Source organism: Antechinus flavipes, chromosome 4, assembly GCF_016432865.1.
Source record: "Antechinus flavipes isolate AdamAnt ecotype Samford, QLD, Australia chromosome 4, AdamAnt_v2, whole genome shotgun sequence".
In the NCBI taxonomy this organism is placed as follows: domain Eukaryota; kingdom Metazoa; phylum Chordata; class Mammalia; order Dasyuromorphia; family Dasyuridae; genus Antechinus; species Antechinus flavipes.
Window position 1 is genome coordinate 374,078,222 of NC_067401.1, and position 144,179 is coordinate 374,222,400.

At 35.8% G+C, this 144,179-nt stretch overlaps 3 protein-coding genes across 3 annotated transcripts; 2 read left to right on the forward strand and 1 right to left on the reverse strand.

Moving 5' to 3' along the window:
* Window positions 1-4,451: 4,451 nt before the first annotated feature.
* On the reverse strand, window positions 4,452-21,564 carry TATDN3 (TatD DNase domain containing 3). Its single transcript, XM_051998413.1, has 10 exons — window positions 21,479-21,564; window positions 17,480-17,512; window positions 16,818-16,891; window positions 16,375-16,459; window positions 15,703-15,765; window positions 11,515-11,624; window positions 10,684-10,739; window positions 9,501-9,613; window positions 8,391-8,471; window positions 4,452-5,935 (listed from the first exon to the last, which is right to left on the reverse strand). Exons 1-10 carry the CDS (start codon window positions 21,542-21,544, stop codon window positions 5,792-5,794), a joined length of 825 nt encoding a protein of 274 aa, XP_051854373.1. The 5' UTR covers window positions 21,545-21,564; the 3' UTR covers window positions 4,452-5,791.
* Window positions 21,565-21,636: 72 nt separating this feature from the next.
* On the forward strand, window positions 21,637-53,321 carry NSL1 (NSL1 component of MIS12 kinetochore complex). The gene is made up of 6 exons (XM_051998416.1): window positions 21,637-21,925; window positions 32,697-32,778; window positions 36,175-36,305; window positions 37,630-37,684; window positions 50,453-50,520; window positions 51,794-53,321. Exons 1-6 carry the CDS (start codon window positions 21,683-21,685, stop codon window positions 52,070-52,072), a joined length of 858 nt encoding a protein of 285 aa, XP_051854376.1. The 5' UTR covers window positions 21,637-21,682; the 3' UTR covers window positions 52,073-53,321.
* Window positions 53,322-81,863: 28,542 nt separating this feature from the next.
* BATF3 (basic leucine zipper ATF-like transcription factor 3) lies at window positions 81,864-105,854 on the forward strand. The gene is made up of 3 exons (XM_051998417.1): window positions 81,864-82,238; window positions 87,588-87,692; window positions 105,363-105,854. Exons 1-3 carry the CDS (start codon window positions 82,161-82,163, stop codon window positions 105,546-105,548), a joined length of 369 nt encoding a protein of 122 aa, XP_051854377.1. The 5' UTR covers window positions 81,864-82,160; the 3' UTR covers window positions 105,549-105,854.
* Window positions 105,855-144,179: the final 38,325 nt, after the last annotated feature.

Below are 144,179 nucleotides of genomic sequence, written 5' to 3' on the forward strand. Positions count from 1 at the left end.
CTGAGGCAGAGTTAAATGATTTGCCCAGTGTCACATAGCTAATAACTGTCTCGAAGACCAGATTTGAACTCAGGAAGATGACTCCTCTTTACTCCAGGCCTAGAAGTCTATCTACTGTGCTCATCATCCCAATTTAAAAATATTATTAGACTATAAGAAATTACAAAGGATATTATTTCAAAGAAATCTAGCAAGGGTTATATAAACTGATGAAAAGTGAAGTGAGCAGAATTAGGAGAACAATTTATACAACTACAACACAAAAATAAACTACTTTTAAAAGCTCAGAAACTCTGATCAATATAATAATCTGCCTTAATTTCAAAGTACTCATGATGAAAGAAGGTACCCCACCTATTGAATGGGTTTTTTGTTTGTGTAAATTACAGCACAATAAACTTTTTACAAAGTAGGAGGTGAGATGATAAAAGAAATTATTTAAGAAAACTAATTTGGAGGATTGCTGAGACCATGAACCCAGCATCAGAAAAAGGATCCTTGAGTTTTGAAACTTGATAGCTCTAACTTTTCTCCTGGCTTTAGCACTTAGGATGACTTGCCAGATTTAACTGGGCTCAGGAAAAATTGGAGAGGAGAGTGGCAATTAGGAAGATAGTTGGAAAAGGCTTCCCCATCCTATCCTTCAGTCTCAAAAAGCCTCAGCAGGTGCTGCCGACAATATAAATGGCACACTGCCTGTTATCTGGAAGGAGCGAAAGAGTTAATAAAATTCAGATAGCCTAGTTCCACTAGGAGTAAGCATTGTGGGGACCAATTTAGGAAGTCAGGAGGTCTTCATGGCTACTTGGGAAGCTTTCGTCCAGGTATGAGCCAAAGACAAAGATTCTAGAAATATGCCGATGACTAGTTTTTGGAGTCTGACAACCTAGATCTGACTGTTTTCTCTGCTATTTATTATTTTGTCAGATCTTGACCAAGTCACCACCTCAGTTTCCACATCTTTAAAATAAAGGTGTTAGATTAGATGATCTCCTTCTGTCCCTCCCCACCTTCTTTCTATAGCAAGTAGTAGGGATGTGATTGCGTATCCGCATGCTGCTTCCTCACACAGGATGTGATCCCTCCTGTCTTGTAGTCATTTCCTTCATCACCCTTTTCCAGTCAAAATCATGGCTCTAACAGTAAGCCTTCCACATAATTCTTTCCCTGTCAGTTTTGAGTCCAAGAGCATCATTTAGCTCCCAGTAATAATTTTATTTATATAATGGACATTGAATAAATTTTCAGTGGTATGGTCTCCGACGATGTGAAAATGGTCAGGGAATTTGCATATATGCCATCCAAGAATCAGGTTATAGCTAAGTTCAAAGGGATTCATCACAAAGAGATTCATTTGGTCATGAAGCCATGAAATTTTTTGGTACAGCAACTTCTGATTATTATCTCTTAAGACAAAAAAATGATTTGTGATGGTTGTCAGGGATAAGCTTTACTTGTTTACATATTTCAGAGATCTATCTTTTCCTTGATATGATTATAGTTTCCAATGAAATTGACTTCAAGTCCTCATATAATCCAAAAGATGGTATTTATGGATTTTTGTAACAAAAAAATGTATTACCCTGTAGCTAACCCAATGATTAATTTATTTGAAATCAGGCCAGTCTCTGATAGACAAACATAGTCCATTACTATTAAGCCAATACTTGGTGCCTTTCCAACTGGAAAGGAATTATGAAAAAAAAAATCATTAAATGTTTTCTGTGTGTCAAGCACTAGGAATATAAATAGAAAAGCAAGATGGTCTCTGCTCTTAAAGAACTCATCTTAAAGGAAGGAACTCATTAATTGGGTTGTTGTTTGTCCTTAGTTCTGGAATAGGACCATGACATCAGGGAGGGGATGCTATGACATGCAAGTGAGTTGGATTGAAGTGAGGGAGACTGTGCTAGGTCACCTGCCTCACTTTCTCCTCCAGAGCCATCTGGCTCCTGTGGCCAGATATAGAAGGAAACTATACATAAAGAAGGGTTCAGAAGTAGAACAGATAAAATGCCTAGTAAGCTACTAGAAGAGGTAAGGGAGTAAGAGGAGTCAAAGTGGAAGGAAGGAAAAGAAATGTGTGGGTAGGGAGGTTGAGGGAAAGGAGAGACCAGTAGGATCTAGTGTTAGGGCACAGTAGACTTGGGGGAAAGGCTCTCCTATGATGCTTGCTAATTGAGACCTGATACATAGTATCCTGGTATGACAGGTGAGCTAAGGCAGAGGAATCAAGATAGTAGTGGAATCAGTAGTGGTGGAGGCTTGAACCCAAGTCTTCCTAACTCCATGATCAGCTTTCTATAAACTGTACTAGTAATAGTATCCAGGACTTCTGATTCTCTTAAAAGACTAACTGGTCTACAAGTTTCCATCCTCTTCATTTCTTAATCTTGAACCATATTCTTTTACTGTTTTCCCAAAGTACATTTTCATACTGAAGTTACCAAGTATCAATGTATATGTTGTTTTGGTTTGAAGAATCGTGTCCAGTTTTTCATCCTTTGCAACAGCTGAAGCCACATAAGTTGCAATTATTTTCATGATGGTCTTTTTGCTTATGCTTATCCTAAGTAGTGCAAAACAAAATGACAAGTGTCTCACAAATATAATGCCTCTTGTTGCCTCCACAAACATGGTAAAACAACAACAACAACAACAACAACAACACTCCACTGACTCATTTATTTGCTACTTCTTGGACATGTGAATCAACCTTCTGTTTAGCTGCCATTTGTCTTTGGTATTTTAACTTAGAGCAAACATATTAATATTAATAAATGTCAGTTCAGTTCTTCCAGTAATAGATCGATTATTTGATTGTTGGATAAGGATCTCACTTCCTGAGTACCAAATTACATTTAATGCTTATAGATTATCTAAAAATGTGTAATTTTTAGCACTCTCTGTTCCACCTTTCCAACATTTTGGAACTATATTGGAACAATTCCCAACTATCCTTGAAGCAGAAGGGAGCTATATAGGAATGAGGTCAATATTGTATTTTCTCATGTTTTACAGGATGTCACAAATAAAAATTTATCCCCTAATGGTTAACCTTTTAGTGATGAATCTTTCTGCACTTGGCCAGGCAGATCTTCAGTTAGCAGACACAATCTGTTGCTGAGAATGTACTCTACCTTTTTAGCTGGGTGGAGCCTGCATTCTGCTGGCACAAATCAACAAGCCTTTATGAGCTCATAGCCAGGCTCTGGGGATACAAAGAATATCTTACTCATGAAGAGCCTACATTTTATGGGAGGGGAAAGGGTGTGTGTGTGTGTGTGTGTGTGTGTGTGTGTGTGTGTGTGTGTACATACATACACATATACATGTAGCTATATACACACTATTGTGTTTATAATACATATACTAATAAAATAAATGCTAACAATACAAAGCAATTACATACAGAGTAGTCTGGAAAACACTTGTAGTTGGAAAGAATTAGAAGAGGCTTCTTGTAGTAGATAAGTTTCAGTTGTAGCTGGGAAAAAAGAGAGTATGAGGGGGATAAGGAGGAATGCATCCTAGGAAGGCAGAGGGGATGGCTTGTGAAAATTCACACAAATAGAAGATGCAAAGTCCCTGTGATGAACAAGAAGCTAGTTTGGAGACTGAGCTTGTTAAGAGTGAGGGTATTTTGAGTTAAATGTCCAATGAGGCTAGAAACATAAGTTGGGTCTCTGTTATGAAGGACTTTATAAGCCATTTTTTGGCTTTATCTGTGAGAAGCCACTGGAGTTTATTCAATAGGGTTTGAGTAAGATGGTCGTATCTGAGCTTAAGGAAAATCATTTTGGGTAGCTGTGTGGAGGCTCAATTGGAACAGGTGGGGGGGGGTAGAGACTTGAGGCAGTAAAATCTGCAAGGCCACTGGAATGATCCAGAAGAAAGGTAATAAGGAGTTGGAGAAGAGATGTGGATATAGAGAAAATAAAATTCAGGGACTGACTGAATATGTGGGGTGAGGAAAAGTGAGGAGTCATCAAGAATCCAGGATCATGAAGTATAAAGATGAATATCGTAAAGCAGCATATACAAAATGACATACAGTTTGGGGAAAGAATCACTGAGATCTGAGATGGTTGGACCATGTCTTACAGGACTTTATGAGTAGCAGTGTCATCTAAAGGTTAAGCTAACTAATCAGGTTAATAAATGATAAGAAGTGATGACAACTATCTTAGGTATAATCATAGCAAAAAAATACAAAATTGAGAGATATTCGCTTTATCAGTTTACATATAAACGTAAATTGAAACTTTAGTACTCTAAAGGTGGTTCACATATATATTCTTACTTCCTCCCCACCAGAGCAGTAAAAAATGATGAGAAGTAAGGAAACAGACCAATCAAACACAATCATCTTAAGGGTCCTGGTGTGTGCATAGGCAAAGCCTTCTCTTAGATTTATTAGGAAACGGGCATTTCCTATCTCTGGCTCACAGTTGTTTTTTTTTTTTTTTTGTTTGTTTTTTGATAAGCTTTTTATTTTTAAAACATATGTACAGATAATTTGACAACATTGACTCTTGCATAGCCTTGTGTTTTAGATTTTCTCCTCCTTCCCCCCACCCCTCCCCCTAGATGGCAAGCAATTCAATACATATTAAACATGTTAAAATATATGTTAAATCCAATATGTATAAACATATTTATATAATTCTCTTGTTGCACAAGAGAAATCAGATTAAAAAAAAGTAAATGAGTAAGAAAACAAAATGCAAGTGAACAACAAAAAGAGCAAGAATGTTATGTTGTGATCCACATTTAGTTCCTAAAGTTCTCTCTCTGAGTGTAAATGGCTCTCTTCATCACAAGATTAATGGAATGGCATCAATCATTGCTGGAAAGAGTCACATTCATCAGAATGTGTAATCATGTAATACTGATGTTGTCATGTACCATGATCTCCTAGTTCTGCTCATTTCACTTAGTATCAGTTCATGTAAGCCTCTCCAGGCCTCTATGAAATCATCCTCCTGATCATTTCTTATAGAATAATAATATTCCATAGCATTCATATATCATAACTAATTCAGCCATTCTCTGATGGGCATCCATTCAGTTTCCAGTTTCTTGTTTGGCTCACATTCTTTATAGCTTTATATATCAAGTTTTATTAATACAGGACTCAAATGGCAATTTGTCAATAGTAATTTCAAAATTACACAAATTCTTTCTGAAAATTATAAATTTATGTGTTCCATTATATATGTATACTTCACATTATAAATGTAAAAATTAATATTGCTGTAGCTAGTAAAAAATCAGTGATATTTAAAATCAAACTTTTCTTAATTTATTTGAAAAAAATGAAATGTGACAAAATCAGACTGAAACAAAAATGGCACATTTTTAGTTAGACATTTGGGTATGGCAGTTGCCCAGAACTAAACGAAATAAGTTAGGCAGAGTCTGTTTCTCACCTATATGAATTCCTTTATCTAAATAAATATCACTTTGTGGTATCTCTAAGGCACTAATGAAAGCAGCAGCAAGAGTAACAATAGCTGAATTTGTTCCCACCCTCCTCCCTAACCATTTGATTAACTTTTAAACGATACACAGTCAGTGGCAGAACTGGAGCTAAACCCTGGATCCAGAAATGTCAATCGAGTTTATTTTTCATAAACTGAACTAATAACAATTTAAAGTTATCCATAATTCTATGCTGGTGGCCCATATAAAGACCATGTTCTTTCTTTGGTCAAAAAATGTATTTTTTTTCAATGCTGCCACCAGGTGGTTTATTAGGAAATTATTTTCCTGGAAGAAATTTGGCAGGTTATTTTTGAAGAAGATGCCGAAGTTTGGGAAACAGTTTCAAAGCATTCTGAGTTGTCACTTCTATAACTTCTTCCACTGAGATCCCTTTCACCTGGGCAATGTATTCTGCAGAAATGGAAATGTTCCTAGGTTCATTCCGCTCCTATAATACAGAAAAATAGATCTGATGAGCTATGACACCTAACAATACCAAATTTCTTGGACTTGAGGGAAATAAGACAAGCAACAGAAACTTCAGATAGGAACAGATGCACTGCTTTTTACAAAAAACAAAAATCAAGGTCACTGTCTTTTATTTTCAAAGATGCTACAGCTCAGCAAAAACCTACATGTTCATGCTTTGCCTGAAAAAATCACTATAAATCAGTAAGGACTCATAGCCCATTAGATCACTTATAAATAAGATAACATTGAAGATGACAATGTAGTATGAAACACATTGAAAATAAATATTAAACCTCTACAAAATCCTACTTTGATGCTAGTAGAATGCAGGATCAGGCAGGTTCTATCATACTGGCCAGCCTTTAGATGGAGTTCAAGGAAGAGACCATGTCTGCTTTCCAAGGGACAGCCTAACTAGTACAGAGAAGCCCAACTCCAGTAGCCTAGTCACTTAATAATGAGTTCCAAAGCTATGGTTATTTATGAAACCAAGAAAAATGCAAAATGGCCCTAATTTCCTACATGGCCCCTTTCCACTTCTGCCATGATGGAGACTTAAAGGGCAAATTACGACGGGGCTATTAAAGAGTTAACAGAGTTGTTGTTTTTTTTTTTTTTAACATATATTGAAAAGCAACAAGAAATACCATCTCAGAAAACACTTAATCATCTCATACTACACTATTTATTAAGGGGAGGAAATATATCACCATGAAGATAATTGCAATTTTTGTGTCAAAATAGATATCAAAGAGAAATTTTATGAAGAATTTAAGACCCCTTCAAATTAAATCAAAATTTACTCAGTGGCTTCAATGAAAAGTTGAGTACAGGGAAGGATAGCAAAGGAAGTCTATACATAAGCTTTCTTTATATTAACACTTTCTTTAAAATGAGGCTGAAAGTAATTAAACAATTATGACTATTCCTCCACCTCTTCCCCTCAAAAAACTCCAACAACAAAAACATTGAACTGACTCTAATAGATTGGAAACAACTTGATTCTGATTTATGAGTCATTTATGAATAAGCTCTTTCTATACACTCAGATCTCTGACTTGGTAAAGATTAAAATTAATACCAAATGAGAAGAAAAAAATTGAAAACATTATACAAATAAGGCAATTCTAGCCCAACTTTTTGAAGAAACATTTAAATTGCTTTCAGAAAGTAGAAAATGGATAAAAGGACATCAATATAGATATTACCATTTCCTAATTTGATCAACTTTAAAATCCATCTCCACAAGGAGACTAACAGACTCTGAAAGCTGACCCAGTAAGCAGGTAAATATAGAAGGCAAATTAGAAAATCAATTTGTTTATAAAATTTAATGGAAGGTAGTGGGAGATTACAAGTAGTAGTATCTCCAAACAATAAAAAGCAGTGTAAAAAAAACCAAATGTACAAAAGATACAAAAAAATTATCAATAAAACAAAATAAGCTATATCATTTCAGGGGCATTTAAAGATGAAATTTGGGACAATGAATGGATGAAAAACAGAAAATATCTATATTTTTAGAGCTTTTATCACCAAAAAAGTGATAGGGGAAATAATCACCAATCCATAAGCTTATTTTTCCATTTTTATAAGGTCTCTATGAGAATAAATTACTTAGGCATCTAAAGCATCCTTAATAAAAGAGTGAGAAAGGAAGTTTTTATCAATGATATTCAAAGAAGGCTTTATTGTCAATCCCACAAATGACTAAAAGGTGCAGAGGATACAAGATCTCTGTGTTCATTGACTAAAATCATTTGATTCAATAGAAGAAAGTGCCATTTTAAAGGCTATTGTGGGATCATTAAACAGATGGTAGGACAAATTACTCCCCCCCCTCCCCATGACCACTTACAACCTCACAAAATCTATCTTGGAACTTAGAAGTGCCCAGAGTCACAAAGATGAGGGATATAAAGGGAATACTAAGCAATGTTCTCTCAAGTACTTATGGCATCACAACCAAAAGAAACTTATAACAAAGCACCCATATATGAATAAATAATATGCTTTTGGAGATTGTAAGAAGTCAAAACAGATGTGGTCTCTTAGGGAACTTGAACCCAGGTTTTCCTGACTGAGCCTAGCTTAGTCCAAAATGCCTTTGTTCTTCCTTCTAGAAACTTAACATGTGACAGAGACAAAGAATACACATTTCTCTATATGTCTACAACAAAACAGAGAAAGAAGAATTCTATTAGACTCTGGTTCATTTACTTTTTAATTCATAAATTAGTAAAAATCCCAGGTCATATCAGAACACTCAGAGTATAACAATTATATGAAAAATAAATAAATAAATAAAGGCCTAACACAACACAGAGAAATTATAAGGCAAGTTGTGGGCCAATCCTCTCAATACTGTATTTACAATATAATTTAAAAATACATAAGAATTAAATTGCAATTAAAGTAGAAGTATCATTTACCTGTTTTACTAATCCCAATGCAGGTGAATCTGTTTCTAAGCATATAGAAGATAAAGGCAGCTGCTTTATAAGTTTCTGTTTCTTGAGGGAAAAATGAAAGCTATTAAGTATTAAAATATGAGTAAGTTAAATTTAAATGATATAGATATCTGCATTAAAAATGTTAGAATCTTAACTTCATATTTATAATGCATTTTAATATTACTTTTATATTGCTTTCCTATATGCAAAGTTCTTTCCATAAATTATCTCTTTTTATCTTTATGACAACTCTATGAAGTAATAGGGGAGGTATTACACTTTACAGATAAAGAAACAAGCAGGATTAAGTGTCCTGTCCATTCAGTGGTGGGGTTGCGATTAAAATATGAGTTTTTTGATCCCAAATCTAGTGATCTTTCTGATATACTACAGCTCCCTGTATTAGATACTAACTAGTATTTTCCAAAGTAATAAGAGGGCCAATGATAGGAAATGGACTCAGCTAACAAGTCATCAAATATCACATTTCCACTGAAATATTATTTCTCATCTATTGCCATCTCTTAGTATACTCTCTTCACCTACTATATTTTAGAATTCAAAAGCTTTGTAGTTTAGAAAACTATAATACTACCAGCCACATCAGAATTAATAGTGCCACGAAATGCTTTTTTTCTACTCAGCATCCAATTATGTTATCACAGCATAAAATTTTGTCATAAGAAACATTTTTTGATACTTCTAAATTAATTACTATTTTTAGGAATGGAATTTCCATCTCATGGGATTTTTAACCAAGAAGAAAAATGCTATTTGGTTATCAAGTCTTTGCTGAGGGAAAAAAAAGACATGGGATTTTTTCCCCCTAAAATATGTCTAGCACTGATATAACTTCAAAATATTAACTCTCCCCTAAAAATAAATACCTCCCCCCAAAAGAAAATTCTTCTTTTTTCTTAATTTCTCTCTATTTATTTTTTTAAAAATTAGTCTCTTTAGACATTGGTAGGCAAATATCATGGAATTTAAGTTTAACTTTTACATAGCACCTAACAATACCAGGAAAGTTAAACAAAACTTGTTTGGTAGATTATAATCACCATGTTGAAATTTAGAAAAAGAATTTACCTGTTCACTCCTTGCAGAAGAAGGAGGAATTGAAAAAAAGTATCCTGCACTCACTCCTTCCAGGGCTACAGATGGGCGGCCATCAAATGCATGGAGTAGCACCTTTTCAGCACCTCTCAAAAAGCAAAGATAAATACACATTCCATTCTGATTGTTTTAAAAGAGGATTTTCCATTAATAAAACTGAAAAACAGAACAGAGGTTTTAAGTAAATGTTGACCACAATGATAATGGGATGCCACTACTTGAATTCTAAAATGTGAATGAAAGAATGTATATTATAATAGGTAATAATAGTCAATTTTTGAATATCCCTGGCTTTGGAAAACCATGATAGTAAGGGAAGAAAATTCTTGTTCATATGTCACTTTAAGATCTACAAAATACTTTCCTCAAGTATAAATATAAATAACAGGCTTTGAGCTATGGAATCACAGAGAACTGAACTGGGTCCAAGAGATCTTCTAGTTTATGCTTTTCATTAGTTTCATTAATTTATTTAATTAATGAACTAAAGTTTATTGATAACATATAACCACTTGGTGGGTACACACAGAAGCAAAAAGGATAGAAGGAAAATATTTGCTTCATTGTCTCCTTGCATTTCATTCTTGTCTTGCTCTTGAGAAGTGAAGCAATGATACATGACTACAATGCAGGAAATCAGTCTTCCCCAGAATGGTAGACTGAGCTGGAGTGGCTCAAATGGTTTGGGCTGCCAGTATTCAGTGGTTTTAATCTTTATTATCAAACTTTTTTCCAAAGCTGCTTTCATAAAACCAAATGGACAAATAATATGCTCACTCTAAAGAAATGCTCTAAGCCATTAATTAGGAGACAGAGAACAAGAGAGGTAAATGACCTATAAAATTAATAGTTACGCAAACTATAATCTATTGATGTAATAGAACCAAATCAACATCCTTCTCATTAACATTTGGTTGTTCAGACATGCATTTCTTGCTTCCAAGGTTCCATAGGGCTTTAAAATACACTGCTAAGCTATGTTAGCCATTATATTGACTGTACATAAAAAAAGATTCTTATTTTGGAAAAAGCAGGCCATGCAATACTTTGTGGTCAACAGCCTAATGGCCTCATTTAGTTTTGTGATTTTTGTACTACAAATGGTTAAAAAATATTCTTTGTTTAGAGAAACACACGCTGCCCAAACCCCATTTACCTTCTTTACGTAAGAGATTAATAGTTGGTCTGCCTGCTGAGCGTGAGTGAACGTTTCTAGAAAAGAAAATTACATTTCTCTTTTGGCTAAAAAACAACAGAAAATAGGCTATTCTACTTAGTTACACAGGCAGAGACATACTTGAGAGGGAAGGTAAAGACTCTTTCTAAGGAAAATCATTGATTAATGGATCCTCAGCCTGCCATTCAAAGCCTTCACTACCTAGTTCTATTCCATTTCTCCAGGCTTATTTTGTGCAACTCCAGTGAAGTGGGAAAAGTTTCAGGCTTGGAGTCAGCCAGCCTGATTTCAGATTTGGCTCTGTTACTTAATCTTTGTGTAATCTTGAAAACATGATTTGGGCTATCTTTGGGCTTTAATTTTTTTCTTCTAAATGAGGGAGTTGGATCTATTGGCTTTCTTCTGCATGTCCTGAGCTTTTGTGACAGCTTGTCTTCTTTAATCATGCTCTTCCCTGAATCTTGAATGTCCATTTGCCCATCCTCTACCTGTGGAAATCCTTAGAGGCCCATCTAAAATATTATTTCCTCTACAAAGTCTACTTTGAATCCCCACTAGAGTAGGCAATGATAGCTTTCATCTGAATTCAAAATATTTTGACATTCTTCTTGTCCATTTGTCATATTATGATTTTTATTAAAGTTATTTATATATATACCTTAGTACTTATGCTGGATCGAAAACTTCTTAAAGAAGAACCCTGTCTTGTTAGTTGTGTTTCAACTGAACCTAGCCCAGAAACTTGAATATGGTAGTAAATGCTTAATAAGTGTCATGTAGTAATATTTTTAAAAAACTTAATTAACCTACAATGGCAAATTTAGTTTTTTAGCTAATTGGATCTGTCTAATAAGGACTTGTCTCTGCTCCTCCTTGTGTTCGTCAGTCCTGGCAAATCTGGGGGAGAAATCTAATCCAACCTGCAAATAGATAAAAAAAAAAAAGAGTGGCAGTTTTGATGACTCAACTCTAAACAAATAATAAGAGAAAAAACATCTCTATTGTGTAGTACAAACAAGTAAGATTGTTATAATCTAGACTTTACTGAAATAAGAGTCAAGAGTCAGAATGTATGTATACCTTCAATAGTAACAAGTGATGTCCATGCTTTACCCACTGGAAAATATTTATATTAGATCAGAGATCTTCATCTGAGACTTTAGTTTCTTAAATTCAGTTTCAGAATTATTTATGTAGAAGTCTAAAAACTATTCTAAATCAAATAATGACTTTGTAAAGGAAGGAATAATAGTTCATCATATAGAAAATGAAGATAAGTACCATTGAACTATTTTTTCACCTTCTGAAAGTCCTTTGGGGAGAATATTAGTCTGCTTTCCAATCTCTCAGGTTTACCATGGAGTTTTACTTCAATTCTGTTTTTTTCTCCTATCTCCTAATTGTAGGTACTAAAGGCTCTGTCTTTGACCTACTACTCTTTCCATACTCTTTCTTTTGAATGGTGTCTTGTACTCTAAGATCTCAGCTTCAACTATCACTCACACAAAAAATTCTCAATTGTAGTTTCTACATGTATAATATCTAACTCCATTCTAATCTCTCTGTTCTCCTCTGCTCATGGAATATCACCACTTGGATATCCTACCAGGTCCTCAAATTAGGTTTATTTATTTCTTTTTTTGGGAACTTCAGCAGCTATTTTTTTCAATAGCTTTTTATTTATAAGTTATATGCATGGGTAATTTTACAGCAATGACAATTGCCAAACTTTTTGTTCCAATTTTTCCCCTCCTTTCCCCCACCCCCTCCCCTGGATGGCAGGATGACCAATACATGTTAAATATATTAAAGTATAAATTAAATACAAAATAAGTATACATGACCAAACTGTTATTTTGTTGTACAAAAAGAATCAGACTCTGAAATATTGTACAATTAGCCTGTGAAGGAAATCAAAAATGCATGCAGATATAGAGATTGGGAATTCAATGTAAGTTTATTTCTTTACAGGAAGAAAGAAAAATTGAAAACAGAATACAAGTCTAGAAAAAAATGTACAATCTATGGTGATGAGGGACTTCATCCAGACATAAGATAGAAGTCTCTGACAAAAATAAAGCAGCTAATAACTTTTTAACTTTCATTCGTCAAAGGGTAAAGGAAACAACCAAAGAAAACTCCATTGTGAATATGATTCTCACTAACAGAGAAGAACTGATTGCTGAGGTGGAAATGATAGGAATCTTAAGAGAAAATGAATACTCACTCCATTCTAGACTTTATTAAAGAAAAGAAAAGATTGGTTAGAGTCTGGCATGTTCCCTAGATTTTGGGAAAACAGAGCTCAATAGGTTCAAAAGAAAGATAGGATCCAATGAACTAAAATGCTTCAGGGGGAGTTAGAGCAGGAGGATGGGAGATACTCAAGAATGAAGTGAATACAATAGAAAACAATTCCAATATTGGGAGGAATAGGAATTTGTCTGAAGACATTGGTATAGATTTGTGAGGAACACACCAACCAACTTTGATTGTAAAAATAAGTGTACAGAAGATCTAAGCAAGGCTAAATACAGATGATAAATATTAAGAGTGTGGCATGATTCTATAAAAAGAATGCTTGGGATGCTAAAGCTTGAAAAGAGCTCAGGCTGGTGAGGGAAGCCAAGAACAACAAAACAATAAAAATCCCTTTTTAGATATGCTAAGAGAAAAAGGAAGATCACAAAAGAGCTAGTTTCTTTGCTTGGGGTAGATGGAAAAATGACTTGACAGGAGAAAAAAGGCAGACATATTTAATTTTTATTTTGTATCACTTTTCCCTAAAAAGGAGACTTTTACACTGAAAATAAAAGAACATAAATGATTAACATGGAACTGATACAAAGGGAGAGTAATGAAACAGTAAGAGAGCATTTAGTTACCCTTGATGAATTTGAGTCATCTGGCCCTTAAGAACTAATTCTTGCATCCTGAAAGAGCTAACAGATGAGATTTCACAGCCATGGTCACAGATATCTGCTATTAGATCTCCAAAAAGGGGGCGGGGGAAGCGGGAGGGCACCACAAGATTGGTGAAGGGCAATTGTACTATTGATTTTTTAAAAAGGGAAGAAAAAAAGAGTCTGCAAATGAAGGGCTAGTCAGCTAAGGGGAAAACTGATGAAAGAGTCATTAATGATAAGGTTAGTGAATAGCTTGAAAGGGAGGCAATTCATCAAATAATGGTAGACCATTTCCTTTTTTGACAGTATTATTACACTAGTAAGTCAAGGGAATGTTATGGATATAGTTTACTTGATTTTAGTAAAGCTTCTATTAGACTATCTCTCATTACTGTAAAAGAAGAGATGGAGAAGTATCAATTGGATAATAATATAGTCAGATGGATTTAGAACTGGTTGGATGGATAGGACTCCAAGAATAGTTGTTAATGATTTGATGTTAAAATGACAGGAAGTCTCTAGTATAGTATCCCTCTTAGATTATTTAATATTTTTATCAATGATTTAGATAAAGTCATATATAGTATGCTCACTACATTTGCAAATAAAATACAGCTGAGACACAAAGTTAATATATTGGATAAGAGTCAGGATCTAAAAATATCTTCAAGGTTTAACACTGGGCTGAAACTAATAAAATGAAATCCAAAAGGAGTAAATGTAAAATCTTGCATTTGGGTAAAAAAAAAAAAAAATCAACTCCTCAAATAGAAGAGGATTGAGGAAGCATAGATAGTTACCAGTTTTTCCAAAAAGCTGGAAATTCTAGTGACTTGCAAGCTCATACTATGCCACTGGGAATCTTATACTCCAGATAATTCCCCCTAAGCATCAGCTATGTAGTGTGCTGCAGCTTAGTATAACAACTGTGGGTTGCTTTAAGAGGAATGTAGCTTCCATGAACAGGGAGGCTATTGCTCTAGCTAAATTTCATCTGGAAAACTACATTTAGTTTTTGGTGACACAGTTTTATAAGGGCACCGAGAAGCTGGAGAATCCCCGGAGGAAGGCAACTAGGATGATGAAGAACTTGATTTCATATCATTCAAATATTAGTTGAAGGAACTGTGCATGTTTAGCCTGGAGAAGAGAAGACTCTGATAGGATTATATTAGCTGTCTTCAAATATCTGAAAGGGCTGTCATGTAGAAGAGGGATTAGATCTTTTTGTTTAGTTCTATTATTTTCAAAATAAAAAGCAGGGAGTAAAAATTACAAAGCAAAAAATTTAGATTTGATACTTGGAAAAACTATTAGAACTCTCCATAAGTGAAATGGCTTGCCTCAAGAAGTGGTGGAATCTCTTTCCTTATAGTTCTTTCTTTAGGCTGGATGATCACTTGTTAGGTATGTTATAGTGGTGACTCCTTTAGTGTATCAGGTAGCTGATATGGCCACTAATGTCCCTTCTAACACTCTAATTCTGTGAAGACTTCATTCTCCTCCTCATTTCTTATTTCTATTAAGGGTACCACTATTTTCCCAGTCAACTATGCTTGTAATCACAGAATCATTTCTGGCCTTCTCTCTACCTTAATTTCATATACAATAAGATTCAATTCTATCTCCACAATATCTCTGCCTCTTAATTCTTTTTTATTTTTAATTATTCTGCTTTACTTCAGGTATAACTTAAATGCTATGTCCTTCATGAAATTCTCTCCAATACTACAGCCAAGAATAAACTTTTCTTACTATTAATTCCTATAAAGCACATACTTATAGCTCTTAGCTTCTAAACTTATTCTACTTTTTATTAATTACTTGTATACATGTCTTAATTTCCTTCATAGACTATAGAGTCCCTGAGAGTAAACATCCTTTCTAACTTAACTTAATGCCTCTCAAAGTGCTCTGAAGTTTGAAACCCATAACATACATTTATTGAATTGTTGGACATTGATTGGCATAGTATAAGGAAATCTGATGATTAGAACAGAAATAAGAAATGTTTTCAGGTTAGAGATGAGGTGTTTTCTGTGGAATGGAATTGTCTTTATTAGTCTTATTAACTAAATCAAAAGAGGCTTACCTCCCCAATTGCCAACAAGTGATCTTTATAACTTTCTATAAGTGGCAAAGCATCATCTAAATCCTAAAAGAAAAGATAAGATTGTTTTAAATAAAAAAGATTGAAAGCAATTAAGTAATCCTCTTTATTTTGAATTACTTTGTTTAATTATATTTATGTATTTGTGTATACATACATACAAACACTATGTATCAGAACTTTTAGGGATTCAAGGATTTAGCAGCTAATTTTTGCCCCTCAGAATTTTAACCTACAACCTTGCCTTAATTTGTTACTTGATTACATGGAATCATGCAAAACATTAAGCCAAAAGTTTCATATTCTGCACTAGATATTACATATTAAATATTTGTGTAATCCCAGCCCAATATTTTAACTTATTATAACTTAGCTTTTCTCCATCAATTAAAATACCATTTATTGAGTAACTACCACATGCCTACCATGTTACTGTGCCCAATCTGCCTCTCTTCAAAATTAAGTCAGCAACTATTTAAAAATATGGACTAAGGTCACAGATGTGGAAAAAAAAATTTTTTTTCTAAATAATATAGAACACAAGCCCTTGGAAAAACTGATATCTTCACTAAAAATACTTTACCAGCCTAAAGAAAGAACAAAAATACAATCATCTGTGCATTTAGTATTATTACTTATTCCATCTGACAGTACCTTTAAAGTGACACTTCGTTGGTCTTCTGGTAGAAGTCCCTGAACAGGGTGTACACCTAGGCATGGCAGAACAAACCCCATATATCTAAAAATAGAGAAACAGTTACCAAGTAGAAGAACTGGGAGTATTCTAGCATCCCATCTTGGAAAATAACCAGAAAAACATATTGATCACGTTCATGATTATACTATGGTTCAAAATCATAGTTGGCCATTCTTCCCTTTCAGTAAACACTGATAATGTTTAAACTATAAATTTCATATCTCAAGTCTATAAATGATCATCACTTCATTGGGTTTTAGCATATCTACTTTTAAAAATAGACATACATCTACATAGCTATATAACTAAGATATATATATATACCTACATAGATGCCTATATAATGATATATGTATGCATGCATGTATGTATGAAGATTTACAAATAAAAAAGGAGCTACCTTTCTGAAAGTTGCATGATCTTTTCAAACTCTCCTGAGTGTTCAGCAACTGCTACAATAGCCAACACATTGGCCTACAACAAGAAAATATAAAAACATTTAGAGCACCAAACAAAACTTAATCAAACACTTAAGCTAAGTGACCATAGTCAAATCTCTGAGACCAAAGTGAGGAGAATTACCTGGCTTTTAGTGTTACTATAAGGAAAAGTGCTTTGTAAACCTTAAAAGTAGTATGTAAATGGGTGATAGTGTCATTTGTTCAAGAAAACTTCCACATCATCTATGAATTCTAATTATCCTAATAAATTCCATTTTCCATAAGCATGGATTTTTTGAAAATTAGCTATTATATAGAGAGGAAAATGAGTATCTACTTTCTACTCTTTCATTTCTTTGAGAGATTAAAGAAAGCTAGAGTCAGAATGGATCTTAAGAGGTTTTCTAAGAATTAATCACTTGTTATTTTAATATTTTTTCATGAAAAATAAAAATAATCCAAAAAATTTTAATTTTTATCCAATATCTTCAGTGTAATTTAAATTTGATACTCCATAACCATGATGAAATGGTACTAATGCCTATCTCAACCAGAGAAGAAGCCAAAATTTCCAATCTTAAACAGTTTCTGCATAGAATTAGTATAGACCATAAATACTGACCTTCTTGGCTCTCTCCAACACATCTTCAAGATCCTAGAAAATAGGATAAATAACCTTAAATATATTACAAGGTATATATATATGTATATATAATTACATTTTACATGACTATATACACCAGAATATGCAATTATTTGAAAACTGGCTGAAGAACCATAAAGAATGATAACAGATATAGTTAGATAGAAAAAAGGGCAATTTTAGAGTTCCAAATTAGGTTCACATTTAACATACATGTAGAGAAAGAGAATGATACATTAAACAATGTATATTCATTCACAAAGTATACTAAGTGGTGTTTTCAGAATAAAAGATAAACATAGGGAAATTGAACAGTAAACAAAGATTATTGGTCCTGCTTGCATTATCTCTCTTTTCCCTATGGCCATTTTTTTTTTAAACTGCTCATCATGATAAGAAGAGACAGTAGATTTAGAGAAAGGAGAATGAGTGTAGTATAACAGGATTATGGACTATACTGATGATTATATAGGTATAGGGAATTCTCTGATGAGGTATCTCTCTAACAGTAGACTCTTATAAAGTCTTAAGAGAGTTGCTTAGAGTAATAAGAGATTAAGAGTCTTGTGCAGGGTCACAAAACCAGTGTGAGTCAGAGACTGGAATGAAACTTAAATCTTCCTGACTACCTATCTATCCAATAGACCATGCTACCTCTGAATGGAATATCATGAATAAAGACTAAGAAATAACCAAGTACAATACTAGTGTTATTCAGAATTTTCATATTGGCCAATGTTTGTATGTCATTAAAATTAAATATGATTATATATTTATGTGTGATAAATAGGGAAAGATTTAGGAGAAATGCTTTCATGGATAAAGAAAATCAAGAGAAGTTTAAAGAGTTATAGTTTAAAGAACCATATACTGGGAATTAGGAGGCTTGGATTAGAATTCCAGTTCTGCTATTTATAATTTATATAATTTTGATCAAGTCACTATAATCTTATCTGAATACTGTTTTATCTCTACATTAAGGAGGCAGAGCTGGAGGTTCTCTGAGGTCCTTTCAGGTCTAAGTCTTATGATCCTATGCCTAGATAATATCTAGTTCCTTCCAGTCCTAATTCTAAAGATGAAACTCTAACAGCAGCCTTTGCAGAGATGACAGTGTTTTGCTTCTCCCTAGGGAAGGAGCCAGAGCCATTTCTGACAGTACTTTGATAAGCTTAAGGATCTCTACCTTGAGAAATCAGGAGAAGGCAAAGGGAGGAATAAGCATGACATTTGCTTTTTGTTGTTGCCCAATGTCCTTCCTGTCATTTATACTTTCTCCCCAAAGAAGTTTTACTGTAAGCTACTATGGCACAGGTTACCTCTTGTTCAAATGTTTATCTCACACTTCTCCACTTCCTTCTTCTTGCAAATTTTATATGGCACTTACTATGTGCCAGGAACTATGGTAAACACTTTACAAATATTATCCTATCCAATCCTCCCAGCAACAGTGGGAGGTAGACACTCCCATTTTATAGATAGATAAACTGAGGCACAGGCTAAATGACTTGCCTAGGATCACATAAACTCAGGTCTCATTGACTCTAAATCCAGAGTTCTGTCTATTAGAAACACAGTTTTTCTAAATATAATAATGGTAATATTATACAGCTGGATTTAGTTCTCTATATATTTAGGCCCTGAACTTTTGGGGAATGTTTTTTCCCCATCCTTGTTCGGTTTCCCAGAAATCTGCATCACCCAATAACCTCGCAAAGAGTTCCTAGGTTGGTCTTTGAGGCTGTGAGTTGTCCACAGCAAGGCCTACTCTTTATTCCAAAAAAGCACAAAAAGCACAAAGCAATAGCCAGTTTTATGGGCTGATTATCAACTGTTGGAATCCTTACAAAGCGTAAAGTCATTAGAGTTGATAGAGACAATAATTATCTAATTTAGCATGGTTCAGTATGATTGATCTGATCCTACAAGGAGATGTTATGGGCCAGAAGAAACAAGGTACTAAGTGGAACTGAGAAACAATGCTTGTGTTCACATCTTTACTCATTGGAGTTCACAAGTATGGGAGATTCACAAAGTTAACTTTGTGAATTCACACCTCCCTTGAAGTTTTTAGGGCCAGAGAGCACTCTGGGAGGAAACCCATAATCCCACTCTGGTATCCCACAATCTCACTTTTGGAGAAAGAGCATAAATAGAGCTCCAGGGAGCCAGTCAAGTTAGTTACTTCAGAACATTGCCAGGGGCCGGAGAGGAGCACTCTGGGAGCAAGCCCACAAGCCCTCTCTCGGAAGTGGAATCATAGTCAGATCCATTCCAACTTCCACCTTTGTGCTGGCTGGAGGCTGAAGGAAGCAGAGGGCAGAAGCAAAGGACAAAGCTGCAAGAGCTGTTAGAGAGAGAGAGAGAGAGAGAGAGAGAGAGAGAGAGAGAGAGAGAGAGAGAGAGAGAGAGAGAGAGAGAGAGAGGGGCTAAGAAAACTAACCGGGCTATTTTGGAAGAAGCAATAAAAGATCTGAACTTTTATCACCTGGCTGTGTTTGGAGTAATTATTACAGGTAACTGAAACTAAGGCTGCCTCCAGAAAACCTCCCCAAGAAACCTGCTCCCAGAGAGAACTATTATATTTTAAAGAAGAAGAACCCCACAACCAACCTTATTATTTATTAATTCCATGCCTCAATTTCATTATTTGTAAAAAGATGAGTTTCAACTCTAACTTCCCTTCTGACTCTAAATCCTATAATTTGTAGTATGTTTGGGTCAATATTAAACAGGCTTTTCTATGGTTGCTATTGCTGCTTTATTTTTCTTTCTAAAAGTGGGTTAGCCCAAACTTTTCATTTCACAAATGAATGCCATACCCATCTACTACTTATCACACTGGAAGATAAAATACATATTGGGAATTTGAAAGCGTTAGTACCAAAAAACCCTTTTGAACACTGAGAGTTTTCCTTGAATTCCTGAAGAAGACAATGAATTCTTGGCAGATAGGACTGTTTTATTTTTGTATGCCTGGCATTTAATATAATAGCTAGTATTTATAGAGCTCCCTGAACTTAAGAAGTGCTTTATAAATATGTCATTTTATCCTCACAAAAACCCAGGGAGGTGAGTGCTATTTTTTACCCTCATTTTAGGGGCTAATAAGTGCTTAATAAATGCCTGCTGAATGAATAGTTCTGCTCAGTTTTAGACAGGACTAGGAAGGAGTACAAGAAGCTGCAGGTGAGAGTTATAGAAAGCAAATTCATACTGCACATAAAGAGGAGCCCCCTTAAAATCAGCTGTCCAAAACTGGAACGGGCTTAAAGGAACAGGTAGTAAGCTCCGTTGCACTGAGTGGACATATACTTAGCAGGTGGGTTACATTAGGGATTTTACAAGCAGATACAGGCTTCTTTCAGGGATCTTTCAGGTCTCATGCCTAGAATACTCTCTTCCTCTCTGCTTCCTGGCTTCCTTCATATCCCCACTAAAATACTACCTTCTCCAGGAAGCCTTTCCTGACTTCCAGATGCTAATGCTTTCCCTCTATTATCTTCAACTTGTTTTGCATATAGTCTTTGCCTCAATTTCCCTATCTGTAAAGTGGGGATGGATAATTGTGCCTATTTCCCAGCTTTGTTGGGAGGATCAAATATGCTAATAATCTCTTCAGCACAGCGACCAGTGAGAAATGTCAGTTACTAAGATTGACAGCAGAGACGATGGGAACATAAATCGTCCCTGCTCCCCGGGGGAGGGGAAGGGGAGAAATGAGTTGCCCTTTTCATTCCCCGCGCGGGCATATATTAGGCGCTGAATAAATGTTTATCAGCCGATGGAAAGAATTCCTACGGAGACCACTCTCCCCCACTTATGCCTGAGGCTCGCCGGGCGGCAGGACCCACAGGGCCCGCGCTCCCCCAGCGCCGGGGGACCCCGGAACTCGGACAGCAAGCGGCAGAGAAGGGCCTGGACGTAAAAGGCTCCCCGGGGCGCTCCTCACTCCCGCCCCACCGCGGCCTCACGTACCGAGTCGAAGTCGGCCGCGGAGAGGTGGCAGTGACAATCCACAAAGCCTGGCGTCACGGCTCCCATGGCTGCCTCGGCTCCCTAGCAGAGCGCAAGCGCGAACACTCCAGCTTGTTGATAGGACCGCGGACAATTCCTGTTTTCTCTAGCCCTGCCCTTCAACTTCCGGAATCTGTGCGCCGCCGATTTCGAACTTGGATAAAAATGGCGGAGAGCGCAGACCTCCCGCCGGGGCTGGACGAGGGGGAAGAAGAGAAGAAAGATGTGGCCACCGGAACAGTGTCAGACTCGGCCTCGTCCGTGGGCCCCGTAGAGGACTTCCGGGTACGCTGCGTCTCGCAGAAAGCTGTGGCCGAAGTGCTGAAGTTGTGCGGCCGCTTCATCCGGGAGCTGAGCGAAGTTTTGCCCGAGGAGACCCGTGAGCTGGCGCTGAAGGACGCGCTGTGGGTATGGGCCGCTTTCTAATTTGCTGGCCCCGGGGGGTCAAAATCCTATTGCTTGCACCTCCCCCCTGCAGCTTACAACACGAACCCCTAAAATGTCACGGGGCTGAGAGATCCTAGAGCCCCTAATTTTACAGAGGAGGAAACCAGATGGGTGGTAATGTGACTTGCAAGGGAAGGCTTTAAGTAGTGAGGACCAAGGCCCGCAGCTGGGAGGGGGCCGCTTCATCTTTTAGTCCGGAGGGTCGTCAGCAGCTCGGCGGTGACTTCTCAGTGAGCACCTGACGTCCAGACTTATAGATGAAAAGTCGGAAAAAAGGCTCGGAACTAGGAAAACTCGTCTGTTTTGCTTGTTCTTAATGTCACACATCCACTAATTTCCGTTGTCCCTTAGGCTGTGTTCTGAACTCTTTTCCTTTCTGCTTACACTATTTTGATATTCTCATCAAATTCAGTTATTATTTCTATGCAGATGATTCCTAGATTTGTATCTAGACCTAGTCTCTCCTAAACCACAGTTCTACATTACATTTTGGCCATCTTGAACTAGATATTCCATAAACATCTCAAAATGCCCAAATTTTCCCTCTTAGGAACTTCCTTGTTACTGTCTAATAATCTGGGCTCACCACATTAGTGTTATCCTCGGCTTATACCAAATCCTAGTGTTTTCATCTTCACCCCATCTCTCATAAATGTCCTTTTATTTTTAATTTTTAGATTTCTTTTATTTTAGCTTTTTATTTACAAACTATATGCATGGGTAATTTTTCAGCATTGACAATTGCAAAATCTTTTGATCCAATTTTCCCCCTCCTTCTCCCCCCTCCCTCCCCCAGATGACAAGTTGACCAATACATGTTAAATATGTTAAAATATAAGTTAAATACAATATACATATACATGTCCATACAGTTATTTTGCTGTACAAAAAGAATCGGACTTTGAAATAGTGTACAATTAACCTGTGAAGGAAATAAAAAATGAGGCAGACAAAAATAGAGGGATTGGGAATTCTATGAATTTATACTCATTTCTTAGAGTTCTTTTGCTGGGTGTAGCTGGTTCAATTCATTACTGCTCTATTGGAACTGATTTGGTTCATGTCATTGCTGAAGAGGGCCACGTCCATCAGAATTGATCATCATATAGTATTGTTATTGAAGTATATAATGATCTCCTGGTCCTGCTCATTTCACTCAGCATCAATTCCTGTAAGTCTCCCCAGGCCTTTCTGAAATCATCCTGCTGGTCATTTCTTACAGAACAATAATATTCCATAACATTCATATACCACAATTTATTCAGCCATTCTCCAATTGATGGGCATCCATTCAGTTTCCAGTTTCTGGCCACTACAAAGAGGGCTGCCACAAACATTCTTTCACATAGAGATCCCTTTCCCTTTTTAAAGATCTCTTTGGGACATAAGCCCAGTAGTAACACTGCTGGACCAAAGGATATGCACAGTCTGATAATAAATGTCCTTTTCTTGCTCACTAGTCCAGGCCCTCATCACCTGTTGTGTTGACTCCTGCAATTTCCTTCTAACTGGTTTCTCTGTCTATACCAGGGGTCCTCAAACTTTTTAATTAGGGGGCCAGTTCACTGTCCTACAGACTGTTGGAGGGCCGGACTATAGTAAAAACAAAAACTATGAACAAATCCCTATGCACGCTGCATATACTTTATTTTGAAGTGAAGAAACAAAACGGGAACAAATACAATATTTAAAATGAAGTAAAGTTAAATCAAAAAACTTATCAGTATTTCAATGGGAACTATGGGCCTGCTTTTGGCTAATGAGATGGTCAATGTCTGGTTCTATATTTGTCACTGCTAGTTGTAACAAGTGATGCAAGTGTGCATCCGTTAATCTTGATCTGGTTGGAGATTTCAAATGTTTCATTCTAGAAAAAGTCTGTTCACTTGCCATTTTGAGTGCATGGTTCTTGAGATGAGGATATGGCTCAGAGGGGAGAGATGCATAGAAATTATGAAGGCTGCTTGACTTGAATGTGTCTTTCAGAGAGTCACAGTTCTGTAGTTCAGCCAATTCCATTTGGTAAATTGTATCCACATTTTCAATGTCAATAGAAAATGGGTTACGGAAAAGCTGTATGTCCTGTTCATGGAGATGAAGCTCTTTAAGTCTAAATTGGAACTCCTTTTGCAATTTTTCCAGTGAATCCACACATGCTTTGTTTGGGAATGCAATTAGCGGTTTTTCTGCCAACAGATTTTGAGTTGAGTTTTCCTCCTTCACTTGTTTGATGAGGAGTACTAATTTTATTTCAAATGCTTTCACATATGATTGCATATCACAGATGAGCTCCACTTTCCTTGAAGTTGCATATTGAAATTGTTGAGTAGTTCTGTTACATCTGTCAGAAAGGCAAGATGCCATTTCCATTTTGCGTCATTGAGCTCTAGTACTTCTTTGTTTTTTGAAAGCAGAAAAGTTGTAATCTGTGGAAGTAAGCCATAGAAACGTTTCAAAACTCTCCTTCGACTCAGCCAATGGACTTCTTTGTGATATAGAACATCATACTCAACATTTAGCTCAGACAGAAATTCCTGAAATTTCTGTGATTTAGTGCATTAGCTCTAATGAAGTTAACACAAGATACCACAATTTTCATAACAGAGTTCCACTTCAGTGATTTACTACATAGTGCTTGTTGGTGGATGAGTCAGTGTATGGCTATTGGATGAGAATGGTTATATTTGTCCATCTCTTGGTTAATGCGAGCAATTACTCCTTTCTTAGACCCCCACCATGCTAGGAGCACCATCAGTTGTCACGCTGGCTAGTTTAGCCCAATCCAGTTCCAAACCATTCATAGTTTGGCAAACCTTTTCATAGATATCCTCTCTTGTAGTTGTTCCTTTGATGCTTTGCAGGGCAGCAAGTTCTTCTATGACTTCAAAATAATCATTCATCCCATGATAAAAATTAGAAGTTGTGCAGAATCACGAACATCATTGCTTTCATTGAGTGCCAAGGAAAAATAAGAAAAAATTTTTATGGAGTTTTGCAAATGTTGATGCAGATTGTCTCCCATTTCTTCAATCCTCTGTGTAATTGTAGGTTCTGAAAGATTCATTATACTAAATAAATCAGCCTTCTCTGGACACATCTCTTTGGCAACAGATAGAAGCCATTCTTTAACAAATTCTTCCTCCATGAATGGTCTGCCAGTGCGTGCTATTAGCTTGGCAACTTAAAAACTTGCTCGCAGTGATGAAATATTTAGCTGCTGCTGCCTCACAAAAGTGTTTGCTGAGTTGTCAATGTATTTTTCAGTTTTAACATTTTATCTTTTCTCACTTCTCCAACCAAACAATCATATTTATCTTTGTGTTGAGTTTCATAGTGTCGACACAAATTATATTCTTTGAACACAGAATTTAGTGTCTGGTATATCAGACATACAGCTCTTTCCTTGAACCGCATGAAAAAGTAATCATAAGTCCACTGTTCTTTGAATATCCTACACTCCGAGTCAATTTTTCTTTTTCTTGACATCATTATTTCCTAGGGATTCCAAATTGCTATTAGTAAAATACCAATACACACACACACATATTGGCCTCCATTTCCAGCGCTCTCTCTCCCGCTCTTTGTGCTCCCACTTCTGACCTTCACTGCTGCAGTGAATTCCCCCTGCAGTGGCCGTGACATGTGCAGCATGCACTGTACATCCCCCGTGCCTGTCTGTTGTGGTGGCTGCCATTACTGTACAAGGCCGTGGGCCATCAGTTCTCCATCTTCTGCATCTCTCTTCCTTCCCCACGCCACACAACCCAGCCTGGGAACTCACCTCACCTCGGTTTCGCCTCACACTCTGTCTCTGCTGCCTCAGCCCAGTGCTGGAAGTGTGCCTTGCTAACGGGAGTTTAGGTTGAACGTCACTTCCGGTCTGAAATTGGCCATAACCCAGTGGGCCACATAAACATCCTCAGCGGGCTGTAGTTTGAGGACCCCTAGTCTGTACTATTTCATTCTCTGCTCAGCTCCCAAATGGTTTTTTTCTGTAATATAGGTTTGACTATTTAACGGCTGCCAGGAGTCCTCAAACTACAGCCGCTGCCAGATGCAGCAGCTGAGGACGTTTTTCCCCCTCACCCAGGACTATGAAGTTTCTTTATTTAAAGGCCCACAAAACAAAGTTTTTGTTTTTACTATAGTCCAGCCCTCCAACAGTCTGAGGGACAGTGAACTGGCCCCCTATTTAAAAAGTTTGAGGGCCCCTGATAACCCTTTGGTTCAGTGAGCTTCCATGACTACCCATTGTCTTAGGAACCAAATCAAAACTCCTCTGTCATTAAAGTTTTTTTATAAGTTGGCCTCTTCCTACCTTCCAGTTTTAACACTTTACTCTTCCCCATGCACTTTATAATCCATTTTCAGTGACCTACTTGCTCTTCTTCACATATGATACTCTTTATCTTCTGCTCTGTTCCCCATACCTGGAATAAAATCTGCCGCCTTATCTCTTATCTTTTAATTTCCCTGGCTGCCTTCAACTCAGTTGAAGCCCCACTTTCCATTCTGTGTTTATATACCTTGATAATTACATGTCTCCCCTGTCAAGATGTGAATACCTTGGGGAAAAAATGTTTTTGCTCTTTTTTTTTTTTTTTTTTTTGCATCCTCAGTGTTTAACATAGTGATTGGGGCATAGTAAGAACTTAATAAGTGCTTTTTGACTTAATTAGGAGTCAGCAGCTTGATATATATGTAAAAAACACTGGCTAGCGTTCGGGGAGATCCTGAATTCAAATCCTACCTCTGACATTTATTACTGTGTAACCTTTGATAAGCCTAATTTCTTTAGACCTCAGTTATCTCAAGTATAAAATAAAAGGGGAAAGTTTCTGAATCATCTTCCAGTTCAATTCTATAAATAAAACTTTTGTTTTAAGTCCCTGGAATTTATTTCAGAAATAACTTGAGTAAATTATGTTAAATGCTTGAGCCACCCAGGAAATTAGTGATTCAGCTTGTCACTTTTATATAGGTTTTTCAATGTAATTCATACTAGAATTATTGGAAAACAAAATTCTTGGAAAAATAATGGTTTGGATACACCAAAAAAAAACTTAAGGAAATATTATAAAATAGTATAAGTTAATTAATTTAGTTCCATCTTAAACCACCTAAAATATAATGGATGAATAATGTTAATTGCATTGGGGTATTCACAATATTGATAAGCATGGTGTCTAGTCTTTCATGAGAGACAGACTATAAAATCCCTTGCATCTCTATATGATGCTATGATTTGCTACTTCAGAGATTTGGAGTAGAAAAGAAACCATAGATAGTTATAGTCACAGTTTTAAGACTGCATGAGAGCTAGAGATTATCTAGTTTAATGGCCTGCTCATTTTGTAACACACAATGGTGTTCCATCATAGTCATATACAATAACTTGTTCAGCCATTCTTTAATTGGTGGATATCATCTCAGTTTTCTAGTTCTTTGCCACCATTAAAAGAGCTGCTATAAATATTTTTGTACTTATAGGTCCTTTTCCTGTTTGTTTATGTCTTTGGGAAACAAACCTAGTAGTAGTTTTGCTTGGTCAAAAGATATATATGGTTTTATAGCCCTTTGGGCATAATTCCAAATTGCTCTCCAGAATGGTTGAATCAGTATACAACTTCACCATAATATGTTAATATTTTAATTTTTCCACATCCCCTCCAACATTTATTATTTTCCTTATTTTTGTCACATTAACCAAACTGACAGGTTTGAGATAGTAGTTCAGAGTTTTAATTTGTATCCCTCTCAGTATGACTGAGAGCATTTTTTATAGGACCATAGTTTTGATTACTTTGAAAACTGCCTGTTTATATCATTTGACCATTTATCAGTTGAAGAATGGCCCTTTTTTTCTATAAAATTGACTCTGTTTTCTGTGTTTGGGAAATGAAGTCTGTATCAGAGAAACTTACTGGAAATTTTTTTTCCACAATAATGACCACCAACTATGTACCTCTATCCTATTTCCCCTGTTTATCCCACTCTTGATCTCTCTCTCTCTCTCTCTCTCTCCCCTTTTATCCTATTTATTCTTAAAAGTGTTTTACTTCTGACTTTTATCTCCCTCAAACCATCCTTTTATCAGCTCTTCTTTCTTCCTCCTCCCTCCTCCCATCCTGTGTCCCTTCTTAATTTTCTGTATGGTTATATTTCTACACCTTATTGAATGTATATTATTGCCTCTTTAAAGTAGTTTCAATGTGAATAAAATTCATGTTCTCCCTTCCCCATTTCCTCCATTTTTCCTTCCACTGTATAATCTCAGAACTCTTTTATATTAAATAATTTATCCCATTCTACTTCTCCCTTTCCTCTTTCCCAGTGCATTCTTTCTCATCTCTAAGTTTATATATAATATATAAATTGAATGATTTTATATATATATGTATATATATATTTATATATATTGTATATTTATATATGTACATATATATAAAATCATTCAACTTGTAACTTTGCTTTCTATGTATATTCTAACTATCTTAATGAGAAAGTTTTTAGGCGATATAAATATTTTCCCATGTAGGAATAGAAACAGTGTAATCTTATTGAATTTCTTATGATTTCTCTTTCCTGTTTAATGTTTCTTTCTCATCTTGTATTTTAAAATCAAATTTTCAGTGTAACTCTGATCTTTTCATGGGGAATACTTGAAAGTCCTCTGTTTCATTGAATGTCTACTTTTTTCCCCTGAAGGAAAATCTCTTGTTGGGTAGGTGATTCTTGATTAAGCCTAGCTTTTTTGCCCTCCAGAATATCACATTCCAAGCTCTCTGATCCTTTAATGTAGAAGCTGGACTGTGACTCTACCAAATTTGAATTGTTTCTTTTTGGCTGGTTGGGAGATCTGGAAATGGCTATGACATTCTTGGGAATTTTCATTCTGGGATCTCTTTGAGGGAGTAATCAATGGATTCTTTCAATTATTCTTTTGTTTTGAATATCAAGACAGTTTTCCTTGATAATTTCTTTAAAAATGATTTCTAAGCTTTTTTTTTTTTTTTTTTTTAACCATAGCTTTCAGATAGTCTAGTAGTTTTTATCTTCTCTCTCCTGGATCTATTTGCCAGGCCAATTTTTTTCAAATGAGATATTTCACATTTTCTAATATTTTTTCATTCTTTTGATTTGTTTGATTGTTTCTAGAAATCATTAGTTTCCAGTTGTTTAACTCTAATTTTCAAGAAATTATTTTCTTCACTGAGCTTTTGTACCTCCATTTGTCCAAGTCTACTTTTTAAGGAGTTCTCTTTCGTTAATTTTTTTATTTTTATTTTTTTAGCTTTTATCATTTGGCCCATTCTTTTCAAGGCATTCTTTTCTTCACTTTTTTTCTTTCACTTTTGTGCCTCTTTTTACCATTCATCTATTCTACTATTTTCTTCAGTAATTTTTGTAATTGTTATTTTCTTTTACCAAGCTATTGACTTTTTTTTATGATTTTCTTACACCAGTCTCGTTTCTTTTCCCCAGTTTTCCTTCTGCCTCTCTAACTTGATTTTTTTTTTTTTAATTAAAGCTTTTTATTTACACAGCATATGACTTGGTAATTTTTCAGCATTGACCCTTGCAAAGCCTTCTGTTCCAAATTATTTTCTCTTTTCCCCCACTGTAATGGGCTGAGGCTTGAGTTGATGCACTGAGGTCCCAAGCACATGAGGCTAAATAGTAATTGGACCATATTCTATTAATATATAAGCTTGGAGAAAGAATGGCCCCCACCCACTCTTTGTGCAAGTCCTGATGTGTTGTATAGGAAATGACGATTTTGGTGGGTGGAGGCAGGGGAGTGGAAAGGAAGGGGAAGGAGAGACTGGGAGCATTTTGCGATTGCGATTGCGATCCCGAAGGCTTTTCAGCTCAGGTCTCTCTCTGCTAGCCGGCTTCCTGTCGCAGCTGCCCATATTGCTATCGCAATCTTTTTTCACCTCTTCACTTCAATAAAGATAGAAGATTTTTCCCTTAACCTGAATTCCTGACTCCGGCTAATTTTAATATGCGGTCATTACACCCCACCCCCTCCCCTATATGGCAGATAGTCCAATACATGTTAAATATGTTAAATTAAATTAAATCCAATATATGTATACATATTTATACAATTATCTTGCTGCACAAGAAAAATTGGATCAATTAAAAAAAAAAAAACTGGGAAAGAAAACACAAAGTGCCAGGAAACAACAACAGAAAATGTGAGAATGCTGTGTTGTGGTCCATACTCATCTCCCATGGGCCTCTCTTTGGATATAGATGGCTCTCTTCATCACTGAATAATTGGCATTGGTTTGAATCATCTCATTGTTGAAGAGGGCCACATCCATCAAAATTGATCATCATATAGTCTTGTTGTTGAAGTATATAATGATCTCCTGGTTCTGTCCATTTCACTTAGCATCAGTTTGTATAAATCTCTCCAGGCTTCTTTGAAATCATCCTGTTGATTGTTTCTTCAGATCAATAATATACCATAACATTCATATACCATAATTTATTCAGCCAATCTCTAATTGATGGGCATCCACTCAGTTTCCAGTTTCTTGCCACTACAAAAAGGGCTGCCACAAACATTTTTGCACATGTGGGTCCCTTTCCCTCCTTTAAGATCTCTTTGGGATATAAGACCAGTAGAAACACTGCTGGATCAAAGAGTAGACACAGTTTGATAGCTTTTTGAGCATAGTTCCAAATTGTTTTCCAGAATAACTGGATCTGTTCACAGTTCCAACAACAATGTTATCAGTGTCCCAGTTTTCCCACATCTCTTCCAACATTTGTCATTATTTTTTCCCGTCATCTTAGCCAATCTGAGAAGTGTGTAGTGGTATCTCAGAGTTGCCTTAATTTGCATTTTTCTGATTAATAGTGATTTGGAACACCTTTTCATATGACTACAAATAGTTTCAATTTCTGCATCTGAAAATTGTCTGTTCATATCCTTTGACCATTTATCAATTGGAGAATGGCTTGAATTCTTATAAAGATGAGTTAATTTTCTATATGTTTTAGAAATGAGGTCTTTATCAGAGCCTCTTACTTGATTTTTAAAATTCTTTTTGAGCTTTTCTATGATCTGAGATTAATTCATATTTTTCTTTGAAGCTTTGGATGCAGACTTGTTGTTTTCTTCTGATTGTGTTTTGATTTTCCTCATCACCACAGTAACCTCTTATTCCTGGTCAGAATTTTTTTTTTTTAATTACAGAATTTTTTTTCTATTTGCTTATTTTTCAGCTTATTTCTTATTTTTTAACTTTATGCTATAGTGGAGTTCTGCTTCTGGAGTAGAGAAAGCACTGTCCCAAGCTTAAGGTTTTTTGTTCTGTTATTTTCAGAGTTAGTTCCAGGGACATGTAAGTTTTTGGCTCTACCAAGGTATTGTGATCTAAGGAGAGGTCTGTTTACTACTCTCTTATACTATGCACAGTTTGTGAGAAATCAGATGCATTCTTTTCAGCTTTGAAACTGTGACCAAGTTCTTGCACCCCTGCAGCCACAAGTTCTGCTGTGCTAGTACTTCTCCTTGCATGGGATGCAGGACTGTGTCTGAGATCCAACTATAGGCAGTGCAACAGAGTCCCCTTCTGACCCATTGTCTAATCCACTTACTATCTGTTGGGTAAGAAGCCTGGAAACTATCCCTGCTGCTACTGATTCAGTTGCCCCAAGGCCTGCTCCTGATTTGCTGGGGTTTGGTTTGCACTGGTGGGGTTTGCTGAATCTCTCTCCTCCTTCACCCTGGTGCAATAGAACTTTTCTGCCAACCTTCTAAATTATTTTGAGCTAGAAAATTAACTTCATCTTTTTGTGGATTATTTAAAGGTGTTTAGGGGAGAGCTTTGATGAGTTCTTGCCTTTATCCTGACTTCTTGGTTCATCTCTTCTAATTTTAATATTATTATTATTTTTTATTTTAATAGCCTTTTATTTACAGGCTATATGTATGGGTAACTTTACAGCATTGACAGTTGCCAAACCTCTTGTTCCAATTTTTCCCTTCCTTCCCCCTCCCTCAGATGGCTGGATGACCAGTAAATGTTTAATATATTAAAATATAAATTAGATACACAATAAGTATACATGACCAAACCATTATTTTGTTGTACAAAAAGAATCGGACTCTGAAATATTGTACAATTAGCCTGTGAAGGAAATCCAAAATGCAGGCAGGCAAAAATATAGGGATTGGGAATTCAATATAATGATTCTTAGTCATCTCCCAGAGTTCTTTCTCTGGGCGTAGCTGGTTCAGTTCATTACTGCTCCATTGGAACTGATTTGGTTCATCTCATTGCTGATGGCCAGGTCCATCAGAATTGGTCATCATATACTATCTAATTTTATTATTAAGGGAAAGATTATACCAGTCAGATAATGTCACTCTTTGATATTATTTCCCACTCCACAGACAGTATGGAAATCCTAATATTCTAATGCTTTCAAGATGATGAAGCATTTTGCTCAGAATAATTCTGTTAGATAAATAGTACAAGTATTAGGACCCATTTTTACTGTTGGGAAATCTGTAGCCCAGAAAAGTTTGTGATTTGCTCAATGTCACACAAAGGTATGTAGCAGAGGTGGGCTTTGAATTTGGGGCCTTGATATCCTTCTCTAATCTGACTGGTCTCCCTGTTAGTTAAAGTAGACACTACTTTAAACAAATATTTGCAGTTTTTGTTTTTGCTTTGTTTTGTTTTAAACTATTTTTAATTTATTACAGAATTTTGAAACTGCTGTGCAGGAGAATGTTAGTTTCAATGGGGAGGCTTGGCAGGAAACTTCAGATAAAGAACTTCCTGTAGGTATGTGATTAAATCCTTTATAATTTATTTACATAAAGAATGTTAATTTTGCTACTTCATTTCTAATTTTAGTTTTCTATTTATACTTAAGTTAGAGAAATTTAAATCAATAAAGAAAGCATAATGTATTTATAATCTAAATAAGCAAAGCAAATACCTTAGACTGACACGTTATAATTGGTATTGGCAAAAAAATTGTCATCTAGTTAATCTAGATGTGTGCATTGTCTCATTTTGTCCTCTGAGTGCCCTGTGAAGTAAACAAAGCAGGTAGAATTATCCAAATTTTAGTATCATGATCTGGATGCTGAGAAAGCCTAGGCCTGCTCAGCATCACAGAGTAAAACATGGAATAAGTGCTGGAACTGGGTACAGTGCTGGTTTTTGTGTTAGTTTGATTTCAGTAGCATTCATTTTGTTGAAGAATACTTGAAAAATGACTTAAACTGCAAAGTAAGAGTAATTAAGTCATAAGCAACCTTACCACTTTGCTGCTGTCAAAAGGCTAAGGAAGTAGGTGATATTTCAGTGATACTTCCAGTATTCATACAGTGTTGGGAGTTTGTTTGACTTTGTTCTAGAGTATACGTTTTTAGTACATAACGAGGAAGATCTCAGGCAGTTCAATATAATAAATGCACTTCCTAAATTAATGAAGGCTCCTGTCATACATTAACTTCACCTATTCACCATGGAATAGAAAACTTACTCATGCATAGAAGTGGTTCTAATAAACATTTCTTACCTCTCTTTCCTCAAAAGAGACTGTCTTCTAATAATATCTCACATTTCTCTAGTGAGCTTTTTTTCAGTCGTTACTCTCTTGGACCGCTGCAGTGTCTTGACAATTGTTGACTACTGTCTTCTGAATATTCTTTCTTCTGGGTTTTCATGATATTGAGCTTTCTTGATTTTCCTCCTGACTATCGTCAGCCTCCTTTGCTGGATCATCATTCATGTCCCTCCCATATTTAGGATTTATAGGGAAGAAATTAGCAACAGGTGTAGAACCAGAGAAGCCCTATAGAAGAAGTCATTTAAACTGAGTCTTCCAGGAAAACAGGGATTCTGACAGGTGGCGTTGAGGAGAGTGGCTGATAGCTACTGAAAAGGTACATAGTGTGAAGTAAAATTTTCTATACAAGGAACAGCAGGTATTCAGTATGGCTGAATATTATAGAGTGTGTGGAAGGGAATCATATAACAATCCAGGAAGGGAATCACATAATGATCCAGAAAAGGAATCATATAATGATCCAGAAAGGGAAGAAGGACTTAATCATTTACATTTGATTCTAGAGTCAGAAAGGAGCCATCATAGTTTATTGAGTTTAGAGGGGTGATATGGTGAGACCTGTACTTGAGGAAAATCATTTTGACAGTTATGTAGAAGATGGACTAGTGCAGGAAGGGATGTGAGAGATACTGATTAGAAAGCTATTGTAGTTCTGGGAAAAGAGGTGGCTCTGAGTAAAGAGATGAAGGTGTATATAAAAGAAGTATTGATAGAATTGACAATATTTGGTAACTGATTTAATGTGTAGGGTGAGGAAAAATGAAGATGACACTAATGTTGTAAACTTGAGTTACTGAAAAGATAGTGATGCTTTCAGTAGAATTAGGAAACTAATTCTATTGATTGGTATAGGTGAAATATAATGAAGTCTATCCTGAATACATTGAGCTTGAGATAACTCTAGAAAGATGTTCAGTCAGCAGTTTGTGAGTCAGGCCTGGAGCTTAGGAGGGAGTCATCTAAAGATATGTAGTAATTGAACCCATGGGATCTGATAAGGTTAAAGAGTAGCAAGAAGAGTCAATAGGGAGGGTCCAAGACAGAATGGTATGCCCATAGTTGGTGGACATGACCTGGATGAAATTTGACAAAAGATGACTGACAGAGTGATTCTATGAGCCAACTATATCAGGAATATCTAGAGAAGAGATTGTATCCAGGAAGCAGATAGGCTTATATTATATCCTGCTTTACCATTTACTGTGGACTCTATACCCCTGGCAATACTGGTCCTAAGAGTGTCTTTATCTTGCTTTGCAATTTACAGTTGAGCTGTTAAATATATTACCTTCTCCAATTAGAATATGAGCATCTATTTGATACTGTTTGATACATAGTAACTACTTAAATGCTTTTTCATTGATAAGAAAAGACTATGATGTTTTTCAGTTTTGCAGATTGACCAATAGATGGTGCCAAGAAGCCAGTTTTTTTGCTCCATTCATACTTGTCTAGTTTTAGAGACTTAATTTTTTTGCAATTCATCATAAAATATTACAGTATTTTCTTTTAGGCTACTGATATAATTTCTTTGTTTTATTGTTTTAATTGAGCAAATTGAAATTTCAGTGAAGTTTTCACATTAGGAATATTGCAAGGTAAGTATTTTTATTGGAAAGGCTTAAAATATTTAATAACAATGATAATGATAATTCATGTTTATATAATATTTTTTTCATTTTACAAAGTACTTTCCTCCTAGTTAACCTGTGACCTAGAAATTGTAGAGAATATATAAGACCAAAAGAAGTGGGCCAGTTGTGTGGGGAGAGCATGTTTGGAAAGTCCACGTAGTATATTGGTACCTCTTAGTATCTATCAAAAGTGCTAAAGGAATGCCCCTAATTGCACTGGGTAAGAAGATTTATGAGAAATGTTAATAAAAATTGCACAGAGTAAGTCACAGAGGATTTGTGATCTGTATTAGTGAAGCAACTACCAAACAGAGGAAAGAAACAGGTTTGGATTAGTCAAGTCCACCCCTATAGTGTGTGTGTGTGTGTGTGTGTGTGTGTGTGTAAATAATACTGTAAATATTTACTGTAATTGACCTTAACTCATTTTTGTGTAGCTCTTTTTTTTTTTTTTTTTGGCTGAGACAATTGGGGTTAAGAAACTTGCTCAGGGTCACACAGGTAGGAAGTATTAAGTGTCTGAGACTAAATTTGAACTCAAGCCCTCCTGACTTCAGGGCTGATGCTCTATCCACTGCGCCACCTAGCTGTCCCTTTGGGTAGCTCTTTGTAAGGTGACTAGCTTATATCTAATTTTAAGGGATAGCAATACCATTTTGAGAACCGGTTCAGCTGGTTTAACTTGGCTAAGACCACTAAAGAGATATTCATTTGCACTACCTATTTGGATTGAATTTGGGAAATTGAATTGCTGCTCCTTATATTGCCTTACTATATGGTTTATATTTAAGTTAATTAATTTTCCTTGTTTGAAAATTACTTTTTTTTTCCAGAAGTATGCTACTTTTTAAAAAAAAAAAAGTATAAATTGAATAGTTTCCTATAGAGTATTAGTACTGTACTCAGAAAAATACTTTAGGTACAATTTCTTTTGTGTTTTTAATTATTTCTTTTTTATGAGTTTAGATCCCAAGATCAGAATTCTTGAAGATCAGTTTGATGAAGTTATAGTAGATACAGCTACAAAACGTAAGCAGTATCCCAGAAAGATTGCTGAATGTGTCATCAAAACCATGAAAGCACAACATGAAATTTTGGTAAGATGAGCTATCTTTGTAATTACTTAAAATCTAAGCTTATGGAAATTCTTATAATGAATTCTACTGTTTTTAGGAATGGCATCTGTTGAATTAAGCTAATATTGAAATAAAGATTGAAGTCAGGAAACTAGAAGTGACTTTACAATACTAAGAATTGGAAAAGGGAATCAAAAAATCAACTGTTAGCTATTTTCTCCTTTCTTTGTCATTTGCAATTGGTACTGCTGGACAGAGACTATTTCTTTGAGGATATAAGAATATATGATTTGAAGAGCATTTGATCTAACTGATGATGATCTAACTGATTTATGTGCTGGTAGGCTTTTATGTCATGTTTCATGGGCTTAAATATTGTACCAGTACTGATCCCAATGTGAGACCCAGGTCTCCTGAAAAGACGTTATGTAGAGTAGTTGTGGAACATGGCTTCTGAAGGGGAGAAACTCCATTACCTATAGCAATTTATTTAACAATTCCTAAACACTTCGTTGTTTTAGAAAAACAAAAGCATATTGTATATAGCTCAGTGTGTAATCTTTCAGCAAAGAAGGTATTTTCTATTAGCTTCTTTTGTTATAATACAAGGTGTCAAGGTAAGGAAGTCCCTAAGTGTTTCCTCTTCCCAATTCTACAGCTTTCAGGTGAAGGGAAGCAATGTGGGAAAGCTCCAGAGTATGATCTCAGGCAAGTGATTGAAACTTCCTGAGCTTCTTTTTCATAGTCTGTAAAAATAAGGGTTGGGATTAGATGCCCGTGGCTCTCTCTTTCCCCTCTAGGTTTATGTTCCAAGGTTATGTTATGGTATTCCTCTCTCTCTGCATGCTTTTTGAACCAGCTAGTAAGTTTCTTATTTCTGATCTCTGCTGTAACAAATGGATACTACCAGCCTTGTCCATTCCATTCCATGTTCTTTTAGGAGGCCAGGATGTTTAATGTCAATTTTTGTGGTCTGTGTTGGAAACTAAACTACCATTTTATAACATTGTGTCTGTGCCTCAATAACTTCTAAATTCCATGAAGCTGCAGTGTCTTTGTGGTGTGTGTGCTTGTTTGTTAGAGTGCTTTTTCAGATAATGTTATCTGTGCTTTTTAATATAAGTAGTGGATGGCAGCACTGAAAGGCAAAATTTAGCCTTAGTTGATTAACTGTCTCTCCTTTTCGTCTGCTAACTGATAATTGGATATTTTGCAACAAATATTGATATTAATATATAGTATTTACTTTCCAAAAGAAACTCACTTTCATTTTTATAAAAAGCTTGTATTTCCAGATAAAGTGAAGTCTTTTTTTTTTTTTCATCAATTCTTATTCTATGTTTAGAAGCACTACCGACCTGTTATACATGCAGAGGAGATAAAATCTGATGCTAAACAAGGTGAGTCCACATTTGATTGCATGGAAAATGAAACAGCTCAAAATTGTTCTGAGTTTTGGTACTAATAAGTTAGCAACAAGAATGCCTTTACGTTTACTCATCCAATTTAATTTTCCACAAATCTATAGCTACAATGGAAGAGAACAGGATTCTTTAGGGGAGAAGAAATCTTAAAGCATAAGTTTCTCTGGTGAGATAGGTAGATTTTATTTATATCCATTGATAACCAGAGTTTTTATAGAAGACAAATCATCTGTGGACAGATAAATTATATTCTTGGAGGTACATCTGATGTAGTGGATAAAGCCCTGGATGTGGAATCAGAAATACCTGAATTCATATCTGGCCTCAGACTCTTATTAAATTTGTGACTCTAGGCCCATCTTTTAAGTACTCTTTACCTAAGTTCCCTTATTTGTAAAAATGAGGATAATTTTAGTAACTACCTCCTAATTTAGTTTCTTGGATAAAAGGGTTTTGTAAATTTTAAAGTGCTATAAAAATGCTATTAGGTATTATGAAAACTCTTGTTTAGTTCTCTTTTAGTTTCACTAGTTTCTCATGTATGTAAATTTTTATACAACTGGTTATCACCATATATAAAGTATATGTCACCATATATTTTAAACATAAAAACTGAGAACTTTCAGTTGAGAGCACTTGAAAAATGATCCTTTTTTATGTAATAAAAAAGCTTTTTAAAAATTTTAAATTAAATTTTATTTTTCTAATTTATATTTTCTCTTCCCCAAATCCTCATTAAAAAAAAAAGGAAAGGAAAAAACTATAACAAATACACATAGTCAAACAAAACAAATTCCCATCTCAGGCATGTCAAAAAATAGGTATCTCATTTTGTGAATTGAGTCTATCATTTCTCTGTCAAGATCTTGTATATCATTTCTCTCTTAAGAGATGGATAGCATTTTTCATCCTTGGTCCTTTGGATCATAGTTGGTTACTGCAAAGTTCTAATTGTCTTTACAATGTTATTATATAAATTATTTTTTTGGTTCTACTTCCTTCACTTAGCATCACTTAATATAGATCTCAGGTTTCTCTGAAATCATCCCTTTTATTATTTCTTAGGTATAAGTATTATATTTATATGCCATAATTTATTCAACCAATCCACATTTGATGAGCATCTCTTTAGTTTCCAGTTCTTTGCCACTACAAAAAGAGATTCTATCAATTTTTGTACATATGAGTACTTTTACTCTTTCTGTGATCTCTGGAATATAAACATAGTAATGCACATTTTAAAGACTTTTGGGGCATGGTTCCATATTGCTTTCCAGAGTGGTTAGACTGAATCAGTTTAGAACTCTTATCAGCCACACAGTAAAGTGCTTGTTTTTCTGCAGCCCCTCCAACATTTTTCATTTTCCTTTTATGTCATTTATATCTGATAAGTGTAAGAACCTCAGAGTGGCTTTAATTTATATTTCTTTAATAATTATTGACTTAAGGAGCATTTTTAAAAATATATCATTGTTCATAGCTTGGATTTCTTTCTTTTAGAAAAGTCTAAAATCTTTTTTGACCATTTATCTTTTGGAGAATGGCTCATTCTTATAAGTTTGAATCATTTCCTTGTAAATCTTGGAAATGAGACTTTTATTAGAGAAAGTTTTCTCCAGCTATTCTAATTTAGGTATATTAATTTTATTTGTGTAAATCTTTTTTAATTTTATGTAATCACAATTGCATATTTCACAAATGTGTACAAATTGCATAAATTTTACCTTCTGTGATGTTCTCTGTTCCTTGTTTGGTTATGAACTCTTCCCCTATCCATAGCTACAAAAAGGTATTTCCCTCATTGTTCCTCATATTTGTTTATGATGTGACCTTTTAAATATCCATTTAGAGGTTATTTTGATATATTGTATGGAGATGTTGCTCTAGATCCAATTTCTGCCAGAGGTTTTTTTAGTTTTGCCTGTAGTATTTACTTAATAGTGAATCCTTACTTTAGTAGTTGGGGTCTTTGGGTTTATTGAACCATAGGTCACAAGTTTCATTTCCTAATTATGTTATTATCTAATAATTTCTTCAATCTTCTCCACAAAAATAACATACTTTATCAAAAGATTTACTAAGACCCATGTAAATTATTTATATAGCATTCTCTACTGTACTAATTTACAAATTTTATTTTAAAAAGTTTTTTTTTTGTTATTTCAAAAAAACTTCTCAATAACAAATTTTTGTTTCTCTTTTGATCCTTACCCAAAAGTTCCCCACTGTGCTTCCCCATTGATGTTTTTGCCCTTGTATGTATTACTAAACTACTATTTTTATATGTTTTCTTTTTTTGAATAAAGTATACCTTTCCACTGCCATTTTAGCCATGAATCCTAATCAAATTGCAGTGGCACCTATGAGACCATGCTTATTTCTTTGCAGTAAGAAGTTTACTTGATCTTTACTTTCTGCCAAGTTTTTCATAATTTTGGATGAAATTTGCGAATAGTTTGTGTTCTTGGAAATGTCTCCAGTGAATTTTTGAATACTTTTATTAATATTTTTTCTTGAATGTTATATCTTTTGTGGTATCTGACTTAACAGTTGTAATATGGGAAATTTGTTCTTTTCCCTTCCATTTTTCTTTTGAATATGCTTCATCAGACCTTCAAATCTAAAGGCAAATATATTATAGTATATTAAAATTTTTGAATATATTATTATATATAGTATTAATGTATCATTTAAATATATTACTAATATATTTAAAAATATTAAATATTCTTCACTTCTGGCCAAGAGCTCACAATTTGAATTTTTAGATGTAAATTTCTTGTTTGGAGATCCAAATCACTTTCTTTGATACCATGGAAACCAGATTTTTACTTTCTACATTTGCTTCTCTTATAAAGTCTCTTTGCTCACTATAACAATAATGAAAATATCACCTATTCCTGGAAAGTCTTAAATTTCCTGCCCAGTATTTTATAATCCCTAGAGGTAATATTTAGATTGTTTTGACAGTATCATTTGTTTCATGTGAATTCCCACAATTGGATATTAATTTTCAGGTTTGACAAATCACTATCACATCTCAGATTCATGATTCAAGGACAAAAAAATCAATCCTTCCCACTGACGCATTGGACTTTTTGTATACTCCTAGGAGAAGCAGATCTTTGTCAATGATTATGTGAGGTCTTGGTTTACTTGCATACTTTTAATTTCTAATTATAAATTCTTTTAAAAATATAATATTTTACATGGAAGATTCTATATAAACGACTTCTAATAGAGTTACTCCCAACATACATATATGTAGCTGACTAAAATATAAGTCCTTTTAGAAGAATGGTTGCCCTAACTTAACTGATATAAGATATACTTTCCCACTACTGGCTGGGATATCCTTCCTTTTGTTCTTCCCTTAAGTTTGGCCCTGATTGAACTCTACTTCTTACTTCTTTCTCATACTAGCAAAATAAGAATAGTGGTCAGGGGACTTACTAGGTTGTAAGGGAAAAGGTCATCTGCTCTGCCGTCATCTTCATTTATTCTCTATAACCTTAACATTCTCTTTCCTCATTCCTCTCTGCAGTTCTGCCCTTAGCTGATTTTCCTTTTCTGGTAGTAGTGGTCAGAGGCAGCATTAAAGGTAAAGAGAGAGAAGGAAAATGGGAACCATTGTCATTCTTTAGTACACACCCAGACTCTTCGTACTTAACTCCACTATTGCCTCTTTCTATACTCCTTAGCTCTTTTTCTCTTTGCCCTCTGACTGAATCTTGACTTTTTCCCTTCCCTTCTGTCTCTTTATAATTCTCATCTCCTATCCCCAAACTAGCTATACTAGAGTTGCCTAATACTTGATAAAACTCCCTACTAATAACTTGGAATTGAGAGGCATCTACATTGAGGTAAGAAAAGGAATAGTTTCAGTTGTCTGTTGGCTGGGTGTGGGCATGGATAAGTTCTGATGATGTAGGTTGAGATACAGAAGACATTTTACTCCTCAGTAAATGGAAATACTCTCTATAATTCCTACCCCATAGAATTGTTGTGATGAAAGTGTTTGATATGATATTGAATACTACTTAAATATGAATTATCATTCCTCCACTAATATTATACTCAGATGCCTTGTTGGTAATGTGCAGATGACTGTGGTTTCCCAAAAATATTCTAGTGAAAACTAAACTCTTATCACGTTGGGAAAATTTTGAGAAGAAATCTGATGATAGACTATACTGCATGTGAATCATTCGAATGCCAGGCTAGCTAAATTGATAGACTTTAATTCTCATATTGGCCATCAGGTGGGAAATATTTTCAGTCATAGCAAAATTTACCTGGGCTCTATTTTAAGTCTCCTTGGAGTTGGCGAATAGTCTTGTTCTTACAAATTTGAATTTTTCTTCATGGTTCTTAGATATTAGACCTTTTATCAAAGAAAAGCTCTCAGTTAACTTTATTTCCTAATTTTAACTTTATTAATTTTATATAAAAATTGTTTATTAATTTTGTTTGTGAGGCTCTCTATTCTTTGTTTGGTCATGAATTCTTCCTCCATCCATAGTTGCAAAAGAAAGGGTGTTCCTTTGTTTCTCTCCAGATTTGTTTATGATGTAACTTTTTATGTTATGTCACCTTCTGGAGCTTACTTTAGTATGTGTATTGTGTGGTGAGTTGTAAACTGAATTTCTGCCAGACTACTTTTTATAATCAGTTTTTGTCAAATAGTTGTTGGGATTCTTTGGGCTTATTGAGTACTGTACTCTACGTTGTTTGTTTCTGTATGTTTTATACTCAATGTGATGGACTCATTGACTTTTTTTTTTTTTTAATTTTAATAGCTTTTTATTTACAAGTTATATGTATGGGTAATTTTACAGCACTGACAATTGCCAAACCTTTTGTTCCAAATTTTCCCCTTCCCCCCCCCCTACCCCCTCCCCTAGATGGCAGGATGACCAGTAGATGTTAAATATATTAAAGTATAAATTAGATACACAATAAGTATACATGTCCAAACAATTATTTTGCTGTACAAAAAGAATCGGACTCTGAAATATTGTATAATTAACCTGTGAAGGAAATCCAAACTGCAGGCAGGCAAAAATATAGGGATTGGGAATTCAATGTAATGGTTTTTAGCCATCTCCCAGAGTTCTTTCTCTGGGCATAGCTGGTTCAGTTCATTACTGCTCCATTGGAACTGATTTGGTTCATCTCATTGCTGAGGATGGCCAGGTCCATCAGAATTGATCATCATATAGTATTGTTGTTGAAGTATATAATGATTTCCTAGCCCTGCTTGTTTCATTCAGCATCAGTTTGTGTAAAGGTCTTTCTGACCTTGGTCATTTCTTACCGACAATAATATTCCATAATATTCATATATCACAATTTATTCAGCTAATCTCCAGTTGATGGGCATCTACTCAGTTTCCAGTTTCTGGCCACTACAAAGAGATCTGCCACAAACATTCTTGCACAGACAGGTCTCTTTCCCTTCTTTATGATCTCTTTGGGATATAAGCCCAGTAGTAACACTGCTGGATCAAAGGGTATGCACAGTTTGACAACTTTTTGAGCATAGTTCCAAATTGCTCTCCAGAATGGTTGGATCACTTCACAATTCCACCAACAGTGTATTAGTTTCTCTGTTTTCCCATATCCCTTCCAACATTCCGCATTATCTTTCCCTGTCATTCTAGTCAGTCTGACAGGTATGTAGTGGTATCTCAGAGTTGTCTTAATTTGCATTTCTCTGATTAATAATGACTTGGAGCATCTTTTCATATGGCTAGAAATAGTTTCAATTTCTTCATCTGAGAATTGTCTGTTCATACTCCTTTGACCTTTTATCATTTGGAGAGTGCTTCATTTCTTATAAATTAGAGTCAATTCTCTATATATTTTGGAAATGGGACTCATTGACTTTTAACTAAACCAAATTGTTTTGATAATTACTACTGTGTTGTTATGAGATATGGTACTTCAAGGATCCTTTATTTCCTGTTGGTTTTTTCCCCCCTTATTTCCTTTGAGATTCTTGATCTCTTGTTCCTTCACATGATGTTCTTTACTGTTTTCTTGAGTTCTATAAAGTAATTATTTGATAGTTTTTAAGATGTGGCACTGAATAGCTAAGTTAATTGATATTGTCATTTTATAATATTGGTGTGGCCTAATCATGAGCAATTAATATTTATACAGTTATTTAGGTCTGTCATTACTTTTGTAGAGATTTTGTAGTTGTATTCATACAATTCTTTGTACACCTTGATAAGGAAACTCAAATATTTGACCCATTCTGTAAGTTATTTTGAAGGGAATTCTTCCATCTCTTCCCACTATATTTTGTTGGTAATTTGCAGAGAAGCTGATGTATGAATTTATTTTGCATATTGTAACTTTGTAGAATTAATAATTTTCAATTAAAAATTTTAATTGACTAAATTGGTGTAATTGACAAAATTGAATTGAACAAACATTAGTACATTTGATTAAAGAGAGTTCAGTTCTCTAAATATAATGGTTGAATATAATTCATTGTAGTAGTTTATAGATTGTTATAAAATTCACCTGATTATGTAGGTTTAATTTCACCAGTGTATTTTAACATGTGACATCACAAATAGAATTGAATTTAAACTTAGCTAAATGGCTGTAATTGAGGTGAGAATTAAAACTCTGAATAAATAGATTTTTTTTTAAGGGTTTTTTTTTTTTAATTAATGGAATCATGGAATGTATTAAAAAGTGTCAGTTTCTTTGAAAGCCTACAACACTGTTTATTATCTCAGAATTCTTAAAAGGCACATTCAGCTGAAAATAATTCATTAGGAAGTTATAAATAATTTTATTTGTTTCATTGTCAGTAGTGATCTATTGCTTATTTGTAGCTTTAATTGCCATTTTTGAAATTAATCCAAAATAAATGCTTGCTTGGTCATATTAATCAAATGTAGTTGGAAAATGGAAAGGAAGGAATTGGAAAATGGAAAGGAAGGGGTTGAGTACTTTTGCTGAGTTTATACATTTGTATAGCCTTTTAGAAGTTCATGTTTCCTAGATTAGTAAATGAATCAGAATACATTTGAAGTATTGCAATGACCCTTGAAGGTGGGTCATCTGACAGCCTCTCCTTGAAGGCCTTCAGTATCCTGAAAGCAAAACTAGTTCAGTTGCTCAATCTTTCATTTCCACTTTTTCATTTCCCTTTGTTTTGGAAAGCCAATAACTGGAGAAAACAATTTTCTCAGGGGTAACACTCAACTTCCACATTTTAAAGAACTAAGTAACTTTTTAAAGTAACAGTGCATTAGTCTGCTATTTAGATAGCCAATGGCAAACATTTAGTCCTACCCTGTTAAGCTATTTTAAGAAAACAGTTTTCATGGTCTTTAGGCTTTCTTAAAGGTTGCTTCCTTGTCTTATTCTTTTTAAATCATTCCTTATTTTGAGATTAGTAACTGAGGAGATAACTTTTCTTAATCCTTAAAGGGAATGTGTAGTGATATTTAAAGAATTAATTTTGGTTCTCAATTATAAGACATGATGCTTCTAGTTCTTTTGCTGACCTTGCAAGAGCAGTCTTAGAGATGTATATATTTCCTTTCTTTAATCACAAAGTCTGTTAAGTCATTGATATATCATTTTTTTGTAGCATGTTATGTTCCAAAAATTTATTTGTAAACTGAATTGTAAAATTCATTCCCCTGTAAGAAGAAAAAATGATTTTTTGGATCTCACAAAAGTCTTGTTTAACCCATCAGACTTTTATTAGTGCCTACCATGTGCCAGATGTTAGACTGAAAAGAAAATGTTTCAAGGAGTAAGTATAGCAGTGGAAGTAGGGGCAGGAGAGATAAGTAAATAGAAATTATATATAAAATAATTACAAAGTAATTGGGAGGATCAGGATTGGCCTCTTGTTAGGAGATCACACTTGAGCCTTAGAGGAAGCTAGGGATTTTACAAGGTAGAAGGGAGAAGAGAGCATTCCAGAAATGATGAATAATAAAATACTATTACATGTGTTATATTTCAGAAATATTATGAGTTAAATGAATTTTTGTAATTTAGAACCTAAATTTTAATTTAGTAACCTAAGCTGTTCAACATTTATGTTTACCTGTTGTATAGTCCTGAGAAAACAGATGAACTGTGAACATTTTTCTACTCTACAAATATCATACCAAGATGGAAATATTGCAATGCCAAAAGTATTTGTTCTTCTAGTCTATTACTCGATTATATTTAGGCCATATTCCAAAGTTATGGTATTAACCTGTATAAATAATCTTCTTAAATAAAATAATAGTTGGGGGTTAATTTAGTATCTTTAAAGAAAGAAATTTAGTGGAAATTTTTTTTAATATGAAAGATCTTCTGTCTAGTGAAAAAGTTCATATGTTTTAGACTTTTCTGTTAGAATTTAATGTAATTACCTGCATATTTAAATTAAATGTTTTAGTTGCAGAATTTTTGCTGCAGAAGTTATCGAATTCAAAATTTAGTGGTTTTGAAAGTTTCATCCTTAAATTTATTACTGGTATATAATCTCTCTCTCTCTTTTTTTAATTAAAGTTTTTTATTTACAAAACATATATATGGGTAATTTTTCACCATTAACTCTTGCAAAACTTTCTGTTCCAAATTTTTCCCTCTTTCACCCCATCCCTTCCCCTAGATGGTAGGTAGTCTAATACATGTTAAATATGTTAAAATATATGTTAAATCCAATATGTGTATACATATTTATCTTGCTGCACAAGAAAAATTGAATCTAGGAGGAAAAAAACTTGAGAAGAAAAAATAAAATGCAGACATCAACAGAAAGCATGAAAATGCTATGTTGTGGTCCACACTCAGTTCCCACAGATCTCTCTCTGGGTGTAGATGGCTCTCTTCATAACTGAACAATTGGAACTGGTTTGAATCATCTCATTGTTGAAGAGAGTCACGTCCATCAGAATTGATCATCGTATAGTCTTATTGATGCGTATTGTTGTCTATAATGATCTCCTGGTTCTGCTTTTTTCACTTAGCATCAGTTCATCATCTCTCCAGGACTCTCTGGAATCATCCTATTAGTCATTTCTTACAGAACAATAATAGTCCATAACATTCATATACCATAATTTATTCGGCCATTCTCCAATTGATGGGCCATTCTCCAATTCAGTTTCTAGTTTCTAGCCACTAAAAAATGGCTGCCACAAACATTTTAGCACATATGGATCCCTTTCCCTCCTTTAAGGTTTCTTTGGGATATAAGCCCAATAGAAACACTGCTGAATCAAAAGTATAATTTTTTGAGCATAGGTCCAAATTGCTCTCCAGAATGGTTAGGAGTGTTCACAGTTCCACCAACAATGTATCAGTGTCACTGGTATATCATCTCAAATAAAATAGCCATTTTGACCAATTTCATTCAGAAAATAAATTTCTCCCAATTTTTTTCAGATTTTTTTGGTCAAGAAGGAATTTTCCTATTTTAGAAACTTAATCTTATTTTTACATGCATGTATGGTTATTTTTACATGCATTTGTTGGGGTCATTAATTAGTTCAAATGGTCATGTTTATATTAGTAATATAATTCATGGAACAGTGGAATTTTGAAAAGCAGCCTATAGAACATGAAAAGTAAACCAAATTTTCTCCATGCACTTGAAATTTCACACATGGAAAACCATTATATCTCTTGCACAGGTTCTGAATAATGGATGATATTTTCCCAGTTATGAATAGAATGACACACGGCTGTGTACTTGCTCCCATGCCTTTTATTTTATTTCTAATATAATTTTTAAAATGTTAAATACAAAATGAGAAAAGAAAAAACAAAGCATCACCATGCACACAGCAGATTATAGGAGCAGATTCAATGAAAAATAATAAATTTCCATTTCAAGAAAACCTAAATATTGTTTTCAAAGCTGCCCAGCTTTTCTTTGTTTCCTTGTTGATTTTCTATTGTTCTCTGTTATGAATCACTCCCATACTTTTTAGCCTGTTTTCAGCATATTGTCAGATACCTTCATCAAGAACAAAATGGCAGGAAGGCATACTGAGATAAATTATTTAACTTGAAAAGGCTACAAGCCAAGACTAAAATGGAAGAAGAGTTGGTGAACAACTTTTTGTTCACAGATGATTGTGTCCTCAGTGCAGCCTCTGAGACTGAAGTGTAATAAAATATGGTTTGATTCTCTGCTACTTGTCCTAATTTTGGTCTTACAATCAACACCAAGAAAACAGAGGTTCTCCCCAAGCCAGTATTACTCTATGGAATAATTTTGAATGCTGTGGATAAGTTCATTTACCTTGTCAGTATGCTTTCCAGGGATGTGTACACAGATGATGAAGTTAACACACACGTAGCCAGTGGTAGCTCAGCATTTGAGAGGCTCCAAAAGAATGTGTGGGAGAGAAGAGGTATTAAGTTGTTTACAAAACTGAAGGTCTACTGAGACTCTGTACTGACCTCGTTGTATGTCTATGAAATCTGGACAATCTACTGGTGTCATGGCAGAAAATTCTATGACAGAACTGCTTCCACTTTTTATTGTTTTAGGAAGTTTCTGAAGATCAGCTGACAAGATAAGGTACCACACACTAAGGTCCTTTCTTGACCTGAACTGCCAAATATTCAAGCTCTCCTGCAGAGAATGCAACTCCAGTGGACTGGCCACATTGTTCAAATACTAAACATGCATTTGTACACGTTGATCCAAAGAAATGATACAAGGACACTTTCAGTATTTCTCTGAAGAAGTTTGGTATTTGGTATGAGACATGGGAGACACTGGCATAGGATCATCTATCATGACATTTCCACATCAAAGATGGCACTATGCTCTGTGAGCAAATTAAAATTGCAGTATCTCAAAAGAAACATGAAGTGTGCAGATTAAGAGATATCTTCCTCCCAAATGATCATATGAAGTTTTTGTGCACAACCTATAGTACAGTCTTCCAAGCTTATAATTGGTCTGATCAGCTACAGCCAGACACATTGGATGTTGATCTCCAATGGTATCATTTTGGTCTTCTTCAAGCATTAAGGATAAACAACAACTTGAAATTTAAATGTACTTATAAGACACTCTCTTTTGGATGTTCTCACCCATTTCTTTTTATTCCTTAAATGTTTATCCAGGCTATATAGGATGGAGACTGATGGAAGAGAAAACAAAACATTTTAACTGGTTTCTATGAAGAAATTGTTTTGATTGTATGCTATGTTTTTTGAATATGAATGTTATGGACCAGAACTTGAAACAAGGTACTAAGTGGAATTGAGGAGACAATGGTTAAATCTAGTATAGTATGGTTCAGTATGATTGATTTAATCTTACAACAAATAATGGTCTCCTAGTGATATAATGATTGGTTTATACTCAGTGTGGAGCATATAAGCAGGGACTGAGAGCCACAGAAGAGAAGCTTTCAGAGGGCAGAGAAGACAGGCGGGAGCTCAAGTTCTCGGAACCAAGAACAGACAGACATTCATTTGATTTTCAGTCAGGCCACTGGTGGCAGGCTCTCCTGCATTTTTTTACTGAGACCAAGGCTGGTCTGAAAGGCTCTCCAGAAAACTGCCCAGCCCCAGGAAGGAGATAATAAAGAATCTGGACTATAAGAAAGCTAACCAGGCCCCAGGAAAGGAGACAAGACTTTGAAAGAGATAATAAAGGATTTGGACTTTAACCTCTGGCTACTCTTCTGGTGATTATTGAACTGAAACGAAGGCTGCCTCAAAGACCCCCAAGAAACTGAACCAGAGAACATTACATATGAATGTGCTTGTTATCTACCATTATTTATTTAAAATCATACAGTATTGCTGCTTTTGGTCTTTATATAGATTAACTAATCCAGAGGATCTTAAATTAAACCTCCTTAGTTGATTTTGGCAGTTTATAGGTGAAACCTATGGGCCCTTTCTCAGAATAGTGGTTTCTTTCAGGTTTTGTTTTTAAAATCATAATCAGAAGAAATAATAAATTAAAGGTTAGTGAAAATAAAGGTATATAATTTTTCTCATTCAAGTTTAGGAACATTCTGAAATCCATTAAGATTCTCCCTTCACTCCCACCTAGCCCAACTGCCACAATTTACAGATTTAATTCCTCAACAAATATGTTTTATAATTCTTGTTATATGCAAGGCATATAGGTGAGGAATTTGGAGCATAAAGAAGTGGTAATTTGTAAATGACCAAGTCAAAGCAGAAAATATAAGCGAGGAAACCTAGATTCAGAATTAAAAAGGAGTTTAGCCACTGAAGGACAAGAAACAAATACCAGTGTTAATATAACAGAAAATTCTATTCTGTGTGGAATTTTGTATGTCAAATTCAAATATTGCTTAGGATTATTAATTCTTACATGTAAGGAGTCTATGTTTTGAAGGAAAAGATGAAACTAAAATATTGCTACTAATTTTGACTTATTTTAGCATATATTTCCTTTAAAATATGATCATTCTTGTGTTATATCATTACCTTGTGTTGCTATTTAAAAAAAAAGACATAAATCTGATTCCCTGCCTATGTGCTTAATTTATAAAGATTCATCTTTCTATAGTACCTGTGTTTGACATTGTTGATTTTATTATGATAGTATAAAATCTTTTGTAGCCTTGGGTAGTTAATTTTTAATTTAGTCAATGATAACATTGTAAGAAATATCAAATTAAGATGAACATCTGGTTAGAAATTTTATTCTGGTTTTTTTTTTTCTTTTGGAAAAGAAATAAAATGGTATTGGGGTTTTCTTTGCAGAATCTTACATGGAAAATTTGAAAAGTAGAGGAGAAACAGCTACCAAGCAGATTACCGAAGTAACAAAGGTAAAAGCCAATGTTAATTTTAAATGGAAGATATGGGGCTTGGTATTCTCTTTGAAAATTCATGATATGTATTTTTAGAATCTGTTTTAGCAGAAATTCTCAGGAATTTTTTTTACTTGATTTTTCTGTATTTCTCTAAGAGAGGAAGGGGGTGAGATGGGAAAGAAAGGGAATAAGCATTTATATAAGCTGATTATATGTCAGGCACAATGCTAAGCATTTTATAAATATTATTTCATTTGAGCTGCACAAAAACTTAAGGGGAAAAAGGGCTATTATTTTTCCTATTTTACAGTTGAAGAAACTAAGGCAGATGGCATTTGAATGACTTTTAACCAGTGTCATACAGTTAGTAAATATCTGAGGCCAGATTTAAACTCAGGTTTTTCTGATTCTAGGCTCAACATTCCATCCACTGTAGCATCAGCTGTCTCTAACAGGTTGTTAAAAGTTTGGCTTCTTAGTTGGACATTCTGGGTGTTGGTTTTTGATCCAACCAACTTTGGAGGCTACATTCAAATTTGAAGTCTTCACAATATCATTATAGCTTGTATTGTTGAATTTATCCAAAATGAAAAACAAAAGTGAAACTTAAAGTATATAAAATAATTTGAAATGTTTTTTATGTAACATTTTATTAAAAATTTGACTGTTCAGCATCTCTACTGGTTGACTGTTAACTATTGCTTCAGTTCATGACAGCTTCAAAGGTTAGCTTTAAATCTTTTAATCCTTGATATGATTTAACCTAATTGCCTGAAAAACCATGACTTTCTTTTGGTACTTGTGCGCAGTAGATGTCTCTTAAATATCTAGCTAACTAATTTGAGATTGTAATCTAAAACACCTTTTACCTGCCTGTAATTCTAAGGAACAGAAGCTCTTCTTTTTAGTGGAAAGTTTTAAGATGTGGCTTTCCAAAAAAGTGAACACTTCAAGATTGGCATTATCTTTGGTTTTTGTTCCATCGTTAATTTATTTCATAATTTTGTTCTCAGGTCCAAAAAATACATAGTGTAGAGATTACTGTAGTACTTTACTCGAGCTGAGATATTAATAAGCTTATTTTCAAATATTCATTTATCAGGGTTTTCTAACTTATACCTGAAGTTTCTCATCTAGTATTGATACAGTCTCTTGGTAGTTTGAAGAAAGTTACTCTGTTAGTTGTGACCCCATTATATTTTTTCTAGAATAGCTATTGCCTGAAATCTAGGCTATTATGTTTTTTTTTCATTGAGAATTAACTTGAAGTGTCATTTTATTTGTTAAGGCCTTGCCAGTGTTGATTGAGCAAGCAGAGGGGTTCTCCAAAGTTCTAACGATGCAGCCCATTCTACAACTTCAGAAGCTCCATCAAGAAGTTTTCTCTGGAAGCCACTCTAAAGAAGCTATAAAATCTGAGAGCTTTATAACACAAATAGAAACCACCCCCACAGAGACTAATGCCAGGAAAACCACTAACATAGTATTGAAGAGAAAGAAACCTAAAAACTCTCCACAAAGAAAACAGTATCCATTGTTGCAAATGAGAATTGATCTTGATTCATGAGATGCTCCTGTTTGTCTTGGAAGTGGTAAAAGGGCTTTATCTGTAGCAGTAAGCCTAACTGAAACTTTATGCAGAATAGGAAATGAATTTTTTCAACCTGTCATGCATTAAGCAAATGTAATATCTATATAATCAATCAATAAACTTGTGATATAGTGTATATATTTCTATATTTACCATTTCAACTGCAATGAAATGAAAAACTTGTGTTTGAGTTTGTGATATAATGGCCATAAGTAGGCAGTTCTGGTGTAGATGTTCCATATTCTCAAGTACCATCAGTTTTTTTTTTGTTGTTTGTTTTCCTGGTCACTTTCATGGAATTTCATGGTTGAGGTAAACTGTTAGACTTCCATGAATTATATTTTTTTTAATAAAGGTAGCTTAATAACAATTTATATGTTTAACCTGTTGAAAAGGAATCATCAGTTATGAGCAATAAATGTAATTTTGACTTTACAAGTTAATGTCTAGATGGGGAAATGGTATTAATAGTGTTATTCCTATTCTTAATTTGGATTTTTCGTTTGGACTTAATGCATCGATATTTTTGTGTGAGACTTTCAAAGGTTACTTATGTTTATTTAGACAGTATTCTTGTAAATAAAAGGAGACTCCAGTGTTTTCCTTGTACAATGTATATATTTTTTATATTTCATAAAGCTTTTAGTCTTCAAACAGCATTTGACTGTCAACTACTGTTTTCAGATTTTGTATTTGTGTTTAGTTCTAGTTCAGATATTTGTGTCAGATTAACACTTTGATACATAATTTTGATACATTATGAGAGAATGTATATGTATCCATACTGAACTATTTTACATCAAAATAATATGTATGTATTATATATTTATCATTGTTAGATTGATTACAAGAGAATGAATAATCCTTTATCTTCCACAGTTTTTTCAAGTCAAGAGTTTTTAACATTTTCTTATTATAGCTTTAAGTCACAGTGTAAAGACAACCATACAATTTACCATATGTTTTTCTGTTTTGGTGACTGACAATATCATCCATTTTCAAAAGCTTTTGCTAATTGTGAAATTGAAAAATCTCTCTTTATTGGTTATCATATTGGTAGTGTCTTAATCATAAATATCTGAGTTTTACAAAATTAGGCTTCCCTAAAGAAGAAAACTGTAAAAATATTTTAGTATTTTGTATATATTTGTATCACACTTGTATTTTGTATATTTGTAAATAGAAATGTAATTGTTTATATTAAAATAATAACACAAAAAACCGAGTCATGCTACCTTGAATATTTGTTAGTTTGGGAGCATTTTTGAGTACTGATTGTATTATATTTGATGGGTCTGTTATCTTCATTCACTAGTTCCTCGTAAGGTTCATCTTTTACTTAGAGACATCTATAAAAATTTGCTTTTAACCTATGGACTGTGCAGTATTTCAGCTCTAGGTAATTTTGTTTCTTTATAGCTTCAAAATATAGCACGCTTTATGATAAAATTTTTCATTTCTCCAAAACAAATTTTAAAATGCAAGTGCATATAATAGAAGTGACATTTCAACTTAATTTCCTGTTAAGTACAAATGACTGCTGTCAGACGATCTTGAGCCCCTTCGGGAAAAACCTGTATACAAGAAATGTAAAGAGAACCTGAGAGGTTATTGCATCAATCTGATAAGAAGGGAGTACTGTGGGACTGTACAACAGGATTAAATTTCTGGCCTGGCCATACTTAAGGAAATGAGAGGTAAGGGTCTTCCTCATTTGAAAGGTACAAAATATTTTTTTAAAAAATAGAAAATCATCTGTCCTGGATAGTTTAGATGTTTACTATCTGAGGGCTGAGTGAGTTTATAAAAGTTAAGAATGACTTTCCCCAAGGAGAGAAACAAGCAAAAACTGGTATCTAAAGGCTAGATCTTATAGAAAGTATCCTTAGAGTGGTTAAACTCAGAGATAAATTAGAATTCCTTTGAGAGAGATAGAGGCCATTGTCAATCTAGAGTAGTTAGCATATACATAAAAGTTAAGATCTGGAATTTATAGTTGTGGAGGATGAGACCTATTGTGATGACCTATAGAAATCATACATTTGTTTTCCTGCTATAGTACAAATGAGAAATAAGTGCAGAGTAAATTTAAGCTAGAGTAAAATGTAAAAGGGTAGGTGAAATCTCTTTCATTTTTCCAGTAGGTTATTAGCAAAGTATTTCCCAAAAGGATGATAGAAAAGGTTCGATAATAAGACAGTGACTAAGGAGAAAAGAGAATCCAAATGGCCAAAAAAAAGGTTAAGATAGAACTCTAGCAATTAAAGCCCTCAGGCCAAGAGGGTAAGTCTAAACTTGAGAAATCCACTTAGACTCTGTTGAAGAATTCACCAACAGTCAACAAATGTTCATTAAATGTTTAGAGTATGCCACGCACTATTTCAAATACTGGAGACATAAAAATCTCTATCCTCATAATGGTCCATGTGAATTGTGCATATATTCAGCATAAATTGATTGTAATCTCAGTGAAAGCACTAGCAATGTCCAGGGAGACTGGGGAAAGCCTACAGAAGCTTGAAAGAAGCTACAAAGTGAAGGTGAAAAGAAAAGGCATTTGAAAAATGAGGGGGATGGGTAATGAAAAAGTGGGGAATTGAGGGATGAGAGTATGACGGGAAAATTAGCGAGAAGGCCAATATTGCTGGATTATTTTTAGGGAAGTATTCTAGGAATACCCTGGTTTCTCCCTTTGAGCATCCGTCCCCCAGAACCATTGCTTTTTGGACATTTAAGATTGGATAACACAGAGATATCTTGAACTCAAATCCAAAGTTGAGTAAGATAGAAAAATAGATATCTGGGAATCATCTGCAGAAATATCAATTAAATCCATGGAAACTTACTAAAAATATAGAGGGAAGAGACTAGGTAAGAACTTTGAGGGTCTTCTACATAGAGAGTGCATGTTAAGGGATAGTCTGCTATCAAAACCAGTGAAGGAGTTATAAGGTGAAGCAGGAAAGTAATGTCACAAAAACCCAGAGAAGAAAGCATGCCCGAGAAGGGGCTTATCATCAGGACTGAAAAGAGACCCAATAAAATTTGGCTAAAGAGATCATTGATTCTTTGGAAAGAACAATTTCAGCTGAGTGATGGAGTTGGCAAGCTGGACGATAGAGGCTGGAAAATGGCGTGTGGGCAGTAAAGAAGGAAAGCTTTTTCTGTGAGTTGGCTGAGAAAAGGAGGTGACATAATGGTAACATGAGGGAATGTGATGGTCTAGTGAAGATTTTTAAGGATGAGCGGATACTTGGATATATTTGAAGGCAATGGGGAAGGAACAAGTTGTAGGGAGAGGTTGAAGATTTGAAGTACTGGGCTTTGTAATGTGGAGTAGATAAGAAGATAGGCTCAAGTGCAAGAACCATCTTCTGTCAGACTACTGGTGGAAAATAGAGATGACGTCAAAGGGTTTTTAGAGGAAGAGAAAAAACAAGAACAAGTTCATGCTAAATTGCCTAAATTCTCAGTGACGTGAATATTATAGAATGGTGCACTACTAGGTATAAATATGATTTCAGAGAATCATGGGAAGAATTGTATGAACTGATACAAAGTGTGTGGGGGGAAATAACTAAAAAGACATACTCAATGCCTTGTTCAGTTATTTTTCAGTTGTATCTGACTTTTGTGATCTCATTTATGGTTTCCTTGGCAAAGATACTGAAGTGATTTACCATTTCCTTCTCCAATATATTTTATAGGTGAGGAAATTAAGGCAAACAGTGACTTGCCCAGGGTCACACAGCTTGTTAGTGTCTGAAGTCACATTTGAAAGTATGAAGATGATTCTTCCTGACTCTAAGTCCAGCACTCTATTTACTGCACCAGTTGTAAAAGAAGGTACCATTAAATAAAAGATAACAGAACTCTGGGCAAACTCAATATAACCAATGCTAGTTATAGACGACTGATGTTTACATGTGTTACTTTCCTTTAGCTTAAGAAATGAATGGAACATTACAGAACAGAATGTTACACATGTTATTAGTATCTTAAGTCACTATCCTAGATAGTTTTGCTTAATTTTTTAATGGAAAAATTGGGAGGAGGGAACAAGGGGAAATGGAAGTTTGTTCTAACAAAACAAAATGTTAATTTTTTTATACTCATAAGAAATGGTAGCAAAAGTGTTCTATAGTTCACAATGAGCCAGTAATGAAAAAAAGGACCAGAAATAGTAATCATGGACTCAAATGCCCACACCAATTCAGATGCTTGGTTAAAAAAAAAAAAAAAGTAAGCCAGATAATCTTAAAATGAGGGTTTTATTAAGATTTAATAGGGTAGCTAAGCATGGTGATTCCTGCCTGTCATCCCAGCTACTGGAAGATCAGGGTGGTAGCTTTCTTGAGCTCTGAATTTGGAGCTGCCATAGGTTAAGCCAATTTTTCTATACTAAGGTCAGTATCAGTATAGTAATCCACCCACCACCTCCTAGGACAAGTATCAGCAGATTGCTTAAGGAGAAACAAACCTGCCAAGCTGGAAATAGAGCAAGGCAGAATCTCTAGAGCAATCAATAGAAAGATCAGGCCTGTGAATATCCCCTGCACTTCTAGCCTGGACAAACTGGGGAGAATTAGGTTTTTTTTTTTTTTGTTTGTTTTTTTTTTTTTAATGTATGTTGATGGAAATATATTTTGCATGGTTTCACATTTATAATTGATCTCATTTTGCTTGCCTTCTCAATGGGTAGGGAAAAGATAGAATAGCAAGGAGAGAAAATTTGGAACTCAAAAATAATTTTTTTTAAATGAATATCAAGAAAGCAGCTAGGTAGCACAGTGGATGGAGCACTGAGTTCAAATCTAGCCTCAGACACTTAATATTTCCTAGTTGTGTTACCCTGGGCAAGTCACTTAACCCCAATTACCTTCGGGGGGAAAAAGAATGTTAAAAGTAAATTAAAAAGAAAAATGTCTAATAAAGTAGTACTTATTACTGGAATGGGAATGATTATGATTAAGTAGTTAAAAAATTATAAATAACAGCAATTTTGGGGAATAGTGACTATATCATTACATGGTTTATGATGAATATAGAGAGGAACACTGGGCATAATTTAATATGTATCCTAGAATGTACTAAATTGTATTGAAAGAACTCAGAAAAGTCATGGCATGAAATTCTAAGTCAGCTTAAGGATAGGAGAGTCCAAGACAGGATAAAAATTGTTAATAGAGAATTGAAATACAAAGTAAATGAGGAATTATTGAGTAGGAGTAGGAATAAGAGTAACTCTATTCCTGAATACTTAAAGAACATGAAAATAGGATTGATGAACTTTATACTCCAGAGGAGTTGGTATTTAATCCTACACTCAATAGAGAGCCAGTGGTATTTATTGAATAGGGATTTCATGGAAAGACTTACATTTTTGTAAAATCATTCGAGCAGATATATGGATGATGGAATGGAGGGGAGAGAGATTTGAGGCCAGATGAAAGGTGAAGAAGGAGAGAAGTGGATGGATTCAAGGAATATTGTGGGGATATAAACAAGATTTGGCAAATGACTTAATAAAGTAGGATGAACAAAAATAGAGACTTTAGGATGAAAGGTTGATGAAGGTAAATGGAAAGATTAGATTTGGGACCAAAAGATTTATAATTAAGTTTATGATTTTTATCACAGTCCATCTGTGCTCATTCATCTTAATATGACTCACTATGTCTCATCCAAAAGAAAAAAAAAGGGAGGAGTAGGGATAGAAAATTTATTTGTGTTGGGCATAAGATCTATGACAAGTTATTGTGGTAAAGATAGGTTATGACCAGTTTTCCCATTCTTTTGATTGGCTGATTACCTATCCCTTGACATCATACCCACTTTGGTACCTTATTGCATCATTCCATTCTACTCCAAGGACCAATGTTTCAACTTTGGAGATCATTGTTCTAAGAGATTAACTGATTTTCCAAGGTTCTCAGAATTAGGAGATGTCAAAGACACTTGATTCTTAATCCAGCATTTGGTACCCTATACCAGGTTTTATTTCAGTCCTCAGTTGCTTGTTCTTGCTTGCTTCTCTGTGTATATTTTTAAAAAACACAATCTAGTCAATGAATCCTTGTGTATCCATGTTGGTCTTTTTAGTTAGCCCTGTTTTTTATTGAATGGAATTGAATTATTTCCTCATCAGAATCCTTTGTATTTATTCCAAAAATATTTCTCCATGAGTGCTTATTAGCCTTCTTATCTTGACTTACTCTGTAGAATTTTAGAGCACAGGATCCTAACTTTTTTCTCTGAAACTCTTTGAAATCCATTCTCTTGGAATCTAGGAAATAAGTCATTGTATATTTAGCATTCTACTCCTTATCAATCACAAATTCTGAGATAAGGTGGTCACTTACTCTCAAGGTTCTCAATTTTTGTACTTTGGCAAATAGTTCCTTCTTATTAGTCTAAGTCAATTCCAGAATAATTTTCTTCTAACACATCAGACACCTGCTTGAGAATGATAGCTTTCTTACCTATTTACATATATTCAATTTATCTCCATTTTACCAGAATTCAGCTAAAGAACTAGGTAGCCATTCTTCTGACAATAAGAGCTTTAAGCTGATTGTATGGTTCTAAAGAGTCTGTGGCCCTTCTTATCTTCCTTCTTTATATCCCATTCATTTTATTTCCAATCTTCTGATTCTCTGTTGCCATTTCAGATTTATTTTGAATTTTCCCTTTAAAGTATTTTCTTTCAAGGAATTATTTTTTCTTTCTTTCTGATAAACCGTAAAGAAACTTTCCTCAAGATATTTCATCTCAGCACAGTTAGGTGGCGCAGTGGATAGTGCACTAGTCTTGAAGTCAAGAAGCCCTGAATTTAAATATAACCTCAGACACTTAACGCTTCTTAGTGACCTTGGGCAAGTCACTTAACCCAATTGCCTCAGCCAAAAAAAAAAAAAAAAAAGATATTTCATCTCCAGTAGTGGAGAAACCAACCTATATTTTGTGTCTCCATAATTGTTACTTATTTAACAGTTATTCTGAGAAGACTTGGACTAGTTACTTTGTGTGGGGGGCTTAAGTCACTAAAAATTCTGGAAGTTATATATCTTCCTAACCCTAGAAGAGAAAAAGTTATCATGGGATCAGAACTAGAAGTTGGAACCTTCTACTGCAACTCTAATTTTAAAATCTCTCTGAAGAAAGATACAGAGACCAAGTCAGAGAGTGAGTCTGTGGCAGATATTTTCCAAACAAACAATTCTAAGCCTTCAAATAGCTAGAATCCTTTAATTTGTCTAGCTTACCACTTTGCTTATTAAAAGAATGTAGTAGAGAGTGATTAAATTATTGCCTATTCACAGAGACTACTGACATAAGGGTGAATTTACTCCAACCTTTGTTTATCTTTCTATTTCATTGCCAAATACAATAGATGACATGGTTCATTTAGGTGTGTCTCTACTATTATAAATTTTACTTACTAGTTCTTTGTATTTTTCAACAATGCCATTTAGATAAGGATACACTAATTTAGTACTGAGTTATTAGTATTTTTGCTATAAATTGTGTGTGGCAGCTACGGGTGGAAGAATTTATGGTTAAAATTTATGCTTGAAATCTTTCCAGTTTGATAATCAATGAATTGCTTAAAAGTCCAGAGAATTATGAATCATATTAAATCATCTGTATTTTTAAGCTTTCTAATTTTGCAGAGATGAGAAGCCACTTGGAAACAGGTTCTTTGCCCTAAATTAAAACTCTTCCCAGCTAATATTATCTCATAGCAGACTGCTCACTTGGCATCAGGGACCTTTGAGTTTTTTGCTTCCCAAAAAGTCAGAGAGAGAAAGAGGAATACAGATGGAGACATTGGGGATAGAAATAGGTATGGTCAATGATAATCAAATCTCCTTTTGGGAGAACTAGATGGAAGTCCCCTTTACTCAAACTATACTCCATAGTGATATCTGCCGGGCATAACTTGGCAGTGGCAAAAATACAAACATGACACAAATTTGCAGGTTACCAGAATATTTTCTGAGATTTTCAATTCCCAATAACTTGCTACTAAGTTCTGTGGGTAGTTTCCCAGAAAACTTTCCTCGGTATTCCTAGAGATGATATTGGTAGTAGTGGTGATTTGACCAGAATAATTTTTTTTTAATGGTGAGCTTTTCTGTCCATAGTTCAGACTTGCTTACTCATGTTTGAAAAACAAGTAGCAGAAAAACGACTTTCTTTACAGTAATAGCTGTCCTCAACTGGTTTTTTTTTTCTTCATAAGGTCTTCTGTGGAAATCTGACTTCAACTTCTGACCTCTTTCTCTTCTCTCTTCTCACTGATTTGTCTCTACATTATTCTACTGCTGTTTCCATTTGTGAGATGAAATCTTACCTATCATCCAAAAGAAAAAAGTAAATGTGAAGGATAAATAAACCTCCACCACTGGACAACAAGCAGGTGAAAGAATTAAGGAGAGAACACAGAATTCATTTGATCAGTCTTGTATTACTATATGCTGAGTGTAGGAGCAGTGTTTTTTTTTTTTTTTTTTAAATTTGGAGATGTGAAAGTAAGTTGGGTGAGCCAAGACACTGCCAATGAATGTCACAGTATTCCTCTTGCAAACCCAAATCAGAATGGATTTCTAGATTTCCTTCCTGTTTGACACAAGTTCTCAATAAGTTGTCTTTGTTCCAGATTTAGTTTCCAAAGCATCAATTCCTGCAAAGCAATTAAAAATCATTTCAAAAGTTCCTTTATCCAGTTCCTGTAAATGTTTTATTCTAAAGTTTCATTCTCTATTATAAGTTGGAAATGTATTAGATAGAAGACTGGTTCTTTTTTGTGCTCAGAAAAAAATCATTCACAATCCACAATCATTAATTATCTCTGCAGAGGATCCCAGAAATGAGAAAATGGTGGTGAAGAACTTAGAAGGAAGTAAATTGGTAGAATTATATTTGGAAATCTGGACAGTGGACCTTTGTGCCATAATTTGTTTACATTACTATTATATAATAGCATTTTAACCTGTTTTTACCTACGAACTAAATCTAAATTTTGCAGTAGATAATATTGAATCAGGAAGACCTAAATTTAAATTTGACTCAGACACTTATTAGCTATGTGATCCTGTACAAGTAATAGAACCACTGCCTGCCTCAGTTTCCCCAAATGTAAAATGGCAATAATAATAGCACCTACCTTTCAGAGCTGTTGTGAAGATGAAATGAAATAATATTTGTAAAGTGCTTAGCACAGTTGCTTGAGCATAGTGGACATTTAACTAATTTGTTTTCTTCCTTCTAAATGAATAGTGATTCAGAGTTTGTAAAATATCTAGATAGAAGAAAAACCTCTAAAGACTGTGTTAATTTGGAAAAGAGAAAGATGAAGCAGGGATAGTCAGAAAGAGAGATTATAGGTGGGTCTACAGCCAAACTCAGGATAGCTCAAATTGTTGCAGAAAGGATTGGAAATATTTATTAGAAAGTATTTCCAAACCATAAGAACTGCAATTCAAAAACCATTAGAGGAAATGAAATAGTTTTTGAGACTTATTTTTAAAAAGAATACCCTTTGTCTTTTGCCATAATATGAGTACACTGGAAGAAGGGAAAACTTAATGGCCTCCCAAAATTCCTACCAATGCCTGATTTTATTATACAGTAAAAGACCCAGAGCATTTTATAATGCCTTGTGGATTGTATGCTCTCCAAAATTATTGGCTAATGCAACAGGATTGTTCTTTCCAAAGCTGTGAATACAATTGCTTGCAGCCCTTTCCAATGCTGATCTTTTCATGTTTCTGACCACTCTTTATACTTTGCCCAAATCCCTCATTATGACTACTCCCCGCAAGAGGCTGTTCTTGGTTCTCTTCTCTCTTTACTCACATTCTTTCATTTGACAATTGATAAATAACAATAATGGACATTTAAGTAGCATTGTGATTCTGCAAAAGTTTGCAACCTACTTTACCTATATTATCTTATTTGATCCTCACTCTAGCTCTGTGAGGTAGGTGGAATTATTCCCATTTTACAAATGGGGAGAAATTGAAACCCCATGATCCCACAGCCAGTGAGAATGTTTGAACTTAGAGCTTTGCCGAGCACAACTCTGTAATCAGCACATCCTTACTTGGTACAATAAGAAGCTGATGATATCTACATATCTAGCTTTCATTTTTCCCTTGAGCTTTTCACTTCAAATGCTTGCTGGTTATCCTCATCCTTGTTCATGTTCCAAAAATCCCAAATTAATTTCATCACCTTTTTCCTAAGCCTAATCCTTCTCTAGAATGTCCTAGTTGAGTTCATGGAACCATGTCTAACCAATCACTCACACTGAAACTTCAGAGTCATCTGGATTCTTCTACTCCCAGGTTCTATTGATTCTGCCTTTACAATATCTTTCAAATATCTTTCCTTCTCTCTAATACACTGCCAGATTTTTTTCTTCATTGAGAATATATTTTCATTCAAAGCTTATCCAGAAGAGGCTTACTATAACAAGTTTTCTGGAGCATTCAGCTGGTAATAAATACACTCAGGCATAATTCTATTTTTTGTTATATTTCTTGCTCACTGGGGTTTGGGTCTCCTCCCAGATCAAGCTCTATCTTAGGGCTAGAAAATCAGTGTCACTTCCTGTCTGATTTCCAGTAATGGTCATCTAAATATTCTCTAGCAAACTGCCAAAAATTCTGGTGTTTGAGATCCCTACCTTTTTCATTTCCAGAATTCCATTTCTCTTTTATGGAATGAATGGGAAGAGAAAAAGCACTGGAACAAAATTAAACCCAAGAGGCAAGATCATTTTTATCTTCCCTGATCTAGTCACATTTCTCTCTTCATTGTGAATGCACTCAATAAAGACTTTTCAGGCTTTGAGCCCATTCTGACATCCTAAAAACCTTCTAGTTGGCTTTCGTCTGATCCCTTCCAGTCAATCCATCATTCACAGAGCTTTGAAAAATCTTAACTAGCTCCCTATTGTTCAAGAAACAAAATAAAATTCCCAGCCTGATTCCACAACCTGATTCCAGCCTTATTTCTCCTCATTCCTCTTGCTCTCCACTTCTAATCAAGCTGTTCTTTGGTCTGTTCTCTTGCTTCCCAGCTCCATGAATCTCCCATGTCTGTAAAGTTCTCCCTTCTTATCCTTCTCATCTGTTGAAATTCTTCAAAATTTAGTTCTCATACAATCCCCTCTGTACTTTTCCAGCTAAAAGTGTCCTCATCACTTCTCATATTTTATTGGAGCACTTTGTCCAGATGTCTTATATTGTGTTTTCCTTTAGAAAATTTTAAATTTCTTGAGGACAAGGACCGTTTTGTTTTCTAACTTTTTATCTCCAGTTTTCCATATGGAGTCTTAAACACACTTGGAATTTAAGGGTTTTGTTGAATTGAATTGAACTAAGCAAACTCAGCCTTTAAAAAGAATACAGATATACCTTTCCTATTTTATGAAAGCATCATGTTAAGAAAAATGACATTACAGTGAGTAATTAATTTCATAAGGAGCAGTGTTATAAAATGGATGAATGGCATATATTCATATTATTGGTACATAATTTTTTTTAATATCACAGTTGGGTTTGATTATTACATACTAATGAGGCAATCATGAAATTAATTTATGGCTGAATCAGTATGAACAACAACAGGAAACAATTGGGAACTTATGTTGGTAAAATAGGCCTTACATAATGAATACCTCTCCCATTAATAATAATAATAATATTGTTATGTTAAGCTATTATGGAATTATGTTGGTCAGATAGACCTTATGTAATGTATACTGGGAACAGCTAGATGGTACAGTGGATAGGTGCTCATCCTGGAATCAGAAGGACTCATCTTCTTGACTTCAAATGTGGTTCTAGATACTTAACTTGCTGAATGACCCTAAGCAAGCCACTTAACCTCATTTGCCTCAGTTTCCATTATCTGGAAAAATGTTTGGAGAAAAAAAAGGCAAACCATCTTAGTATCTTTGACCCCCCAAATCTCCCAGATACTAAATGTGGTCACAAAGAGTTGGACATGACTGAAAAATGACTGAACAGTGTGAAGCAGTATTATTTTTTTTGACAGGAAAGTCATTTATCCCACTCTTAATATATGCAATCCTGCACAATTGCATTATTAAATTTGTATATGCAGATGCATCAATTAATTGCAGTGTGGATATAAACCTGCATAATTAATAAAAATAATAACATTTTTTAAATGCTCTAAGATTTTTAGAGTACCCAATTAATTCTCAGAACAACCCTGTGAAGTGAGTGCTGTTATTATTCTCAATTTCAGATGAGGAAACAGAGGCTGAAACAAATTAAAAGACTTATCTGATGCCATAGGTAGTAAACGTCTTAGGTAGAATTTTAACTCAGGTCTTCTTGATTGTAATTTAATTGAATTTCTAACTGCATTGCCAAGCTAGGAATTGAATTTCATTCAATTCAATTCAATCATTCAATGCAGTAAAAAATAAACTGACATTTGAAATATTACCCTATATCTATAGTGGGATGGAGGTAGGTGTAGGTGGATTGCTGCCTTTGGTTCCTACTTTAATTAGCTTCCCTCAAAAGGCAGTTAGAAACTTGGAGCCTTTCTAGAGTTTGCCTGATATGTCACAGTTCCCTGAAACAAAGAAAATAGAGGATGGCTACGAAAGAAAGCCTCCTGTGTGATCACTTTTAAAAGGGCATTAAAGGGCATATTAATTATACACCCAGTTACCAGGAAGACAACTGTCAGGAAGACTGATCTCTTTCTACTAGTGATAACTGCCAAAGTGCTCCAGGAATGTTCACCAAAGCCCAACATGAAACCACAAGTACATTATTCAACTTTTGTGGTGCCAGAGAGTGGTGAAGCAGCTGTTAGCTGGTTTGGCTTAGGAAGACTAACTGTAGAGACTTTTGGCTCCTATATATTAACACCAGTGGAATAATTTTGTGTCAAACTGATGACCGTTCCTGGAACATTGATGATAAATCCTTGTTTAGTGAGCCAGAACATTTGTGTCTTGGCTAGAAGCATAGTTGTAGTGTTACCATGTGTGGATCACCAATTGCTTAGATAAGATGAAATAGAGTCTTTTTCTCTCTAATAAGTAAGAATCTAGGAAAATGATGAGCCCAATGAGGATGGTGGTGGTGCTAGTAATTGATATTTACACAGCCTGTATCTCTCACTTACTTGTTTCATTTTACTAGCCAAAGTAACAAAAAAACTTTTCTTTTTTTCCAAGAAGCAAATAAGTATTTATTAAGTACTTCCTATGTACAAAATTAATTGTTGATTTATCTTCATGGTAAGTTTAGTCCAGCATGATAAGATGTTGCAATGGAGAGATTAAAGGATTTAGAGCTACCATATGATGTAAGGATTACCCTAATCTTTCTTAGATTCAGTTTCCTAATCTGTAAATTAGGAAGTTGGACTAGTTGCCCTCTATAGAACTATTCACTTCTAAACCTATGATATTAAAATTATATCAGGGACAATAGTGTTCCTGGCTTAAATTTAATTCAGTACATTTCAAGTCAACAAGACAGCATTAGGTACATGTATATACAGGTGTGGTTGGTATGCATTGGCTTACTTTTTCAAAGCAGTCAGGTTACATCTGCACTTCAGGGTTCTAGAATTTGGAAGGGGAGGGTTCTTCTCTTCTGCTGTTGTTTTAATTCTTTAGCATCTATGTACTCAGTCAGGACATACATACAAACATATAGTAAGCATCTACTATGTGTCAAACATTGTGCTAAATTCTAGGGACACAAAGAAAGGCAAAAGATTGTTCTTGCTTTTAAAGAGTTTCCAATTTAAAGGGGGGAAAAGCATTCAAACAAATAGATACCAAAAAAAAAACTATATATAGGATAAATAGGAAATTTAAAAAGAAGGCACTAAAATTATCAGGGATTGGAAATGACTTCCTACAGAAGGTAGGATAATAGCTGAGACCTGACCCTACATTGTTAGGTGCCAGTAACTGGAACTATACTTCTATTTAACATATTACATCAATTATCTTTTACAAAGGGATATTTTGAAGAACAAAGTTAGAAATGTAATGAGATTTCCATGTGAGAAGTGGGGAATAGTCATATGTGTTAAGAAACTGTCTCCTCTTTGTAGCATAGTGGTGGCAGGGTGGTCATCAGGTGGCTCAAAAGAAGAAAGATATTTCTATTTCTAGCCTCTTGTCCACTTACCCTTCTCCAGAGGAGCTTTTAATTCCTTCCATGAGTGAAACAGGAGCTGGAGGCCACCAGTCTGCTCTCCTTAGACAGCAGGAGTACCTGACTAGAATTATATCTACCTGCTCTCTTAAATAATGTTAGTCTAAGGAATATGATGTTTAGGCTCAATTTAACTTCTGACCTCTGTGTCTTTGTTGGGGGAAAGAGGGACCCCAAGCTCTACATGCAAGGTTTGAGCTCTTTCCCCCTTAATATCATTTCCATAATGAACACACAAGCAAACGACAAAGAAATCCATTTATATTCAAATTGTAGCAAAAGAGAAATCGGAGAAAAGATACTTGAGAGAATATACCAGATAATACAGAGTAAAGGAGCTCTCCCTTGAAAGTGAGATAACACAACTCAACTGAGAGAGTTATAAGTCTCACCTAAGAAGAAAATCCTCCCAATCTCTAGCGTAGCAAGCTGGGGGTAGGGATATGATAGAGACTTCCAACTCTCCTCATGTTCTTCCCAGCGTCTTTTCATTCAGCATCCTGATCTTCAATCTTTCTTCTCAAAGTTGGAAACTAGAATCACCGAAAGCAACTCAAAGCTTGAAGAGTCTCAAAAAGTACTGGTGAAGGCTGGAAAGCTCTCATTCTTGCTGATTTTACGAGCCCCCTTCATGCGGGTAGGGCATTCATCTCCAATGAAGAGGGAGTTCCATATCAATAAGCTTTGGGACAGGGATTACACAAACATTTTACTTTGCATTGTTCTCACCAAATTCGTATTCAAGGGACATCCAAGACACTTGCTGCAAGATAAATTCTTGCCTCAGCCATTTCTACATTGAACTCCCAAAAGGTCATTTCTGAAAGTTGCTCCTTGCTTCTCAGTGCATTAATTTTGAACTGAAAGGAGAAGGAAATGAACATTTATATAATACCTACTATGTGCCAAATAATTTACAAATATAATCTCATTTGATTCTCACAGCAATCCTTGCAAAGTGGGTGCTATTATTATTTTCTTTTTAATAGTTGAATAGACTAAAGCAAATAGAGATTAGTGACCTAGTTAGAAGCACACAATTAATAAATGAGGTCAGATTTGTACTAGGTCTTCCTGATTCAACCCCAGTGCTCTGTCCAATACATTAATGAATGTTTTAATTGTATTCCGACTCTGGGATTCCTGTAGTTTAGTCTCTTTAGAAATCTAGACATAAGGGCAACTAGGTGGTGCAGTGGCTAGAGCACCAGCCCTGAAGTCAGGAAGACCAGAGTTCAAATTTGACCTCAGACTCTTACCATTTTCTAGCTGTATGATCCTGGGCAAGTCACTTAACCCCAATTGCCTCAGCAAAAAAGAGAGAGAGAGAAAGAGAGAGAGAGGAAAAAAGAAAGAAATCTAGCCATGAATGGAACAATCAAAATGGCTTGAAGCAACACAGTGTAGAAATCAATCAAAGAGCTTCCCTTTTATCACATAATTAGCCAAGTGGAGTCAATTCCAGGCTGTATCTACTTACTTCACAATCTTTTCAAGACATTTTCCTTTACATGTCATCCCTATTCTCTCCCCAGTTTTTCTACATTGGGACACTCTGCTCTTTAAGAACCAGTTACAATCACAAGTTCTACAGAAATAATTCTTTAGCATCTCTAAATTCCAGTATTTTCTCTCTCTTAATTATTTCTTATTTAGTTTATAGTTTGCTTTATATATTTTTGTATGCCTGTTGTTTCCTCTATTAAATTGTGAACTCCTTGAGGTTAGGGACTCTCTTTTGCCCTTTTTGTATCATAAGCATAGTGCCTGGCACATAGTGGTGCTTAATAAATGTTTATTGAATTGAAGTGCTCTTTATACATTACAAATTCAAACAGCTGCTCCAGGTATCTCAGGCATTGGCTTATAGTTTCTAGTCTTTGGGGTTTCAAGCTATGGTTTTGAATCCTACTGCTGCCAAGTGAATATTTGTTGAGCTATAAAGCTTGATAAAGTGATGGAGGAAGAGTTAAGTACTTATTGACTGATTGATTTGCAGATGGGATAACAGATTGACTAATCTACTAAAGCATGTCCCAGATCTTTGCCTTACTCTTCATGAGCTAGACTATATGGGGAAGAAAAATCATTGAAGTTAACACTAATATTTTACTTGCCTTGAAGAAATTGTGACTGAATTTTAAAGTACAATTATTAGTCACCTTTCAATTATTCAAGAATATTTTTTATCCATTTGGAAGCCTTTGGTTTCTTCACCCTCCCTTCCTTAATAACTGTGCATCATTTACCCTATTGTTGGCAACATCAGGAAAAGAGGTGGAATTCCATTCATATCATTCAAGTGATGATGAAGCAGCAGTTGAAAACTCGAAGTAAAATGAGATTTTTGCAGTACCTGTGGGTTTTAATTATTGTACCTGGGTTATCCTTGTTTCCTATTGCCACAACCCAATGTCATTTGAACATAAGCCACACCAGGTCATTGAGAAATGATGCTTTAGTTTGATTTTCAAATGCATAGTAACATGGGCAAAGAGATAGCCCTTTCACAGTGGTTCAGTGGTTACAGTATTATGCTCCTTATTTTTCCTTCTTTCAAATAGTGATCTCAATCTTTGTTGTCCATAAATGAAGACTAAGTAACTATGTTGGTTAAATGTTGACCTGAAGTGTTCTTAGTAAAGTTAACACTAACTACTCTCCTCAGAGTTCTAGAGGAAACTCTTAAGGGCAGGGGTTTTTTGTCCTGTCCTTCAAGTCTCCATTGTAACTCCCTATTAGCAGTTGACTAGTATATGTTTATTAGCTTTTAGAAAAGGTTTTCTGAGAAAGTTTAGCTGAAATGTTTTCGTAAAACTGGGGTCACATTTTCTTCTCGAAAACACAAAGACCATGTAATAATATTCTCAAAGGCACTGAGGCCCATGTAGAAATATGTATGGCTTCAGAGTGCTTCCCAGCCTTTAGCCCTAGATGGCCTATTCTCCCTTCCTATAGTCTTCCCAAAAATCTCCATAGGTGCCTCTCTCTGCTTGGGGAACATCTGCTGTAGGACAGACCTCTCTCTTCCCCACTGCTTAGAAGCTGGGGAAAGGGAAGATAACCAGTTGCTGATCAACTGTTAGGCCATTCAGATGCCCAATAATGTTTTCAGACCTTGCAATGCCCACAAGATTACCTCCAGGTTTTCAAAGAAAACTGAAAAATGGATTCCTTTTGCACGAATACTCAAATCCTCCTCAGTTAGCCAATAAACATTTATTAAGGCCTGAGTGTCAAGTGCTGTGCTGAGCAATGGAAATAACAAGATAAAAACCAAACAGCTCCTGCCTTCAAGGAGCCAATGTTCTAATGTAAACAACTAAGTACATACAAGACTGAATATGTATGTATGCATGTGTATGTGTATATTTGAACATACAGAGTATTGTACACACAGAGTTATGAACCTCCTGAATCATCAGTTCTTCTTATTCCAAAATCACTCCCAGAACCAATCCCTGGGTCTTTCCTAGTCATATGTAGACTCCCCATGTGGTTTTTCTTTCTGGACAAATTGTACATGCTCTAAGAATGGGACCCTCATTGTATAGAAAGGCCCCAATTATGCTATTAATGCTCCGGAGATATGCTTTCCAGGAAGATACTTTCCAGTGCAGTTCTTTAGCTTGCCAGAGATCATAGATGGATTTAGCATTGTTAACAGTGGCAAATGGCCCATGGCAGTTTTAAGAGTTGTTTGAATCAAAGTAAATTGGAGGGTGGGGAGGCACTTTCAGGTCCTAGGGCAGAGGAGGACATTCTGTGGCTCTTGGGTTGACCCTGTTCTTAAACAAAACACAATTGTCTTCTGCCCTGTTTTTCGCAGCTGCAGTGACTGTGATTTTTGGAATGTAATTCCCCTTGACAGACCTTGACTAACTCAGGGGAATTCAGATGAGATGAGTTGATTAATTTGATTGTCTTTCTCTCCGTGATTTCTATACAAGTTAGTGTGTGCCCTTCAGGATGCCCACATAATGCCATCAGAAGACTTTGCCGATTAACTGAATTGATCATGGGCATAAAATGGCTCCAGAATGCCTCTGAAATCCCCTTGATCTTCAAAGTCCTCCACCTATTTCCAGTTCCTGCAGTTTAACAACCCTCCTATTCTAAGCTTGCTCTCTCTGCTTATCTCAGAACCTTGACTCAGCCCTGACTTTGAATGACCTTCAGGTTCCTCTTTGCTGAGTCTTGTCCTTCTCCTCTGCCAAAATCATTTATTTCTAAAAGTCTGTAAACTGTCCCAGATTAACCTTACGTGATTCTTGTCATTTCTTCATAGGGTGGGTTGAATAGAAACAAGGTCTGGGGAAATGGGCACATACACTTGGGGTCCATGAGGAGGGACAGCATGTATAACCAGAGACTCCTATTCCTACCCAAAGCCAGTGTTCATGTTCAGCAGAATGACAAATACTCCCATCCAACCCCCTAATATATCAGTTACTTCAGTGATCCCTTAGCCTTCACAGCTCGACCTTGTCATACCACTTAATTAGGCGTACTGTATGCTTCTAAGTTGGCATGATAGCACACTGGCCAAGAGAACAGCTTTTAGTCTGAAAAATCTACGTTCAAATCTTGCCTCTGACATACATCAGTTGTGTGATCCTAGCCAAGCCCTTTAACTTTTCAGTGCCTTGAGTAACTCTCTGTGATGTAAGTTACACACCAGTTACATGTGCATTGATGGAAGGATGTGCTCCTGTATCATACATACACCACTCCCATGCATTGATGGAGAAAGTTTCCACACTGAGAAAGAAAATCACATACCTGGACCAAATGCATACATGCGTGCATGCACTCATACATAATATCTGCTAGGATTGGGGGTCATTTTACTCCTTTTTAGATGTCTGTAAGAGGGAGAGTAGAAAATAGAAGAGATAAGGTTTGGCTCTATATAAGTCTAATAAAAGGTGTAATGTATAGGACAAAGTTGAAACAAAAAAAATTTTTGTTTTGTTTTTATTTTCCTTTATTTACATGTACCTGATTCTCCCACTTTGTTATACCACAAAAGTAAGATATTAGAATGAATTAATCTTCAACCATTTAAAATGTACTCATCCTATAGTTCTCATTCAATTAATCTAGCCCATAGTTATTAAGCTTCATGGTCTTTCTAACCACAAGTAATCCAAAGTTATTGCTATACATTGAGACAGATGTGAGAGTTGAGAGTGGGAAAGGAATAGTAGTATAGTCTAGTAGTATAGGAAAATCTGTATTCCTTTCTGGGGAACATGATAAAATTCCTTCTGGACAGAAGGAAGATATTAGGAAATTTTCCCAAACTATTTCCCCTGGAGGAGTGAGGATAGAGACAAGATACCCTTGAAGGTGAGGAGGGAGAGTGAAAAGCCAGTGATCAAAATTATTGAGTATTTTCAAGTACAAATCCTATACAAATCAAGTACAAATATATCTATTTTTTGCCAATGAAAATTTAAGCCAAAGTCAACAAAAATGACACTTATGTAAGAAATTTGCTCTGAGAATGAATACAAAAGCAGCTATAATTGTTTTATGTGGTATGTGCAGGAAGAGGTCAAATCTGAGTTGGGACCTATAGAATGCTGACTGTGGTGGTTCTAAGTACATGGCACAGATTGGGTATTTGAACTTGAAATTTACAAATTCAAAATCAAATAATTTTTGAATGGAAATTAAGTATTATCTACTATTTATTTCTCAATGTCATTCATTTTTAGTAAATATGATAAAATACAGAAGCTCCAAAACATTGCAACTCAAAAAAAAATGAAATAACTTTAGAATGATTATAGTTAACCACTTAATATTTTGAACAATTAAATTTGTGTTATTATAAAATTGTAATAAGTTCATAATTTTATTTGAATAAGAGATAAGAAAAATGTTTGCCCAGATTATTTCATGGAAAAAGGGTATGATAACTTTTTTGATGAAAAAGAAAAAGTTGGAAACCAGTAGAGTAAACTGATAATAGTTTTTTTTTTTTTTTTAATTTCTGAGGAACTAGCTACTTGCAAGAAATTGTTTTAGCTTGTTTGGGAAGTTATATTAGAACAGTAGGAGTTTCCTGTCACTGCTGGCAAACCATAGTACTTATTGCAATTTCTTTTGGCCATGAGCCAGATTCAAGTACTATTATTTTCACAAGTTTTTAGATCTGACGAATGGTGGCTTCTCTGGAAACAAAGACTTTACCCAAATTAACCTTCATTTCCGAAAACCTGAAGGTGTTAGAACCAGACAAAGTTAAAGATATCATTGGCTTCTATCCACTAAGCAGTGGAGACTTATTGAACTTCCACAATGGGTGTTGTCTTCTTCAACATGAATAGTTTTTATTTTTAATCAACAGCAAGTATCAGATCCAGTCTAGGTACTTGTAGTTGCATTTAAGTCCACTTATTTGTAGATCAAAGCATATGCCCATAGAAGAAAAAAAAGCTTTAGTGCCCAAGTAGTACAGTGAACAGCTGTCCATTCAAACTAACCAAGTTCTAGCTGAATTAATGAAAAGTATAAAAGAATTAATGATATAGAATATTTTCTCTCCTCTCTCTGCTCTCCCCCCAACACACAAACACACACATTACTGCTCCTAATGACTTTTAGTTGTTTTTAATCCTAAATAGTAACTGGTACTCACATCTCTGAATGAGATTTTATATAGCTTACTTTAATAAATAGATAGCTTACTTTAATTCATAGCACTATTTGTATCCAGATGTATTTAGACTATACTTAAAATTATCACTAATTTTCTCACTAGAACTAGGATAATTGTGAAGAACAAGTTGTGGTTTATCTTTGCCAAGACTGGATGCCTTTATATTGCTTGGATTATTGTTATTATTAGGGTTTGGGGATGGGGAAAGGATTTCTGGAAAAAAGTCCCTCTTAGCTTTAATGGAGTCATATTTATGTAAGCTATTTAATTTTGAATGACTGTTTAGAAAAAATAATACAGCTGACCTAGCAGTTTTATAGCATCCATGGAGCAGCTAGGATGGCACAATGGACAGAGCATTAGATTGGAATCAGGAAGATTCGTTTTCAAGAGTTCAAATCTGGCCTTACACATTTATTATCTGGCAAACTATTAAACTCTGTTTGCCTCAGTTCCCTCATCTGAAAATGAGCTGGAGAAGGAAATAGCAAACCACTCCAGTATTTTTACCAAAAAATTCCAAATGGGGTCATGAAGATCTGAACATAACTGAAGTGACTAAACAACAACAAAATGGTTTTATGCTGGCAAAACTAGCCAATGAGAAATGGCATAAGGAACTCCAACAGCAAGAGAATGCAAACCAAGGCAAATTCCTAGAATTTTAGGATTGTCTAACAATTGTGCTAAAGAAACTGAATTTTGATTAATTTTTTTCACTTGGAATTTGAGAGACCAACCATAATTTTGTCACATGGATTATTTAGATTCTTTGGTGCAAGCATTGTGGGAGATATTTGAAAGGACAATGTGAAATTCTCCCCAGGAGCCCAGAGACATTTCAGGAATCAAAGCTGTGGACAAATGTGCCAGTACCTTTCCAACCTCATCACCCTCTCCATAGTCATGGAGACCAAAGGACCACACAGGAGGCCTAAATCATTTCAGCAAAGTTCACATCTCTCAGCAAGAGGCCCTGATCCCCCCTTTATGGAACCAACTACCAACAATGCTTACTCTTGTTTCCATCTGAACAGTAAAAATGAGACCTTGAGTTCCCACCTTAAGGTTTTTGTTTGGCTTCACTGACTTAATTTTGTAAAAAAGTTTGAAAACCTTAAAGACTCTATGCTTTTGGTTAAAGTTCCTTTTGGTCCAAATATGATATCAGACACGTACTAGCTGTGTGATATTGCAAGTTCTTTAATCTTTTTGCCTTTGTTTCTTTGATCTGTAAAATATGACTCATAATTACTCCTATTTCTGAGGGTTGTTGTGAAGAACATGTGAGATCATATTCATAAAACACTTGAACATAATAAATTCCACATAAATAATAGCTATTGCTATTATCCATTTTGTGGATGTATAAAGATTTTTTAAAAGTACATTCTTTTAAACCGGTTAAATATTTTCCTTATAATCTTTTCACTAAACACTGGTTAATTTATATAGCAAACCTTTTCTTCATAGTGCAAATATAAACTTCCAATGCCTTTTGGAATTGTAAATATTACAAATTCTGATGAGGTAGGACTCACATTAATGGGTACTTTCCCCTTGTTTTATCACAAAGCTATGGAATTGTATCACAATTTTTTAAGGCTCATCTACTTAATACTAAAACCCCCTCCAAAAAAATCCCCCAACAAACCATCAAAGAAAAACACAAAAAACCAAACCCAATCCAAAGAGTAGATTTTTAGCTGATTAGTGTATAAATAATAGACTTGAAAAAAAATTAAATCCAATCCTCATCTTATTAGCATGAGAGTTCCCTAAACTGACACAGATAGCCACCTCTCCGTTTCTCAGTATCCAATTTCATTAATTTCTAAGGATTAAAATAATATTATTCTCTGGTTTCCAACTTTCTGACAATGGTTCTATCAATTTTCCAGTCTATTGTTGATGTTCATTCTTGAAGAGAATGATGTCATCTAATGTCAGCCCTGTGCTCAAAGACTTTCCAGTATCATAAGACCTGCCAAAATGTGAACCAACATCACTTCCAAACTATGATGAAACATCATAGTAAGGCTAGTTTAAAAAATTCAATAAGCTTAATTTTTTTCTTTTTTATCATGAAAGTAATAAACACCAGCTTACGTAATGAATTTTCTATACAGATTAGAACAGAAAAAATTTCATAATCACTATATTAGTTTGTAGTTTTTTTCCTCATATATTTCAATTTTAACATGGCAGTTCTAACATTTCCTGCTTGTCTTTGTCTCTATACTTTAGTTTATTCTATGTATTTTAAAACTAAATGAATTTATTTCTTCCTTTTAAAAAAGTATCATTACCTATTACCCTTATCTTAATCCTTGTCCTCCAGTCCCCCCAAAAAGAATAATAAAAACCTTCTGTAACAAGTAAGTAACCACAAAACAGATCTACACATTGATCTTGTATACAAATGTATTTTTAACTTTGCGCCTCTAGGCTTTAATTCTCTTCCAAAAGATGGAAAGCTCCTTTATCATCAGGCTTCTCACTTCATTCTTGGCAATTATATTTATCAGCATTCTTAAGATTTTCACATCTATTTTTCTTTATAATTTTGTTTTTGTTTTATAAATTTGTCTCAGAGGTCTCCGCATTAAAATCTGCATCAATTCATACAGATCTTTCCAAGTTTCTCTAATTTTTTTCATCATTTTTTACAGTCCAATACTATTCCACTATATTCATTGCCATAACTTGTTTAACTGTGTCATAATTGATGGGCATCCTCTTGTTTTCCAATTCTTAGCTACAAAAAAGTGCTGCTATAAGTATTTTTTGGTAAGGATGGGTCCTTTGATCTCTTTAGGGACTAAGCCTGGGAGTGATGTTCCTGGATCGAAGGATTTTATGACATTGAGGACACTGTTCTAATATGTTTCCTAGGAGGGTTGGCAGAGAATGGTTTTTGTTGAAAATAATTACAATTCACATTTATGCATTACAGTGGTTCTCAAAATATAGCGTGTGGGGGGTATCAGTCAGCATTTATCAAGCACTTATTTTGTGCTGTTAGACAGCTAGATGGCTCAGTAGATAGATTGTTAGGCCTAACCATATGTATATGTATACCATATTAATCATATGTATATGTATGTGTATATATGTGTGTGTATATATATATATATATATATATATATAAAACCTCTGCCTATATCAATAGATATAGTACAGATAAGCAAATACTCTTTGAGTGCCCTCAATAATTTTAATTGCATTTAGAAGTATTGAGACTGAAGAGTTTGATATATTGCTTTAGAGTTTAATTCCTTCACATAAACTCTAAGAGATTAAATAGTATTATTGCCATTTTGAAGGGCACCAGATTTGGGAATTCCCAGCAAGGAATCCATAGATATCTTTACCTTCTCTGCATTTTATAGTCCCAGAGAGCTGCCCAGACTACTGAGAATTTAAGTGCTTTGCCCAAGTTTACATTGCCAATACATATTAGAGCTGTCCATGTTTTACTGGTGAGGAAAATCAAGGCCCAGGAAATTTCAGTGACTATAGCCCATTAAGTGAAAGAGTGAGACCGGGAACCTCCAGTCCAGTTTTTTTATACTACCTATGAATGATTTTAATAATTTCATTTTAATTGAAAGCATGTCACCTACTATCTCTGAGCCTCAGTTTCCTTATCTACAAAATGAGATAATAGCATCATGGAGGTGTGATGAGAATCTAATGACATTATTTATGTCAAACTTCTTGCAAACCTTCAATTGTTATATAAGCTAATTAATCACAATAACAATGCTACTTTTAGTGTCTTGAGGTTTCCTAAGTGTCTTTTTTCATCATAATTAGTTTGTGAGGCAGATGTTATAATTATCCCTATTTTACAAATAAAGAAACTTATGCTAAGAGAAAGTAAGTAACATGACAGGATCACACAATTTATAAAGGGCAGAGGTGAGATTTAAATCTAGATCTGCCTGGCTTCAAGTCCAGCATTGTATCTTTCATACTGATAAATATCTCCAGAATAACTAAGATGGTAAGAAGTTTGAAAAAATTTTGTCTCAGGAGGATTAATTGAAGGAAGTAGGTAGGAATAGTTAGCCTAAGCAGAAAGAACACAATAGTTATCATCAAATAAAGACTCTTGAGGTAGAAGAGGAATTAAAGCTTTTTTGTTTGTTCCCAGTGGGTGGGACTAAGATCAACAGTTTCCTATCAGTTCAAATCCTCCAAAATTGTAATGAGCTGTTATGGGAGGCTGTGGGTTCCTCATTGCTGGCAATGATTCAAGCAAGAAACTGATGGAGCAACTTGCTGAGTGGGGTAATTGAAGAAGAGGTTCCTGATTTGGATAAGGATTTGTCTTCAAAGAGCCATGTAATAGCATGTTTCATTCATTAATTACCAGACATTTATTAATTGCTTACTATGTGCTGGGTACTCTGTTTAGTTCTAGAAACTCAAATATAAAGAATGAAACAATCAAAAGAAGTTTACATTTTAATGGAATAAAGTGTGTTTATTTATCATTACTCTCACATAACAATTCAGAACAATCCTTGTGTCCTTGTGAGGTAAACTAGTAGTTCAGTGTTATTGTGGTTTAGTTAAATGTGTAATTTAGGGTATCATTTAAATTAGAAGCTGGAAAGGGGCATCTTAAGAGGTCATTTTATCTTTCATTTGACTTCAGAACTGATAGTATGAAAACTTTTCAATGTAATTTCTACTGAAATGTCTGGCTGGTAATATAAACATTACTGGAAATGTGGAAGTTGAGGTTCTCTAGACAAGGTCTGTTCAACCACATTTAAAATCATTGTTGGCACTGGAATTTATTAAGTATCTCTTCTTACAAATACTACATGGTATATCTCCAGATTCTTTTTTGAATCTTGTCATTACATTGCAGAATCACTGAACACCAGAATTCACCATCTCTGGATCATTTTTTCCCACTTTCTCTATTCATTTTGATTCATCTTGTGGAGTTTTCAGCTTTTGGTTGTCTATTTACAATCCTATCCAGGGGTCCTCAAACTATGGCCCGCAGGCTAGATGCAGCCACTGAGGATGAGTATCCCCTTCACCCAGGGACATGAAGTTTCTTTATTTAAAGGCCCACAAAACAAAGTTTTTGTTTTTACTATAGTCCAGCCCTCCAACAGTCTGAGGGATAGTGAATTGGTCCCCTATTTAAAAAGTTTGAGGACTCCTTCGAGTCTAGACTCTAATCTGTTTGATGGATAGTATAGCTGATGAAATTTAGGTCTGGCAATTTGCATTAAATGACAAATTTGAGATCTGGCACCAAGTGATGAGGTTCAGGACCTAACAATGAGGTTCAGTAGCAATTCACATGTGAAGAATTTAGAAGGGCTTTCTTCTCTCCAAAAGGTAGTTTTTCTTAGGAGAAAAGATTATAGTCAAAATGAAGAGGTAAAATAGACACCAGGAGTAGTAAATATGAAATAGATTTGGGAGAGCATATAGTTAGCAAGTTCAAAAGGAAACAATGGGAAAGATAAGTTCCCCAGGTAATTCACAATTAACCAGGAGAATGGAAATATGCCATGAGGTAGGATACACCATTGACTGGCAGCCTAAATCCTAGAAGGGATTTAGCACCTTTAGAAATTAATTAGCTATAACAAGGAGAAAGATACTATGAGACTTTGGGGGAGGAATAGGGGTAAGGAGAAAGATATCATGAAGCGTGGAGGAAGAATGGAAGAAGGAGACATTGGGAAGAAGGATGGGAAGAAAGACACCATGAAGCAGAATGAGTGGCAGGCTGAACCAAAAGGCATTCAACAAAAAGCATGAGCCATAGGCAGTTTTGTAGGGGGAATTTAACCTCAGAGGTTTGACATCATAATTTAGATACTGTAACATGGGATTACCCAAGACTCCACAGGTATGGGGCTGTAAGGCTGAGCTGATCCCCATTAGTCTTCTTCCCTGCTTGCCTCAAGGGGTAATCTTATCAGTACTTCAGCCTTTCTTTGCCAACCCCACATAGTTACCCAGGACTTCATCATAGCTAATGTTCATTATCTTTGATCAGTCTAATGTCATTATGAATAATAGGCTGTCTGTGATACATCAATCAAAACTCATTTTCTCTGGAGTTTTTCATTTGTAATATAGTCCCACAGCAAGGCTCTGCTTGTTGAGTTGCTACTCTCCCCGAGTTTACCACTATGTCTTAACTACTAATAGATCAAGTGATCTTTTCTCAATTCTCAACCTACTTGTCCCATCAGAACTTTTGACCTTTAAGAATACTCCTTCTCAACACTCACTCATCCCTTTATTTCTGCGATACTGATATATTTGGGATCTCGTTTACTTATTCTCTCAGTTTCTAAGTTGGACAGGTAAAAAGAGATTGAAAGTTCTGATGGGGCAAGTAGTTTCCTTGGCTGTATCATCCATCTCCCACCCTCTCAGGATAAGTGTCCCTGAAGAATTCCCTGAATTTTGCCTTGAATGTTATCTAGCTTTCTCTTCTGTAAACATTCCCACTGGTTCATATATTATCTCTATCCAAATGACACTTAAACCAGTCTTATTTTCTTGACTCCAGTCCCATATTATCAACTGCTTACTATCTGGATATTAACAGCACCTCAAAAATCAATATATCCAAAAAATTTCATTCCTTTCCTGACTCAACTTTATACTTCTTCAAACAACCCTATTTCAATTAAAGGTATCACCAGTCTCTCTACATTGATTTCAGTCTCTTTCTCCTTGCCAATCTAGAGTCCATACTGTTGTCAAAATAATTTTTACTAAGGCACAGGTCTAACCATTTCACTTTCTGGCTTAAAATCTTTCAGTGATTCTCCATTTCTAGGATTAAATACAGCTCCTCAATTTGACATTGAAGGTCTTTTACTATCTGGCTCCAGTCTACTTCTCCAGCCTCATTTCATACTACTCTTATTCATTAATTTTACATTCCAGTCATACTAGAGTAGAAGCTCTACTCCACACAAATCACTTTATCTCCAGCCTCTGTGCATTCCTATATAAACTTGGCTAAGTCTAGAATGTACTCTCACCTCATTTCTGCTTCTCACAATCTTTATATTTCTTTAAGGCTCAATTCAAATGTCACATTAAGACTATGATTTCTCTCTCCTTAAATTATCTTGTATTATTTTTATTATTCTTTGCACAAGTAGAATATAAGATCTTCCAACACTCTTTGTAGGCCTTTATCTCCAAAGAGATCAAAAAAGAGGAAAGGATCCAAACATTAGAGAACCTTTATTTATAGTGGTAAAGAAATGGAAATGAAAGCAGTTTCTATCCATTGGGGAATGGCTAAACAAAGTATAGTATAAATATGTAATGGGATATTATTGTGCTATAAGAAATTGTGCTAAAAAAGAAATGAATTGAAGAGCACAATGAAAAACTGAAGAGCTCTGAGAACAGAGCTTTGGGAGATATCCATAAGAAAACTAAGAAAGAGCAATAATCTCAAAATGCTCAGGTAGAGAAGATGACCAACAGATTTTACTGCAGAAAAGATAAAAATTGAGAAAAATTAGCTCTCAATTGACTCCTAAATTCAGAATTTTTCTTTCCCTGGGTAGATTGAATTAAGCCAGACTTTGTCATATATGGTCCCAACTATTTTGTAACTCTTCTGCCACCCTGCTCACATTTCTGGTTCTACTCATGTTCTTTCAGTTGGAACAATGATTAATAAAAACCAAGTTCTTTCATCCCTATTTTTGATTTCTCTTAGATAGACAAGTCTATATATCAGCTAAACAGGCTTATTAAATATTGGATCTGTTTTAGAAAGTAATCGGGGAATTTCATTATGCTGGGGAAAGTATTGACCTGAAAATCAGAATAAGATACCAGTTTTGAATCTGATAACTAATTCATTATGTGATGATGGACAATTCACTTAATTTCTCTGTGCCTCAGTTTCTTCATCTGCAAAATTAGAGTTAACCTAGATTTCTGCTAGTTCTGGGTAGTGTTAGAAGCCCAAAGTGGAGTGTGATGAATTTGGGAGAAAAAGCATGAAGAATGAGTGTGGGGATGGGAGTGGATAAGGATTTGAAGGACTAGGAAGAAAAGACACGCCTCCTTTTTTTTTTTTTTTTAACGTCTTACGGACTGGAGGAAGGAAAAGTTAAAAACACAATTCTCTTCAACAAGTTTTCGAGGGGACTAGGCAAAGCAGAAGGAATGTGTCTTGTAAAGTTGTGACTTCGTCCAAGCAAAGAGAGACTGGCAAATCAGGGAAAAGGAAGAGGAAGAATGGAGAGCTGGGCCACAATGATCCTTAGATTAGGGAGGAGCAAATACACCCCGAGAGCAGAGATGATAGTTCCCTCTGAAGTCCCCGGTCTCTTCGAAACCGGCAAAGGGTGAAGGGGTGAGACCGATATGGTGAAATTTTTGTGATGAGACTTGGGGGAAAAAACGTAACCCTCCAACATTAAACCACCTACTTATGTTTTTCTCTAATGATAGTCCCATGCGAAGAGTTAAGGGTCCCTAAAACCCCCATGCTTTAGTTTCCTTACTCCTACCCCTTTCTCAAATACCCCACTTTGTGGTTTGGTTTTGAGTTCCCTCCCAAGTTTCGAAGACCAACACGTGATTTCCATGAAGCTGCCCCCCCCCCAGACTAAATTCCTGTGAATTCGTGGGGGGGGGCAAGGAGGGACCCTATCAGTGGGACCTAAGGATGGGGAATCTTAGTGGGGCTGGTGACTAAAGAAGGGAGGGTAAGGAAGTGAATTAGGACGTAGACGCGGCGGAGAAGTTCTGGTTTCCTAGGAATCAGAATGGAGGATCAGAATTTGGGGAAGGGGTTGTGATCTAGAGGGAAACGGGGTCAGGAGCTGGGCAGGGGGTGGGGAAGAGCGAAAGAGAGAAAGAGCTGCAGCGGAAGGAAGAGAGAGAGTGAGAGTGAGATCGGGTAGCCAGAGGGGGAGGACAAGGTGTGCTTCCAGCTTAGCCCGGGAAGAGAGTGCAGGAGGGAAACTCGGGACCTGGTAGGGCCAGGTGCGCTGGCTAGAAGGATGCCCGGGGCCGGAGAATCCCTGTGAGCAGGAAAGGGGCGCGGCGGGACTGGCAGGCTGCTCCTCCCCCCGGAGGCTGCGCTGCGCTGTCCTGCCGGGGGCGGGTCGGGGGCAGCGGAGCTCCCGGCATGTCGCAAGGGCTCTCAGCCACCGGCAGCGTCCTGCAGAGAAGCCTCTCAGCCCGCGGGAACCAGCCACAGCCGCAGGTAGCCAGGGGAGATGGAGCCCGGGGGCTAGCTGGGCAGGCGGGAGGGTGAGGGAAGGAACTGGGAGAACCGCAGTTTTGGTGACCGAGGCAGTTCCTCGGGCTGTGGTGTTCGGGGGAGGACTGGGCGGAGGTCGGGGAAGTGGCGGAGAGGGCTGGGGACTGGATACGAGGCACTGGCTTGGGGCAGCAAGCACGGGGGTTGGCGGTGTGGGGCACTCGTAATAACCGGACTCGAGCCCAGCCGGCGAGGAGTTCTGGCGGCTTCCAGGATCAGGGGCTAGACTGCCACCTGAGCTGTCACTTTACCTCGGAGCACGGGCACCAGAGCCCCATGGTCTGCCTGGGAAGAGTCCTGCCTTGCTCTGCCTTCGCACGTGGGAACTCAGCTCCGGGCGCCACGCTGTGGCCAGTAATCAAGGTCCTCCCTTTCCCAAGGTGGTTCGGGTCCCTGCCTTCCTATCCACCTGTATCTGTGGCTCCTTTAATCCGACACTTTCAGGGCTGGTAGTGGAGGAATGGGGTGCTGGGGTGAGGGGTTCCGCCCCCCACTTCTTCTTCCTCCCCGTCTTAGCTTCAGGAGAGGAGCGTTAGTTGCTGGGGAAGAGTGGAAGCATTCTGCATGTTGGAGAAAGTGAGAGCTGCAAGCCCTGTAGTTCAACCCCATTCAGTACAGGTTGACTTTCCAATACAATTTCTTGGAAGAATCTCAATTAGAACTTAAGTTCCTTGGAGTTTAGCCTAGTACTTCTTCATGTCCACTATACCAAACCCAGCAGTAGGCTTCACATGAAATACCAAATCAGCAAACTAGTTATTGTAGTCCTGGGCAAGTCACTTAATTTAAGTGACTCAGTTTCCTTATCTGCAAAATGGGGATAACAATAGCAGCTGTCTCTCAAGATTGTTGTGAGGAGCAAATGAGATAATATTCGTAAAGTACTCTGAAAAATTTAAATTGTTTTCACTGCCCCTTTCTTTCCCCCACCCCAGTCCAGGTAGGTCCCTGGACCCCCTTTACACACACATCTCTTTCTTGTCCACTTCCATGAGAAGTAGGATGGTGCACTGAAAAAGAGGATTAGAAATCTGAGCTCTAATTCAGTTTCTGAAGGAAGTTATGGAGAAGTACACCTGTTTTAAGTATTTTGAATGCAAGTCCAGGGCTCACTTGCACCTCAACTGTTTATAGATCCCTAAAGAACATAACAGTTCAGTAAGAATCTGGAGTACACTGGTCTCTGAATAAGGAAATAGCATAATAGACTTCGAGATAGAAGGGACCCCTAATTCAATCCCCTCCTTTTACAGGTAAAACAGTTGAGACTTATTAAATATCTTTCCCCCAACACAGATAGTAAGGTAGTAAGCATAGGGGTTTTGGGAATAGGACTCCCAAATCAATCTTCTTTTCATGTACCCTACTGGCCAGTATTCATGCAACCAACATTTCTTAAACCCTTTGATCCAGTCACCACTGACCTATATTTGATGTGAAAATTGGACATGATTAACAACCACCACAACAATAATTGAACTGGCTATTCACATCTTGTTTTAATGTTTCCATATTTATCTGTCTTTCCTTGTGTTTCTGAAAAATGTGACAATTCAAGAAGACAAGTTCAGGGGACTGGCCTACCATTCTGTAAGACGCTTCACATGCTGGTGTGTCTGTATATGTTCCTAAAGTGCAGAGATAGAATCTCTTTGTATTCCTATAGCTTTGCACCCAATACAGGAATAATTATTTGCTTGATAAATTATTTCATTTTATTTTGGGGTTAAGTGACTTGCCCAGGGCCACACAGCTAGTAACCGAGGACAAGTTTAAACTCAGGTCCTCTTGACTCCAGGGCCCACTGCACTACTTAGCCACCACTTAATAAGTGATTTTAGAGTAATAGTGAAGATGATGAGCAAGCTGATATGAATGGGTACGCAGCACAGTGTAGACTTTTTTGTTGTTGTTCATAGCACTGATTTCATTGGTTTAGAAAACTCTAGGGGGAGGAATTTCCTTCTACTAGTGCAGTCTTAGAGAGCTTTCTTGGGGGACTAATATCTGGGGGGAGAAGTTGGATGACTTGTTCATGACCACATAGAGGAAAAATTTGAACCCTGACTCACAAAATCTGAAGTAAATACTTGGGTTGTGTGGGGGAGAACATTGCAAAGTCTTGCTTCAGCCCTTTGTTAGATCAGTTATTTTCCTCTGGATGTGTGTACATATATTGGAGTGGGAAGAGTGCTAAGCAATGAGTCAAGAAGTCCTAGATTTAAATCCACTTAGAATCTATGAGACCCTAAGCAAGACATTTACGTTCTATATCCCAGAGAGGGGCTTCTTAACTTTTTTTCACCAGAGAAATTTTTATGTGACTCCTGATTTATGGATATATAATGGATATCTATATTAAACATTTTTTGATAATAAATAATAATTTACATATATAATATATAGTATATGAGCATATATAATATATAAAATAAAAAGAAATTTCTTTTAAAACAATTCTTTGATATACATATAATTTAACCATATATTAAAGATAAAAGCAAATTGGCATACTAATGAGATGGATGTGCTTGATTATTTTTACATAAATAATTAAATCTTGGTGGAATATTTGGTGCCTTTTATTATTGCCAATTTTTTCATGTCCCCCACATTCAATTATGATACCATATGGGGTCTCATTTTATAGTTTAAGAAGCTTTGCCATGGGAACTCCCAGTAATTACCAACTAAGTTATAGATCTTTGTTATAGGTAGTATCAGTTCCCATGCTCAGAACCAAGAAGGCTGACAAAATATCCTAGCTTTCCATTATTCTTATTGTGGGTGAATGTATATATGTTGGATTCCATGTCCTTTCCCCTCATTAGATGGTAATTTCTTAAGGGGGAGGCCATAACTTCTCTTTCTTCAGTATCTTTGCTCAGTCATTATTTTACTAGGTTCTGTTTTTGATCCAGTCTTGTGAGGTCTTTGTTTCAACTTGACTATGGTTCTCAAAGTGTGGTTCAAAGAATTCTGGGAATCTCTGAAATCCTTTTGGAGGATCTACAAATTCAAAATTAGTTTTAATTTCTAATATGGTAAATATAATCTACATAAATAAAAACTTTTTGGACAGATCCTCAGTCATTTTTAATAATATAAAGATACTGATAACAAAAGTTTGAGAACCACTGGAAAGTGTTTGTGCTATAATAAGCTTTAAGAGATTTGATTGACTCATACTGTTGTGCACCACCAAAGAGCTTCAAGATGTGCCTGGAATTAAATTTGTGGTTTGGTCAGCCATCTTGGAGTGAAGGGGATGATTATTAAGGGTTTCAAACAGCCACATCTTAGATTATAAAAATCAAGGATTTTTGATGGATTTAAAGGAATTTAACATGTCAATATAAATTACAAGAAAGTGCAGAGCTCATGGAATGACTAATAAAATTCACATTTGTGCATTTTATAATGTTCAAAAGCATTTGGGTATTTTTCTTGTGTGCTATAATGTTAGAGTCTATCCAGAATTAAGTTATATAAAGTCCTTCTCTTTTGGGAGTTTAAAATCTTAATCTGGGCTTCTTAAACTTTTCTCATTCCTGACCTAGATTCATAGTTTAAGAAGCTTTGATCTAAGCTAAATACCATCACTACCAATAAATGTTGTATGCACATATCAGTTCACTACATTTTAATTCAACAAGTGTTTACTAATTACCATAGTATATAAAAGGTCCTATCTACACACCAAAAATTAAAAAAAAATTATCTGCCCTCAAGGTGCTTACAACTTTTTTTTTGAGGGAGAGGGATGAAGTTGCACAATATTTTCGAAGATTAAAAAAAACACTAAATAATTTGAAGAGAGAAAGAATACTGACAATTATAGGAATCAAGAGTGAGTTCTTACATAGTTTAAACCTTAGTTGAGCTTTGAAAGAAGCTAAGGATTTTAAGCTTGAAGAAAGACAGGAAGAAAATTGAATAGGGAGAAAATTCTAGGCATGGAGATAGTCAATGAAATGTCTTGTGAAAGATAAAGCTACAATTCTAGAGTATGTGAATGGAATAAGTTGCAAGAAGATTGAAAGGGGTAGGTTATGAAGGACTTTGAAAGTCAAACAGAAGATTTTATATTACATCCTGGAGATGATAGGAAGCCATTGGAGTGTATTGAATTGGGATGGGGGTAGAAGTGAGAGTGATTTGACATGGTCAAATCTGCACTTTAGAAAGATCAATTTGACAGCTTAGTGAAGGATAGAATAGACGCCAAAGAATTGGAGCAGGAAAATTTTTCCAAAAAAGGAAAAGAATAGTATGTAAACTATAGGCCAGTGGTCTTGACATAATTTCCTGGGAAAATTCTAGAATGTGTCATTAAGGAGATGATCAGTGATTATCTGGAAAAGGATTACAAAAAAGATGACTTTATCAAGAACAGATCAATGTTCTTGATCAATCTATCTCTTTCTTTCTTCCTCCTCCCTCAGAGTTACTCAGAGTTTGGTAGATAAGAGAAATGTTGCAGCTCTATTTTAACCAGATTTTGTCAAAACATTTGACAAAGTTTCATATATTATTTTTATGGAAAAGATATAGAGATGTAATAAAACATTAGATAAACTGTTGGACTTAGAGAATAGATTTTAATAGCACAGTATCACTCTAGAAGGAGATTTACAATGGAGACCTCCATGGGTCAGTCATGATCCTATGCTGTTAAACATTTTTATCAATGGCTTGGGTAAAAGTGTAGCTAGTATGTTTATCAAAATTACAGATGACATGAAACTGGGAGGGCTAGCCAACATGCTGGATAATAGGGTCAGATTCCCAAAGTATCTTGAGAAACCAGAGAATTGGGTTGGATCTACTAAGTGAAATCCAATAGGGATAAACACGTCTTCCACAAAAAATTATCTCTGCAAGTACAAGATAGAGGAAACATAGTGGCTTATCAGAAAAAGATCTGTGTGTTTTAGTGGACCTCAAGCCCAGTATTAGTCAACAGTAGGATGTGGGAGCCAAAAAAACTCTGATAAGATCTTGGGTTGTTTGAGAAGCCTAGCTTCCAGGAATAATGAGGTTCTATCATGGGCACACTAGAACTCAAGTGTTTTGTTCAGTCTTTCCCAGTATAGTTTGGGAAGGACACTGATAATCTGAAGACTGAGCAGGTAAATTACATCAAAAAAAACTTAAAAATATTTATATTTATTACAAAGATTGATGGATAGTTAGGCTTCTGAGAAGGGGACAGATGAATACTCATGGGAAAGATAGGTTTAAAGGCAGCATTACCACTCTTGTAATTCACCTGCTCATTTTCTTCCCTAGAGCCCCGAGGATGATGATCGGAAGGTCCGTAGAAGGGAAAAAAACAGAGTTGCTGCTCAGAGAAGTAGGAAGAAGCAGACCCAAAAGGCTGATAAACTTCATGAGGTGAGTATATGAGTATGGCTTTGGACAGTGGAAGGTTCATTGGAATACTCAATGTTTGGTCCTTAAGCAAGATTTTGCCATCTTCACAAAGCTCTTTATAAATAGGAGTTATTGTTATTATTATTATCAAGGACATAGTTTATCCTTAATATCAGTTAGTCAATAATCACAGACATTTAATATTCATTGTGTGCATGGTCATTAGGTTATTTCTAATATTTTTTTCAAGGTATCAGTTCATTGGATATACAATCATAATGAACCTTTTTATTCATCAAACTAAAGAAACTAAAATTTAACTAATTGAATATTTAAAAAAACAACTAAACTTTACTTTAAAAATGTAAACAAAAAATGAAACATGAAATTCCAATTTGGGATCTTTTTTTGAGACATTAGGGTATAACTGGGCCCACTCACCATACTCTGTCCTCTTGCCTACCTATGCATATCATCTCTCAATCCACTGCACAGAATTCCTTCTTCTCTTTATTCAACCAAAAGTCATTTAGCAACTACTATGTCCAAAATGAAAGGCAAAATGATGGAGTGAATAGAATGTTGGTTTTGGAGTCGGAAGGCTGGATTCAAATCCAGCCTCTGACACATAATTAACCTTTAAGAACTAGGCAAGTTGGTGTCCAAGAGGAAATTTTTTTATTGACATTTCTTCATAACATTGAAATTATCGTTCTGAACAATAACAATTTCCATTCATTGTGTTAGCTTTAGGGAGAAATGCATGGAAGTAAATAAGTCATACTATTCCCATTATGCAAATAGTTTGCAATCTAATTGGGGAGATAAAGCATGATCACTGACAATATAATATGAATGAAATCAACTGAAGGAGAGCTTACTCTGAGCTGAAGGATTCAAGGAAGTTTACATCATGTGGAAATGATAGAGCAGGGGGGTAGAAATAAAGGCATTCCACATATGAAGAATGGTGCTAGCAAAGATGGGAAGATGGGAACACAGGATTATAGCTCTAAACCTGGAAAGTAGTTCAAAAATCACCTTGTTTTACCATACTAAAGGACTAAGGCCCAAGTTACATGGCAGTATCCATCAGAAGCATAATTGCAACCCAGATCTCAGAATCTGGTGGTCTTTCTCCAGTGGGGAATGGCAACTATCCCTATTTTGTTTGGAGCATAGAATGCATCATAATAGAACAGTGTGAGATAAGATAGGAAAGGTAAGTTAGAGTAAGATCATAAGGGCCTTTAATTCTAGACTAAGGCATTCACCTAAGAATACACTAGGTTGGATCCATGATGTTTCTGACCCAATACTTGCCTGTGTTATCAAAGAGCAGCTATATGGCACAATGGATAGAGCACTGGAGTCAGGAAGACTCATCTTCATGAATTCAAAGCTGGCCTCTGACACTTAATGGCTGCGTGACTTTGGACAAGTCCCTTAACCCTATTTACCTCAGTTTCCTCATCTAAAGAAAATGGCAAACGACTCCACTATCTCTGCCAAAGAAACTTCAAATGGGGTCACAGAGTTAGATAAGATTGAAACTACCAAACAATCACAAGAACAAAGAACTTATGAGTACAGTTCCTTGGCCTAGAGACATGGAAATGCCCAAGAAGAGCAGTTCAGGATGGATTTATGCATGCACTTTTGTTCCCTGAATCAGGTACTCTTTGGGGGAGGGAGACTTGGGGTTAGGAAAACCTGAGTTCAAATCCAGTCTCAGATATACTACTAGTGCATGACCCTGGGCAAGTCACTCAATCCTGGTTTGCCTCAGTTTTCCCATCTGTAAAGTGGAGATAATAATAGCTCCTACCTCCCAGGGTTGTTGTAAGAATCAAATGAGATAATAATTGTAAAATGCCTGATACAGCAAGCACTATATAAATGTAAGCTATTAATATTACCACCAAATCCAGTAGTCCTTTTTTCCAATTTTTATTCTCCTTCACTTTTTCACAGCATTTATGAAGCTAATTAACAATAGAGCAATGGAGGGAGTTGCTCCCCTCTTGTCTTGCTTGTGGGTTCTCTGCCAAGAATGATCTTTGAACTGGAAAGGACATAACAAAAGTTGCGATTATAGAGAGCTGATATTCAAGCTAATTTGTCTGTAGTCACAGAGCACATAGTTATCTTTGGGGATCTCAGGTCACTGGGTCCTGATGAACTGAATCCTAAAGCATTGAAAGAACCAGTAAATGCAATAGCTGAAATAGGGGGGAAAAATGCTGATAGCAAGAGAGATCACGGGATGAAAGATCTAGAGCTGAGGAGATCTAAGAGGTCATCTGGTTCAACCTCTCCCTTTTACACATGAGGAAAATGAGGCCTAAAAAGGTTCAATGACTACCTGACACAAGTAGTATCAGAGATGGGATTGCATTTTATTTCTTTTTTTTTTTTTTGAATTTTCATGTTTATTAGATTTTTCTTAATTCTTGTTGAAAGTTAATGGAATCTTATCCTGGAAATATATTTATCAATTTGTAAAATAAGAGACACCAAAATGTAAAGAATTTCTTTGTCATTAAATCTAAGACAGCTCAAAAGGCTGTTTATTTTCTTCCTCAGCTAAAATTACAGGTTATTATGAAATGCGCATCATTAGATTTTATTTGTGGAACTGCTTTTTAACCCAAATCCCCAACTCCACAACCAGTACTCTTTCTAGTATATAAAAGGACTGGGAAAAGGCAAATATTCTGGGTTGTGTGTGTGTGTGTGTGTGTGTGTGTGTGTGTGTGTGTGTGTGTTTTTAGGGAGGAGAATGGAGGCTGCAAACTATAAGCTACTGAGTTTCACTTTGATTCCTAGCAAAATTTAGAATGTTATTTTTAAAGGAATGATTAGTGGATATCTAAAAGCAGAAGCAGTGATAACAGAATGTCTTCTTTGAAAATAGATTCCTATAGGCAGGATTAAACTTAGTTGATCAAGAAAATGTAAATTTCTAGACTTTAACCAAATATTTGACCGAGACTCTCCTGGTATTCTGGTAAACTAGTTGGAAAGAGATGGTTTAAACAATACTACAGTTAGGGATATTCTGAATTGGCAGAACATATGGAATCAAAGAGTAGTCATCAATATTCAATAGCAGCTTGATAGTTATTGCTGGTCCTCTTCTGTTTAACATTCTTATCAATGGCCATGAGATACAGTGCTATAGGGGGCAAAGAATAATAAGTGTGTCTTGAGGTTAGGGTTCAAATCTTGTCTCTGACACATTTATGTGTGACCTTAGATAGGTCATTTAATTTCTTAATGGTCTAGGCCAGAAGTGTTGAACTGCTCACTAGGCTGCATCCAACCCCACAACAGTCTTGTGTGACATAATCAGATTAAAATATAATTGGGAAGTACATAACAATATAAATATACAATAGAACATAGAGAATATTAATATGTAGTTTTCTACATATTTTAGGTAAAGATGAATGGTTCCCAATTTCTGTTTGGGTTTGTCAATATTAATCTAGGCAATTTTCTAAGATTTTAGTTGCAAAGAATATATCAAACTATCCTGGTAAAGAGAGTATTCTAATTCTGATAACATTAAATTTATTAGAGAGAAATGTAAACTTACATTTTGGCTCAAAAAAATAACTTCTAAAGTTACAAAGTGAGGAAGTATGGTTAGAGAGCAGTGGAAAAATATTTTGGGATTTTAATGGACTGCAAGGTCTTCTGATTCTTTCTGTTTTAAGCCTCATTCTATTTGGATCTTCTTACACAATTCTTTTCATATTTAGAAGTCTTTGAGCTTTGTTTTATCTTTCACATTAGATTATAAGCTTTTTTAGGGACACAATCTATCTTATTCTATTGTTAGTGAAATCGTGGGGCATGATGGATAGAGAGCTGGACTGAAATTCAAGTATGTTCAGATCCTGCCTTTGGCATGTACTCAACATGTGCAAGTCTCTTAGCCTCTCTGAGGGTCAATATCTTCTTTAAAACCTATACCTCACTGGATTGTTGTGAGTAACAACTAAGTTAATGTGTATAAAAGGTTATACCACAATATAAATACAATTTATTTGGATATTTGAATTCCCATTATTTAACCTACTACCTTGCATATAGTAGATATTTAATAAATGTTTGTAAATTTAATAAAACATTTTTGTAGTCACTTGATCTTATGGGATGGTGGAAAAACCATCCCATAAATTTGAGTGGATACAAAGATTTTGTGTTATCTAAGAATGGTTGTCAAGGCTATGGCTAGAAAGGATCTGTTGTATTTCTTATCTCAAGAAATTCCTATTTCATTATCATTGTGGGGACAAACCAGGAGACAGCTTAGTTTCCCTTCTCACTTTTATTAGTCCCTTGATTATTTCTTTTTACTGATCTGGTATACATATCTCAAGAATTTGCTATAGCTGTTTCACGCCAATAGAATACGTTTTCATAAAGTCTGTGAAGGGTTCTACAAGGGTAGCCAAGAGGATGGCCTTGGAGATGATGTTATTTTAAAGACTCTTGGATAGGTGGATATTCTGCCCTCTGCCCTCAAACTACCTCATTCAAGCCTAAATACTTGAAATTCTTTTAATCAGGGTCCAAAGCCTTTCTTATTCTACAATGATAGAGGGTAGGGAAGGAGATAGAAAAGAATTTTGGGGACATTCCAAGGCAAACTTTATCCTGGTACCTGAGTCTGTGGGAGTTGTGGGGGGAAGACTGGGCTTTTTTTTCAACGTATAAATTTACCGTGACCTTCTGTGGGGCAAAAACTCCCAGAGCAGATCTTTCAGGGTTTCTCCAGAATTATATTAGGGGAAGCTCTTTCCCAGCCTTTACATAGTTCTGTAAATTTCCACAGAAGGATTTTGTGAAGCCCCTTGCTTTCTTCCTTACTTCTGTCCATTTAGCAAACAAAGTTCTCAGCTTTGGATTACTCCAATTCTACAGCAAACAGGAATTAGGAGCAATCAGTAAACATGTAGTCACTATTACATAACAGCCATTCTGAAAAGACAAGCAAAAGTAGCTCCTGTCCTCATGGCTCCATGTGGAAGATAGTGTTAAAGCTTAAAGGACCCATCTTCATCTCTACCTATAACACTGAGCTGTAGGGAAGCTAAGCCACTCAAATAGACTTAGGACCCTTTCCTGAAGTGCTGGCAGTGTAAGTCAGCTACATAGATTCCTACAAAGCAGCATGAAAAGGCATTGAAAATTAGTATGTGGTGATCATATTAGAAAAGATGAACTTTACAAGATTACACCCAAGTGCTTTTATGAAATAATCAGTGAAGAGTATTGTTTAGTTAGGGCCAAAATGGAAAAAAAATTATTCCTCATCTATTTTTCTGTCTGTCTCTCTTATTCTGTGCATGTATGTGCTTACCCATTGTCAAATTAGAGCTCAATTCTCTTTCATTCCAGGTCCAGCACTCTATCTATTGATCCACTTAATAAATATTATCTTATAAAAACCCAGTTAGGTGGATGCCACTAGTTATGCCCATTTTACAGTTGAGGAAACTGAGGCAAGCAGATATGAAGTGACTTGTCCATGGTCATGCCGCATGTAAATGTCTGAGGTGGATTTGAATTCAAATTTTCCTAACTCCTGGCTCATCACTTTAGTCACTGCCTCAAGCCTTGCTCCATCTTTTTTTTTTTTAAATCTAGACTTTTTAAAAATAGAATTTTATTTTTCCAAGTACACGCAACAATAGCTTTCAACATTTTCAGCATTCATCTTTGAAAAATTTTTCTCCTTTTCTTACCCCCTCTCTCTTCCCCAAGACCTCAAATAATCTGATATAGATTAAACATGTTACCTTGCTCCACCTTGCTCATAACTTTTAGTATACTGTATTTGGATTTGATCATTAAGTGAATCAGGAACTTCAGCTTCTTTGTAATACAGGCAGAATGCCAGTATTCCACAGCCCCACTATCAGAACTTCTTCCATCTGTATCCTGCATGATTGAACTGTTGAAATTCAGCCCTCTGTTGAAGTCTGCCCTTGTTTCTGTCCTGTGGTGTTGGAAGAATGGATGGGGCTAAGTCTTCACATGGACTGCCTTTGAAGAGCGCTGTCATCCGGAAGCAAAAAAAAACATGAGTTATTTTCCTTATAGGGAAAACATAGTAAGGTGGGAAGAGTGAGTTTGGAGTTACCTTCCTCTTCTGCAAAATGGGGAAAGTCATAGTATTTGTTTCACAAGCTTGTTTAGAGTCAAGAAGTTTTTTCTTCAACTTAGAGTAATCCATAAATACTACTTATTATCATTCGTTTGGCCTATCTCCCTCAAATTGTTGTCACTGGTCAAAGAAAGGTTTGAATGGCTCAGGGAAAATGCATCCTCCCTACCAAACAACCACCCAAAGACATTTTTACTTTACCCATGGACAGCAGCAGGGTGTGGTGGAGAGGTGTCAAACATGGGGCTCATGAAACTCCTGAATACAAGGAAACATTTAAAATTCATTGGGAAATATTTAACAAAATAACAAAATAATTGGAAAACAATGTAACATAGACAATGTAGCCAGCAGTGATCCTTATGTATTATTTAGTGACCACCATTTCTATTTGAATTTGACACCACTAGTGTCATGTATAGAACATTGGACTTGGAAGTGGGAAGATATGAATTCAAAATTCAAATAGGGAGAGGGACCCTCAAGTCCCTTTTGATTTTAAATCTAGGATCCTATTAGGAGCATTATCAGTGTTTGTACAAATGTGATGTCTCCCCTATTCTCTCTGTCTCTGTCTCTGCTGTATCAATCCTAGCTCACTCCCAGTTGCCTCCTAGATAGGACCAGTCACATGGTTCTGTTGGTTCTGCTGAGTGCCTAGGTCATTAAGAAGTGACTATGAAAGGAGGAACGATCATTCTAATGACAACACATATTTCAGTGGTTACAATTTTATGATAGCAAGTTTTCCGATTCAGAAATGTGGTGAAGGATTATTTTACAGTGAATCGGTACGACAGATTTGTTCATGTAGAAAATGACTTGAGGTCTCAAGAGCTATCCAAATCATATCCTGGAGAAAGTGAGAGGCAGCCAGTCAGTCTGAGATGGCAGTAAAGCAGGGACTCAAAGAAATTTGAGGGACAAGCAGCATCTAATGATTTTCTTATTAAACAACTAACTACAGCAAATTTGTTTTCCCTGTTGTTAAACTGTAGAAATATTTATAAGGTACCTACTATTGGATAAATATTTTTAAGACACTACAAAAAATAAACAAGCAATTATTAAGTACTTACTGTGTGCCAGACATTGTACTAAGCTTGGGAATATCAAGAAAGATATATAGATAAACTTCCTTCCTAGTGTATTCTCATATTTACTCTATCTAAACACTAGCTACATACCAGTCACCCTGCCAGCAAACCCTGCTATGAGTCTATCCTGAGGCCAGAAGGATGACTTAGTCTGGTATTATCCACAAGCTCAGCCGTGCTGCTTCCTTCCTTCCTAGCTTATTCTCCCACCTGCACATCTGTTTTACCTGCACATGGGCTACCTTGACTTTATTTCACCAACTTTTTTCTCCTTTCCCCTTCTACCTCCCATTATAATGTGAACTCAAGTGTTGGGAATGTCTTTTGTTTGTTTTGTTACAATACCTTTTACATAGTAAGCACTTAATAAATGCTCTGTCTTTAAAAAGTATGGTTCTTCCACTCAAGTACTAGAGTAGATGACACATTAATATCTAGGTGCACAGAAGACAGAAGAGGTAAAGGTAACCTGAAATGGGAATGAATGCATTGGGGGTAGGGATGGGGTAGGAGAGGAAAAACAGGAGAGAGCTCCTGCAGAAAGCAGGATTTGATCTGATTTTTAAAGAAATCCAAGGGAAGTCAAGAGGCAGAGGTGAGGATCTTCCAGGCCTGGGGAAAGACTTTATTTCTAGCCAGTGCAAAGACATGGAAAAACCAGGTGGAGAAAGCAGATGGAGTGTGGGCTTCAAACAACAGCAAGAAAGTCATAGAGAGCATGGAAGAAGACCGGATGGGTAGATTGGACCAGGTTAGAAAAACCCTTAATTGCCAAACAAGAGTTTCTGCTTGATGCTCCAATGAAATCATAGATCTGGACCAAAATCCCTCCAGAACCCCAAATAAATACAAAGCGATGAGGATAGGAAGAGATGGATCCTACTGTTGGAGGAATCAGGGAAAACTTCTGATAATTCGCCCACTGAGTTGAATCTTGGAGAGAACCAGTTGTGGAAGCAATGAGAGAGCATTTCAGAAATGGGTGACAATTCATGTTAAAGCTCAGAGAAGGGTCCCAGAATGATGGGTAATGGGGATAGCATATAGGCCATTTGGTCTGCAAAATATTATATATAAAGGTTGATAATGTGTAATCAGATTGGAAGGACAGTCTGGAGCCAGATTTTATGTAACTTAGAAGCCATGTCTTACAAGCAATAGAGAACTCCCTGAAACTTCTTGAGCAGAGAGGGAAGTCATGCTGCGCTTTGGGAATATCAATTTGGCAACTATGTGGAAGATGGTTTGGAGGGGAGAGTAGACTTGCAAACCTTGAAGTGATACATGAATACCAGCTATTATTATTACTATTATTACAAAAATCAAATGCCTAAAGAAGACGAGAGACAATGAGATCAAGGACTTGGGACTAGCAAGAATGTCCATCTTTTCATGAAAGACTAGAGCAAAAGAAAAGAGAAGATGGAATATGTTGTGGAGAAAATTTGACACACAGGATGAGGGCACAGTAGCATGACTGCCTGCAGTAATTACCTAACATAAAGTTGGAAAGTTACCCCTACCCTTTCAATCTGTTAATACACCTTAGAATAATCTGTGATGCTTATATTTCCCTCTGGACTTTAGCTACCTGAGTCTGTACTCATGGAATAAGAACCCAAGTGGCCACTTAGGATTTCAAAGCTTCCTAGGATAGATCAGCCTGCCAAAGGATTTTAAAAGTCAAAAAAGTGAGAAAAGAAAGATAATGGCATTGACCTGAAGGATTCTTCTGCCACAAGCTGTCATTAAATGTAGAGTAGTTGTTTAAGGTACTTTTAATCTTCACATATTTCATGTTTTTACTTGGCATAGAAACTAGTCATGGTATCTTCTTCTTCTATGTCTTGCTGCCCTTGAAGATTGTTCTTGGTGAAGTTTTTCAGCATTAAAATATGACAGTCTGCTATGTGCGAGGCACCTGGGGAATATAAAAAGGGTGAAAGTGAGTTTCTGCTTTCAAGAAGCTCACAGTCTCTGATGGGAGACTACGTGCCAACAATTATGTCCAAACACAAACAACGTAGACAAAATAAATTGGAGATAATCAACAGAGGTAAGGCACTAAGCTTTAAGGGAATTGGGAAAAGCTTCTTGTTGAGGAAGGATTTTAGTGGAGAACTGATTTGATAACAGCCTCACTGAAATAAACTCAGAAGTCTTCAGGATCGAAGGAGCATCCTCATGCCCTCCCTGGAATTCTGCTGCACTTTTGCCCAAGGTTCAAGTGCCTCTGGAAGAGAAACTTAGCTGTCCAACTGCAGGGCAGTAGTTATATGTGGAATCCAGGTCCAAAGTACCCTTGAAACAACTTCAGAAACATTACATCAGCATGACGAGTGACATAATGGAAAGAGAACTGAATTTGGGGATAGTGGTTCTAGTCCTGACTTTGCCACTAACCACTTGTGAGAAATTGATGTAGTTCCTTCACTACTGGGGGCCTTCTGCTTCAGGATCACACAGACAGCGCCACAAAAGTGCCACTCTCTTGTTCTTCCTTCCCTTTCCCCTTCAGATACCACCTCTGCACTATTTCACCAGCTCATCTCTCCTTAAGCCAGTCCTGATTAACCTTTAGTAGTTTAAAATTGTATTAAAACTTTTGGGACACCATGTCTACCAATGGATCTATGATCTCATTGGTGGGGAACATTTCAGATTGCAAACCTGTTGGTGTGTTACTTGTTCTGTGGTACTCTGGTCCATGTCCTCTCCCTAAGTTTACCATAGGGGGAACACCCAGTGTTCCAGAGACTTTCCTTGATTTTTCATGGTACCAAATGGAAATCAGAGATCAGGATGTCTTTTGGTCATACCTTATTCTTGCTACATGACAAGTCTTCTCTTTCTATCTTTGATATTTTTCAAAATTTCTTTTTATTCTTTTTGGAAGATTTAGAAAATCCTTACAAAGTGAATCCTCATAATGACCATCTGAGTAGCTGATACAAGCATCATCTCCCTTTTATACTCTTACTCATCCCACATAGACAATCCCTTCCCAAAAACTTAGTCATTTCTCCTTTGCCAATGTGACTCATATATGCCCCCTTCCCTCAGCTCACACAGCCCCAACCCTGCTTCAGACTCTCATCACTTTGGTGCTGACAGAATAGGAAATTAAGGTTTAGAAAGAGTGACTTGCCTATTTAATAATACTATTAACAGTTTCCTAATTCCCATCGGATAACCTGATCTGCCTCCTTTCTTAATCCCTGTCTCCCTAGCATAGTGTTTGAGAATTGGATCTTACTGGACATAAGTAGTAATTTTGGTGTCTTTAGACTTATTCTTTTCTTTGAGAAGATTTCCTAGCAAACACAAAATTGAAATATGACAATAGCCTCAAACTCTGCTCTGGCAAAGAACTCAAAAGGTCAGTGGCATTGGATGGCATGAGATCTTTTAGCCTTTTTTTTTTTTTTTTTAATACCAAGAAGACCAATGTCCTTTGCCTGTGTCCAGGTAATTTCCTCTAAATATGAAAGTGTGGTCTCATGGTGATTGTTTTTGTCCTCCCTTCTCTGTTCCCTTTGGAAACTTCTTCCTCTCCCAGCCTTTTTTGATATTCCTGTGGTTTTCAAACAATTTGGGTTCCCTACTAGGAGGTCACATAGCAAAGAGAATACCACTTTTTGTTTACTTTTTTGTTTCCTCTTTCTTGCTTTTAGCTCAAAGGCCTCTTCACAAGTTAGGGATCCTAAGTTAGAACTTGAAGGGAAAGTAATCCTCAAGAAAAGCATAAATGTATGGCTTATTCTTTGCATTTGATAACAGATGGATGACTCTGAACCCAGTGTGGCGGAGTGAGCCAAGAGGGAGGAGTCAGCAGGCTTGGATGGGAGACAATTGAGAGGCAATGTATGTTTATCCTGTCACCAACAGATAACTAATCTCAGCAATTCATTTAATTTCAGCAAGCATAGATTAAGCCTTTATTTCATGCAAGGAATTTTGGAAGGCACTGTCTACAAAATTATATGCTTCTTGCCCTTGCCCTCAAGCAGCTTTTGTTCTACTAGGAGAGATGTGATAGGAATACAAATTAGTATAAGTTGAAGTATACTGTGTTTGGAGCAGAGGAGACATGTAGCCAAAGTGATAAAGAAAAAATGGGAAATGAAGACATTGTAGAGCCAGGTGGAACCCAAGCTGAGCCTTAGGAAGAAAAGAATTTTGGAAGATTTTCTAGGCATGCAGTGTCCTGCATGAATACACAGAAGTAGGAGATATTATGTCAAGTCCACGGAACATGTAGTAATTCATTTTCTATGAATTGTCTATTAGTAAAAAGGCTTTCTTGAAGGGTTGTGGGTGCCTCCTTTTTGAAGGTCTTCAAGCAGAGGCTTTAGAAACACTTAGAACTCTTGTTTTAGAAATTCTTTTCAGAAAGGGGTTAGGTTAAATGACTACATAGGCCCCTTGCAATTCTCAGATTCTGTGATTTTATAATTTTATTGATGGTAATATCAAATCTCTGGGAAGATAAGAAGGGGACCTTAAATAACAAACTGAGAATTTCTCTATCCTACAGGTAGTTAGTAGCTATGGGAGTTACTGGATATCTCCAAACATTAGTTTCACTATATTTAAAATGGGGATGATCATACTTTCATTACTGATCTCACAGAGCTGTTGTGAGGAAAACACCATGTAAAACCTTAGATTTAATTCAGTATTTTAGTGGATCTTTGATCTCAGCCATGTGGGGACTTCCTCCAGAAGTCAAATTAAAAGTCATTCAACTTCTTATCCTCTGCAATTCTTGTCCATTATCTTGGGTAACTCTTAAATTTAGACCTGGAAGTCTTCCTCTAGACAAGGGTCCCAATAATTTTTTTGTGTGTCATGGACTCTCTTTGTGGTTTAGTAAAACCTATGGACCCATTATCAGAAAATTTCCTTTTAAAGTTTTATTGAGGTGTTTTGTTTTTATATTACATCTATTTACAGATCATTACTTCTTTGTGAAAGGTCTCATGCAACTAAGCAAAACAGTTAATTAAAAGTAATAATAAGGTAATCTCATCTAAACGTGTATGCAACATTTCATATCTGAAACTCCTCCCCATCTCTCCATAGAATGAGCCATTTCTCTTCCTTCTATTCCCTTGCTCCATTAAGAAAAAGCAAATTTCTTATAACAGGTATACATGCAAAATATATTCCCTTAATGACTGTATACTCATTCTGTTCTGTACACCCATCAACTCTTTGTCATAGAAAGCATGTTTCATCATCAGTCTTTTGGAGCCACGACATCCATATTGATATTAATTGATAATATTTCTTGATTTGATATTGATAATATCAATATTATTGATATCGATATATTGATAATATATTTTGATAATATTTTTGATAATATTCTTATATATCTTATATATATAAGATAATTCTTGTAGCTTTCAGAGCTGCACATTCAAAATTAGTTTTTATTTCTAATATGGTAAATATCTATAATTATGACCCAGATAAGCAAAAATTCTTTGGACAGATTCTCAATAATTTTTAGTAGTATCAAGATCCTGAGAACACAAGTTTGAGGATAACTATTATAATATTTCACAAATGAGGAAACTGAAGTCTAAGATATTAAATGATTTTGCCAGGCCACACAAGTGAAAGGTAGTGCAGTTGAACTAGTAAAAATTTCAGAGGCCACTAAGTCCAAATTTCTCATTTATTAATTTTCTTGAGATCATGTTTTCTTACACGTACGCATACCATCAAGGGAAAGAGTATGCCAAAGTAAGTACACCAGTGTGTATTATAGCTCATTTTAATATTATTTTTTGAAGTTTAATGTGAATTTTATTTTTTATGTTTTGAACATTTTATTTTTTTTACTTAATAATATTTTATTTTTTCCCAATTACTTGTAAAGATAGTTTTCAACATTCATCAAAATTTTCTCCTTTCCTTTCCCCCACTCCCCAAGATAGCAAGCAATCTTATATAGGTTAGACATGTACAAGCATGTTAAATAAATTTCCACATTAGTCATGTTATGAAAGAAGATTTAGAGCAAAAGGGAAAAACCAAGAGAAAAAAACCAAAAAAAGTGAAAATGTTATGCTTTGATCTGCATTCATTGTATTGCTGAGAAAAACTAAGTCTAACATAGTTGATCATCATACAACCTGGCTGTTACTGTGAATCCATGTTTTCAAAATCCTGCTTACTTCACTTAGCATTTAAGTCTTTCCAAGTTTTTCTGAGAGCAGTCTGCTCATCAATTCTCATAGCAGAATAGTATTTCATCATAATCATATATCACAACTTGTTCAACCACTTCCCAGTTTGTAGACATGCCTTGATTTCCAGTTCTTTCCCACTACAAAAAGAATATATTACAAATATTTTCATACGTGTGGATCATTTTCCTTTTTTATGATCTCTTTGGGATACAGAACCAGAAATTCCAGAGGTATTTCTGGATCAAAGGGTATGTGCAGTTTGATAACCCTTTGAGCATAATTCCAAATTGCTCTCCAAAATGATTGGATCAGTTCATAATATAACATTAATTTGTCCAATTTTCCCAAATCTTCTCCAACATTTATCATTTTCCTTTTCTGTCATATTAGCCAATCTGACAGGTGTGAGCTGGTACCTCAGAGTTATTTTAGTTTGCATTTCTCTAATCAATAGTGATCTAATCATTATACACTTCGACAACGATATTGTATGAGGACATATTTTGATGGAAGGGGATTTCTTTGACAAAGAGATCTGAGTTTCAATTGATAAATGACGGACAAAAGCAGCTACACCCAAAGAAAGAACACTGGGAAACAAATGTGAACTATCTGCATTTTTGTTTTTCTTCCCGGGTTATTTATACCTTCTGAATCCAATTCTCCCTATGCAACAAGAGAACTGTTCGGTTCTGCAAACATATATTGTATCTAGGATATACTGCAACATATCCAACATATAAAGGACTGCTTGCCATCTAGGAGAGGGGGTGGAGGGAGGGAGGGAAAAAAAATTGGAACAGAAACGAGTGTCAATATAAAGTAATTATTAAATAAAAATTTAAAAAAATAGTGATCTAAAACATTTTTAAAATATATCTATAGGTAGCTTTAATTTCTTCATCTAAAAACTTCCTGTTCATATCCTTTGGCCATTTATCAATTGGGGAATGGCTTGTATTCTTATTAATCTGACTCAATTCTCTATATATTTTAGAAAAGAAACACTTGTAAAAATTGTTTTCCAGCTTTTTGCTTTCCTTATAATTTTGGTTGCATTAATTTTGTTTGTGCAAAACTTCTTAGTTTAATATAATAAAACTTATCCATTTTATATTTCATAATGTTCTCTAGTTCTTCTTTGGCCATAAATTCTTCCCTTCATGTATCACATTTTAAACCTCTGAATAGCTACTGATGCTTTCTGGTATTATTATCAAACCATTTCCAGAGACATTGCTTCTTACTTCTACTAGGAAGCTCCCTTTTGCCAGCTTTTGTCCTTGAATAAAGATCTTCAGATTCTTTCCCATAAGATATAGAATGACTATAACCAACTTATTCATATGACTAAAAATGGTTTTAATTTCTTCATCTGAAAATTGTGTGTTCATCTCTTTTGACCATTTCTTAATTGGAAAATGGCTTGGATACTTAAATATTTGAGTTAATTCTCCTTATATTTTAGAAATGAGGCCTTTATCAGAACCCTTGGATGTAAAATTTCCCCCCAGTATATTGCTTCCCTTCTAATCTTGTCTGCATTGGTTTTGTTTGTATAAAATTTTTTTTATTTTAATATAATCAAAATAATCTATTTTGCATTCCATAATATACTCTAGTTCTTCTTTGGTCACAAATTCCTTATTCACAGATCTGAGAGGTAGATTATCCTGTGTTCTTCTAATTTTCTTATGTCACTCTTTATGTCTAAATCTAAATCATGAACTTATTTTGATCTTGTTTGACCAACTTTTTCATTGAGGTTCCAAAACGTTAAATGATCTCGATATCACTGAGATTATATCAGAAGCATGATTTGAATCTAGACATTTTGACTGGAACTGTGTTATCCTATCTCCCTGCTTTTCTTTTTAATGTCTGTATTGTTCTCTTTCAGCCTCCTTTCTTTCCTCATCTGCCAGTCTTCTACCTCTGCTGCCTGCGATACATCTATCCACTTTCCTATCCTTCCATCCTGTCCTTCATGGTTATTCCATTCTATTATTCCATTGGTTCATGATAGTTTGACCTTGAAGCCAGATAATATAGATTAATCAATCACTAGGGGCTTATTGAGAGGTTAATGGGGGACAAAAGAAGATGACTAATTTATGAAAATATTTGGTTGTTTCTTTGTGGTTTTGCAACAGAAATACAGAAAGAGTAGATAATGATGCTGAAAAATTTTGTGGAATTGATAAGGGAGTTCCCCTTAAGATGGAGCTTAACCTTAGATTGTCACATGTTCTCAGTAGAATGAAAGGTGAGTTTTCTGTTGTAGGAAGAGGAGAGAAGAAAAGTTTAATAACAAATGCTATGGGAAATAAGATAGGGAGTCAATAAGAGCAAAATTAAATTGTCAAGCAAACAGCAGAGGCCTTGTTGGGGTTATATTCATGAATTGGCTGATTACAAGGCCATGCTTATTGAATATTCAGAAGGCACAAAACTCAGAGCTGTAGCTGGTAGATGGATGATTCATTTGAGAGTCCCCCCAAAATATGGACAGAGTAAAATGATGAACCCAAACCAATCTCCCAACTCTTGCCTCCAGCTCACCTCTAAACCACTGAAAAAGGAGTAGCATATGATGTCTTCTTGTAACTCACTCATTCTTTAACCAATTGCAACCTCAAGTCTGTCTTTACCATTTTACTGAAACTACTTTCTGAAAGGTCACCAATGATTTTCTGATAAACCCAACAGCCTTTACTTAGTTACCATTCTTTTTTTCCAGTATTTCTTGGACTATTGGCCACCCTGTCTTCCTTGATACCTCTTATCCCTTGGATCCCAAGATCCCACATTCTTCTTGTTCTTTCCATCTAATTCCCAGATGCACATTTCCAGCAGCCCACTAACGAACAATTAGATAACTTGCTGATACTTCAAATTTGAAATATTCAACTATGAATTTATTATATTTCCCCCAAAACTTTCTCCTCTTTCTAACCTCATTATTTTTGGCAGCAGAACTATTCATCTTGCGGTAATACCTTTTATTTCCTCCTCTCCCTCATTGCCCAAACTTCCAACTTGTGTCAATTCTATCTATAAAATATCTATTAAATCTGTTTCACTCATTTCCATCCATCTGGATTATTTAAATGCCTTCCTACCTACATACCTCTCTGTTACTAGTATTTCCATTCTATAATCTCTTCTTTATATTCCTGGAATACCCATCTTCCTGATGTACAGATTGGATCATATCACTCAGAATCCTTCAGTAGTCCCCTATTGTCTATTGAATAAAGTTTGATTCTATTAACCCAGTATCTAAGAGTTTATAAATTTCCCATTATCTCGACTTTCAAGCATTATCATATCATATTTCTTCCAATTATCTAAAGCAGGAGTTGTGTGTGTACTCTGTATTTTGGTTAAACTACATTAAGATGCATCCTACATTCTTGGAATCTTCTCTTATTTTTACCTCTCTTTGGCTAAAATGCCCTGACCATCTCCAGTAAAAACTAAATCCCAGATTTTTAAGCTATGGATCATGATCCAAAATGGGGTTTCATTACTGAAGATGTGGGTCATGAAATTATGATTTATTATCAGTAAATATTTGATTTGTAAACCTGTTTTATGTACCTATGTACCTGGCTGAGGTCATATAAAAATTTTTTGGACAGAAAGAGGTCATGAATAGAAAAAGTTTAAGAAGCCCTGGACTAGATGATCACCTTTTTAAGATACTAGAAGATTCTTGCAATACATTGGAGACAAGATTAGCTTTAGATTCTTTTTGAATTTAAGGATTTTACATTTGTTTTAGAGTACATATATTTTTTGTTAGTTTTCAGTCATGTCTGACTCTTCATGATCCCGTTTAGTATTTTCTTGGCAAAGATACTAGAGTGGTTTGCCAATTCCTTTTCCAGCCCATTTTACATTGAAGAATTGAGGCAAACAAGGTTAAGTGAGTTGCTTAGGATCATATAATTAATACGTATTTGAGGCCAGATTTGAACTCAAGGAGATGAGTTTTCTGGATTCCAAGCCAAGTGATTTATGCACCCCTTATTTATTATAGAGTAGGCAACTGCTAAGGGGATGCCTGGTGCCTGAATAATCAGTTTGGAGGCATGCATGGGACAGCTTTATAGAGGAGGAATGGGGAGAAAATTATTGATGTCCTAGAAATGATTTTGTCACCATAGGGCCCATGCTTTACCTTAACTCCTTTCTCTTCTTCCAGGAATATGAATGTTTGGAGCAAGAAAATACCTCCCTTCGGAGAGAGATTGGGAAGCTGACAGAAGAGCTGAAGCATTTAAGTGATGTGTTAAAGGACCATGAAAAGGTGTGTCCCCTGCTTCACTGTTCTATGAACTTTGTACCTGTGGCTCGACCAGACCCCATCACCAACTGCCTGCCCAGATGAGACCCAAGAACTGTCCCTGACACAGAGTGAGAGAGGAGGCCTGGATGTTTTCAACCAGAATGAGAGGCTTTCCAAATGATACCTTTATGCACAAGGCACTATGACTAGAACTCTTTACCCATGAGGTGCTGATGAAATCTTGACCTGTCTCCAAAAGCTCTAAATACTTGAGCAGATTTTCTTTAGTTCTCCTTTTTTGTCTACTTTGGCATTTTGTAGCTTTTAACTATCATTCAAATATTAGAAACCTTTTCCCCATTCTCTTTAGAATTTTGTTAATAAAAATGATTTTTATCTCTTCCTCAACATCTTGTTTCTTTAGGTTAGTTTTGTTCCCCAGAGAATGGAACTTATGTGGTTTTGAGTTTTATTTGCTTTTTCTCTTGCTAGATAAAGCCCACTAACTTTCACTTAATTTACTTGTTTCTTGGCCATTTTGATTTCATTTTTGATATTTTAGTTTGATGATCATATCCTCATTGTTATTCTATCTTATCAATTTAGAACTAGATGAGACCTTAGGAAATCACCATCCCTCTCCATTTATAAAGAAGCTTTTTAAAAGCAATTATGAATGGGACAAACATCAACAAACTTGAGTGTTTCCATATAAAAAAAACAGAAAAGGAAAATTGTATATAAGACTATGAAGAATATCTACTAGATATAAATTATTTTATAAAAGTATAGAGAATGGTACAATCAGGGAATGATACTTTGTGGATAATAGAGGGTATTTAATAGGATTTCCTTTCCCATTTGCCTCCCCCTATGAAGGAAGCAACCAAAATATATCCTTAGGATGTGCAAAAGCTGCAGTTAGCTGGTAGTACATTTGTTTGTGTGTGATAGGGGAAGATTGTTTAGCAATGGAAAGAAAAATTATCCAAATAAATTTCAGGGCACAGGAATCATGCAGCTGAAACTATGGTTAATTTAGGCAATTTTTTCATAAATATTCTAGATTGTCTGGGAAGGCAATTAGGATGGAACAATGCAAGTATTATGTTTATGTTTCCCCACAGCTTTCTGGCATATTTTGATTGTATGAGGTACCTGCCATAGATTATTGGGGGTAGAGGTAAAAAGGAATGACCAGTTCATCAAAAGAATATCTGTAATATAGAGTCATTTGAATTCTATTTTGGGTTCTTGGAACTATGTATCTGTGAAAGTAATTGGAGAGTCCTTCCTATCCTTGAAGGGATGTATTTGAGAAATCCAGATGTTTTAAGCTATATGGGGATAACAATCTATGACCAAAACCCTTTATCCATGGGGTACCAGTGAAACCCTGATCAATTTCTTAATTCTCTGGTCACTTATGTGCATGAAGTCATTAATCCCACTTTTTGTCCCTTTTAGCATTTAGCAGCATTCAGCTTTCACTCAAGATACTCTATCTCTTTCCTTATTTCTCTGAAGGAGTTAGCATAGCCCTTGGCTTTTTTTTTTCTTTTTTTTTAAGTGATGAATCACTATGTTAGGGGATGAGAGGGACATATTCAGAAATGAGGTAAATCTAAAAATATTAATAAAAATAAAAAGAAATGTGAATCATTTTTTAAAAAAAGCATAACATACCACAGTTGTTTTGACTTAGGAATCAATTGAATGATTTTCAAATTGTGACCACTAGAGTGACTGAGTGCTCACTATGACTTCTACTCTGTTGCTGCAACCTGTGGGTTGTCTGACCTCCCTTTCCACCCCTATCTGCTATAGAATTACCATCTATATTTAAGGGTAATGGAAATGCACACAGGTCTATTGATAACTAGTTTGGGCCTATTGGTGTTAAAAACTTAGTGTCACACTTTTGTGATATATTTTGGGATATTTTGTGCTTTTGTGATAGGAAAACTAGGAACTGCTCCAATCAGGAAGCTTCTCTGATGGAAACTGGAAATTGGAATAAATTAAGGGTAAATTTTTGACCCTGCCTGAGGAGCTACATCAGAAACATGATTCAACAAACTCTATTCTAGTAATATACCTAGGAAATTGGTCACTAATAGCATCATAATAATAAGAGTATGGGGGAAGAGGTTCTGTCCTCACATTAATTGATGAGATCACAGAAAGTTCTGAGACCTTAATTCAATTAATCATCAGATATAATTATGTTTTAATGTACAAATAAGATTACTCAAGGGAATCAATATTTTTAAATTTCCTATAAATGTGTAAATAAATCTTAATCATCAGACAGGATGATGGAATGGCTATAGCCACAGGATGAAGGCTAATACTACCACCCAGAAAACTGGCTGAAAGAATCAAATATATGCTTTTTCCCTTCCTCCCTACCCCAGGCTTGGGGGCCAGGCTAGCAGTGGACCAGTCTAATAGGGAAAAATTTCAGTTAAGAGGATTTGGAGATTCCAGAAGTACTAACTATATCTTCACCATAGTTTATGAGCTCAAGACATATGCACCCATGGATTAGATACCCATATCTGAGATACACTGCTAGATAGAGTTCTGTGAGTAACCTTGTGAATTGATACTCTTAATACTTTAGCTGATGACCCATCCATCCCTCCTCATCTTGAATTTCCTGTTAACAATCAATAGGATAATATTTATATACATATATATTTGTATATATATGATACTATATATAATGTATATCAGACACACATTATATGTGAATATATGTGTATCTATATATGCTTATATATGCCTATTTGTGTCTAATGATAGCAATCTCCAGGGTGAGGGAAAAGAAAGGAAAAAAAATTATATGATAACTGTTGTATATTTGGAGAGAATGATGTCATACATGATAGATTTGCAGTTTCATGTGCAATCATATTTTTATTGTATTATATTATGGACATGCTTGTTTTGTTCTGGGGATTGAAAATAAAGTAAATTTTTTAAAAAATCAAGTAGACTTGGGTCTTAACAAAGTTGTTGTCCAGTTGTGTCTGATATCCTGTGGCCCCATTTGGGATTTTGGCAAAGACACTGGAGTGATTTCCCATTTTTAACTCATTTTTTACAGATGAATCAACAGGGTTAAGTGACTTTCCCAGTATCACGAAGCTAGCAAGAAAGAACTTTCAAAGATGGGTCTTCTGACTCTAGGTTTGGCACTCTAGCCACTGCATTTATTCAAATGGCATAGCAAGAATATAAGTACAAAACTCCCCTTCTCCACATATGGAAAGCACCCTTTTACAAATGCGTGTGATGTCCATAGCAAGAACGAGCTCAGAGTAAGTACTAAGTGTAGGATATACTTATGATAAAACCAAAAGTGTGATGTTCAGTTTTCAACATTGACAGGCCCACAGCTATCAACAGGGTTGTGTGCATTTCCATTGCCCTTACATATGATTCTATAGCAGGTGGAGGTGGGGATGGGGAGGGGGGTCAGACCACCCTCAATAATAGAGCAATATATAGTGAAGACTAGGTCACTCTAGTGGCCACAATTTGAAAATCATTCAATTGATCTCTAAGTCTAACTATTTTTTAAAAAAGATTTACATTTCTTTTTATTTTTACTAATTTTTTAGATTTACCTCATTTCTAAATATATCCCTCTCATCTCCTACATGGTCAGCCATCACTTATAGACAAAAATAAAGTAAAGGGCCATGTCAATCCCTTCAGAGAAATAAGGAAAGGGAGAGAGTATCCTGAGTGATAGCTGAATGCTGCTAAACTCCAAAGGGGACAACTCAAAACTGTCTGTAATCGAAGTCCTTTGTCTCTTAGTAGAGTCCTCGTCTTAGGTTTCCAGGATCTGCTGCTCTCCGGAGTTCTTTTCTGCTTCCAGGAAGCTGCTTCCTCTCTCAGATAACCATTTCTCCATCCGCATGTCTGCCTGAAGTTTATATCTATCTATCCTGTGGATTGCAGTCAGCTAGGGAGGCAGTTTGCCAAGCCTGGAGTAGCAAGACCCATCTTCCTGAGTTCAAATCAAATTTGGCCTCAGACGCTTATAAGCTGTGTAATCTTGGGCTTGTTGCTTCACCCTATTTACCTCAATTTCCTCATCTGTAAAATAAACTGGAGAAGGAAATGGCAAACCTCTCCAGTATCTTTACCAAGAAAACCCCAAAAGGGTCATGGAGAGTTGAATAGATTGAAAAAGATGACTAAACACATCCCCTTCAGATGTAGTGTATTCTACTGATTAATTAGCAAAGCTCAATGACTGGAGGTTGGAGGATGGAGAAGAGAGAAATTCCCTCTTCCTACCTCTCTGAAGCAGCCTCCTCCACACAAAGCTCTTAGCCTGCGATATTTTTAACTGTCTATCTTGAACTATTCTGAGGCTTGCCTGATGCTCTTCATGGCTTACCTATTTAAAGCCCCTGAGGGATGATTCATTTTTTTTTCTCGATCATTCCTGTTATTCCCCTTCTTGACTCAAATCAGCAAGGTGGTCACACCTGTAAAATACATTAGCAATCAGTCTCATCTCTACAATCAGTTTATAATTAATTATCATCAATAATTAATAATCATAAAAAAGTTATGATTAAATTCTGAACCTTCTGAGACCATATCAACTAATGTGGAGATGAGGAAAGGAATCCTGGCCCTTATACAAGACAAAGACTCCCAGTTATTTTCCATTGGCATTGTGAGCATTCAGTAGATCTCCCTCTTGATATCTTTCCTCTATCTCCCTAGGGACAAATTTACACATTACATGACTAGAAGGGACTAACACTATGAATGTATGTGTGGGTCATAAGAAAGTAAACCGACTTTCAGTTGATAACATAGCAGCAGAATCTTTTTTGAGCTCACTAAGGGAAGTGAGCCATATTTCTGCATTAATTACTTAGACATATAATCCTTTGTGACTCACCACCACTATTTTATTTTTTTAAAGAAGAATATAGGAGTCATAGACCTATAGAAAGCTGCATTTACCAGAGGTTTGGAGTCTTCCAACAATTAGGGCACACTTGAGATGTTATGAAGACCAGTCATGACTTTTGAATTTTGCCATTGTACTTATGACCTTACAGTGAGGTTCTGGTAAATCTCCAATTGATATCGAAGTCAGGAGATCTAAAAATCAAATCCTACTTCAGATACTTCTAGTCCTTTGATAATTTCACTCACCTCTTAAAGCCTCCATTTTATTACTGACAAAATGGGGATAATAATAATTATATGACCTACCTCATTTATCTTGAAGAGCCATAGAAATATGAGTTCTAGCTATTGAATATACCATAAGACTTGATAGTTTTGTCAGTTAGTTTGTGCTGACTTATTTTTTCCCTTTTTCTTTTTTTTATAAACAATTATTCACTAGATAGTGGAGGAGAGGGATGTGCTTAGAAATGAAGGCAATCTAAAATATATCTTACTGAAAAATAAGAATAAATGCAAAATTTTACTTAATACACCAGAGTAAACTGGAAATTATACTGAACCTGGAGTGAGGAGGTCTTGGCTAGAATATGGATCATGGACTATTCAGATAATAATGCTGGTTTTTCTCCTAACACTTATAGGGACATATCTTGCAGGTTCAAGAAATATTAACCATAGTTGCATCATTACTTTTGTGTTTGAGTAGAACATGGTAATCTTAATATCCTGACTATAGACTGACATAAATAGACTCATATGTAGATGTTGCAAAGGATTTGCATCCCAGGCAGATGTCAAGACCTTCGAGAATTTTCTAGGAATGGCAAATTTCTATGGACGTTTCATGCCATGGTATTTCAGGCTTTCGGGGACCCCTTATTTGACAAAGCAGGGGACCTCATGATCTAGCCACCAGGTGGCGCTGAGAGCTACCCACTGATGAGCCCCAAATTCACCCTGGCACTTTGCACACGCCCCACTTTGTCCCAGCACACTACTAGTCAAAGACCTCCTATCCCTTCCATTTACCTCTTTTTATGGGGTAGCATTGAGATACTTGTCTAGGAGTGTGGGAATCTTCAGATCTACTCACAATAATATTAACAATAAATAATGTATATGGCACATTAGAGTTTGCAAAGCATTTTATTGGGCTCCCATCCCTTGACTTGCCTACCTCGAATCCAAACTTCTTCCTCAAATCAGACACACAGAATGCTAAATGGTAACAATTCTCTACAGCATAGAATCAATAAATAAGCAAATATTATATAACAATTAGAACATAAGGGATAATAAATAGCTACAAGTTTCCCAATTTCTTAACCCCCAGAAGTCACAATTCTAGGGTACAGACTTTTCGAACACAATTCCTGCAAGTCTCTGATTTACGCTATATCTGATGTCATCTGTGGCAGATGTCACAGTTCTGGAATTGGGGTCTCAGCTTAGTCACTGGCCAGAATGCCGGCATTTGGTGCGACATCAAACTCGAGAGAGTTCATGGATTGTTTGCTATCTAGATGGCACGGTGGATAGAGGGATAGGCCCGGAATTAGGACGACCTGAGTTATAATCCAGCCTTGGATGCTTACTCACCGTGTGGGTCACTGTTTGCCTCAGTTTCCTTAACTGTGAAATGAGAGAATTGCACCTATTTCCCAGTCTTGTGAGGACCAACTAGGATAATAGTCATAAAGCAGTTAGCTCTGAACATGGCACATAATAAGTACTATATGCATCTTAGCTATTATTATTTTATTAAGGCAATTGGGGTTAAGTGACTTGCCCAAGGTCACACAGTTAAGTGTGTGTTAAGTGTCTGAGAACAGATTTGAACTCAGGTCCTCCTGATTTCAGGGCTGGTGCCCTATCCACTGCACCACCTAGCTGCCCGTATTATTATTAATTATTAGTATTAAAGAGATGTGATCTCATCTGGCCACCAGTAGCCCATCATGTAGCATGGTTAGTGGATAAAGCAGCCTGCCTAAGTGAGAAGCAGAGCTACGGCTATTTTTGTATAGGATAGGTTGTTAAGTCATTCTCTCAATTCCCACTCCCATTGGCAAATTGGATTCCATAGAGTGGCTAAAATATCTCCTCATGGTTCTAGGGACAATCTGGAAAGATTGAAAATTTTCTAGTTCTATAACATTCTATAATCACTGTTTTCCCTCCACATGCTCAAAGATATGTCAAAGACAATATCAATTAGCCAGCCAGATTTAACTGGCTTCCAGAAATGGGTATTCCCTATAGGAGTACAATTGGTTTAAAACAACATTTCTTCCTTCCAAAAGTATATGATATCCTTTCCCAGAAATATATATAGATAGAATTTAGGGGAAAGTGGACTCAAACTAAGATCGCACATGGCAAAAAGTATAACTCACAGACTCTGGTAGTGGAAAGTCCTTTTCTCTGCTTCACGAGCTTCATAAAATTCCCCTTAGTTATGGTGTCGCTTTTCTACTGGGCTTCTGGTAGTCCCTAAATCTGTATTCTTATTTTGATTTAACTTATCCTTATACCCCACTATAGACACTATCACTAGACAACTGCTGATTTTCTTGTCAACATTGCTAGGATATGACTGAAAAATGCAAATCAAAATCCAAAGATCTCCTTCCAGTCAAAGGTAAGGAATTGATTCTCTCCCATTTCTATTTCAATGCCCAGCTCCAAGCTCAGTCATTTAGGATGGGGAGGGCAGCAGAATGGGAATGAGGGGGCACTATATCCACTGGGAAATTAAGCAGGAAATGGGCTTTCTGATCCTGGAGAAAAGATTCATGACTAAGTTTCCTTGTAGTCATATTCAAACCCAAGATGTGCTTTTGTGTATAAGTGGAGCTATCTGGAGTAGCTACTGGGGCAGCATTGCTACAAAACATGGTGCAAAGAAGGTTCCTTACAACTTAAGGAAGTTCTCCATATTCTAATAATTATTGCTCCTGCCTGTTGCCACAAGGAATAAGGAACTACTGGCTATTAAGTGAGCATTGGAACTCTGTTGCCTTTCCTTTAGGGTAGGTTCCCAGTTACTCCTAACTATGAACAAATCTTCAATGGTAAAAATAGGAATGATCTGCCCTAACTATGGAAGGAAACTCAGAGAGAAAGTGTAGATCTTGCACATAAGTAGGAACAGTGTAAAGCCCAGAGGTATGGCCCATGACACAGGAGAACTGGCAGATTTTCCCTGCCTCTTCTTGGATAAATTTATGGGACCATAAGTTAGAACTGGAAGGGGTGTTAGAGCGCCTTTAGCCTAATACCCTTAATTTACCAGTGACAACATTGAGAGTTGTTCAAGAGCACACAGATTATAAACATCATAGATAGGATTTGCACTCAGATTATTGGATTCCAGAGCCAGTGTGATTTCTAATTTAGCACATATTTTTATCATAGGTACATGGAGAATCTTTCCTTTCTTCAGAAGAGAAGCCCTAAAGAGGAACTATTGTCAGACTGGCAATTATAGCTAGATTCAAAAAGTAGTCATTAATAGTTTGATATCATTTTGAAAGGAATTCTTCAGTGAGTTGCTCAAGATTTGCACTTGACTCTGTGTAATTTAACATTTTAATCAAAGACTTATAGACATGTGCAGTATACTTCTAATTTTCAGATGACACAAAGCTGAGGGAGAAAGACATTTCATTGGACACCAGAGCTAGGAAGCCAAATATCTTGATTGAATAGAACATTAGGTTGAATCCACTAAGATGAAATTCAGTAGCAATAAATGTAAAATCTTACCCTTGAATTAAAAAAAATCAACTTTACTAGGACAAGATGGAGAGGAATGTTGATACACTAGTATGTCTGAAGATTTATTATTGTAGTGCATTACAAGTTCAATATGAGTCAGCAGTGTGATATGATAATCAAAAAATCTACTATGTTCTTGCATTAAAAGGCCTCAATTCCAGGAAAAAGGAGATGATAATCCCTCTGTACTCTACTATAGTCAGACCATACCTAGAGTGTAATTCAGGAAGGACACAAAGTGGAGAATGTCTAGACAAAGACAACCAGGACAATGAAAGATTTTGAATCATTGCCATACCACTCAGTTAGAATTTAACTCCCATATGCCAGTCACTATTATGTATAAAGAAAGGTAAAAGATTGTCCAAGTTACATACAAAAATACTATATTTAGGATAAATGCCATAGGATAGCTTTATTGTAATACTGCATATGTTTTTTCCCATACCTATTGTTTCATTCAATGAAAAGTGAGTAAGGAATAAAGAAAAGGTATGATTATATCATACTGCAGTCCATTATATGTGCAATAGAGTTATGTCTAAAAAATTCAAAAATTTATATACCTTAATTAAAAATATTGCTTCAAATGTTAATTGTCAACTAAGCCTTCAGAAAATTGTTATCCTTTTGTTGGTGGAGGCTTAGTTGGCTTGATGGGTGGAGGGTCTTGACTCGATGTTAATGGCCACTAACTGATCAGGGTGGTAGCTGCTGAAGCTTGGGATGGGAGATTGTGGCAATGTCCACATAGAATAAAAATGGAGTTTGTCATAGGGATTGATTCTTCCTTTCACTTGAATACTTAGAGGCCAATGTAGGGCTATTAGCTGACCTAAGTTCAATATTATTGTGTCTTAGGGGATAAGGAAGCCTAAATAGAGGGAGAGAGATGGGACTGGCAGGTTGGTACAACAGTGAAAATATACACGCAACATTTATCCATTAAATTTGTATAGTTTGGTATGCTATGATTTGTGATGTCCCAAAACAATTACACCAAAGATCACTGATCACAGATCACCACAAGAGAGATAATAAAAATAGAAAAGTTTGGAATCTTTTGAGAATTACCAAAATATGACAGAAAGATATGTGATGTGAGCTCATGCTCTTGGAAAAATGATACTAATAGACTTGACAAAGTTGCCACAAACCTTCAAATTGTAAAAAAAAAATAAAAAAAAAATATCTCTAAAGCATAATAAAGTGAAGCACAATAAAACAAGATATGCCTGTACACAACAATGGTCATTCCTTTTTTAGATATAGGTTGGACTAAATAACCACTGAAGTTCTTTTCAACTCCGAAATACTATGTATAAAGGAAGATGTTTCTTCTCATCTCTGAGATCTAGAATCAATCAAAAAGTGTTTCTGAATTGTTAAGCTAGCCAAAAGGAACATCTTTTATGAGATGCCAAGAGAATATTGACTGATGTCAGTGATTGGGTCAAGCAGGAAATAAGATGTTTGACTAAACAAATAAAGTAGCCAACCCCACCCCCCCAAGGCTTTAAATAACTAAGAGCTGGACCAATTTGGGAGTTGGAGATGCTGCAAATCAGGATTTATCTGTGGAGGAGACCTCTGCTTTGAAGGAGAAGCTACATGATTAATAGAAAGTGCTACATCCAGCAGGGATCAGAGACATGTTTACTCCAGAAAGATAGCCACCTGAGGAAGGATGCAGCTTCAAGAAATGTGACTTTGGCAACAGAGAAGAGAGTCTGATTATGGAGAATAGTAAATTCTGGAAAAACCCAGCCAAGAAGTCCACCAATCAGAAACATTCCAGCCAAGGGGAACTCTGTGAGGACTTTATGCTGAAGGAAAAGATTTATAGGCCATAGGCTATCAGTTGTGAATTGCCTTTACCATATTTGTGCACTACACATGTTGCTACCATTGTTCTTTCTGTCTCAGTCTATTCTGCCCATGGAAATGGTGTGCAAGAGGGCATGCCAAATTTATGGGGAGAATGTTTTGTAGCTACTGTTTGGTATAATAATAGCTTTAAAAAAATACATGCAAAGATAGCTTTCAACATTCACCCCTGTGAAACATTGTGTTCCAAATTTTTCCCTTCCTTTCCCGTCTTCCCCCTCTCCTAGACAGCAAACAATCTAATATAGGTTAAACATGTGCAATTCCGCTAAACATATTTTCGCATTTATCTCACTGCATAAGAAAAATAAGATCATAAAAGAAAAAAATAAGCAAGCAAACAACAACAAAAAAGGGGAAAATATTATGTTGTAATCCACATTTAGTCCCAATAGTCTTCTTTCTGGGTGTAGATATCTCTCTCTCTCACACACAAATCTATTAGAATTGGCCTGAATCACTTCATTGTTGAAAAAAGCCACATCCATCACAGTGGATGATCTCATAATCTTTTTGTTGCTGTGTACGATGTTTTCTTCGTTCTACTCACTTCACTTAGCATCAGTTCATGTAAATCCCTCCAGACCTCTCTGAAATCATCCTGCTGATCATTTCTTTATTATTATTATTATAGTTTTTTTATTTACAAGTTATATGCATAGGTAATTTTACAGCATTGACAATTGCCAAACCTTTTGTTCTAACTTTTCCCCTCCTTTCCCCCATTCCCTCCCCAACATGGCAGGTTGACCAATACATGTTAAATATGTTAAAGTATAAATTAAATACAATATAAGTATACATGTCCTAACAGTTATTTTGCTGTACAAAAAGAATCAGACTTTGAAACAGTGTACTATTAGCCTGTGAAGGAAATAAAAAATGCAGGCAGACAGAAAAGAGAGATTGGGAATTCTATGTAGTGGTTCATAGTCATCTCCCAGAGTTCTTTCGCTGGGCGTAGCTGGTTCAGTTCATTCTGTTCCATTGGAACTGATTGGCTCATCTCATTGTTGAAAAGGGCCACGTCCATCAGAATTGATCATCATATAGTATTGTGGTTGAAGTATATAGTGATCTCTTGGTCCTGCTCATTTCATTCCTGCTGATCATTTCTTATAGAACAATAATATTCTACTATATTTATATGCCATAACTTCTTCAGCCATTTCCCAAGTAATGGGCATCCACTCAGTTTCCAATTCTTTGCCACTACAAAAGGATTGTGTAACTATTGTTTTTGCTATGTTATCTTCTAACTAATTGTTGAAAAAAAGCACACAGATGGAAGCTCATGAGGTGATCTCTGACCACTGATCACAGGGATCCTCTGTGAGTCACATACTGACCCCAGGAAAATAATTTAATCTCAATTTCCTCAATGGCAAGATGGAAATAATAATATCAACCACTTAGCAAGGCTTTTGTGAGGATCAAATCTGATAATCTTTGTAAAGTGCTTAGCATACAGTGCCTGGCACATAGTTGGTCCCATACAAATGCTTATTTCATTTCCTTCCCCTAGAGTAATAGGATTTGGGTCAAGAAGTCACCCCTTCAACCCTATGAATGTTAAATTGGAAGGGTGCTAAAGGTGATTATGGGATAGAGGAAGCCAATAACATGGATGAAAAAAAGTGAAAGTGTGTGTAGGGCACTTGGAAGTAGTTTCCCTGAAATTGCTCAAGAAAAGGGAGGATATTAGTATTGCTAGTAAAGATAAGAATGAACATAACCCTATAGTTTTTAAATAGAATTAATTTTTCACTGGAAAGAGGAATTGACTTAAATATGCCTTTGATTCATGGGGAAGAGTATATTTGCAGATGTCAGTAAGTAATCTAAGAAGTTTTCCCTTTCTCTGCAGTTCTATATGTTCTATCTGTGTGCTGATCTGTTAGGAACACAGCCACGGCTGAATGGGCAATTGTTTTGTCTGTACTGTCTGTCTGTCTATGTCTCTCTCTCTCTTTCTCTCTCTCGCTTTATATATATATATAGTCTTATATGCCATGCAAATGAATCTTAGCCAGCACAAAAGCTAAGCCCAAGAGAGCAAGGCAGGTAGAATCATTTATCCAGCTAAGATGACTTGTTTTGTGAGGAGCTAACCCAGCCTATCAGCAAAAGGAATCAATGAAACTTATCTCTCCCTGCAGTGAAATTCATGAGGATTCTTCAGATAAAGAAAGGAGATCAAGGCTCTGTTGCTCGGGAGTTGTAAATTGCCTTGACTGATAGTGTTCCCTGCATATGTACCACATTGCCAATCTCCTTTAAGTATGTGTCTCATTTCTCTCCCAGACTGTGTCCTTGTGGGATGGTGTTATTTTTAAAGCAGCTAAGTTGTAAAGTGCATACAGCATTGCACCTGAACCTGGAGTTAGAGAGACTCAAGTTCAAATCCATCCTCAGACACTAATTGTGGGACCAAAAGAAAGTACTTAACCCTGTTTGCCTCAGTTTTCTCATCTATAAAATGTAGATAATAATAATGCTTCCCTTCCAGCATTGTTGTGAGATGACATTTGTAAAGTGCTTTGCAAATTTTAAAGTACTATTAAATGCTTACTATTCTAATTTTGCTATGCCACTGAAATAAATGTCTTATATAAGGGTTAATTGAATTGAATCTACTATTTGATTATCAATGGGAAATACATCATTGGAGGAAACAGAAGTGGTTACATACAGGATTACTCCTAGAGGTAGCATTGCCCATCTGGAGATCCAACTGGCTATTATGAGTGAGAACTGAGAAGTCTGTCGAGAGAGAGTGCTACATAAAATTGGTATTTGGAATTATATAGCCTTCATAAGCCAAGATAATACTCCTGACCCACCATCCATAAGAAGGATGTTTTTAGATCTCCAATGATGGTAATAACAAAATTTGAACAGAAAATAGAAAACAAAACTTTCCATGTTCTTTCATTTAGAACCAGTTCTGGGCATCAGTATGAAGTAGCTGGCTTAGGTTAGGTGGCAAAGACAGTAAATTATAAAGATAAATGATGAGAAATTATGCCTTCCTAAAATTGGGACTTCTAATGGCAATCATACACATCCCCTGACCCTCCCTGCACTGATGTTTCAGCACAAATCTTGGACCACTTCATCATGCCTTCCTGACTCAATCATGTCAGTAAAATTATGTGAACCCATGTGGGCCTAGCCACCCATTGTCCCATAGGTGCAGGCCTAGTGTTTTTGCTGTAAAATTCTGTACCTTTTACAAGGGTGGTATTAGTCATCGGAACATCTGCTAGTCCAAATCATAAACTTGGTTTTTAAGGATTTTTTTGAGTATTAGAGGAATGAGAGAACAAGGAGAAAAAGAGAGATCTCTAATCTTTCACAGGTCTTCAAAAGTTACTCCAATTTAATTAGCTGGACAGACTAAAGCACCAGTGTATCAGTCCCATTGCTTACCTGGGATAAGAAGGTAGCAAAGAGGGATAATCCATGACATAGGAAACCAAACATGAAGACTGAAAAAAAAAGGGTTTGGCTGCAAATATAGATCTTTAAAAATGAATTGTATTGATAAATGGTCAAAGGATATGAACAGACAATTTTCAGAGGATGAAATTGAAACTATTACCACTCATATGAAAGAGTGTTCCAAATCATTATTGATCAGAGAAATGCAAATTAAGACAACTCTGAGATACCACTACACACCTGTCAGATTGGCTAAGATGACAGGAAAAAATAATGATGAATGTTGGAGGGGATGCGGGAAAACTGGGACACTAATGCATTGTTGGTGGAGTTGTGAACAAATCCAACCATTCTGGAGAGCAATCTGGAATTATGCCCCAAAAATTATCAAATTGTGCATACCTTTTGATCCAGCAGTGTTTCTATTGGGCTTATATCCCAAAGAAATACTAAAGAAGGGAAAGGGACCTGTATGTGCCAAAATGTTTGTGGCAGCCCTGTTTGTAGTGGCTAGAAACTGGAAAATGAATGGATGCCCATCAGTTGGAGAATGGCTGGGTAAATTGTGGTATATGAATGTTATGGAATATTATTGTTCTGTAAGAAATGACCAGCAGGATGAATACAGAGAGGATTGGTGAGACTTACATGGACTGATGCTAAGTGAAATGAGCAGAACCAGGAGATCATTATACACTTCGACAACGAGATTGTATGAGGACATATTTTGATGGAAGTAGATTTCTTTGACAAAGAGACCTAACTGAGTTTCAATTGATAAATGACGGACAGAAGCAGTTACACCCAAAGAAAGAACACTGGGAAACGAATGTGAACTATCTGCATTTTTGTTTTTCTTCCCGGGTTATTTTTACCTTCTGAATCCAATTTTCCCTGTGCAACAAGAGAACTGTTCGGTTCCGCAAACATATATTGTATCTAGGATATACTGCAACATATCTAACATATATAGGACTGCTTGCCATCTAGGGGAGGAGGTGAAGGGAGGGAGAGGGAAAATTGGAACAGAAACGAGTGCAAGGGATAATGTTGTAAAAAAAAAATTACCCTGGCATGGATTCTGTCAATATAAAGTAATTATTAAATAAAAATAAAAATAAAAATGAATTGTAACCCCTCCCTGAGCCTGAAAATGCTGACCTCATATAAACAATGAAATAGGCAGCTCCCTGTGAACCCCACTTTTATTTTGAAGAGTGGAAATATGCTTCTCCCTCTACCCTCTTGCATATGTTATACTTTTCTGCTTGGCAAATGCAAACTTCTCAGGCCTTTGTGTGCATCAGAATAAATGCTTTTATAGGGTTGGCCCTGGCGGGGATAGGGCCTGCTAGTTAGCTTTTTGCCTATAGCCCATAATCAAATACTTAATGTACATAGTACTTTTTCAGTGGAATTAGAGATTCAGGGTACCCCCTCCCACCAACTCTGAGTATTGGAAATTATCTAAATCTGCCCTCTGATTTTAATGTAAAAAGAGTCTTTTGGCTCATGTAAGAGTTTAAACTATCACCATAGAGACCTGGCTAGCAATATTAAAGGGATATATTTAGAAAGATAAGATCTGAGATTTGGAAAACCCCATTCCATGCCTCTACCAGAGATTTCAATTTCCATTTTGAGACAGGGTAATGTCTCAGTGTCTACTCCTCCAATTAGTTCATCACCAAGCACTAATTAAGCCCCATCTATGTGTCAAGCACTGTGCTAAGTGCTAGGGATACCAAAAAACTGCACTCCCCCAAAAAACCAATTCAGTCCTCAAGGAACTAATAGGCTAATGGGAGAGGGGAAATAACTTACAAACAACCATATACAAGTCTGTTATATACAGGATAAATTGGGAATAATATTAAAGAGAAAGTACTGTAGTTAAGAGAGATCAGTAAAAGCTTGTAGAAGGGATTTTTAGCTGAGACTTGAAGGAAGACAGGGTAGCTATAATACAAAGATGAGGTGGAACTGAATTCCAGGGAGGAGGGAATAGCCCTTGAAAATAAGTAGCTAAGGGCATCAAGGTGGTTCAGGGGATAGAGCATTGGCCCTTGAGTCAGGAGAAGCAAAGTTCAAACCAGACTCTTAGACATTTAGTAGCTGGATGATCCTGGGAAGAGCATTTAACCCTGATTGCCTCCCCAAAAAATAAAAAAAGAAAGAAGAATAGTCAAGTGAGAAGAGTGTTAAAAGAGTGAGAAAGTAGGAGGGAGAAAAATTATTTAGATTGTTAAGTTAAATAGAAGATTTTATATTCTTGAAGTAATAAGGAATCATTAGCATTTATTGAGTAAGAAGGATGACATGATCAGCCTGGGGTATTGGGAGATCAATTTGAGAACTGAGTAGACTAGAGTAGAGAGAGACAAGACAGAAAGATCAAATAGCAGTCTGTTGTTGTCTAAGTAAGACTGTCTAAAAGACAAAAGAGGGACATTTTATATAGGTAAAATTAAGAGAATTTGGCCAAAGATTGGCTATAGATTGAGTGGTGGTGGGGAGGCAAGGATGACACTTGAGTTGTAATTCTTACTGACTGGGAGGTAGATAGTGCCCTTAGAAAGTGAGGAAGAGAGGAAGTTTAGAGGAAAAAACATGAATTCAGTTTTGAACAACTCAACTCTATCTCTAAGAGGCATATTAGGTTAAAAATATTGTGTATCTACTACACATCATATTTGTAACCTTGGTGTACCATCTTTGAGAGGGTTCAGTTATAGGACACTTTTCCTAGTCACTATAAAAAGGAAGATAATAGTTTAGTTTCTGCCACCTTAATTAGCTCTAAAATTATTACAAAAAAGACAAAAGGTGCAATTTAGGGTAGATGATAAAATATGCATGTGGCTTCTTCACTTTGGGATTGAGCTAAAATCTTAAGAAAAAAGAAAAAACATATCTCCCCTGAGAAGCCTGCACTAAGAAGTCTCTGGGAGTATAGCACTAGTAATCAAGGGAATTTGTGGAGGCGAGTAGCTTTCCTTACATTTGTTACTCCATGAGCTCTTGTTATTTATTTAAAATTTTGTGCATTTCCCGTCTCTCTATGTGTGTCTCTGTCTCTCTCTTGTTCCTTCTCCTCCTCTCTTCCCTTATCCTCTCTCCTTTCTCACTCTCTCCCATATATATGTTCTCACAGTCTTCCACTCCCCTTCAGAGGAAGGAAGGAAGGAAGGAAGGAAGGAAGGAAGGAAGGAAGGAAGGAAGGAAGGAAGGAAGGAAGGAAGAAGGAAGGAAGAAGAAAGGAAGGAAGGAAGGAAGAAAGGAAGGAAGAAAGAAAGAAGAAAGAAAGAAGAAAGAAAGAAGAAAGAAAGAAAGAAAGAAAGAAAGAAAGAAAGAAAGAAAGAAAGAAAGAGAGGCAGGGAGGGAGGAAGGAAGGAAGAGGGAGGGAGAGAGGGAGGGAGGAAGAAAAATTACAGTAAATAGGAGAGGAATTTGATTTCTGTCAACTTTTGACTCAATCTCTTTTGCATCTCCTTCTAGAAGACAGCACATTATTTCTTAATAAGTTGTCAAAGGCTATGAATAGACATTGTTCAAAAAAGAAACCAGGGCTCAGAGAAATTGAATTACTTGCCCTTGGTCATAGAGTTAGTATGTCAAAGCTGGGACTTGAATCCATGACTTCTGAATAACCCAATTATTTTTTCCACTGTACCAAGTAGCTTCCTCCCTATGTAAATGTTTAATAACTGGAATTTTCTTCAACATTTCTTTAATACTCAACAATCAATAGAACAACAAACCAGGTCCTGATTCTTCATTTTGCTAATTTTTAAGATATATATGCTCACACTGAAAATTTAACAATGGACTCTCAGATCCAGGATGCTGCTGCAAGTCCCTGAGCATTTACTACTCTAAATGTTCCTTGCTCCAATCCCTGGAAGTCTCTTAATCTTCACTATCGTACCACCAGCTACTTTGAATGCAAGGTGCCAGATCATTAAGAATAAATTAGATTAATAATATTTCATATGGAATTATGTCACTACAGTTGTTTAAATTAGTACAAATATTAGAAAAGATGCTTTAGGACTTTAAATAATTCATTCTTGTTATAAACTCAAAGATTAGACTTTCTGAGCCCTTAAAAAAAGAATAAATTAGAGAAATAGGATGAATTGAGGAAGCTGATAGTTTAACATTTAAGTGAAAGGGGCTTGAATCTGTGTGGTGTTCAGTGTCATAATTTTATCTCCATAGCCAGTCAACCAGAGAGAGAGAGAGAGTCTCTAAATAACTCCTCAACCTAGAAAGTATTGCCTTCAGATCGAGGAAGTCTTTGCCTCCAACGCCAAACCATATCACTTCCTGTCCGCAGTACCAGCTGTGGTAGCAGCAGCAGTCTTGGGGTTTCCATTAATGAATCAGCCCCCAATTTTTGTTCAATCACTTCAACAAAAAGATGATTTCAACATACAGGAAAGAGCTCATCCTCTCTACTTTCTCATCATTGCTGGAGGTCCCCATCCACAGGGTTCCTGTCACAGTGAAGCAGCCTCACATATGCCAGGAAACACAGCTGGGTATATTTCCTGGCAAGGGACTCTAGGGTCTGACTGGAGAGAAGAAACAGGCTTGGCTCTCACTGACAAATCACCCCAAGGTAGACACTGAAAACTCTGGAAAATACATGTGGCAAAGCAGGAAGGCTTGAGAGGAAATGATAGGGGAATGAGGTTGTGGGACACAGCAGAGTGCGGGGGAAGATCTGTATTCAAATTTTTCTTTTGCCTTTGCCTTTTACTTGCTATGTGGACTAAACCAAGTTACTTTGATTCTCTCAGACTCGTTTCTCTCATTATAAGGATAATATCATCTTCTTTAATAACTTTTCTAACAGGTATTATTTAAGACAGTATGCCCACAGAGAGTTGGCACTGAAGCTAGAGGATCTGGAACCAATCAAATCATATCTCTGACATCCAACACACAACAGGGCATAGTGTTTTACACAAAATAAGCTCTTAATAAGTGTTTTATTCGTTCATACTAGCTGTATAATCTTGGGCAAGCTCCTTACCTCTCAGTGATCCCTGAGACTATTATTCACAGGGAGTGTGCCAATTTTAATTGACTGAGGTTTCCTTACTCTAGAGTTTCCTATGTCAATGTACTCTACTCCTTCTTTTAAAGGGTCATCAACGACTTTCTTTAAATTTTAAAAACTTTATTATACTTTCATTTTTCTGCAGAACACTCCTATTTCTAAGTTGTCTTTTGTTCTACTCTGAACTTTTCAAACTAAATTTCTCTCTTTCTATCTTAAAAATCATGTTCTTCCTGGTGACTGGAAATGTATCGCTCTAAGACCCAGCAGAATCTAGAAAACAAAGAACATTTTTGAGGTGTCCCCAATTCACATGGTTTCCAGTACAATCCCCCCTCCCATGGGCTGGATTGTAAGGATAAAAAGTACCAACCCAAATGTCACAAAGTTACAACATGACCCCACACACCAGTCAGTAATGTTTTGGCTTTCTCAGTTTTGAACAAAGGAGAAACATCAACAGTAGCCAAGACAATGATACTTAAGAAATGATAAGGTGATCCAATAAGGAAAAATAGGACAAAATAGGAAGCCCCCAAACTTTTTGAAATGCTAATAGTACATCTTTTTTCTCTTTTATATACACACTCATAAGCACTTGCATATATGCATTTCACTTACTTCGAAAAAGAATGTGAAGTTTTTGTAAAACTAAAAACAATATAAAATAGGATAATTTTTAAATCATAAAAAAATAGAGAAAGATGTTTACGAGGTATGTGGGCTGAGAGTCAAGTCAGATGAATTTAACAAACATTTGTTATTTGTTAAGATGTAAGGTTGTGCTTACACATTCATAGAATTTGAGTTACAGAGTGATTCAGAAATCCCATACTCTTCACCTTCTCCAAATGACCTTCAAATGGTGTGATTCCCAATTTACTTCCCCATTCTGATTTCCGCATCTTTGGATACTCCAGATTATCAGTAGTTTACTTAAAAGGTGGTACCCAGAATTGACATAGTGTTCTAGCTATAGTCTAACTGGGGCAAAGTATAAGGCAAGTTGTTGTTTGTCCTTCATTTTCAAAGAGGACCAGTTACATCATGGGTGATATCTTGATTAGTGTGTGAGTTGGAATTAAATGAAGTACACAGTTGTCAGCCTCACTCTCTCTTCCTGAGTCATCAAAATCCAAAAGCAGGACAAAAGTCAAAACTACTAGGGATGGTCCAGAATGCAATGGATGGATGACTGGTGTCTTCGATATACAGCTTCAGCCATCCTTATGTCTGTTGGAACAAATCGTTCTCATCTGCCTATTCCATTGGCAGATGTCTTTTCATGCTTAGAGTCAACATTCTCTTAATTCACCTACAGGTTTAAGACATGCCAATTGATCTCAACCCGATTTAGCCTTTCTGCCAAGATAGTTTTGCTGTAGTATAGCTAATATGCATGCTACAACTTCTTGTAGACACAAATGAGAGTTAGGTGAATCAGGTTTACATCAAAGGTAGATGAGCAACTCTGAAAAGGACTTGAAAAGCCATCACTCTAGAGGAATTAGTCTTCCCTAAACATCTGATACATCCCTATAATGAGAGTATTACCTATTAAATAACTTTGTCTTCTATATAATGCTATTGACCCACATTGAGCTCACAGTGCCATTTCTCCCTTCCCTCACCATTTTCACAAGAACTGTTATCTATACATCTTTCCCCTGTCCAATTCAATCAATAAAAAAGCATTTATGAAAAGCCTCATTTCCAAAATATATAGAAATTTGACTCTAATTTATAAGAAATCAAACCATTCTCTAATTGATAAATGGTCAAAGGATATGAACAGACAATTCTCAGATGATGAAATTGAAATTATTTCCACTCATATGAAAGTGTTCCAAATCACTATTGAGCAGAGAAATGCAAATTAAGACAACTCTGAGATACCACTACACACCTGTCAGATTGGCTAAGATGACAGGAAAAAATAATGATGAATGTTGGAGGAGATGCAGGAAAACTGGGATAGTGATGCATTGTTGGTGGAGTTGTGAACGAATACAACCATTCTGGAGAGCAATCTGGAATTATGCCCCAAAAGTTATCAAACTGTGCGTAATCTTTGATCCAGCAGTGCTACTACTGGGCTTATATCCCAAAGAAATACTAAAGAAGGGAAAGGGACCTGTATGTGCCAAAATGTTTGTGGCAGCCCTGTTTGTAGTGGCTAGAAACTGGAAAATGAATGGATGCCCATCAATTGGAGAATGGCTGAGTAAATTGTGGTATATGAATGTTATGGAATATTATTGTTCTGTAAGGAATGACCAGCAGGAAGAATACAGAGAGGCTTGGAGAGTCTGAACTGATGCTAAGTGAAATGAGCAAGACCAGGAGATCATTATATACTTCAACAATGATACTGTATGAGGATGTATTCTGATGGAAGTGGATTTCTTTGACAAAGAGAAGATCTAACTCAGTTCCAACAGATCAATGATGGATAGAAGCAGCTACACTCAGAGAAGGAACACTAGAAAATGAGTGTAAACTGTTTGCATTTTTGTTTTTCTTCCCAGGTTATTTTTACTTTCTGAATCCAATTCTTCCTGTGCAACAAGAGAACTGTTCAGTTCTGCACACATATATTGTATCTAGGATATACTGTGACATATTTAACATGTATAAGACTGCTTGCCATCTAGGGGAGGGGGTGAAGGGAGGGAGGGGAAAAGTTGGAACAGAAGTGAGTGCAAGGGATAATGTAAAAAAAATTACCCAGGCATATGTTCTGTCAATAAGAAGTTTAAAAAAATAAAAATAAAAAAGCATTTATGAAATACATACTAAGTATCAGATACTCAGCCAGGTACTATGTATACACATATAAAAGTAATAGGATCTGTACTTAACGAGCTTAAATGCTAAGAGAAACAGCATGCTCATATATAGGTATATAAAATATATAAAAAGCAGATACAAAGTCATTTTAGAGGAGAAAGTGCTATCTGGGGAGAACTAGGAAAGGCTTCATACATTAGAAGGCACTAGAGCTGAGTCATACAGGAAATCATAGATTCCAGGAGATGGAGGCAAGGAGGGAAAGTCCTGTATTTGTAAGGCATAGCCAGTGTATTAACTCAGAGATGGGAAATGGAGTGTTGGGTGTCAGGAACACAAGAAGGCCAGGTGAGTACATGAAGGGAAGTCATGTTTTGATTCATGAAACCCAAAGGTGGAATTTCATGCATATGCCTATCATATTCCAGCTTAGCATTCTACCCTGTAAAGGATGTTTGGACCCCAATTCTGTATCCAATATATTAGCTATTCCTCCTAGGTTTATGCAATTTCCAAATACAATGAACTTGTTAATCATGCCTTTTTCTAGATCAATGATTAAAAATGCTGACATTTTTCATTCACTAAGGACTCCTCTGTAAGCTAGCCCATATCTCTCCATCTTGTTTCCAAAGATAACCTTACTTCTTTTCACTCTTTCTCCTATTCCTGTTTTCTAACTACCTTTTTATGTGTTTTCCCCCATTAGAATGTAAGCTCCTTGAAGTGAGGACTATCTTTTTTTGTTGTTTGTATTTGTATTTCTAACACAATGATTAGAAGAAAATTAGTGTTTAATAAGTGCTCTGTCTATATCTCTATTATCTATCCATCGTCTATCTCCATCATCTATTTCTATCTTTATTATCTGTCATTTATCTTGTTCGCTTTCACTATCTGTCCATCTGTCTTAGAATTTCATCTATTAGAGGAATAAGGATTTTAAATCTTACCTATTCTTTTTCTGCTTGCTGTTGGGAATACTAAGATGAAAAACAACATAGTTCTAGATTTCAAAGATCTCAAATCTAATAGAAGATTTAAAATATATATACCAAGAATTGTGTAATAAAATGTTATCTGGACAAAGGGCTAAAGAATAAAATTCTATAAGAAATCATTTTTAAGCTTTTTATTTTCAAAACATATGCACACATAATTTTTCAACACTGACCCTTATATAGTATTGTGTTTCAAATTTTTCCTTCCTTCCTCCCCACTTCCTCCCTAGATGGCAAGCAATCCAACATATGCTTTACATGTTAAAGTATATGTTAAATCCAATACATGTAAACATATTTAAACAATCATCTTGCCTCGCAAGAAAAATCAGATGAAAAAGGAAAGAAAATGAGTAAAAAAACAAAATGCAAGAGAATAATAATAAAAAGAGTGAGAAATTTATGTTGTGATCCACACTCAGTTTCCTCAGTCCTCTCTCTGGGTGTAGATGGCTCTCTTTATCACAAAATCATTGGAACTGGCCTCAGTCATCTCATTGTTGGAAAGAGTCCATCAGAATTGTGTGTTGTATAATATTGCTGTTGCCGTGTACAATGATCTCCTGGTTCTGCTCATTTCACTTAACATCAGTTCAAGTAAGTCTCTCCAGTCCTCTCTAAAATCATCCTGCTGATCATTTCTTATAGAACAATAATATTCTATAACATTCACATACCACAATTTATTCAACCATTCTCCAACTGATGAGCCTCCACTCAGTTTCAGTTTCTTGCTACTACAAAAAAAGCTGCCGCAAACATTTTTGCACATGTGGGTCCCTTTCGCTCCTTTAAGTTCTCTTTGGGATATAAACTCAGTAGAAACACTGCTGGGTCAAAGGGTATGCACAGTTTGATAACTTTTTGAGCACAGTTCCAAATTGTTCTCCAGAATGGCTGGATCTGTTCACAATTCCATCAACAATGTATCAGTGTCCCTGTTTTTCCACATCCCCTCCAACATTCGTCATTATCTTTTCCTGTCATCTTAGCCAATCTGAAAGGTGTGTAGTGGTATCTCAGAGTTTTCTTAATTTGCATTTCTCTGATCAATAGTGATTTAGAGAATCTTTGCATATGACTAGAAATAGTTTTAATTTCTTCATCTGAAAATTGTTTATATCCTTTGACCATTTATCAATTGAAGAATGGCTTGAATTCTTATGTTTGAGTCAATTCTCTCTATATTTTAGAAATGAAGCCTTTATAAGAACCCTTAAATGTAAACATGTTTTCCCAATTTATTGCTTCCCTTGTAGTTTTGTCTGCATTAGTTTTGTTTGTACAAAAACTTAATAGAATCAAAATTATCTATTTAGTGTTCAGTTATAAGTTGCAGTTCTTCTTTGGTCACAAATTCCTTCCTTCTCCACAAATCTTAGAGGTAAACTATTCTATGTTCTTCTAATTTGCTTATAATATGACTTTTTATGTCTAAATCATGATCTTGGTATATGGTGTTAGGTGTGGCTCAATGCCTAATTTCTGCCATACTAGTTTCCAATTTTCCCAGCAGAACTCACTTATAGTTTGTTCTTATCTCCAAAGCTGGGGTCTTTGGGTTTGTTAAACATTAATTTCTATAGTTATTGACTTCTATAAGAAATCTAAGGAAAAGTTCATTGCTAGCTAAGATCAGGAAAGTCTTTATGTAGGAGGTAGAACTTAGGCTTGGATGGGGAAGTGTGATAGTGAGTCAATCACAGAATCTTTAACTAATATGAGTCACTCAGGACTTTCTCCTAGGACACAAACTTGGAAAATAGTAGGAACAAATTTTCTTCCCAAGACTTCCTTTTGTATCTCTTAAATCACTTTAATGTTACCTCTCTGAAGAATCTTTTTAGATTGATCCAAGAAAATATAAAAGATTCTTGTCTTATTCAGTCTGAATGCAGTTTTTAGTTATTTATTTTCCAATTTTCACTCCAAGCTAAATCCTTATTTGATCTTCTGATGATGCGGACTTCTTTGTTTACTCATATCTGAACACTATGTATCCATTAATCTTCTTTGCCTCCTGTCTATCCTCATCCTTGTCAGTGTACTTGTTTTAATGTTTTAAGTCTCTAGGCAAAAAGAGCTGATAAATTCTAATTTCTCTTTAGAGAATCATTTATAATTAGATAATTTAAAAATAAAAACCTATTGTTTAGTAACAAAATAAAATAAAGCAAAATAAATGATAAAACAAAATAGAAAATAATAAAATAATGTTGTTTAATAGCAAACACATCTTCTTTATTATTTTTATGCTCAAAGAGCCACAAAATTAATGCTTTATTATCCATGGGCACATAATTACAATGAAATATGTTGGCACATTTTATGTCTTGAACTATTCCAGTATAAATTGTTAATTATTAGATTTTTTTTCCAGTTCAATCCAGTTCAGGTTCTGCCACTACTAGCTCTATAATCTTAGGCAAAATACTTAAAATAACTCAGTAAGATACTCTGGAACTCAATTTCTTTATCTGTAAAGTTAGAGCAGCTAAGTAGTCAGGGAATAGAGTACCTGGTATAGAGTCAGGGAGACTCATTTTCCTGCCTTCAAATGTGGTCTTAAATATTTAATAACTATATGATCCTGGGCAAGCCACTGTTTACTTCAGTTTCCTATCTAATAAAACAAACTGGAGAAAAAAAATAAGAATATTTCAAAGGGGGTTATGAAGAGTCAGAAATGATTGAAAAATAACAAATATAATACTCCTTAAAAATGTAAAATCCATGAATTCAAAAAGTCTAGAAGTCATCTACTATAATGCAAAAGTCAAACATGCATTGGATTAGATCAAGGTTCTTAACCTGGGATTCAGGAACTTTATAAATATTTTGAAAACTATTTGAATTTAATTGGTTTCCTCTGTAATATTATTTTATTTTATGAACTTTAAATCATTATTCTAAGAAGGAATTCATAGGCTTTATCAAACTGCACAAAAAAGCATTAAGCACATCAGATTGCCAAAAAGAGATCCTTGACACAAACACCATTAAGAATCTCTGGATAACATCTCCAATGTAATAGTTTAATTTCAGTTTTCTCCTCTATAAAAAAGGAAAAATGGAAGTGATGGTCTGTAAAATCCTTCCCAGTTCTCAATCTATGTTCCTTGGATCTTAAACTCCTTAAGAATGCAATCAAGTTTTAATTACCTCTGTCTCTTCCACTTTGCCTTGAGCAAAATAAGCACCTAATCATGGGTTATTGATTTGATGTTGTTTTGCTGAGAAGCCTCATCAGGAATGCTTGAAAGCCACCTATTTCATTAAATATCCATTTTCCCTCTGAAGGATTATACTTTTTTTTTTGGCTGGGTAAATAATTCTTGGTTTTAATCCTAGCTGCTTTGTCTTCTGGAATATCATATTCTAAGCCCTCTGATCCTTTCATGTGGAAGCCACTAAGTTTTGTATAATCTTGAAAATGATTCCAAGATATTTTAATTGTTTCTTTCTAGCTGCTTGAAGTATTTTCTCTTTGACCTAGGAGGTCTAGAATTTGGCTATATTATTCCTGAGAGATTTGATTTTGAGATGTCTTTCAAGAGGTGATTTGTGATTACCTTGATCTATTTTCCAAATTAGTTATTTTTCTAATCAGCTATTTTACATTTTCTTCCATTTTTTCATTCTTTTGACTTTGTTTTATTGTTTTTTTGATGATTCACTGAGTCATGAGCTCCATTTGTCCAATTATAATTAATGAATTATTAATGATTAAAACCTTAAAACTTTTGAAACATCCTGAATTCTTACTCATAAAAACTTATCATTGATGCTAAATAAGTGCTTTTTGATTATTTGTCAATCAATCAATCAATCAATTAATTAAATCAAATTAATAAACATGTGCTAAGTACTGGAGATAGGAAAAAGGGCAAAGGACATGTAAAACTAATGGATTTTAAAAATCATTTATTATTTATTGTTATTTAATGCTATCAGGCAGCTAGGGTAGCACAGTGGAGAAAAGAAGACTCATCTTCCTGAGTTCAAATCTGGTCATAGATACTTACTAGCTGTGTAACCCTGAACAAGTCACTTAACCTTGTTTGCCTCAGTTTCCTCATCGGTAACATGAGCTGGAGAAGAAACTGCCAAATCACTCTGTCTTTGCCAAGAAAACACTAGAGGTCAGAAAGTATCCGACATGAATAAAATGACTGAACAACAATAACTAATTAAATGCCATTGTCAAATTCTACACAAAATTTGAATTAAATATATATAATATATAAATATATAGTTGATAAATAATGTGATAAAATATTAAATTACATGAAATATACCTTTTACATATAAAACAACTGCTAAACTTTATCATCTAATTGTTTTTGGAAGACTTTTGGGCCATCTTTATTAGAAATTATTAGAAAGTATTGCCCCTGAAAGTTTTCCTGAATTATTGATGTTTTTAGAATAAGTAAATTTTGTCAATAATATAATGAATGAGGAATGCATAATTATTCCACAAATGCACAATTATCAAACATGTAGCAGAAGAGCCTACAACATGTTTCCTAGGAATCCAACTATCAGCATGTAGACTACAAGGGTATGTATTAAGCATAGCGTGCAATTGACCATTGCTTTTTCTTATGACTGTACCATCTACCTGCCTTCCACATCACTGGGTTGCTGTACAAAAAGGGCTTTGCAAACCATGCAGCACTTTATACATGTGAGTTACTGCTTTTTTTCATTCAAGGAGGCTTGGAGGTACAGTCAGTGGTTACTGGGGTTTCTTCTTCTTCTAGCTTATTGGATGAGAAAAGATGGGATCCTGTGCCTTTAAGAACTGAAACCTTTAAAAAAAAGGATTTGATACCCTGTAGGAGACAGGATATTTCCCTTTTGCTGTTCAAGTTTCATCTTCAGTTATTAGGAACTGAGTTTTGAGCACCAGTGAATTCAAGTTGATGCTGTTGCTGCTTTCTGGAGATGAATATACTTTTTCTTTCTTTTTGAATGTACCTCACCACAGTAATAAGTACATTAGAAAAATCCCCACATCAAGTCTGCCACATCCTATTCATTATTAACTGGAATAGAAGAACACTCTGTTAATAAAAATCAAATATACTGAGCCATTCCCAAAACATCAAGGTCTTTAGATGAATTCTTAACCTGGAGTCAAGGATATCTAAACAATCAATAAATAGATTTCAAAGGTCTCTATAGTAGAAGGGGAAAAAAATTATATTTTTATTTCAATATAATTAGTTTTCTCTGTAATTCCATGTATTTTATTTTATGCATTTAAAAACATTCTAAGAAAAGGTTTATAGGTTTTACCAGATTGACAAAAGGCTCTATGATATAAAAATAGTTAAAAATCTTTATTCAAGAACAGTACAAATATTTCTTCCAGGAAAAGATCACACAGATGGGTCCCTGCCCAGCAGCTAAAAAAAAAAATAATAACATTGTTGTTCAATCATTTCAGTTGTGTGTGACTCTCTATGGTCCCATTTAGATTTTCTTTGCAAAAATACTGGAGTAGTTTGCCATTTCCTTCTCCATTTCATTTTACAGATGAAGAAACTGATGCACATGGTTAAGTGACTTGCTTGGGGGGGGCACACAGTTGGATTTAAATTCAGGAAGATGAGTCTTTCTGACTCCAGTCCCACATCTCCATCTACTGTACTACCTAGATGCCTCTAAATAGCATTTATACAACATTTTAAAATTTGCCAAGCACTTAACACTTAAAATAACTCCATGAGGTGCTGTTATTATTATTCTCATTTTTATAGATGAGAAATCTGAGGCTGAGATACTAGGTGACTTGCTCAAGATCACACAGCCTCAGTATTTGCCTTAAAAACTTAGTAGCTCTGCCATCCTGGGGAAATCACTTCACCTTTGTTTTTCTTAGCTTCCTCATCTTTAAAATGGAGATAAGAGATAATAAAAGCATATATTTCTCAGGGTTGTTGTGAGGATCAAATGAGAAAATATTTGTATAGTGCTTTGCAAACCTTAAAGTGCTATATAATGCTAGTTATTGTCATATAGAACCATATAATAACATTATCACAATATAGAATTATGTTGACAATAATGTAATAATAACTGATGCTTCATTCCCATAATCCCTTTCACCTCTGCCAAAAAATGACAGAAGCATCTTAATTTTTATGTTTCAGATAAAACTGACTCAAGAAATGCATTCTATATCATGGTATACTAGAATATTGGACTGGGGAGTCAGAAGGTGGGAGTTTAGATTTTTGCTCTACTACATGACTTTACACAAACTACTTCATCTGAAGAAGGAACATAATAAGTATATCTTTCAAGAGCTGGAAAAAATCTAATTTACCCATGTTATAAATGAATAAACAGAATCCCAGGGAAGTCAAGTTCCATTAGAGAGTAAGCTTAAGGGAGAATGTGAATTTGTTTTCCAACTGCTGAACCTTACCCTTACCACATACTCATAGGGTTGATGCAAAGAAAAGGCAAACCATGTAAATCACTATATACTTGTGAGCCATTACTAATATATGTAATTTCAGTTAGTTGTCTTAAAAGACATGTAGGTGGTATAGTGGATAGATTGCTGGACTTTGAATTAGGAAGCCCTGAATTCAAATCTGGCCTTAGACATTTATTTAGGGGGCCTTGAGTAAGCCATTAACTCCCATTTGCCTCAGTTTCCTCATTTGTAAAATGAGCTGGAGAAGAAAATGTTAAAACTACTCCAGTATCTTTGCCAAGAAAACCCCAAATGAGATCATGAAGAATTAGACATGACAAAAATGACCAAACAATTGTCTTAATCCCCATAAAAGTATTAGGTTTTAAAGTCAGTGGTAGTTCAACAGGGAATTTTTGAAACTCAAAAACTTTCAAGTGGTTTAAAAAAAAACCCACTAATAGCAGAATTTCAGCCTAAGTGTAAAGGGATATTTTGGGGCAGGAAGAGTTGCCCATTTCCTTAAGTATATTCCTTTTGGATAACCATTTACTTAAAAACAGGTTGGCCAAAGGCTCTTATTTTGGAAACTGAGAGGAAGGCTAAGTCTAGGAATTGTGAGGGTCTAAATCCCAACAATAGGAAGATGTGGGGCACATAGGAATGTTTGGGGGCTATGCTGAAGTCTTAGAAATTCATTCCCAGTAGGAGCTTACAATATTCTGCGCATGCAGATAAAACTTCAGGCACCAAGCAGTTATTAAGTACCTATCACAGTTATCCCTTGCACATTGTGATTAGGGGGGGTGTGCTTATGCAATCTGGAAAATCCACATAAAATTTTCGGTCCCCCCCTTGTAGCAGAGAAAAAGTCTGAATTATTAGGGTATTAAAACCAAAAATGTTAATATTACATAATACTATGCAAATATTTTATGATTTATGAGTTTCAGTTGTCCTTCTGGCCTTCATGTGTCTTCCACTGCTTCCACAAAACTCCTCCCAAATTCTCACTTAATCTATTATGCTGATCAGCAACATATTGAAACCACAATGGGGAAAGTCGTTAGGTGAAAGGAATAATTGTATTTTCTAGGCACTGTGCCAAACACTAGAGAAACAAAGAAAGGCAATAAAATAAACTAGACCAAGGCAAAACCAGTTCTTGCTTTCAGGAAGCTTATAGTTCAGTGGAAGAAACAACATGCAAATAACTATGTACAAATATATGTATACAAGCTAAAGTGGGTGTAATTTTAAAGAGAAGGCACTAAAATTAAGGAGGACTGAGAAAGGCACCTTGTGGAAGGTAGGATTATTTTTCTTTTAAATTTTTTTTATTAAAGCTTTATTTTCACAACATATGCATAGATGATTTTCAACATTCACCCTTGCAAAACCTTATGTTACAATTTTTTTCTCTTCCTTATCCCCTCCCATTCCCCTAGATGGCAAATAATCCAATTTATGTTAACCATGTGCAATTCTTCTATACATATTTCCACAATTGTCATGCCACACAAGAAAAAATCAAAGAAAAAAGGAAAAAAAAATGAAAAAGAAAGCAAAATGCAAGCAGACAACAATAAAAAGAGTGAAAATAATATGTTGTGATCCACACTCAGTCCCATAGTCTTTTTTCTGGGTGCAGATGACTTTCTTCATCATAAGACCATTGGAACTGGCCTGAATTACCTTGTAGTTGAAAAGAGCTATATCCATCAGAACTGATCATCATCTAATCTTACTGTTGCTTTGCACAATGATCTCCTGGTTCTACTCACTTCATTTAGCATCAGTTTACATAAGTCTCTCCAGGCCTCTCTGAAATCATCCCGCTGATTGTTTCTTTAGAACAATAATATTCCATAACATTCATATACCAAAACTTACCCAACCATTCTCCAACTGATGGGCATCCACTCAATTTCCAGTTTCTAGCCACTACAAAGAGAGCTGCCACAAACATTTTTGCACATGTGGGTCCCTTTCCTTTCTTTAGAATCTCTTTGGGATATAAGCCCAGTAGTAACACTACTGAATCAAAGGGTTTGCACAGTTTTACAGCCCTTTGGGCATAGTTCCAAATTGTTCTCCAGAATGCTGGATCATTTCACAATTTCACCAACAAGTGTCCCAGTTTTCTCACATCCTTTCCAACATTTATCATTATCTTTTCCTATCATCATAGCCAATCTGAGAAGGGTGGTGTAGTAGTACCTCAGAGTTGTCTTAATTTGTATTTCTCTGATCAATAGTGATTTAAAGCAGCTTTTCATATGACTTGAAATGATTTCAATTTCTTCATCTGAAAATTGTCTTTATGTCCTTTGACTATTTATCAATTGGAGGATGGCTTGAATTCTTATAAGTTTGAGTCAATTCTCTATATATTTTAGAAATGAGGTCTTTATCAGAATCCTTGAATGTAAAAAAAAAATTTCCCAGTTTATTGCTTCCCTTCTTATCTTGTCTGCATTGATTTTGTTTGTATAAAATCTTTTAAACTTAATATAACCAAAATTATCCATTTTGCATTCCATAATGTACTCTGGTTCTTCTTTGGCCACAAATCCCTTCCTTTTCCACAGATCTATCTTTTGTTCTTTTAATTTGCTTATAATATCACTCTTTATGGCTAAATCATGAATCCATTTTGACCTTATTTTAGTATAGGATATTAGTGTGAGTCAATCAAATAGTGAGCTCTTATCTCAGAAGCTGGGGAGTTTGGGTTTATCAAACACTATATCACTATAGTCATTGACTATTGTATCTTGTGAACCTAATCTATTCCATTGATTAACATATTTCTTGGCCAGTACCAAATGGTTTTGATGATTACTGCTTTATAATATAGTTTTAGATCTGGTACATCTAGGCTGGCTTCATTGCACATTTTTCCCTTGAAATTCTTGACCTTTTGTTGGAAAGTAGGATTTTAGCTGAGATTTGAGGAAGCCAGGATGTAAAGAAGGGACAAAGGTTCTAGGTATAGGAGACAACTAATGAAAATGCACTGAAACTTGTCATGGGAAATACTATCCATATTCAGAGAAAGGACTATAGTATCTGAAGGCAGATCAAAGTATATTATTTCTACTTTTTTATTTATTTTTGTTTTTCCTTTCTTGTAGTTTTGATTCTTTTGTTCTAATCCTTCTTTCATAGTAAGACCAACACGAAAATATCTTTTACATGATTCTACAGGAATAGCCTATATTGAATTGCTTTCTGTTTTGAGGAGGGGGAGATAAGAGAGAGGGGAAAAATTTGGAATTCAAAATCTTACAAAAATTGATGTTAAAAACTATTTTTACACATAATTGGGGGAAAAAACTACTAAGTGGAAAAAATAAATTTAAAAACTGCCCAAATCCAGAGATGAAAGAATGGCAAAGAGATCTGTCACTAGATCATAAAATACATGGAGAAAAGTAAAATGGGCTGATTGTTGTCCTACATTCTCAAAAAGGACCAAAATGGCATCTATGTTAGAATCAAGTCAGTGTGTCTGATTATGGTTGATCAGACCAATATGAGCTTGCAACACTTAAAACACGGTGGATTAAATACTCTATGTGAATGATGAAGAGTAAAGCATGAGAAAACTAAAAGGCTGGAAGGGACCAGGTTTAAACTAGAGGATTTTATAATTTATCATGAATGTGATAGAGAATCAGTTAAGTTCGCTGAGTAGGGAGTGATTTAGCCAGATCTGAACTTAAGAAAGACTAATTTGACAATTGAAAGGAGAATAGACTGGAGTGGAAGAGATCAAAGGAAAGAGACCAAATAGCAAACCATGTAATGGTTCAGGTGTAGGGTGATGCAGTGGATGAGAAGAGAAGGAGATGAATGTAAGAGATGTTGCAAAGGTAAAAGGGATTGGGCACGGCAACTAATTGGATATGGGATGGCAGTGCGAGAGAGAGCGAGGAGTGCAGAATGACACCGAGATTGGGAACCTGGATAACTGGGAGGATGGTGGTGCCTTTGATAATAATAGGTAAGTTGGGAAGAGGTTTTTTTGGGGGACTATAAAGAGAGTTTTTTGGGGGGACTATAAAGAGAGTTTTTTGGGGGAAGATAATGAACTCAACTTTTGGCCTGTTGAATTTAAGATATCTACAAGAAAGGCAATACAAGATATTCCATAGACAGTTGGAGATCAGTAACTAGAGACTAGGAGAGAGGTTATGGTTGGAATTTTAGGAGTCATCTTTACATAAAGACAATAATTGAAAACATGGGAGATGATAAGATCATTAAGCAATATAGTATCGAGGGAGAAGAGAATGGGACCTTGAACAGAGTCTTGTGGAACCTCTGCAGTTAGCAGGAGTGTCAGATGCTTATTAGTTGTGTGGACCCTGCACAAGTTACTTAAGTGTCTGCCTTGATTTCTTCATCTCAATCATTGTACCCACCTCACAGCTGTGTTGGGGATCCATTCCAATAATATATTTAAAGTGTTTTGCAAGTTTTAAATCATAAGTGGCTGTTAGCTATTATATTGTTTCCACCAACTAAATTGTAAGTTCCCCAAAGACAAGGATTGTTTAATTTTGTCTTTGTATTCCTGGTGCCTACTGAAGCACTTTGCACATAGTAGGCACTTAAAAATACTTTTTAATTAATTATCAGACTCTACCTCTGAGGAAACTATCACTAAGAACCAGTTGGGCAGATATATGGGGTTTCTGATCTCTGAGCAGGACCTATAGGGAGTCATCTTCCTGGTGTGGATGAAAAGTGCTGGATCTTGGGCTATTTGTCATTCCTTTAGTCTGGGATATCCACACCTTCAGCAAAGTTGCAGGATATAAAATAAACCCACATAAGTCATCAGCATTCTTATATATCACTAACAAAACCCAACAGTTAGAGTTACAAAAAGAAATTCCATTTAAAGTAACTACTGATTGTATAAAATATTTAGGAATTTATCTGCCAAGGGAAAATCAGAAACTTTATGAGCAAAACTACAAAACACTTCCCATACAAATTAAGTCTGATCTAACCAACTGGAAAAATATTAAATGCTCTTGGATTGGGCCAGCAAATATAATAAAGATGACAATACTACCTAAATTAATCTATTTATTTAGCGCTATACCAATCAGACTCCCCAAAAACTACTTTGATGAACTAGAAAATATAACAACAAAGTTCATATGGAAAAACAAAAGGTCAAGAATTTCAAGGGAATTAATGAAAAAAAAAATCAAATGAAGGTGGCCTAGCTGTACCAGATCTAAAATTATATTATAAAGCAGCAGTTACTAAAACCATCTGATATTGGCTAAGAAATAGGCTAGTTGATCAATGGAATAGGTTAGGTTCAAAGGACAAAATAGTCTGGGATAGCTGAAAGTCTTTAGATCTCTAAGAATCTCATGTGTGAATATCACATTGGAGAATATCTACTGTAGTAACACTTAGCACTGATACTGGCAAACCAAACAGATTTTGATGACTAACTTGAGAAATTTTTTAGTCTCTTCAATTGAATTTTTGAGAGCTCCATTACCCACTCTCCATTCCCACCCCAGTCCCAGTTTAAGGTATACATTTAACTTGTCATTAAGGCCAAGTCAAGGGGCAGGGAGATCAGGGGAGAATTGTAAGGATTTAGCTTTCCAAAAACCCCACAGAACTTCAGACCATGCAAGGGTTGGAGTAACAAGAATAACGTTCTCAGGAATAGGATCTGTGATTTCAAGTCACAGGGCAATCACTTATTCTCCTTTCTCTATGGAGAAATACAAAAAATAATTTTAAAATGACACATATCTTCCACCACTTCTGTCTTGGTCCCATCAACTATTTGCCTCAAATGTTCCACACAGTTTTGCTTTTATTATTTTTTTTAAAACAAGCTTTCGGGGAAATAATCTCCTAATTTTTCAGGCAGATGATGAAATTCAGTGACAGAAGAGGTTACTGGTGAGTTCTCAAGAAGTTGAATCTGTTCCAAATATATTCAGAGAACAGGGGGGTGGGGGTGTATGTGGGGGAACTCTGAGGAAATTCTTTGGCTCAGAGAGGAAGTTCTCTGGATACAGTCCTATTCATTTCCACTTTAACTTTTCATCAAGGAAGAACAGAGATGGGAGTAGTGTGGGGATGGTCTTCACATTTTAGTACCCTCCCTTTTAATGGCAGGTTTGACCAGAGAATGCATGAGTATTCTAATGAGTCCAGTGCCCTTTGCACTCCTAGTGGAATGCGAGGGAAATCTAATTCAGAACCATACAATACTAAAGGAGTTGTCCTTAAAACTGTTTTGGATTATTCATTCTTCCAGATCTTGCCAATATAGTGATCTGATAATGCATTAAAACCTCAGTAATTCAGTCCAGGCTGGGAGAAGGAGAATGCTAAAACAAAGTGGACTAGCTGAGTGTCAAGAACAGGTGCTCAGGAGAAATTATTTTTCCCTTTTCCTTTCCTCCCCCCTTTCCTTTCCTTTCTTCCTCCTCCCCCCTTTCCTTTCCTTTCTTCCTTCCTTCTTCCTCTCTCTCTCTCTCTGTCTCTCTCTTCCTCTCTCTCTCTCTCTTCCTCTGTCTCTCTCTCTCTCTCCTCTCTCTGTCTCTGTCTCTCTCTTCCTCTCTCTGTCTCTGTCTCTCTCTCTCTCTCTTCCTCTGTCTCTCTCTCTCTCTCTTCCTCTCTCTGTCTCTGTCTCTCTGTCTCTCTCTCTCTTCCTCTATCTGTCTCTCTCTCTCTTCCTCTCTCTGTCTCTGTCTCTCTCTGTCTCTCTCTCTTCCTCTCTCTCTCTCTCTGTCTCTCTCTCTCTCTCTTCCTCTCTCTCTCTCTTTCTTTCTTCCTCTCTCTCTCTCTTTCTTTCTTCCTCTCTCTCTCTCTCTCTCTCTGTCTCTCTTTCTCTCTCTCTCTCTCTCTCTCTCTCTCTCTTCCTCTCTCTCTCTCTCTTTCTCTCTTCCTCTCTCTCTCTTTCTCTCTTCCTCTCTCTCTCTCTCTCTTTCTCTCTCTCTCTCTCTCTCTCTCTCTCTCTCTCTCTCTCTCTTCCTCTCTCTCTCTTTTCTCTCTCTCTCTCTCTCTCTCTTTCTCTCTGTCTCTCTCTCTCTCTTTCTCTGTCTCTCTGTCTCTGTCTCTCTGTCTCTCTCTCTCTCTGTCTCTCTGTCTGTCTCGCTCTCTCTTTCTCTCTCTCTCTTCCTCTGTCTCTATCTCTGTTTCTCTGTCTCTGTCTCTCTCTCTCTCTCTCTCTCTCTCTCTCTCTCTCTCTCTCTCTCTCTCTCTCTTTTTCTCTCCTGAAACTCCATAACTCACCCACACTAAAAGCACAGGAACCTTGTCTCCTTAATCCTTCCCATGGACTCCCCTGTAACCATATGGATGCTGGGCTTGTGTAGATTCCAAAGGACTCCTAAACTTAAGCAATCCCAGCTTCAGCTTTCCTAGTAACACGGATTATAAACAGCATCAGACTTGGGGAGAAGTAATAATAACAATAACAGCTGGCATTTATACTAACACAGGTTAAGTTACCCAAGGTCACAAAGTCAGTAACTGTCAGAGGACAGATTTCAACTGAGGTGTTTCTGACTCCAGATGCAGGGCTCTCTCCACTGTATCACCTACCCTTGCTTTGATAAATAGGTAAAAATAGATAAGGATGATCAGTTTGCCTTTGAGAACTTGGGCATACATTTAAAGTCTTAGAAATTATTTGGTTCATTTAAGTAGCTGAAACATCTCTCCAGAACTATTACTGAAGTGGCTCAATGGCATGATTAATAGAGTGCTGAACCTGGATTAAGAAAGACTTGTGTTCAAATTCAGGTTCAGATACTTATTAGCTTTGAGACGCTGGGCAAGTCATTCACCCAGTTTGCCTCAGTTTCCTCATCTGTAAAATGGCTAGAGAAGGAAATAATAAGCTATTCCAGTATCTTTGCCAAGAAAATCCCAATTAGAGTTACTAAGAGTTAGATATGAATAACTATGAATTCTTTTTTTCCCCTGAGGCAATTGGGGTTAAAGTGACTTGCCCAGGGTCACACAGTTAAAAAGTATTAAGTGTCTGAGATCAAATTTGAACTCAGGTCCTCCTGACTTCAGGGCTGGTGCTCTTATCCACTGTGCCACTTCACTGCCCCTTTATTTTCTTTAAAAAAAAAAAAACCAACAACCATGATTTCATTGGAGTAGGAAACTCTCTTCATCAACAGAAATAAAAGTCTTTCTTGCTTTTCTCTTAATGTTAGTACCTTCTCTCCTTACTGAGGCTGATGTCTGCCCCACTCATGTCCAATTCAAGCTCAAATCAAGACCCTCATGATGTCATTGTTCCTCTTTGAGAATAAAGGACGAACAACAACCACCCACCTTTTATTTATTTTGTATATACTTGACTTGAAACCAGACATTCCTGACTCTGACACCAGTTTTCTATCAATCATTCCAGACTGACTTATTAATTAATTAATTTGCTTATTGCACTTAACTATTGACTTACTTATTTGACAAATTGTTGACTTACTAATGGAAAATGCGCTGATTTTTTTTTAGTCCTTCCAAGTATTCCTGATGGGGAAGTTCATAATCCTGCAGACCCCTCAAAGTGCATAAGGTCTTTCTTAGCCAAAGAGGAAGGACCAGGGGGAAGGAAACCAAGACCAAGGCCAGAGTTCTTCCCACTCCCCAAAGTTCTTTCTTTTGGTAATAATGATTTGCTGTCATTGCTGTAATGATTCTTTTCTTTAGGTGTTCAGCATTGCATTCTATTTTTTCTAGGGTATGACCAAGTCTCCTCAACCAATCTGAATCTGTTCATTCCATTTCATACTATGACTTTCAAGGGCTCTCACATTGATCAAGGACTTAAATTTTTTTAATTGCAAAATTAGCTAGCCTTCGGTTAATTGATTTAATAGAGGTATTAAGACTGCTCACCCCAGTTCCCCACATTGAACTAATTGATTGAATGGAGATAACTGACAAAAATATCAAATTGTAGAAAATTTTATATATACATATATGTGTATATGTATATTATGTATGTGTGTGTGTGTATGCATGACACACTTTTAAGTTTAATCTGAACTATTAACATTTTTTCCATCACTTTCTGAAGTCTAGACAATCAACAAAATGATAAATCAAACACTGATTTTAGCATGTGGCCAATTTCTGAGATTTCAAAGCTCACAATAAAACAATCTGTTCTCACTGGAGACCTTATCACTGTTAGGTAACAGGTAGCCTAAGTACCTTCTGGTGAGTGGTAGGTATTTAATGATTACTTGATTAATGAATGAATGAACAAATGAATGAAGATGATGGCTGCTAAAATCCCCACCGCCCCTTGCCCCAACTACAGAAAGCCCTTAATGTTATCTCCTAGACTATGGAGA

Excerpts from the sequence above, each read along its gene's own strand:
- TATDN3 (XM_051998413.1), bottom strand. The coding sequence starts at position 21,544 with ATGGGAGCCGTGACGCCAGGCTTTGTGGATTGTCACTGCCACCTCTCC. Across the intron at positions 11,625-15,702 it reads ACTTGTTGGCAATTGGGGAG|GTTGGATTAGATTTCTCCCC; the intron begins GTAAGCCTCTTT and ends ATCTATTTGCAG. Across the intron at positions 8,472-9,500 it reads CTTCTGCAAGGAGTGAACAG|AAACAGAAACTTATAAAGCA; the intron begins GTAAATTCTTTT and ends TTTTCCCTCAAG.
- NSL1 (XM_051998416.1), top strand. The coding sequence starts at position 21,683 with ATGGCGGAGAGCGCAGACCTCCCGCCGGGGCTGGACGAGGGGGAAGAA. Across the intron at positions 21,926-32,696 it reads CGCTGAAGGACGCGCTGTGG|AATTTTGAAACTGCTGTGCA; the intron begins GTATGGGCCGCT and ends AATTTATTACAG. Across the intron at positions 37,685-50,452 it reads AAAATCTGATGCTAAACAAG|AATCTTACATGGAAAATTTG; the intron begins GTGAGTCCACAT and ends TTTTCTTTGCAG.
- BATF3 (XM_051998417.1), top strand. The coding sequence starts at position 82,161 with ATGTCGCAAGGGCTCTCAGCCACCGGCAGCGTCCTGCAGAGAAGCCTC. Across the intron at positions 82,239-87,587 it reads GGAACCAGCCACAGCCGCAG|AGCCCCGAGGATGATGATCG; the intron begins GTAGCCAGGGGA and ends TTTCTTCCCTAG. Across the intron at positions 87,693-105,362 it reads AGGCTGATAAACTTCATGAG|GAATATGAATGTTTGGAGCA; the intron begins GTGAGTATATGA and ends CTCTTCTTCCAG.